The following is a 124,277-nucleotide window of genomic DNA, read 5'->3' on the forward strand; positions in this document are numbered from 1 at the left end:
ACTTGTAAAAAACAGAAAGCAACATCCATAAACCTCTGCTCCACTGAATCAGTTTCACTCTAGTCTCCACATTGCCTCTAAAACCAGACTCTCTGTAAATGTTTTACATATGTTTTTTGTTATGCCAACCATTATTAACCCCTCTGCTTTCACAGTCAGTCACTTTAAAACCAAGTGAAAGGTCTGCATTGATTGGTTCTTGCTTTGTACCCATCAAAAGCCTTTTCTGTAGAAGTATTAACGTCAGATTTAAAGAAGACATCCTTCTTTCAAAATCTTATTTCTGTAAAAGAACATAAATTATATTATCTAAATGTACTATAGTAAGTAAAAGTAGTCATCATACAGCAGTGGTATATGCCTGTCAGTGATATATTTTTTATTATTATATTATTTGGTTATTATAACAGGTACAATAACATGTAAAATCTTAATCTTTAAACTTACCAGTAACTAAAGCTGTCAGAAAAAGGTATTGAAGTAAATATTTCCCTCTTATATATTGTGGAATTCAAGTATAAAATGGCATAAAAATGGAAATACTCAAGTAAAGTACAAGTAGGCTACCTACAAATTGTACTATAGGATAGTACTTGTAGATTTATTTATTTATTTAAACAACTTAACTGTCTAAATAAACCAGGCAGAATAATGTGAATCACTGTGCTAGAATCAAGAAAAATTGTGAAAAAAATCTTTGAAACAAATTGATTCGCATGTGTAAAAGTTCGAAATAATCATAAAATATAATTTAGGAATTTGCATTTGCATTTAATCTCTGTATACTGTTTGGATTCATTATGTGTGATCAGCTCCAGCTGACCACACTCGGTCATCAGGGAGAACAAATATAATTTTAAAAATCAACAGATAATTAAAAAAAAAAAAAAAACACAAATATGCTTATCCATTATACATGGAGGATGAGTGCGGACATACTGATGCTTAAAAAAATATATGGTATTGTAATATTTCTAGCTACAGAAATAATTACACTTTCCATAGCCTCCTCTTTGAACATGTACTATTGTTTATGAGCTTTTAATTTGAAAGCTTTGATAGCAAAGCGACCACAGGAAGGCTTTTATTTCGAAGGTCCCAACGGGAACCTTTGACGCTGGTGTTGAGAGTTTAGCTAACAGTGCTAACAGCTAATCGCGTAAGGTGATTAATTGCTCCAAATTCCTTAGTCATGTCGCCTTTTAAGTTTCTGATCTGTATATATCCTGCAAACCGATAAAAAGAGATTGATTTTGATAAACGACGAGTCTCAATCTAAGTTTTAAACATGATTTCGCTGACAGTTAGCGTTAGCTACCTAGCCAGCTAGCGTTCGGTTGCCTGACAACAGAAAGGAAGCCAAACAAACCTGGCTCTCAGCTAGCGAGCTAGCACACACGCTAGTTAGCTTAAAGGAGTCCAAGAATTGATTTGCTCTTGTATTATTTAAACACTTAGTTGTATGACTGAAAGCAGATAAGCTACGGACAATGGCGGATGATGGTAGACGAGGAGATGAAGACGACCGCGGACCCGGAGCAGCTCATCAGGTGTTTGTTGTTATGGAGTGTTTGCTGGAAAAGTTGAAGGTTTTAAATTACGAGGAGGAAGTTCTGGCCAAACACAACATGAAAAATCTGTCCAGGTAAGAAATAACTTCACAGTAATATGTGGCTATCACTAGTTAGCTAAAGCTTTTGAATCTCACAGGTGACTAATTGATATTTTTTTAGATAGGTGGGCTTCAAGTGTTCCTAGCTAAACCAGCTAACCAGCTCCAAGTGTTCCTAGCTAAACCAGCTCCAAAATGTTCCTAGCTAAACCAGCTAACCAGCTCCAAGTGTTCCTAGCTAAAACAGCTAACCAGCTCTAAATGTTCCTAGCTAAACCAGCTAACCAGCTCCAAGTGTTCCTAGCTAAACCAGCTAACTTACCGTTACTGTTTAACTTCACTGTTATTATTTCACCAGAAATGATCACTAGCAGTTGTTACCTGATCAATGAACATGATTGCCACAATGTCCTAAATATAATTGTGGTGTTGTTACTGCTGAGGTTAGTAGGAGTGGAATAATCTGTGTGTACTCCACGTATGAAAAGGATTAGTCTCAGGTGTTCGTCTGAAACAACGTGGGGAACATCCCCATCATAGCTCAAGCACAGCAAAAATGTTACAATGTCTTCATTATATTGTACATGTACAACTGGTATGTATGAAACAGGCATGGGGACGCGATATTATCCCGATAATCATTAAAAAATATTCTTAAAACTCCTAAAATGGCACTAAAACACACTGGAATAAATAAGAAATAGAAACATTGTGTGAGTCTGTTCGTTCTTACATGATAATTCCTGTATTTTTTTTTTACATCAGGCTCTATTTTTGATTTCTCTACCATGATGTCAAATGGTACATACAACAATTTCATCAATTGCATCAGTGTATATATAAGTTACCTCTGACATAAGAAATACAGGAATTATCCTAAAATATAGTCTAACTGGCATTGGGCTTTTCAAGTCACTCACGTGAGGATATCCACGATTATCCCAATAATAGAAATTCACCACGATCAATTTATCTTGACTGTTTTTTATCCCGATCCGCGATTAATATCGCATATCGTCCCATCCCTTGTATGAAATGAAATGTGAGATCCATTTGGGCTCTATTCACAAGCGCTGTATATATGTTTGCACACCATTTTTCCTAGTATGTATTTAATTAATATAAAATGTATTATTATTTTATTATTTGAAATTTGAAGGGGTGTTCAAGCATTTGCATGGTACTGTAGGTATAAATGTAGAGTAGAGAAAAACGTCCTTTTTAAGTTGAACTGGTGCAATAGGTTGACCGTCAGTAAACTGATAATGATGATAATAACCTTTTTATTTATGTAGCGTTTTTCAAAACAACGTTACGTTAAGTGCCTCACAGGAAGAGAAAGAAAAACACATTCCAGAACAATTTAATAAAAAATAATTGGGCAGCTCAACGAAAAACAGGTTTGATCCATGAAGATGACCCAGATTAGCCAAGAGTTACTAAGAGACCAGGCACAGAAACACCGCTCAGTGCAGAAATTCAACTTCAGAGGAATGTGAATCTTCCTGGCAGTCGCCTCCTTATGATGCCCCTACTGTTTTCCCCCGTCAGACATTACTTTGTCTCCAGTCCATATCTGGTGTTCAACTCGGGCGAGCAGTTCTACATGTTCACCATCATCGCAGCGTGGCTCATCAACGCGGCAGGGAGGCCGTTCACCGAGCCTCAGGAGCACGACGAACCCAACGCCACCGTGTCCAACATCCTGGCAGAGCTCAGGGCCTTCGTAAGTGACGCTTATCCCTCAGCTCTGTGCGATGATGCAAGATCAGTTTTAGTCGGTTTTGTAGGTTTTGGCTAATTAGATCCTGACCTGGTTTTCCATGTTCCTGGACTAAAGTTTTGCTATTTAGAATGAAGGTTACAAGGTTTTGAGTAAAGTCAAATAAAAACATTTTTTTTTATTTACTGGCTTCAGATTTGGAGGTGGTACAAATGTTGTTTTTTCTTCCTTAAGTTATTTTTTCAGTAATAAATCAACCATGTGTATATGAAGACAGGTACAAGGCTTCATATGCAGACAGCCTGTAAATTTAGTGACCACTTATGCTAAACACACAAAAAAACTAAAAATCCACTCAGTCACACAGACTCTTCTTCTGACAGCTTCCACGTGGTTTACATTTTTCACTTAAAAAGGTCTTAAAAAGTTCAAAAGTCTCACATTTATCCTCGATGAAACTTTCAGACGCTCTGTAGCTTGACAAATGAATAGAGAATAAAACACATGAATGTAATGATGAATAAAATATTTCAGTGCTTTTGATCCTGACCTCAGACTCAGTGGACTCAGACTCCTCATTGTCAGCTGCTGTTATACAGTAAGAACTCAGGGATTCGAGAGTATCGGAGACTCATTTGACTCATCGCTGTCTGTCAGGGTGTTAAAGTGGACTTCCCGCCCTCCAAACTGAAGTCGGGTTCAGGCGAACACGTCTGCTTCGTGTTGGACCGACTGGCTGAAGAGGCTCTGAGGAGGAGGGGGTTCTCTTTCAGAAGGTACTCCTCTACTCACCTCTAGACCAAACCTAATCTCTCCTGTCTTACTCCTTAGCTCTATTTGTTTTGTTTTGGGGTTTTTTTTATACTTTTGATCGCCTCCTTGGTTCCTACTCAAAGTCTAGAAAGTTTTTAGTTTGGACATTTTCAGGTCACGTTCTGATATTTGGCTGTACAGATTAATCTTAAAGGTTCCCTGCGGAGTTTCCTTGTAAACACACAAAGTTATGTTTACATTCTTACCAAAACGCGTTGTGTGAATCCTTGAGGTCTAATAAACGTGTCACGTGCTTTTCCTTCCTCCATAAAACATTTTCAAAGCCAATTTACAATCTTCCATTTTAAATCCAGCGTTGTTTACATCCATGTTTACTAGCTTGCAGTCTTCTTCTTCTCTGCCTTCGCTGGTGCATTGCAGCATATCTTGGCGCATTACCTGTAGATCAGTGGAATAGTGCAGCACCGTTGGTAGGACTGTGTATCGCGTCGCACATGCACGAGATAAGCAAAACACGCTAGTGGTCTAAAACTCCACGGGAGACCTTTAATCTACAGGGTCACATAGTGAAGACAGCAGGGGCATGCAGAGTATCTGTGTAAATCATACTGAACAGTCAATTTGTTGTCTTTTTCAAGTTCAAGTGTATTTGTCTCATATAATCACACGGAGTGCAATCATAGGGAAATGTATGTCCGCAAGTTTTTATCTAGGACGAGTAAAGTCAAATTTATTTCTGTAGCACATTTAAAACAACACGGGCCGACTAAAGTGCTTTACAAAACATGTGCAGAAGAAAACTGGTCAACAGAGCAACAGTATACCCAGGCAGAGAGCAAGATGAAATAATAGCAATTTAGGTACATTTAAAAGCCAAAGGAAAGAGGGGAGCTTTGAGCTGGGCTTTCAATGACTCGGTAGAGGGGGCAGATCTGATGTGGTGGGGCAGTTTGTTCCACAGACTGGGGGCCCACAACTGAGAGGGCACGGTCACCGCTGAGCTTCCCCCGAGCCCGAGGGTCGACCACAAGTGACCGGTCAGCGGACCTGAGTGACTTAGTCGAGAGGCTGATTGTGTCCATGTCTTTTGACTTCCTCTCCTTTTTCTTTTTCCTCCAGACCAAACTACCCAGCAGAAACCACAGAAGAAGAGTCTGTGATAGAGGACGACGCAGAGCTCACACTCAGCAGAGTAGAGGAGGAGATGATCGTAGGTGTCCCGACTTTATTTAACTGTATACGAAGTACTCCTCAATCTTAAATGTTAATTTGTTACTTCCAAAGTCTGACCTGTTTAAATCCAACTGAATTTTTATGTTTCATTATTAGTAACGCTGTTTTTAACATTATGGTCTGTGTCAACTTTTTTTTTATGTTGCTGTTACGTTGAAATTAGTGAGCTATCAGATTCTGTGATAACTATGGAAAGAAAGGACTGCTGGTACAAGCTATAAAAGAAAATCCAATAGACTGATCAGTGAAGGAAGGGATCGCAAGTTTTGGTAACAGCGTTGAAATGATGTGAGCGGCTTTGCAGCGAGAGTATATCTGAGTTTACTAATCGGCGTCACAGAGTCTGGCAGGTCACAGATTTTGTTTTAACTCTTGAGCCAACGTGATACCTGAGTTTTAGGACAAACACCAAAATGAAAACTTGAACTATATTTTGCTGATATAAACATGTTTTTCTTTCCCCATGTACAAGAGCTTTGTCTGAATACAGTTTAAAATTAACCAAAAGAATACTTTGAATCAGGTCATATCTGATGATTTTTTTAAAAGATTATGAATCTGATAAAGTAATCACTGCCTGTTTTCAACACTCGACAGTCAGTCACAACAGTATTTTCTTTAAAATGTCTGCTGTGTGTAATCTCAGGAGGAGCCTGATGATGAAGAGGAGAGCGTGATGGACCTGGAGGCTCTGAAGTTACGAACCACTCACTCTGTAAGTTCACCTGGAAATATGAATTGAATTTAACCAATTTTTAAAACACATCAAATTTTACATTTTGTCAGTAGGATCTTGTTCGCACACGTCGCTCACAGCTTCATTTTGAGCCAACCTGAAACAGGGTCTTGAACCGGCTCCCCTTCAGGTCTGTGAATGTGAATTCTGCATCGCGTTGTTTGTTCTCTGACAGGAAGCAGAACCGTCCTCCAAACCAGACGAGATTCTGGAGTCGACGATCGATGCAGCAGAGTGGAACCTGGAGGTGGAGAGAGTCCTGCCACAACTCAAAGTCACCATCAGGGCCGACAACAAGGTACACACTCACCTGAGCACGCCCGTATCTGAAAGGTTGGAGGTGACTCTGGACATGACGCAGGATCACTTTTAGTCGGTTTTAGAGTTTTTGACTAATTAGACATGGCATGTGGACAGTTTTCCCTGCTTTCCCATGTCTTTCTAAGGGTTTTTTGACACCCTAAAAAAAGGGTGAAAATGTGTTCAAAAACATCAACTAACGAGAGCTGCAGCTTTTTAAGTTTCAGACTCAGGCCGGCTTCAGTTTGGTTATATTCAAATGTCGTTTATTAAGTTTCTCTTGTTCTCTCTCTGACAGTGCCAGTTGTCTGTGTCCATGTGCGTCATGTGTTTCAAGCGTATTCAGTTTCCAGTGGGAAGAGGGAAATAGACAGGATGTAGCCAGTGTGTTGCCTGGTGAGCTAACAGTCATGGATGAAATCATGCCAAGCAGCGATTTGTGGAAGGCCTCTACATTGTTGAAACATTATGATGTTGTTGTGACAACAGCTTAAAATCCCACTAACTATGTACAGTGTTGAGTCTGCAGTGCTTTCCTGACTGTGTTAAGCCAGTTTTACAGTTATACTCAAGCCACAGGAGCTTTTTTGAGATTAACAGAACTCCGCAATGTTAACATGAGCAACTCATTCTCCTCTTGACCAGTCGACGCGGTCAAAATGAACGAACTTTCTGTGTTTTCATAATGTCAAAGCTGAAAATCTGGAATCTGGCCATGATTTCTTACGGTATCCAGTTGTTTCCGAGTTTGTTTCCTGTAAATCAAGTATCAAACTATGTTAAACACAGTCTCCTGTATTACTGCAGCTTCAGTTTCTGTGGTGAGTAAAAAGCAAAGCACTCTGGGTCGTCGCTCCACATTTACACTCTTCACCGAGGAGCTCGCTCCATGAAAAAAGTCCATTTCAGTTAAAAGTCTGAGCAGGTGTGAGGTGGAAGAAGTGCTTTTCACTTTAATGTCTCAGTGGTCCCTGAAGGCAGCAGTCTGACATCTGTCTGTTGATTCTGTCACAAAATAAAATGTTGTCTTTAAATCAGCTGTGATTATGAAACATGAGAGCGTTGCTGTAGTTTCCCAGCATGCTCTCTGTTGTGTTGCTGCTTGTTTCAGTTGTGTTTGACCGATCTCTGGTCTGTGTGCTGGTCTGCAGGACTGGAGGATCCACGTGGACCAGATGCATCAACACAGAGACGGGATCAAGTCCTCGCTCAAAGAGGCCAAGGTGCGTTCACTGACCTGGTTCAATAATAACAGCAGTGATGGTGTTTAACTGCTGTCTGTCTGTCTGTGTGTGTGTGTGTGTGTCTGGCTCCACCTGCTGTTTCTTATTTTAACGACAGAGGACAGTCTACACTCAATAACTTCTGCTCACTTTTTAATATTTACCTTCACTACAATGAGCCTCTGCTGCGTGAAACCTTCGTTACAACATACAGAACTGACATGGCAACATACTGCAGTACTACTTCTTGTGAAACACCATCAGTACACTCAGCGAGTATTAATGTTTTCATTGCACACGTGCTCTACATGAACTCCCTGCATTAAGCCTGTTTTTGCGTCGTTCCCGTGAGAATCGACATTTCATTGAGCTGCATTCTTTGGGTTGAAATGACAAATGAAGTTGAGCTTGAATGGAAGGTAACTGACAGTGAGGAAGAAAAACAGAGCGACTTATCCAGAAAGCAGGAAAGTTCAAATTATACAGGCGTTGTTGTCTTTGAAGTCAGACAGTCAAACGTTTTCAATCGACTGATGCAACAGACAGTGCGAGCTGTGAGAAGTGATGAAAAGAAATAACGCAGGTGAGACAGTGAATGTGCACAGTCGACTCGTTTGCCTTCACCCTGATCTTTTGGGGAAAACAGCTGATGTTCCAGCACCACACCTGTCAGCCTGCACCTGATAGCACGCAGCTGCCATCATTAGAGTCTTCTGTTGAACTCCATTTGCTCAGTTTGAGAAGATTTGAGTTCCTCTGCAGCTCAAGTGTTTATCGATTTGTTGCTGAATTGAGTGTTTTCATTTAAACTTTGCATTATGTTACGCTGAGCCTCCTGTCAATCATCTGACACCCACAGAAAAAATCATTTCTTCAGTCTCTTCCAGGAAATAATCCCTCAGAAACAGTTTGTTTTTACTTAAGAACACTTGAGTCATCTGGAATACAGTAGACGTGTACACTTAGAAAGAAGTTCATGGACTGAAAGTGAAAACAACAGCAGGATTCTCCATGAAAACATCCTTTGTAATCTCCAGTTCTGTGTCTTCACGGCGTCCTGGTGTGTGCTCTCCTGTCTCTGCAGAGCTACCTGGACAAACTGCAGGAGGACATCGGTAAGACTCTTGAGAAGGTGAGCAGCAGAGAGAAATACATCAACAACCAGCTGGAGCATCTGGTGCAGGAGTACCGCAGCGCTCAGGCCAAGCTCAGCCAGGTAAACAGCAAAGTCACACCTGCAGCTCAAACTGAGGACTTCCAGCTGATGGACCGGGGCTTTTAGGAACGGGCCACAACACTGGAAAGAAGCCAATAAATGTTGTTCTGTCCTGATGTACGTTTAGGTTTCAAACTGTAGCTGTCACCTCTTTCGCATGTGGTAAAAGTAAAGATTGGAAATAGAAATAATGTTTTGTTTAAGGAACAAACAGAAAGCTGGTGACAGACCTGTGTTCTCCACCAGGCAAAGGAGCGCTACCAGCAGGCCAGCGGAGGAGTGACTGAGAGGACCAGAGTCCTGGCAGAGGTCAGTGAACACATCATACATTTTCATAGCACTCTGCAGCCGAGTCCATGTGGAGGAAGATCTCCAAGAGTTTGAGGAAGAAACATCTTTAGAGTTTGACTCTCTGTACCCGCGTCTTTGGGTTTCCTGTTATTTTCCATCTTCTCGTCTGTTCTCGGTTGACAGGTAAACTTCCTGAAGCTTCTGTCCTTTTGGAGATGGTGTTTTTTTTAATTTAACGCTTAAATATTTCATCAGTTAATGAGGACACAGACTGAGAAAGACCCAAAGTTGATTCCTAATCAGATCAAAGACATAAATGGTAAATGGCTGCATTTATATCATACACTTTTATCCAAAGCGCTTTACAATTTTCTTTTCATTCACACACACATTCACACACTGGTGGCAGATAACGAGAATCGCAGTATCAATAAATAAAACAATTATTAAAACATGTAAATTGAGGGGAAATAATTAACAGACAGTTTGTGAGCTTTTCAGTGTTTTTCTGTGTGTTTCAGATCAGTGAGGAGCTGGAGAAAGTGAAGCAGGAGATGGAGGAGAAAGGCAGCAGCATGTCTGATGGAGGTGATACTGATGTCTAACTGTAGCTTCAGTTTGAAGATGTGCAGTGTCTGTATTTGGTTCTGACCGTCTGTCTGCGTTCGTCCTTCAGCTCCGGTGGTGAAGATCAAGCAGAGTTTGACCAAGTTGAAGCAGGAGATTGTTCAGATGGACGTGAGGATCGGCGTCGTCGAGCACACGCTGCTGCAGGCCAAACTCAAAGAGAAGTCCAACATGACGCGCGACATGCACGCCACCAACGTCTCCGAGCCTGCCGCCGGGCCCTTCGCTTAGGTTTACACCAGGAGCCTGAGTCTAAACAAAAAAAACACACTTCATTTGTCTCCTGGATTTCTCACTTGAACTGAAAGTGTTGAGTCAGATGAAGTGGGATACTTAAAACTTCCTGGAATTTCATCTAAAATACAGAAAATAAGCTTTCTTTATGCTTCAGAAACATTGTTTTTGTATATTTTCAGTTTTGGTCCGTCAACATTAAGTCATAAAAACATTTAGAGTTGAACAGTTAATGACTTGACTCTTTGTTTCGAATGTCACATATTTATTTATCTCATTTTTATTCATAGTATTTGGTATCATATTTTTTTGTATATGAACATAAAGTACATTTTGATGCAGATAATAATTTCTGTATTCAGAAATCATTAAAGTGACATTTGTTATTTAAATAATTACTTGGTTTGAGCAAAATGGCATCTAGATGTCGCCAGCAGAGAATTTCCTGGTGAATGTTTAATTTTAAACACGTTTAATATTTTTATATGACATTTATATCAATACGAGCCCGGAGACAAATGCAGCCAGGGAGATATGACAGAAAATTTCGCAGTTACATTCAGGTCGGAGATGGTCCTCAGTGAAAGACGACATTGTAGAAAGTCATGAGCAGTGAAACTAGAAGAAGGTTTTCATGTAAAATGTTCTAAGCAGGCAGCAGTTACAGGCTGAGTGAGCAGTCAAATTCAGAGCTGGTGTACTTAGTCAGGATGATAGCTACGAGGACCTGCTACGTTAAACCACACGCATGCTGAGCTCTCTTCAGCTCGTCAGCACGTCATGATCAGCTCTGCTGAGCATTAGGATCAGGACACTGAGCTAGATCAAGCTGCACCTTGTCAAGCAATACTACAGGCGTTATAGAGGAGAAATGGCAAAGCATTCAGCTGCGGTCTGACCTAAGTGTGATTTACTGCAAGCGCCAACGACTGTGCTTATTGTAAATACTGACTAAGAACTGTATAGAGGGAACAGATGATGATGAGGGCAAATGTCAGTTGCGCAGTTAACAGAGTGCTGTCTAATACACAGTGCCTGTGGTGACATGAAGTCGATGCTCACTCAGGGAGGAAGATTGGCATGTGAAATCTTGCAGGTAGCAAAGAATGTAGCATGGTTCGACAAATGGATTTTGAAACCTCATGTAGTGGCAAACAATGTTCTCACAAGCCACGATGACTCCTGCTAGTCTGTCCAGGTAGGACTTCTGTGACAGCATGCGTTCGGCATGACTCTTCAGATTCGCAAGACCAGATACTGAGTCAGAGACTTGAGTAGGAATGACTAGTTGCAGGACAGAAATCAGACACATTTGACAAGTACTGTTAGCATGAAGTCATAGATCGTTCTTCTGTGATTTTGAAGTGAACGATCTTGCAGTGATTGTCATAAATTACTGGTGTGACAGGACAACCTGACAAGATGGTTCTGCCAGAAGCGCGAGTTCTTAAGTGTTGGTTATCATGAGCACTAAGATTGCTGTTAGTTGACTGGACAGAATCTTTGATGACACACTCTGACGGAACCTCGTCTACTAAATGTCGGCTGATACTTATGGATTTATGGTGCTGTGTAGGGAGTGAAAAGAGAGACTCAGATTACAACTAACGGAGAAATTTGATCTTGTAAAGAATCTACACAAGCCATACATTGTTTTGCAGACACTGGTTCCAAGTATAAATGTACAGGCATTTAATGTAATACATATTGTAACGATATCATCTATGCAACATGAATTCTATGTAACAGTATTGTGGAACAGTGATTCTGTAGAACGTGATAGTCTGATCACATGACAAGATACTTGAGTTGATGAACTGATGTTTGTGAAACGAGTTTTAACAAGTTATCATCTGACAATCAAGTCTTCTGCTTCATAGGGTTGAAAGGATCTTATTGGTAAACTGTACATTATTCTGAAACAGCACAGTTCTGTCTGTACGAGCTTTCGTTCTTGAGCACGAGTTTCTAAACGAGTCTTAGGGTGAGAAATGTTTATACTGATGTGTGGTTTTCTCACATATGTAATGCAAACAAGGTTTTTACAGCTTTTAGATTGTAAAACATATTAATTCATTGGTGCTCCGTTCTTGTTGCCATGGAGTGATGCTAAGAAGTTTGATACTTACTTATCAACAGACTCATGACTAATTTTATTTTCTTCGAGTGTTGCTGTGTCAGTGTTGTGCAGGATCGACTGCGCCATCTAACAGACATTGATGTTGAATCAGATTACATTAAACATTGTGACATGTTTGTCAAGGCCTCAAAGCTGAGGTAAAAAATAATTAAAAGAGATTGAATTCTACAGCAGATTTGAGACCAAGCGGTAAGTTTACAACGTTATCAGGTCACTGACTACTTATTAAACCTTGACGAATGAGTAGATAAAAACTTATTACAGTATCCTGTTTCACAGTTATTCCAGTTAGTGAGTAAAACGATCTGGGGTTCAGAAGCATGGGCTGACAGACAGAGCCTCATGGCGTCCATGCTTCATGAAAATTCAGAAAGTGTGAGTTCAGGTGCTTTGCACATTGTCTATGAAGTCTAAGCTAGTGGTCTGCAATCTGGTCGTTTTGAATCAATCCAAATCACGATGTGCTTAAAGATCAATGTTGCTGGAAAAACTCAAAGCGGATAGTTCAGTGGCTCTTGTTTGCGCTATAGATCGTTTCCGGTAGTCTGGTCAGGATTAGATCTCAGTGGACTGACATAACCAACCAAGTGCTCAGGAGGAACAAGCACGTCGCAAGAGAGCTCAGGCTGGAACTACCGCATAGATCAGAAATGGCTTTCAGCGTGAGGTGGTATGGTTTTATGTTGTTGCTGGTAGAATTGTTGGTCGTCAAATGTTTCTTATTTAAGTACAGAACATGAGGAGCTCTAATTCTCCAACTTTGTTTGTAGTCTTTCAGTAAATCGAGCTGCTGGTGAGGCTACACTTAAGTGATCACAAGAGACGCTGTAAAGCTCGTCTACTTGACATCCATAGTACATAGGTATTAATGTTTTGATGTTTGCTGTATTACCGCTTCTGTGTTCTTTCAGCATTCTTGCTCTGCTCTTAAATGTTCTAAGCAGGCAGCACTTAACAGAGACACTACAAACCAAAACTTATGAAACTCCCACAGGGATAGAGTGCCACAGTGAGTGACTCAGCTTTACAACAAGTGAAATATTTGCTCAACAAGTGAAATATTTTAACTCCAGCAGCAGGTGGAAAATGTGTGCCTCTTCCTTTAGAAATGTAAACCGAAGGCTCCCTATGAATTGGCTCAAAAGGAGTCGCGACGGAAATTGTCTTGTGCGACTGGTGTCTACTGAACGGTGTATCCTGTACTGCAGTTACTGCATAACGTACAACACCTTGATGAGAGAGAAAGACACGCAAGCAATGCAACTCAGGGGCGTTCTTATCCAGAGGTCTCTGACGAAAACAGCATGTTGGCTTATGGAAGATAGAGGACATCCTGAACAGCTATCCGTGATCATGGTAAGCTGATGAAGAGGCCTGTGTCGCACTGGGCAGTAACAAAGCCTGCCAGGAACACTGGCTGAGTTATGCTGACTGATCACCATCAGTCCCCATTATTCTATCATAATGGCTGACTCAGCAGAACCCCTCCTGGAGACTCCTGGCAAATACTCATGGATGTGGGCGAAAGTTCAGTGGTCTGACCACAGTACTAACATGCAGTCAGGATGAAATTTCAATGCACTGACCAGACAGGTTCTGTTAGTCAGAGAAAGCCGAGTAGTAGCAAAAGATAGCAGAGCGGACAAACAGCAGATTAACTGGTCAGCAGAGTGATGCAACAGGTGGAAAATGTGCCGCCTTTATCAGGCCCAGTCATGAAATCAGGAGCGAGTCAGCAGGTACATGAGTACAATGACAGTCGAGAAGTGACTCAGGAGTAGACTGGAAGATCATAGAAAGCGACGAGCACTCTCAGGACAGTATTACACCAGCGTATGTCTACGTCCGTCAGTTTCCTCTCAGTACGCATACAGCCTCTGGCTACCTTCTACTGAGACCTGGTAGCTGTGCATAGAGAAACTTTCAGGAGAGTATGAAATGGACTACAGACGTTAGTGATTTTTGCATTCAGGCCCGACAGAGTGAGTCTAAAATATGTTGTGACAACAACTTCCACAACGTTTAATTTGAAATCATGATCAACAGTACAATTCTGTATTAGAACCATCACATGCAGGCAGTGTTGCAGCAGAGTTACGGTGCTGAGTAGAGACGGGGAGGTTGTTACTGGATAGAGAGGGAGGGAGATCTCGTGAATGTGAGGGTGAATGAATTGGTTTTTCATGACAATCTGGGCATAATGAAACAATGTAAACTTTCAACTTCAACGCCTCGGTCCTCCAGTAGGAGTGACCTGGACAAGTCGTTTTCCTTCTAAGATCTCTGAACCAGAGTTCCTCTCAGTCTCAATCAGCCTTATTGAACCTGCTGTTGCTTACTGAAATGATTTGTAAGTTAAGACAGTGGGAATTCTGTCAACTTTAATGACTTGTTTGTGATTCTGTGTTTTACACTGCAATCAGCTGTAATCAAAAGTGCTGCATGTTTGAATTTTGAGTTTAAGATGTGTCTAAATTGCTTACACTGAACGGTTCTGTCACATGCTGTCTGACTTCATCTTGTGAAAACTGCTTCCTCTGGCTAATTTGTGCTTGAAATGCATTAGGCGTTTCGTCATGAGCTTTTGTTGATGTGTTTTGTTCTTGGAGCGAAACCAGTTCTTATCGGAGAATTTTGTTTTCATTGAAAGATTATAAAATACATATTTTGTTGCATACATTTGTTGTTAGTACATATGGTACAAGATAAAGGTAATTATATAAACGTAATTATATAATAAAAGCAATATTTGATCATTCTATGTGAATGATTGGCAAGATGTGTGTGATGATGATCAGACATGAAACGTTGATCAATGATCATGAAGACTTTAGATGAGTGACAGGTTTAATGATGAATAAACAAACGTGAACAAAGTGTTTTCTTTTGTCTCATTCCAGGGTTCAAATGATGAAATATTGACATAATAATCGAACTGGCGTTTTCAAACACCAAAGGCAGTTTCTATGAACAGAAGCTATGCAGAGCGGCTTTAGCTTCTGACCTTTTACTACATGACAGAGTTTTCACAGTTGACACAAGCTTTTATGCTCTTACAGCAAATTGTTGGCATTTTAGTAAAGTTGTAAAATCAAAGTTAAATGTGAAAATGTGATTTGTGGTTGCGCTCAGAATACATGACGAGGCCAGATCTATGATAATCATTGATTTTCAGGATGAATTCAGAATGAGCTTGGTGGTCGTCACTCTACTCTGGCCAAGCGATGATTAAACTGTCTGATCACTGTCAAATTGTAGTGCTTTCCAATACCTCAAACAGCTGATTAGCAAATTCGAAGGTGTAGATCTGAAGCGTATTGTTTAACCTTCACAGTAATGTTTTGCCATCACGGAAGTTACTTCAGACAATATCAACGGATCAGATCAACATTTTACACAGCGTCTGATATCAGTTCATCTGTGGTGGTACAAAAGCACTTCCGGCCCATTTAACACTGCCAGAGTCCTTTATTAAAAGTTGAGGTGTGAGTTGAAAAGTAGCTTGTCTTTAATGTTCATGTTGGGCGCAGCACATTGCTGTTGTTCTTAAAAATAAATGTTGTCTTTAATCACTGTGATTATGAAACATGAAGTGTTGCTGCGAGCTCGGTTTGCCTGCTTCAGTTGTGTTGCTGGCTTGTGTGTCTGCGGCTGAACTGTCGCCGTACCAGGAGATCAGCGACAGTAGCTCAATGCACATGATTACACTGTTTGCTTAAACGCAGTGGTCACTTGCTGTGTTGTGTGTTGTTGGTGTGTTGATGCTGTCATGTGTTTGTGATTTTAACGACGGGAGGTCCATCAAACTTCTTTTTGAAATAGCTTCTAATAGCGCGGAACTTCGTACACTCTACAAATTTTACAACTGTATACTGCAACATACCTCGTCGATAATGTTTAATAACACATGTCACAGATATAGCTTTATTCGTTAAGTCCAGCAGAGCTTTCGGACTACAAAGTGAATCACATTATGGAGTCTACGTGATTGATAACTGTTTGTCAACTTGGAACACTACATTGAGCAACTTGCTAAAGACATTTGATGAGGATAAAGTCACATACACACAAGACTGTAAAGATCATTTATGTAATAAAATTCTGTGCAAAAATTCAAGGCTAAAATATTCATTGAAAATACATATTAACGCAAGACGAATCTGATGTCATTTAACAGTATTACGACATAACAACTTGTGTAAATCCTCTAAGAGGCAACTGAATAGACACTAAAGTAAACTTGATCTGGATTCCCTCGATTCGAACAAACAACTCATCAATTACAAGATGAATTAACTCAGCTTGATTAAGACTACAGTTGTTCAGATAAGCTAAGTGATAATTGCATTTAATGTAAATAACAGCAAATGAATGTTAGATCACATTACTGGATGCAGTTCAAATAGTGTTTGAAACATAACGAATTAAACTTAGTTGACAAGCTGTATGATGATTGTAATTCGCAGTTTGACTCATTAGCGTGAGTCATAAAAATGACAAATTACGCGTAGATTCGACAGATGAGCATCACGTAGAGAAAGATTTTCGCTATGATGTTGGAGTAACAGGCAGTAAAAACAGGAAGGAAGTATACAGCACTGTCTGATGAGTCAAACGGAGCATCTCCAAGCTCATGGAAGGTTAACAAGTAAGAAGTTCCACGGCAGTGAACACTCATGTGAGCTCGTTCCCTCCCTCAAGACAAGCGAGCCCTCACCATGCTCTGTAAACACTTGGGAGCTGAGACTGACAGCATCAGCTGCCTCAGTAGACACAGTTTAGTAGCCAACGGCCTATCTGCAAGACAATGGCAATCAAGGCAAACTACTAGATCGCAAAGATCAAGGTGACCAAGCGTTGCACTGGGGTAGATGGCAGAAGATCAGTGGACCGGAACTTTCTGGGTGGACTGAAGACCTACTTCCTGTGGACCATCTGATGAATGAAACTTGAAAGAAAAACGCTCCTCAGTAGACCAAGGCCGCTCTGAAAACCCTGTTAGAACTTCAGTGAGGACTAGAGAGGACTCCAAGCCCACTGACAAGATGCTACCTGAAACTGATGCACTGGATGAACTGAAGCACCGACAAGTCCGCAGTCACTGGAGCTCACTGCCTGGCCGATCGACCCTACAGCCCAGAACGAGTGGCCCAAAAGCCAGAGCATGTGACCTCAAAGTGCAGGATGAAGATCGCTGATAGGAGCTGGAAGTGACGTCTTGCACTGCATGCATGATCTGTTTCTGCTGTGATAAATAGGACGAACAGTAGAGCAGTCAGATAGAGGACAAAGAGCAGCGAGTCAGGACAACATAGCAGGAACCAGGCAGAGAGAAAAGTGAAGCTGACTTCACGCAGCAGTGGGGTCAATCGTCTGCGTAACAGTGAGGACTCATGAGAAACTCATAGCTCGATCCGTCCATCGAGTAGATAAGCAGCCAGAGTCGAGATCAGAAGACCTGAGGACTGACAAGGATCCACTGAAGAGAAGCTGGAGTACTGAGCTACGAAAGGAAGCAAGCTAGCAGCAGCTACCACAGGCAACCAGTTTCTACGAGCTACCATCACTGATACAACTCTGAGCTACAGATTGATTCGAAGCGTGGCTAGTTGAGAGGTCAGCGTTGTGACAGATTACTGAGTGAGATGGACAAACATCTCATGACAGTGCTGAATGGATGTTTTACTGCACAACCAGAGCCAAGACCAGGTGGATTTAAAACTCAGTGAATCACGCATCAAACAGAGCAAAAGATGATTATTGGGAAGAAGCAACAGAATGGAAGATCTATTAGTACGACAGATCAGCTTTTCAGGTCCTGATAGACAGAGTCTACTGACGTGTCTGAGGTTGGGAGAGAGTTTGAGGTACTAAGAGATTCGAGCAGAGGCTAAGAAGTGATTCTGGCTTCAAGCATTTGGCTTTCAATGTACAATCATGTTTATTATTGTACAACAAAGTTTCAATCTACATCAGTCTCGGTCTCCAGTGGTTCTGAGTAGGAGATTACTGTCCACAGGTATCTTGATCTCAGCTCTCTGAACCATCACCACGATCATCACTCACAGCTATCTTTGCATGCTTAACTTTTCTTCGAGCATCAGCTGGTAATTTGAGTTCAATTTAAAGTGATTTTCTGGTTTGACTGAGCTGTATTTGCTTAATCTTAGCTAGCTAGCCTGATTTGTTGTGCATTCTTCTTCTAGCTTCTAAATTTGGGTTCTTGTGTTACATGGTTCTCAGTGACTTGGTCTTAAGTGAGCTCTCATCTTCTCTGTTGTCTCATGTAAGCTGATATGTATTGTGAGTTTCTGGTGATCTTTCTCTGGCAGAAGACGACTTCTTGCTCAAATATTGGAATATTTGTATGATCTGTTTTTTACATGTGTGTTTCAGATCAAGTGTCTGTTCGTGAAAGCTAGTTTTTTATCAACAGATGTTTATAATTGTAAAAATCATTACAGAGTTTTTGCAACAGTGATTGTGATGAACTGAAGTTACATAATGAATAAACTAATGACATGTATGTTATTCACGTATGATTTCACAAGTGAAAGTGAAAAGTGAATTTTAGTCACATTGATCATTAGCTGAGAGTTGCTGAACAAGTTTAGATGATTCCGAACACGAACGTGGTGTTCATTAGACACAAGGGTATGTATCTCATTGCTAGCTTTCCTCCTAAACACAAGAGATTACATGTCTAAATTGTGCAGTTTCAGTCATCAAGGTTATGTTCAGTAGTATTAGTGATAAACACAGCAATAGTAGAGTTTATCACTTGTGATTTGTAACTTGTTGTGCACTTGCAATGAGGTATTTAAGATTGATGTTATCTGTATTTGTAAAATTGTTAAACAGCTCTTCTGGAGACACTGCTGAGTTCTGTAAACTGAAATAGTCAGAAGTCATTTAAGGGACAGTGGGTTAAATTCTGTGTTTTAACTCTTAAACTGATCTTGTCTTGCTGATTGTTGTGGCATTTCTTCACTGCACAGAGATCAGCTGTCAATCAAACATTATGGGTGGTCCTGTGACACCTTCTCATTAGCGGTTCTGTAAATGTTTGAGTTTCTTTAGGTGGCGCTGCTTCCTGTCTGTTTAGCCATGGAGGCTGTCACTGCTCAGGATGACTTTGGTTGAGCTGAACTGACATTTCTCTGCATGAAGATGGAAACTTCTCTGTGCTCTAAATGTTGGCTGAATATTTGTATTGATGTGTTTGTCTGTTGTTGTTTCTCTTCCACTGCATGGGTCGAAAGAGAGAAAGCGCCAGACCTTCCTTTATCGGAGATATTTTGTTTTCATCCAATTGTAAAGAAATCTATAATTACATTTACATTTGTTTGTTTGGCAGACCAGATGTTGTTGTTGTCCAAAGTGACATACAAATGAGGTACTATGAGGTATTATAAACCTGTAATTATCATAATCAATAAGCAGATCATTGATTATCTTCTTCTACACAGCTGAGATTCTGGTCAAACAGAGTGATTGTGTGGATGAAGTGAATCTGTACATGAAATCGTTGAACAAGAGTCACTGAACAGACTTTACTGATGGGATGTGTGAACGAACTGAAGGTTTACATGATGAATAAACAAACGTGAACAAAGTGTTTTCTTCTTGTCTTCATTCCAGGGTCTCATTCAAAGCTGATGGAGAAAATGTGACACTAATATGAGTCGAACTGAGGCAGTTTCCCTCCTGAAACACCACAAAGTGCAGTGTTCATGTTTAGAGCAGAAGAGCGTTTGTCAGTCGGTCTCTGTGCTTTCAGCTTTCCTCACTGAAACGGCTTTGTCACAATGAATTAAATGAATTTATGATTCTTTACATTTGGTTACATGTATTTCCATGTTGTTTCCTCAGAATGTGAGAATCTGCAGCCTCAAATCTCACATTCCCAAATACCATTTAAATCCTGAGAGCTGATGGGAATAATATTTGTAAAGTGGAAACTCTTCTCTCCCATCTTTCCCATGTTATCTGAATGCAGCATCAGTGTTACAGGGTGTGACATAGTGTGATATCACACGTATTGAAATGTCTCTTTACTGATGTCGCTTGAAGCTGCCAAAGGCTCAGTGAAGTTTTTACACGTCTTCCTGCAGTGAACATCACAGCAGGTTAACAGCTGAAATGTGAAAACTGACGCACAACACAAGAGGGCGCCTTCATCCTGCTAACCAGAGATGTAGAGGAGGTTAAAGCTCCTCAACTCACTTTGCCTACAGTTTTAGTTCAGAGCGTGTTTTTAGGCTGATAAAACCCTTTACAGTAAAAGTGCACTGTGTCATGCATCGTAGTAAATGGTGTCAAACCACTGAAAGTGCAGATAGAACCTGTTTGTTTCCTTAAAATATAGTCAGTTCTGTCTGTGAAGTTAAGGTGGCCATCAGTCACAGTTCCAAGATATTTCAAACCACTGACAGTTTCTACAGGGGATCCAGTGAAGGTCAAAGGTTGAAATGTATCAGGAGTGTCTTGTGTGTTGCTGGATAAGAAAAGTTCTTTGGTTTCACCTACATTTACTAAACACACTCTCCTCACACCACTGCTGCAGGAAAACTGCATGATTAAAATATGCGTCATCTTTTGCAGAGTCCCCCTCACACAGAAGGCCAACCAGTGCCATATCGTCAGCACACTGTAGGAAGTTAAAGCGTGAGTCTTGGATTTTAAACTCATTGGTTTACACAGAAAATAACAAAGGTGATAAAATGGCAATTCATATGAATCAACAAATTAACTGCAGAAGCAGCTGATCTGGTTCAGTCGTGTCCTTCTGGATTCACAGCTGCAACAAATAACTTGTTGTAAACTTGATGTTATTTGTTTAAACCCATCTGAAGCTTGAAATGCTGGTTTGGCTCCGGATGATATTCTGAAATTCAACTGTTTTGTCACAAATGCTTCAAAGCCGATCATTAAATATGTGACAAAATGATTATACAGCAGTTTAAGTATTTTCTGACAGTTTACTTTGATTATTGTCAGTCAGCTGGTTTTTAACCAGTAAAAGAAAACTGAACAGAATATGAGGAAGAGTTGGAGAAACATGGAGCCATCAACAAAGCCTGAGGAGAAGAAGGATTTTACAGCTAAAAACTGAAATGTTTTCAAACAGGGAGCAGGTTTGAACCAAGGCTTCAGTGGAAATGAGGAAACAAAGTTCAGATTCACAGCGCTGCTCCTCTTCCTGGAATGAGTCAAAGCTCGATGACCCCTCCCTCTTCTTCCTGCTCTCAAACACAGCGAGCTCCACTCTGCACACATATTTGCTTGTTCCCTCCCCTTCAGATCTACAGTTTGAAGATGGGTGTAGCCAACATGTGGTGAAGTGCAGGATCTGACAGGCCCCATTCACTGCACAAACACATGTTGTTTAGATCAGAGCTCAAACTCCTTTCCGCTCAAAGAAAGTGAAACTCAGACAGGCGTTGCCACTGAGAGGTGAAATGGCGCAGAAAGGAGTTCAGCTGGACCGGGAAACCTTCTCTTGTGCGATCTGTGTGGATCTACTGAAGGATCCGGTGACTATTCCCTGTGGACACAGCTACTGCATGAACTGTATTAAAACCCATTGGGATGAAGAGGATGAGAAGAACATCCACAGCTGCCCTCAGTGCAGGCAGTTCTTTATACCAAGGCCTGTCCTGCTGAAAAACACCATGTTAGCAGCTTTAGTGGAGGAACTGAAGAAGACCGGACTCCAAGCTGCTCCTGCTGATCACTGCTATGCTGGACCTGAAGATGTGGCCTGTGATATCTGCACTGGGAGAAAACTGAAAGCCCTCAAGTCCTGCCTGGTCTGTCTGGCCTCTTACTGTGACAAACACCTCCAGCCTCATTACGATGTGGCTCCATTAAAGAAACACAAGCTGGTGGACCCCTCCAAGAAGCTCCAGGAGAACATCTGCTCTCGTCATGATGAGGTGATGAAGATGTTCTGCCGCACTGACCAGCAGTGTATCTGTTATCTCTGCTCTGTGGATGAACATAAAGACCACGTCACTGTCTCAGCTGCAGCAGAGAGGACTGAGAGGCAGAGAGAGCTTGAGGTGAGTCGACAAAACATTCAGCAGAGAATCCAGGACAGAGAGAAAGATGTGAAGCTGCTTCAGCAGGAGGTGGAGGCGATCAATCGCTCTGCTGATAAAGCAGTGGAGGACAGTGAGAAGATCTTCACTGAGCTGATCCGTCTCATGGAGAAAAGAAGCTTTGATGTGAAGCAGCAGGTCAGATTCCAGCAGGAAACTGAAGTGAGTCGAGCCAAAGAGCTTCAGGAGAAGCTGGAGCAGGAGATCACTGAGCTGAAGAGGATAGATGCTGAGCTGGAGCAGCTCTCACGCACAGAGGATCACACCCAGTTTCTACACAGCTACCCGTCACTGTCACGACTCAGTGAGTCTACAGACTCATCCAGCATCGATATCCGTCCTCTGAGCTACTTTGAGGATGTGACAGCGGCTGTGTCAGAGGTCAGAGATAAACTACAGGACGTTCTGAGTGAGAAATGGACAAACATCTCACTGACGGTGACTAAAGTGGATGTTTTACTGCCACAAGCAGAGCCCAAGACCAGAGCTGGAGTCTTAAAATATTCACGTGAAATCACACTGGATCCAAACACAGCTCACACATATCTGTTATTATCTGAAGGGAACAGAAAAGCATCATTAATGAGTGAACAACAGTCTTATTCTAGACACCCAGACAGATTCACTGGATGGTGGCAGGTCCTGAGTAGAGACAGTCTGACTGGACGTTGTTACTGGGAGGTGGAGAGGAGAGGGGGAGGGGGAAGAGTTTCTCTAGCAGTCACATACAAGAATATCAGTAGAGCAGGGAGCTGGAATGAATGTGGATTTGGTTTCAATGACAAATCTTGGGCGTTATATTGTGACAACAATAGTTATAACTTTTGGTACAACAATGTCCAAACTCCCGTCTCAGGTCCTCGGTCCTCCAGAGTAGGAGTGTACCTGGATCACAGGGCAGGTATTCTGTCCTTCTACAGCATCTCTGAAACCATGACTCTCCTCCACAGAGTCCAGACCACATTCACTCAGCCTCTCTATGCTGGACTTTGGCTTTATTATTCTTTTGGAGACACTGCTGAGTTCTGTGAACTCAAATAGTCAGAAGTCATTTAAGGGACAGTGGGTTAAATTCTGTGTTTTAACTCTTAAACTTATTTTGTCTTGCTGATTGTTGTGGCATTTCTTCACTGCACAGAGATCAGCTGTCAATCAAACATTATGGGTGGTCCTGTGACACCTTCTCATTAGCGGTTCTGTAAATGTTTGAGTTTCTTTAGGTGGCGCTGCTTCCTGTCTGTTTAGCCATGGAGGCTGTCACTGCTCAGGATGGCTTTGGTTGAGCTGAACTGACATTTCTCTGCATGAAGACGGAAACTTCTCTGTGCTCTAAATGTTGGCTGAATATTTGTATTGATGTGTTTGTCTGTTGTTGTTTCTCTTCCACTGCATGGGTCGAAAGAGAGAAAGCGCCAGACCTTCCTTTATCGGAGAAATTTTGTTTTCATCCATTTGTAAAGAAATCTATAATTACATTTACATTTGTTTGTTTGGCAGACCAGATGTTGTTGTTGTCCAAAGTGACATACAAATGAGGTACTATGAGGTATTATAAACCTGTAATTATCATAATCAATAAGCAGATAATTGATTATCTTCTTCTACACAGCTGAGATTCTGGTCAAACAGAGTGATTGTGTGGATGAAGTGAATCTGTACATGAAATCGTTGATCAAGAGTCACTGAACAGACTTTACTGATGGGATGTGTGAACGAACTGAAGGTTTACATGATGAATAAACAAACGTGAACAAAGTGTTTTCTTCTTGTCTTCATTCCAGGGTCTCATTCAAAGCTGATGGAGAAAATGTGACACTAATATGAGTCGAACTGAGGCAGTTTCCCTCCTGAAACACCACAAAGTGCAGTGTTCATGTTTAGAGCAGAAGAGCGTTTGTCAGTCGGTCTCTGTGCTTTCAGCTTTCCTCACTGAAACAGCTTTGTCACAGAGAAATGAGCAGAGTTTTCTATCACTTGTTGCTTTTTACAGCCAACATTTTGTTTGTGCACTTAGTCAGTAAAGAGGATTTATTACACAGACTTAAAAAAGTGGAAAAATAGTCTGAATTCATTTGGTGGAGTTTGGGTGTGAAGAAGTTTAGTCGCGTCCTGACACACACGAGACAACAGATGGACTTGAGGTCATTTCATTGATTTTCATGGAGATGAAACTTCAGAATGAAGCTGTCGTGTTGGTTCAGTGTTCAGCTCTGTCGCCTCACAGCCGGACGATCCTGGGTTGGAAAGTCTGAATCCAGACTAGATTCAAACTTGTTGTGACTCATTTTGCCAATCCACAAAACAGCTGCTGTGCTCAAGAGCTTCTCCAATTGATCCTCAGTCGGCAACAAAGAAATGCATCTAAAACAGTCAGGATTAGGATTCCTGACAGCTGTGATTGTTTTATTGCACCATCACAGGTAAAGTTACTCCACCTTTTCCAGCACAGAAGTATTAAGCATCAACGGCAAAGTTAGACTTCAGGTATCAAACTATTTTAAACACAGTCTCCTGTATTACTGCAGCTTCAGTTTCTATGGTGAGTAAAAAGCAAAGCACTCTGGGTCGTCGCTCCACATTTACACTGGCACCGAGGAGCTCGCTCCATGAAAAAGTCCATTTCAGTTAAAAGTCTGAGCAGGTGTGAGGTGGAAGAAGTGCTTTTCACTTTAATGTCTCAGTGGTCCCTGAAGGCAGCAGTCTGACATCTGTCTGTTGATTCTGTCACAAAATAAAATGTTGTCTTTAAATCAGCTGTGATTATGAAACATGAGAGTGTTGCTGTAGTTTCCCAGCATGCTCTCTGTTGTGTTGCTGCTTGTTTCAGTTGTGTTTGACCGGTCTCTGGTCTGTGTGCTGGTCTGCAGGACTGGAGGATCCACGTGGACCAGATGCATCAACACAGAGACGGGATCAAGTCCTCGCTCAAAGAGGCCAAGGTGCGTTCACTGACCTGGTTCAATAATAACAGCAGTGATGGTGTTTAACTGCTGTCTGTGTGTGTGTGTGTGTGTGTGTGTGTGTGTGTGTGTGTGTGTGTGTGTCTGGCTCCACCTGCTGTTTCTTATTTTAACGACAGAGGACAGTCTACACTCAATAACTTCTGCTCACTTTTGAATATTTACCTTCACTACAATGAGCCTCTGCTGCGTGAAACCTTCGTTACAACATACAGAACTGACATGGCAACATACTGCAGTACTACTTCTTGTGAAACACCATCAGTACACTCAGCGAGTATTAATGTTTTCATTGCACACGTGCTCTACATGAACTCCCTGCATTAAGCCTGTTTTTGTGTCGTTCCTGTGAGAATCGACATTTCATTGAGCTGCATTCTTTGGGTTGAAATGACAAATGAAGTTGAGCTTGAATGGAAGGTAACTGACAGTGAGGAAGAAACACAGAGCAACTTTATGAACATAAAGTACATTTTGATGCAGATAATAATTTCTGTATTCAGAAATCATTAAAGTGACATTTGTTATTTAAATATTCACTTGGTTTGATCAAAATGGCCACTAGATGTCGCCAGCAGAGAAATTCCTGGTGAATGTTTCATTTTAAACATGTTTAATATTTTTATACGACATTTATATCAATGTGTAAAATGTTCTAAGCAGGCAGCACTTAACAGAGACACTACAAAACCAAAAACTTATGAAACTCCCACAGGGATAGAGAGTGCCACAGTGAGTGACTCAGCTTTTACAACAAGTGAGAAATAAGCGCCATCTTTTGCAGAGTCCCCCTCACACAGAAGGCCAACCAGTGCCATATCGTCAGCACACTGTAGGAAGTTAAAGTGTGAGTCTTGGATTTTAAACTCATTGGTTTACACAGAAAATAACAAAGGTGATAAAATGGCAATTCATATGAATCAACAAATTAACTGCAGAAGCAGCTGATCTGGTTCAGTCGTGTCCTTCTGGATTCACAGCTGCAACAAATAACTTGTTGTAAACTTGATGTTATTTGTTTAAACCCATCTGAAGCTTGAAATGCTGGTTTGGCTCCGGATGATATTCTGAAATTCAACTGTTTTGTCACAAATGCTTCAAAGCCGATCATTAAATATGTGACAAAATGATTATACAGCAGTTTAAGTATTTTCTGACAGTTTACTTTGATTATTGTCAGTCAGCTGGTTTTTAACCAGTAAAAGAAAACTGAACAGAATATGAGGAAGAGTTGGAGAAACATGGAGCCATCAACAAAGCCTGAGGAGAAGAAGGATTTTACAGCTAAAAACTGAAATGTTTTCAAACAGGGAGCAGGTTTGAACCAAGGCTTCAGTGGAAATGAGGAAACAAAGTTCAGATTCACAGCGCTGCTCCTCTTCCTGGAATGAGTCAAAGCTCGATGACCCCTCCCTCTTCTTCCTGCTCTCAAACACAGCGAGCTCCACTCTGCACACATATTTGCTTGTTCCCTCCCCTTCAGATCTACAGTTTGAAGATGGGTGTAGCCAACATGTGGTGAAGTGCAGGATCTGACAGGCCCCATTCACTGCACAAACACATGTTGTTTAGATCAGAGCTCAAACTCCTTTCCGCTCAAAGAAAGTGAAACTCAGACAGGCGTTGCCACTGAGAGGTGAAATGGCGCAGAAAGGAGTTCAGCTGGACCGGGAAACCTTCTCTTGTGCGATCTGTGTGGATCTACTGAAGGATCCGGTGACTATTCCCTGTGGACACAGCTACTGCATGAACTGTATTAAAACCCATTGGGATGAAGAGGATGAGAAGAACATCCACAGCTGCCCTCAGTGCAGGCAGTTCTTTATACCAAGGCCTGTCCTGCTGAAAAACACCATGTTAGCAGCTTTAGTGGAGGAACTGAAGAAGACCGGACTCCAAGCTGCTCCTGCTGATCACTGCTATGCTGGACCTGAAGATGTGGCCTGTGATATCTGCACTGGGAGAAAACTGAAAGCCCTCAAGTCCTGCCTGGTCTGTCTGGCCTCTTACTGTGACAAACACCTCCAGCCTCATTACGATGTGGCTCCATTAAAGAAACACAAGCTGGTGGACCCCTCCAAGAAGCTCCAGGAGAACATCTGCTCTCGTCATGATGAGGCGATGAAGATGTTCTGCCGTACTGACCAGCAGTGTATCTGTTATCTCTGCTCTGTGGATGAACATAAAGGCCACGACACAGTCTCAGCTGCAGCAGAAAGGACTGAGAGGCAGAGAGAGCTCGAGGTGAGGCGACAAAACATCCAGCAGAGAATCCAGGACAGACAGAAAGATGTGAAGCTGCTTCAGCAGGAGGTGGAGGCGATCAATCGCTCTGCTGATAAAGCAGTGAGGGACAGTGAGAAGATCTTCACTGAGCTGATCCGTCTCATGGAGAAAAGAAGCTCTGATGTGAAGCAGCAGGTCAGATCCCAGCAGGAAACTGAAGTGAGTCGAGCCAAAGAGCTTCAGGAGAAGCTGGAGCAGGAGATCACTGAGCTGAAGAGGATAGATGCTGAGCTGGAGCAGCTCTCACGCACAGAGGATCACACCCAGTTTCTACTCAGCTACCCGTCACTGTCACGACTCAGTGAGTCTACAGACTCATCCAGCATCGATATCCGTCCTCTGAGCTACTTTGAGGATGTGACAGCGGCTGTGTCAGAGGTCAGAGATAAACTACAGGACGTTCTGAGTGAGAAATGGACAAACATCTCACTGACGGTGACTAAAGTGGATGTTTTACTGCCACAAGCAGAGCCCAAGACCAGAGCTGGAGTCTTAAAATATTCACGTGAAATCACACTGGATCCAAACACAGCTCACACATATCTGTTATTATCTGAAGGGAACAGAAAAGCATCATTAATGAGTGAACAACAGTCTTATTCTAGACACCCAGACAGATTCACTGGATGGTGGCAGGTCCTGAGTAGAGACAGTCTGACTGGACGTTGTTACTGGGAGGTGGAGAGGAGAGGGGGAGGGGGAAGAGTTTCTCTAGCAGTCGCATACAAGAATATCAGTAGAGCAGGGAGCTGGAATGAATGTGGATTTGGTTTCAATGACAAATCTTGGGCGTTATATTGTGACAACAATAGTTATAACTTTTGGTACAACAATGTCCAAACTCCCGTCTCAGGTCCTCGGTCCTCCAGAGTAGGAGTGTACCTGGATCACAGGGCAGGTATTCTGTCCTTCTACAGCATCTCTGAAACCATGACTCTCCTCCACAGAGTCCAGACCACATTCACTCAGCCTCTCTATGCTGGACTTCGGCTTTTCTCTTCTGGAGACACTGCTGAGTTCTGTAAACTGAAATAGTCAGAAGTCATTTAAGGGACAGTGGGTTAAATTCTGTGTTTTAACTCTTAAACTGATCTTGTCTTGCTGATTGTTGTGGCATTTCTTCACTGCACAGAGATCAGCTGTCAATCAAACATTATGGGTGGTCCTGTGACACCTTCTCATTAGCGGTTCTGTAAATGTTTGAGTTTCTTTAGGTGGCGCTGCTTCCTGTCTGTTTAGCCATGGAGGCTGTCACTGCTCAGGATGGCTTTGGTTGAGCTGAACTGACATTTCTCTGCATGAAGACGGAAACTTCTCTGTGCTCTAAATGTTGGCTGAATATTTGTATTGATGTGTTTGTCTGTTGTTGTTTCTCTTCCACTGCATGGGTCGAAAGAGAGAAAGCGCCAGACCTTCCTTTATCGGAGAAATTTTGTTTTCATCCATTTGTAAAGAAATCTATAATTACATTTACATTTGTTTGTTTGGCAGACCAGATGTTGTTGTTGTCCAAAGTGACATACAAATGAGGTACTATGAGGTATTATAAACCTGTAATTATCATAATCAATAAGCAGATAATTGATTATCTTCTTCTACACAGCTGAGATTCTGGTCAAACAGAGTGATTGTGTGGATGAAGTGAATCTGTACATGAAATCGTTGATCAAGAGTCACTGAACAGACTTTACTGATGGGATGTGTGAACGAACTGAAGGTTTACATGATGAATAAACAAACGTGAACAAAGTGTTTTCTTCTTGTCTTCATTCCAGGGTCTCATTCAAAGCTGATGGAGAAAATGTGACACTAATATGAGTCGAACTGAGGCAGTTTCCCTCCTGAAACACCACAAAGTGCAGTGTTCATGTTTAGAGCAGAAGAGCGTTTGTCAGTCGGTCTCTGTGCTTTCAGCTTTCCTCACTGAAACAGCTTTGTCACAGAGAAATGAGCAGAGTTTTCTATCACTTGTTGCTTTTTACAGCCAACATTTTGTTTGTGCACTTAGTCAGTAAAGAGGATTTATTACACAGACTTAAAAAAGTGGAAAAATAGTCTGAATTCATTTGGTGGAGTTTGGGTGTGAAGAAGTTTAGTCGCGTCCTGACACACACGAGACAACAGATGGACTTGAGGTCATTTCATTGATTTTCATGGAGATGAAACTTCAGAATGAAGCTGTCGTGTTGGTTCAGTGTTCAGCTCTGTCGCCTCACAGCCGGACGATCCTGGGTTGGAAAGTCTGAATCCAGACTAGATTCAAACTTGTTGTGACTCATTTTGCCAATCCACAAAACAGCTGCTGTGCTCAAGAGCTTCTCCAATTGATCCTCAGTCGGCAACAAAGAAATGCATCTAAAACAGTCAGGATTAGGATTCCTGACAGCTGTGATTGTTTTATTGCACCATCACAGGTAAAGTTACTCCACCTTTTCCAGCACAGAAGTATTAAGCATCAACGGCAAAGTTAGACTTCAGGTATCAAACTATTTTAAACACAGTCTCCTGTATTACTGCAGCTTCAGTTTCTGTGGTGAGTAAAAAGCAAAGCACTCTGGGTCGTCGCTCCACATTTACACTCGGCACCGAGGAGCTCGCTCCATGAAAAAAGTCCATTTCAGTTAAAAGTCTGAGCAGGTGTGAGGTGGAAGAAGTGCTTTTCACTTTAATGTCTCAGTGGTCCCTGAAGGCAGCAGTCTGACATCTGTCTGTTGATTCTGTCACAAAATAAAATGTTGTCTTTAAATCAGCTGTGATTATGAAACATGAGAGTGTTGCTGTAGTTTCCCAGCATGCTCTCTGTTGTGTTGCTGCTTGTTTCAGTTGTGTTTGACCGGTCTCTGGTCTGTGTGCTGGTCTGCAGGACTGGAGGATCCACGTGGACCAGATGCATCAACACAGAGACGGGATCAAGTCCTCGCTCAAAGAGGCCAAGGTGCGTTCACTGACCTGGTTCAATAATAACAGCAGTGATGGTGTTTAACTGCTGTCTGTGTGTGTGTGTGTGTGTGTGTGTGTGTGTGTCTGGCTCCACCTGCTGTTTCTTATTTTAACGACAGAGGACAGTCTACACTCAATAACTTCTGCTCACTTTTGAATATTTACCTTCACTACAATGAGCCTCTGCTGCGTGAAACCTTCGTTACAACATACAGAACTGACATGGCAACATACTGCAGTACTACTTCTTGTGAAACACCATCAGTACACTCAGCGAGTATTAATGTTTTCATTGCACACGTGCTCTACATGAACTCCCTGCATTAAGCCTGTTTTTGTGTCGTTCCTGTGAGAATCGACATTTCATTGAGCTGCATTCTTTGGGTTGAAATGACAAATGAAGTTGAGCTTGAATGGAAGGTAACTGACAGTGAGGAAGAAACACAGAGCAACTTTATGAACATAAAGTACATTTTGATGCAGATAATAATTTCTGTATTCAGAAATCATTAAAGTGACATTTGTTATTTAAATATTCACTTGGTTTGATCAAAATGGCCACTAGATGTCGCCAGCAGAGAAATTCCTGGTGAATGTTTCATTTTAAACATGTTTAATATTTTTATACGACATTTATATCAATGTGTAAAATGTTCTAAGCAGGCAGCACTTAACAGAGACACTACAAAACCAAAAACTTATGAAACTCCCACAGGGATAGAGAGTGCCACAGTGAGTGACTCAGCTTTTACAACAAGTGAGAAATAAGCGCCATCTTTTGCAGAGTCCCCCTCACACAGAAGGCCAACCAGTGCCATATCGTCAGCACACTGTAGGAAGTTAAAGTGTGAGTCTTGGATTTTAAACTCATTGGTTTACACAGAAAATAACAAAGGTGATAAAATGGCAATTCATATGAATCAACAAATTAACTGCAGAAGCAGCTGATCTGGTTCAGTCGTGTCCTTCTGGATTCACAGCTGCAACAAATAACTTGTTGTAAACTTGATGTTATTTGTTTAAACCCATCTGAAGCTTGAAATGCTGGTTTGGCTCCGGATGATATTCTGAAATTCAACTGTTTTGTCACAAATGCTTCAAAGCCGATCATTAAATATGTGACAAAATGATTATACAGCAGTTTAAGTATTTTCTGACAGTTTACTTTGATTATTGTCAGTCAGCTGGTTTTTAACCAGTAAAAGAAAACTGAACAGAATATGAGGAAGAGTTGGAGAAACATGGAGCCATCAACAAAGCCTGAGGAGAAGAAGGATTTTACAGCTAAAAACTGAAATGTTTTCAAACAGGGAGCAGGTTTGAACCAAGGCTTCAGTGGAAATGAGGAAACAAAGTTCAGATTCACAGCGCTGCTCCTCTTCCTGGAATGAGTCAAAGCTCGATGACCCCTCCCTCTTCTTCCTGCTCTCAAACACAGCGAGCTCCACTCTGCACACATATTTGCTTGTTCCCTCCCCTTCAGATCTACAGTTTGAAGATGGGTGTAGCCAACATGTGGTGAAGTGCAGGATCTGACAGGCCCCATTCACTGCACAAACACATGTTGTTTAGATCAGAGCTCAAACTCCTTTCCGCTCAAAGAAAGTGAAACTCAGACAGGCGTTGCCACTGAGAGGTGAAATGGCGCAGAAAGGAGTTCAGCTGGACCGGGAAACCTTCTCTTGTGCGATCTGTGTGGATCTACTGAAGGATCCGGTGACTATTCCCTGTGGACACAGCTACTGCATGAACTGTATTAAAACCCATTGGGATGAAGAGGATGAGAAGAACATCCACAGCTGCCCTCAGTGCAGGCAGTTCTTTATACCAAGGCCTGTCCTGCTGAAAAACACCATGTTAGCAGCTTTAGTGGAGGAACTGAAGAAGACCGGACTCCAAGCTGCTCCTGCTGATCACTGCTATGCTGGACCTGAAGATGTGGCCTGTGATATCTGCACTGGGAGAAAACTGAAAGCCCTCAAGTCCTGCCTGGTCTGTCTGGCCTCTTACTGTGACAAACACCTCCAGCCTCATTACGATGTGGCTCCATTAAAGAAACACAAGCTGGTGGACCCCTCCAAGAAGCTCCAGGAGAACATCTGCTCTCGCCATGATGAGGCGATGAAGATGTTCTGCCGTACTGACCAGCAGTGTATCTGTTATCTCTGCTCTGTGGATGAACATAAAGGCCACGACACAGTCTCAGCTGCAGCAGAAAGGACTGAGAGGCAGAGAGAGCTCGAGGTGAGGCGACAAAACATCCAGCAGAGAATCCAGGACAGACAGAAAGATGTGAAGCTGCTTCAGCAGGAGGTGGAGGCGATCAATCGCTCTGCTGATAAAGCAGTGAGGGACAGTGAGAAGATCTTCACTGAGCTGATCCGTCTCATGGAGAAAAGAAGCTCTGATGTGAAGCAGCAGGTCAGATCCCAGCAGGAAACTGAAGTGAGTCGAGCCAAAGAGCTTCAGGAGAAGCTGGAGCAGGAGATCACTGAGCTGAAGAGGAAAGACGCTGAGCTGGAGCAGCTCTCACGCACAGAGGATCACACCCAGTTTCTACACAGCTACCCCTCACTGTCACGACTCATTGAGTCTACAGACTCATCCAGCATCGATATCCGTCCTCTGAGCTACTTTGAGGATGTGACAGCGGCTGTGTCAGAGGTCAGAGATAAACTACAGGACGTTCTGAGTGAGAAATGGACAAACATCTCACTGACAGTGACTGAAGTGGATGTTTTACTGTCACAACCAGAGCCCAAGACCAGAGCTGGAGTCTTAAAACATTCACGTGAAATCACACTGGATCCAAACACAGCACATACAAAGATGTTATTATCTGAAGGGAACAGAAAAGCAACAGTAATGAGAGAAGTTCAGTCTTATTCTAGTCACCCAGACAGATTCACTGGATGTTGTCAGGTCCTGAGTAGACAGAGTCTGACTGGACGTTGTTACTGGGAGGTGGAGTGGAGAGGGAGAGGAGTTTCTGTAGCAGTCACATACAAGAATATCAGCAGATCAGGGAGGCTGAATGAATGTGGATTTGGTTTCAATGACAAATCTTGGGCGTTATATTGTGACAACAACAGTTATAACTTTTGGTACAACAAAGTCCAAACTCCCGTCTCAGGTCCTTGGTCCTCCAGAGTAGGAGTGTACCTGGATCACAGGGCAGGTATTCTGTCCTTCTACAGCATCTCTGAAACCATCACTCTCCTCCACAGAGTCCAGACCACATTCACTCAGCCTCTCTATGCTGGACTTCAACTTTTCTCTTCTGGAGCCACTGCTGAGTTCTGTGAACTCAAATAGTCAGAAGTCATTTAAGGGACAGTGGGTTAAATTCTGTGTTTTAACTCTTAAACTGATTTTGTCTTCATGTTTGCTGCTGAGCGCTGATTGTTGTGGCATTTCTTCACTGCACAGAGATCAGCTTTCAATCAAACATTATGGGTGGTCCTGTGACACCTTCTCATTAGCGGTTCTGTAAATGTTTGAGTTTCTTTAGGTGGCGCTCCTTCCTGTCTGTTTAGCCATGGAGGCTGTCACTGCTCAGGATGACTTTGGCTGAGCTGAACTGACATTTCTCTGCATGAAGACGGAAACTTCTCTGTGCTCTAAATGTTGGCTGAATATTTGTATTGATGTGTTTGTCTGTTGTTGTTTCTCTTCCACTGCATGGGTCTAAAGAGAGAAAGCACCAGACCTTCCTTTATCGGAGATATTTTGTTTTCATCCATTTGTAAAGAAATCTTTAATTACATTTACATTTGTTTGTTTGGCAGACCAGATGTTGTTGTTGTCCAAAGTGACATACAAATGAGGTACTATGAGGTATTATAAACCTGTAGTTATCATAATCAACAAGCAGGTCATTGATTATCTTCTTCTACACAGCTGAGATTCTGGACAAACAGAGTGATTGTGTGGATGAAGTGAATCTGTACATGAAATCATTGAACAAGAGTCACTGAACTGACTTTACTGATGGGATGTGTGAACGAACTGAAGGTTTACATGATGAATAAACAAACGTGAACAAAGTGTTTTCTTCTTGTCTTCATTCCAGGGTCTCATTCAAAGCTGATGGAGAAAATGTGACACTAATATGAGTCGAACTGAGGCAGTTTCCCTCCTGAAACACCACAAAGTGCAGTGTTCATGTTTAGAGCAGAAGAGCGTTTGTCAGTCGGTCTCTGTGCTTTCAGCTTTCCTCACTGAAACAGCTTCGTCACAGAGAAATTAGCAGAGTTTTCTATCACTTGTTGCTTTTTACAGCCAACATTGTGTTTGTGCACTTAGTCAGTAAAGAGGATTTATTACACAGACTTAAAAAAGTGGAAAAATAGTCTGAATTCATTTGGTGGAGTTTGGGTGTGAAGAAGTTTAGTCGCGTCCTGACACACACGAGACGCCAGATGTTGTGTAGTTGTAGATCTCTGAGTTTGTTTCCTGTAAATCAAGTATCAAACTATTTTAAACACAAACATCCTGTATTACTGTAGCTTCAGTTTCTAAGGGGAGGATTGTGAGGATTAATAGCAGCAGGCAGGTGGTGCCTGAAGGCAACAGTCTTACGTCTGTCTGTTGATTTTGATTTTCGTCTGCGGTTTCTTGACCTCTCCTGTCACATCTGTTTCATATCTGTAATCTGTTGGGGTTTTTTTGTTTGCAATTTTCATAGTACAAATACACTTAATTAAACTATACAAACATCTCAGTACTCATACATGGATGAAGACATCCACCACAATAATAATGATAAATATTGCAATTTGCTTAGGTACAATTTAGAGGTACTTGTACTTGCTTTAGTATTTCCATTTTATTTTAGTTTTACTCCACTATGTTTCAAAGGGAAATATTTAACTTTCTATTTCACTTCATTTAACTTGATAAATGTAGTTACTAGGTAATTTACGGATCCAGACTATTAATACAAACATTTTGTCAACAAATAAAATACAATATATTATTATACATTAGACCCAGTAGTAAGCTATATAAAGTAATTCAAATGAGCTCCACCTTTACCAGCTGCAACTTTAAAGTGATGAACGCATTAATGCATCAATGATTATAATCTAATTATATAATACTTATTTTCTCAAATGGGCCATTTTGCGTAATGAGTACTTTTACTTTGGTACTTTAAGTATGTTTTGATGCTTTTGTTCTTTTACTTAAGTAAATTTGAAGGCAGGAGTATTTCTACACTGTGGTATTACTTCTGTTACTTAAGTAAATAAGTAGTACTTGATGTCTTTAAAAGTGTGCTTATTTAAATATCGACATGCTTTTACTTTGAAAGTCCTGACCGAAACCTGTATTCCCGTGTGTTTTAATTTGACAGCTGCTGCTGCTGTTTCCTGTGTGCGGGCGAGGCTCAGTGACAGCTGCGGAGCTCAAAGCCTCAGACCTTCTGCTGGTTTTTATTCACCTGAAGACAAAATTTAGATTTTAAGTCCAAAAAAATAAATAAATAAATAATAATAATAATAATAAAAAAAGAGAAGAAGAGGACAAAAAGTGAAACTGCTCAGAAGAAGACTTTTGTTCTTCACTTCCGGCAGAGAAAGGAAAACAAACCGGTGAGTTCAGCTCGGTCCCGTTATTTCTTTGTCTGGATTTGTACAGAGGATTCCGCTGACTGAAGGTGCAGAATATCGGTTACGCTTCTGCACCTTTTTAAGAAACTGAAATCGTTTTAAAATCAATCTGATTTCATGCAAAGAAACATTTTTTCAGTTATTTGCTTATAAATCGTGAAGTTACTCCCTTCCTTTATCTGAATCATGACAAATGCCAGCTTTATTAATTATTAACTTATTATTATTAATTATATTCTAATTTCTGATAACAATGTGATACTTGCAGGACGATACCAGCAGACATACCAGACTTCATATTGTAGGAATGGTGCAGCTAAAAATAGCGTGAAGCCACTATAGACACAATGTAAGATACTATATGAGTAATATTGAATATGACAATAAACATGATGAGGCATTAGAGCAGTACTGTTGTAAATAATAAAAGATACTTCAAAATACGAGAGAACACTTTATAAATTCACTTCTGAGCAGCTTTAACACAGTATGTAGGAATAGTACAGGAGTATTATTTAAAACTACAATGAAATAATGTAATATTATTAGAACAGTGACAACGCTGTGAACTCAACACATACAATCAGTGGCATTAAAGCAACATAATAGGGGAGAATAATGAGTAATAAAGCCTCAGATGACAATAAGTGGTGTAAGAGATTAAACCCGCTGTCCTACATGCAGTGAGGCTGGAGCTGCTGATGGGGAAATGGTTTGATCCATCTTTGTGTTTCCTGCTACGCATTTTCCTCCAACATCAGCAGCTCCAGCAGAGACAGACTGCTGCTGCTGCAAGGCATGCTGGGAAACACAGGGTGGGAAGAGTCCAATATGACACAAATGGGGGGGAAATTATATAAATGAATACATGACATCCTATCATAAAGCCTTAAAGGTACTGAGGTTAAACAGTTTGGAGATATCAAACCATAAATACGATAGGAAACAAACAAAAAAATGTCATGAAGCCAACAGGAGTTTTATTTTGAAATAGTATAGAAATATTTTTGATTTATTAATAAAATAAATAATATATAAATAAAAACATATCTTATATTTTTTATTATTGTTCTCAGATCAACCATCTTGATTGTTCTTTATGTTGTGAAGTGTGAGATTTCTCCATAAACTCTTACATCCTTTACATTTATATCTTCTTAATCCAAATTTCTGAAGGTCGTGCATGTAGAAAACACAAAATGCAGACTCAGTTGTTTTCATGCAAACCCATCCTGAGCAGCGAAGGGGACCTTTACAGGCCTTCTGTTCCGAAATGTAGATGTTTGTTTTCATCCTCCCAACGCTGACAGGCTTCAGACAATTCTCCACGAAAAGTGGCGTCAATACGTGAAAATGATTTTTTCTTGTCAAAAGAAGCAGACTGCTGCTGGTATTTTAATATTTGTTCAGTGCTACGTTTTGTCATATTTCAAACTCTGATATTTATTGGTCCAGTTTGCACAAAAACATGCTTTTAACTGTTTTAGCTCCAACATCAGAAGCTCTGTTTTTATAAGGTATTGTATTTTGTGAAGCACCTTGTAACTCTGGTTGGAAAAACGCTACATATATAAAGCTTATTATTATTATTATTGTTATATTATTATAAAATGGCTGCTCACGTTATAAAACACACCAGAACTCGGCTCTTTCATCATCAGGTCTGGTCTGTCGCGGTCCACTCAGACCTGAGCGGTGTCTCACTACCGGCTCACACATAGTCCACTACAGGTCCTGCATTCAATATACACAAGCACAGAAGTGTTGGCAGCAAAATGTATCGTTGGAATATTATTAGTGATGCATTAACGTGTAAAAAGCATTTAAATGTTGTCAAGGTGGAGCTCATTTTAACAACTTTTTCTACTGCTGAGTAGTTTTTCTATAACAGTCCATCATATTTAATAAACTGCGTTTAATGTGCAGGAAAAAGTACAACGTTTCAATAATAAAGCTGCATCAAATCTACATAGTCAAGTCAAGTACAGTACTTGAGTAAATATACTTCCATCACTGGATTCTTAAACTTTCCCAGTTGTGGAAAAGTCCTGGAAAATTACAAAACTGCTAAAAATGTCCTCAGTGCTCCTGGAAAAGTTTTGAATGCGCAACGAAGTTAGCAAAGATTAGACTGTAATATAAATATTCACATTCCCCACAGGACGAATGCTGATATATGTTTGGTTAAAATTAACATTTTTACACAAGAAATATCAACAGATTGTCATGAAATGTCTCCTGAGGACGAACTCGTTAGATTTGAATGACCCCGTGACCTTTCCTCTAGCACCACCCTCAGGACAAACTTTCCATTCTTAGATGCACGAACAGCTAAATCATCAGGACGTTTGTTCCGTCCAGCCGCTGACTGAGCAGGCCTTTAAACTGTTGGACTGTTAAACTTTAAACACACACACACACACACACACACACACCCTCCCTTAGCCTCCTGCGTTCGCTGTAACACAGAGAGTCTCTGTTTGCGGCCCACTAACTGTTGCTGACCCAGTTCCTCTGTCCGTTCACTCACCAGAACAGAACAGCAGTGCACAGACTGGTGTCAGATATCTGACTAACTTGCAGAAGGCGAACGAGCTCAGAAAGAGCACAGATATTCAGCAAAGAAAAAGGAAACCTAAACGGTATTTCTGTGACAGCCTTTGATCAGATTATGAAAAGTTTACACTTTTAAAGTTCAACATTTTTGAAAATCGACTTATTTGCTTTACAATTTTAGATGAGACGATACAGTAGCTACGACTCTCATGTCTGGGATGTGGTTAGCATGGCTGCCGATCTTCTTCCGGTCTTTATGCTAAGCTAGGCTAACCACGTCCTGACTCCGTCTCCGTACGTAACTTTAAGGGTGCAACCTGTGATCCAAAATAACACTTTCGCCGTCACTCTGCAGTGTAATGTTGCACCCCAGCGTCCATATTAATGTCGATCTCACAGGTTCGTTGACAATCAGCAAAGTCTGTAAACACATAGGCCTGCAGCGCAAACACACAAAATCACATTTAAAAACAACAAATGTTTGCTTTACAAAGAGATGAGGATTACAATGAGGTAAAAACACAAAAAATAAATATGTAAATCGATAAATAAATGAATAAAAGCATTTACTGCTTATTTCTGGACTGTGTCTACCTCGACATGTTTTTTTCATTTAAGTCCTGTAAAAATGTAATGAATAATTGGTCACAAAATTTAAAGAAAAGCGCACAAAAAGCACGAGAATCTTTAAGTTTGGGTAAAAGTATAAAAACATAAGAGAGAACTGATGAATAGTAGAAACTGTATAATAGAAAAGAACGTGTGACCACTCACGTCTTCATAATGACAATCACAAAGCTAAAGAAAAACAGAAAAAGGAAAGAAAAATTTTGATTCTTCATCTTTAAATCAAAACATAAAAGACTGGAATAATCTTCTTTCTTGAAGGTATTCACATGAAGTGTTTTATTGCGCTTGGACTCCTGATTAGATGGTTAGTAGAATGAAAGGACTGGTCTGAATGCAGTTCATCTGTTGCAGGGTTTTCCATATCAGACTGTAGAGAATGTAAACATGTTTTCGGGTTTCCTGCCTCAACCTGCGGCCCGCATCACAAAGCCAGTTCGGCTGTCTCTCTGTGGGCGACCTGCTTCACTGAGCCTGACATCAGCGATCCTGGATACCCGGCATCATTAACTCTGACTTTACTGATCCGGCAACGAGCACGTTCATGAGAAAGAGGCGAAGTTGTTAATAAGTTGCTTAATATGAAATGAGATGAAACAGCGATAGGCCTGCCTGCGGGAAAAATCAGTTACAGCGACAGCAAAAAGTGATATTCAACTTATTTCAGAATCAGAAATACTTTATTGATCCCCGAGGGGAAACTGTTTTGTTACAGCAGCTCACTGTCAGTCAGTGCACACAGGGATAGAAGTACTAAGCAAACAATATAATACACTATAATACAGGTCAGATAATAAATTAAGTACCAAGAATAAAATAAAATAAGTGTGAAGTACAAAGTGGGTTTACCGGTTGATGATAATAATACGGTATAAAGTAACAGTGCATGAACTGTTGAGTTAAGTGTAGCTTATTAAGATTATAATGAGACGGAGGATATTGCACAGCAGTAACAGAGGTATGAGTAATATCAATATCAATAAATACAGGAGTATTAACACAGAATATTGCGCAATTATTTATATATTGCAGTGATGTTAATGATCAATGTCCAGTTTAGTGACTTCGGGTCATACAGACTGACACTTAGAGGGAGGAGTTAAAGAGTCTGATGGCCACAGGCAGGAATGACTTCCTGTGGCGCTTTTTGAGACAGTTTGAGACACTGTCCAAGATGGCGTGTAGTTTACCCAGCATCCTCCTCTCTGACACCACCGCCAGAGAGTCCAGCTCCACCCCCACAATGTCACCGGCCTTACGGATCAGTTTGTTGAGTCTGTTAGCGTCCGCTACCCTCAGCCCGCTGCCCTCAGCCCGCTGCCCTCAGCCCGCTGCCCTCAGCCCGCTGCCCTCAGCCCGCTACCCTCAGCCCGCTGCCCTCAGCCCGCTGCCCTCAGCCTGCTGCCCCAGCATGCAACAGCATACAGGACAGCACTGGCCACCACAGACTCATAAAACATCCTCAGCATCGTTCGGCAGATGTTGAAGGACGTTTAATGCCAAAAATACGTGTGTGAATTATTATATACAGTATTTCTTTAGTATACAGTGAGTATTTTTTGCCTGGTGATGAACAAACTATTGTGATGCACATGGATTATTTTTCTAATAGAAGGCAACAGAGGGTTTAGTTTTTATTTCCAGTTATCATGACAAGGTCTCCTCATGTTATTCTGAGCTGCAGTGAATTAATAAGAGAGTATAAGAATCTTTGCACAATTAAAATACGTCTTTAATCATCTTACTTAGTGTAATAAACTCTCCCTTTGTTTGTTAGAAGCTCTGTTTTAAAACCAGAGTGACACGTAGAAAGCCTGGAATAGCAAACTGATTCTGCTGATCTCCCCTCGTGGGTCAGGCCTCTGATGTCTCACCGTCATCTGGTTTCTTGCAGACACATGAAGTCCCAGGAAACAACATGTGACTTCACCTCTGCTGTAACTCCTTCAGGCTTTTCAGTGTGACTGTAGAGTTAAAGTTCCTCCCAGCAGACACAGAGTTAACAGGAAACATGAGCTCAGAGTCTGTTTTTCTCTGGTTTCTTTCTCAGGCTGCTGCCGCTGCTGCGTCCCTGCAGGATGTGAGAGAACCACAACACACAACGCTCTGCTGAAAACCGAAGGCCACAACAAGACCTGAGCAGGAACGAGTTTAAAGGTGAGGCTTAAAAAAACTTCCGTGTGCGTCTTTATAAATATCCTGCACTTATTTTGTAGTCTGATTAGTTTGGATTAGATTTATATTAGCTTGGAGAGTCTTAATTCAGTTAATCCCTGCAGTGCTCAGACCGGAGAGGAGAAGTCCTCTGATCAGCTCTGCGGGGATTAACAGAACTGGCGGAGCTTTAAGAAGTTACTGGACAGCAGATCAGGGAGGACGGCAGATTTCTGAAGAGCTGAAGTCACTGAAAAAAGGTTTTAGTTTGATTTTGTGCCTCTGAAAAAACAGACTGCTCTCCTTACTCTCTCCTGTCTGGTGGATTGTATTCTGTATTTTTCTTCTTGATCCAGACCAGCAGTGAACGTATCTGCTAACAGGTGTGTGTGTGTGAATCACTGCTGATGGATCTTCTTCCTCCATCGTTGTCCAGAAACTGTTAAAACTCATCAGCGAGCCGCTCTGCTGCACTGGGCGACATGTTCCTTCATCTCCACGAACACACACACTGTAGTTTATTCTGCCTCAGTCCCACACACACCGTCCTGCTGCCCCAAACACTCACTACAGCACCACATGTGGATTCATCCGCCGCTGGAAATAGTCCCCAACAAACACACTGTTTCCTCCTGTTTGTTTGATAAAAACTACAGCGAGCAGCTGTTTGAGGAAACTACTGAGCCTTTTAAACATCAAACTATATATCTGTGTTTTTAAAGATTTACGTCTTCAGTGGGAACCAACGGGCTCGCAGCTGAGAGCCGCAGACAGGAAGTCAGAACATATTGAGAGACGTACACATTGTCGGTTTTGGTCTTTTCATGGGATTAGAAAAGAAAGAAAAATGGCTACATGTGTCTCACTGCTGGTGTCGGGTTCCTGATGTCTTTCACAGATCAACGGAAGACGCTCGGCCGCAGACAAACATGGCTCTGTTCTTCTCCGGAGCTGTTACAAGTACGTTATCATCAACACTCTGTGCTGAAAGTAGCTGCTGATGCAAAATCTTCCACAGTACGAAATTATGGCGTCTTACCAGGGTGTCTGCAGGTCCTCAAAAACTCTTAAAATGTCTTGTGTTGCACAAATATCAGGTCTTCAAATCTTTAAATTAAATAAAATTTTAATTTGTGAGGCTATAATGTCAACATCATGTTGTATCCAAATACATAAATACTGGTCAACAGTAACATAAAGAAAAAGATGCACTTAAAGGCACAAAGAGCACAAAAGGGAACTGGAACTGACAGCTCCAAACTGAGCAGATCTTTTCTGCATTGAACAGCTCTTTTTTCTTCCTGAATTTCAACATCAACATTTAATGTGAAGTTTTTTAATAGTCTGTAAAACCCCAAACAAACACAATGCTTTGCTGAACCTTTATATGTATACTGGAGACTGGGAGGAAGCCTGTTTTACATAAAACCAAACTCACTTTAACTGAAACATTCCTGCATGATTTGTCCAAAAATAGGTCTTGAATTACAATCTTCTCTTTCTGTGGAAAACTGTGACAAGATGTTCAGAAACAGTTTTGAACTGATAGAAAGAGAGTCAAATTCAAGTCAAGTCAAATTTAATTTATAAAGCACATTTAAAAACAAACCCACGTTGATCAAAGCGCTGTACAGATCAGAGCAGATAACTTAGGTCATAATTTTACAACTACTAGGTATCGAACTAACTTAATTACTTTTGAGCCCGAAATGTGTCCACAGCATCGAGAATCTAAAAGTATTCAAATCAAATACACTTCTCTCAAGGTCCACTTCAGCTTTCAGCTGCGTCTTCCTCAACACAGGCGAAAAGCAAATTCCATCCGCAGTGGAAGACGGTGAGATGCAGTTGAAAGCTCTGGAAAAGTGGACTTTGGCTGATGCCGCAACTCATCAAACAACCTGAAAGAATTTATTTAAATTTCAGTCAATCACACTCCTCCATTCATGACTTTGCTTTGCTGCTGTTGAGTTATATGAATGATCTTGAAAACAACACAACAATAAGCTCCCTGTCTGCCACATTCCTGCAGAGTATTTATCAGCATCACGTCACCTCTGTTCAGAAGAGTACATTTACTCAAGTGGTTTCCCAGGCCGACCTCAGGAAGGCTCTCCGGCGCTTCACACTGATAAAAGTCGACTCGTCTTTATTTAGAAACAAAGTCGGAGTTACAGAACAACACGGGACAAACATGTTTCAGAAGTGTGTGTGTGGAGTTTTTCACCTGTTTGTTAACTTATATAATCTTATCTGATACCTGTTCAGGTTCACCGATAAAACGAAGGCTACGGGCCAATCACTCCTGTCAGAGGTAAAAACATCTGCGTCTTTTACCTTTTCAAGCCTGAATGTGTTTGCTGCTGCCACAGAGGTGTCTGATATATCTGTAAATGCTGGTTTGTCCAGGTTTAAGTCCGTCACACAAGAAATCATGTCTCATTCATTTAAATGAAGAAAGACGCGAAATGCATTTGATTCCTTTTGTGAGCAGATCTGACTGAACTTTGACCTGCAGCCAGTTTGAGAGAGTGAAATCAATATTATCTGTCATCGACTCAAGGCTGTTGTATTGGTCATGTGAGGGTTAAAATGTTGTGCATTGGCAATATAACACTATATCCAGTTTCCCACTTATAATTACAACTTTGATATTGACATGAACTCACTTCAGTAATTACTTTAACTCCACTATGACGCAAATGCAGCATTAGACGAGTTGAATGCTAATGTTAGCTCAAGGCACAGCTGAGCCTAAGTACAGCATGTTAGCATGGTAACAACAGTTCCAGTTAGCACGTTAACAGCTGTTGGGCGTTTACGTCCCGACGCTTAGCATGTAACATTTACCTCATCAAACAAAGTTCTGCTACCTGACTTTACAAAGTATCAGGTCTGGGATCCAGCTGGGACCCTCATGTTGTGATGAATTGTTGAGCTAACAGTCAGTAATAAATTAAATAAAGCACAAATATAGCTTTTGGGTCTTGAGTTGGATTCAGGTCTGAAATTATGCGGTACCAGTCGGGTTCAGTCTGGTCTTAAAGAAATGGGTACAGGACAGGTTTGGGTCTCGGTTTTAGGCCTGTGCAGAACTCTACTTTAGCATGCATGCAGATAGCATGTTAGCATTTTAACATTTCGTGTGTTAGCATGTTGGAATTAAAGTACAGTTGGGGCTGACATGAGTTTGATCGTAGGTTTTAGAGTTTTCCTGACATGAACTGAAGTGTTGGATGATTTTTTACCTGTAGTTGTCACTCCCTAGTCTCTTCCAGATCAGGTATATGCTGGTGTCCCACATGCTAACCTCCTGTCTGTGTCTCCCTCAGCCTCGACCTGTCTCTCCTCTCTCCTGACTCCTCGTACGTCTGCTACTCGTCGGTGGAAGGCGGTGATCCGTGCTCCTGCCGCCGCTCGCCGCGCCTCCTCACCAACGGATACTACAGCGTCACCGAGGACAGCTTCATCTGGGACGACCACGGCAACGTGTCACTGACTCCCTGCAAAACCAACGTGTCCTACAAGGAGAATCTGGTCAAGTGAGTGCAGTTTTTAATATAAATTTACAATACAGTACTGATAATATACTTTATTTGTACAGTGGGGGGAGAGGGAAGCACAATTCAAATTCCACCTAGAATTTTAAAATAATAATGTAATGGTAGTGGTAATATTAATAAAGTAATAATAATAGGAATGATAGTGATAGGAATAATAATGACAATAATAGTAATAATAATAATAATAACAATTGTAGTAGCAGTTGTCGAGCAGGAACACGGGGGCAGCAGGTGGCCCACAACCATAGATCCAGACTCTGCAGCTCCGGAGGCAGAAGAGAGAGGAGAGACACAAGAAAGCACAAAACCACGGGAGAGACTAGATGTCGAGTTAGTAACATGCATTAATGGGATAAAAATGCATACAGATGGAGAGGAAAGAGGTGCATCATGGGAAGTCTCCCGGCAGTCTAGGCCTACAGCAGCATAACTAAGGGATGGTTCAGGACTCACCCAGCCAGCCCTAACTATAAGCTTTATCAAAGAAGAAAGTCTTAAGCCTACTCTTAAATGTGGAGATGGTGTCTGCCTCCCGAACCCAAACTGGGACTTGATTCCACAGAAGAGGAGCTTGATAACTGAAGGCTCTGGCTCCCAGAGCCTCCTCTAGGAACCACAAGTAACCTTGCATCCTGGGAGCACAGTGTTCTAGTCGGGTAATAAGGTATTATGAGCTCTTTAAGATAGAAGCTAATATTGGAGAAATATGATCTCTTTTCCTAGTTCTTGTCAGTACATGTGCCGCGGCATTCTGGATCAAGTAAAGAGTCTTATTCGGGCAGCCTGATAATAAGGAATTGCAATAGTCCAGTCTAGAAGTTACAAAGCATGCAATAGTTTTTCGGGCATCATTTTGCGACAGGATGTGCCTGATTTTTGCAATGTTGCATAGGTGAAAGAAGGCTGTCCTTGAAGTTTGTTTCATGTGGGAGTTAAAGGATAAATCCTGATTAAAGATAACTCTGAGGTTCCTTAGAGTTCCTAGAGTAACTAGGATAGTTAGATAATGTGTCTCAGAGGTGTTTTGGGCCAAGTACAGTTGGCCCCCCTAACTTCAGTTTTGTCAAAGTTTAACATCAGAAAATTGCAGGTCATCCAGGTTTTTATGTCCTTAAGGCATGCTTGAAGTTTAGCTAACTGGTTAGTTTCATCTAGCTTGCCCGATAGATATAATTGGGTATCATCTGCATAACAATGAAAGTTTATGGAGTGCTTCCTAATAATATTGCCTAGAGGAAGCGTATATAAGGTGAATAGAATCGGTCCAAACACAGAACCCTGTGGAACTCTGTGACTAACTTTGGCGTGCACGGAGGACTCACCGTTAACAAGTACAAACTGAGATCGATTTAACCCAGCTTAGTGCGGTTCCCTGGACCAGGTAGTTAAAATATAAAATATAAAACATTTTTTTACTAATAACAATCTTAAAAAGAGAAGCTGCATTAGCTTAACCCTTAAAATCAAATGTAATCTGGAGAGTTGACACAAAAAGCATTGGACAAAGTCAGCACAGTTTATGTCTGTTGTTGTAATTGGACTGAAACCATGGAAACTAAAAGGAAGAAGTCAGATGTATCTTCTACTCAATAACTTCTAAATCAAACATTGTTGTTTATCTGTCCAGCAATTTGTTGGCCCGGAAGACGCTGCTCTCAAACTGAGACTGGCCACGAGAGGTTATGGAAAACAACAAACTGCATTAAGATGGTGTAGTCCCTTAAGTCCCTTAAACTACAGCTGTAGCTGTAGCTTAAATTAAAGGTTGATTATTTTTAATCAATCAGAGCTTTGTTGAAGGGATTAAGAGGATGTTAATGATCATGTGCCAGAGTCACAAAAATGTTTGAATGACCATATTTCTTGAGTCGGTTGACATGACAAACGCTGAGTTAAGTGCTCCTACAGAATTTAATGGAAAACAATGAGTCTTTGAAAAGTTTTCAGTGTGCGACAATATTACATCTTCCACTTAGTTCAGAGTTAACTTTCAAAAATTAAGTGAACATAAGATGTTGACTAAGGAATCTTGATTCGTGACATCAGACAAACAGAAGTCAGACTTTAAGTTGAAGTTAAGGATATCATAAGCTACTTTCTTGGAAAACTCTCCTGGTTTTATTCTGTTAATTAATCTCACTTCCAATAAAAGAGCCATTATATCAGCCTGAAACACACACACACACACACACACACACCCTCTTCTTCAAACACCTCTCTTTATAGCGAGGAGGTCATTCTCAGCAGCCAATCAGAGCGAGCTGTTCAGCACGTTTAAAAGCTGTTAAATTCTTCACGTCTGACATCTGCTGTGTTCAGGAGCCAGTGTGACGTCATCCGTCACAGTTGCTAGGAGACCCTCGTGTTATTGAAACCTTCATCATCAGCAAGAGTTTCTTTGTTCTGTTGCATGAACTGATGAACCACGAAATGTTTTTACCTGCAAGTTTACTGTCTGTATTAAACACTGAATATAATATATATATAATATATAATAATATATTAATAATTTATTATATTATATTTATACTGTAGAACTTTTCGCTTCATCCTGTATATGAGTTATATTGAAAAACAGCTTCTTGGGTTTGATTGTGCACATGAGCCAAACAGACCGGAGTGGTTCGTATATAAATTAGTATGCTGGTATTATTTAGTATTAGTAGGTTTAGTATATAAATCAAAGACTTGTAGGTGTGAAGCATCTGAGCCATGACCTCTGGAGCCTTCAGACCTTTTAAACAGAAACACAGAAATTTTAAGCTGTCACCTGTGGTTTTGGCTACTTTTAATGGACATTAATCAGTATTTTCTGACATTTTATAGATAAAACAATGTCAGTTAATCAACAAAGTACTGAGCAGATTCATCAGCCCTAATTCTGGTCTTTAGTTACAAAGCAAAACTTTTATAAAAACAAGAGAAAACTTTGTCTTATTATTGTGTTTCTTTAATGAACACATCAAAATGACTATATGGGAAATTTGGGGAGGAAGAAAAAAATAAAATAAAAACAAATAAAAATAAATGTAATAAAGATTCAGAGGTAAGTTAAGGAGTCTTGAAAACAAATTGCATCAACAAGAAAAAGCACCATTGATAGCAGTTAAAACATCAGAAACGTGACTGAGTTGAACGTCAGGATCATGTTTCTTGTATTTTCGTCTCTCAGGGTTTTCCGGCGCAGACGGAGGCCTCGCAGCTCTCTGGCTCGCCTGCTGAGCGACGTGACGGAGAGCTGCCAGTCGTGGCTGGGTGAGAAAGTCTTCAGAGGCGTGTTCAGGACGGGGCAGAACCAAAACCAGAACTGGGACCAAGACCAGGAACAGGAACAGGAAAAGGAACAGGGCCGGGACCAGGACCAGGACTGGGCAAGGACCAGCCAGGAAGGCCTGGCCCTGTTGGACGACTCATCCTGGTCTGAATTTAACAGCACCGAGCTGGACGACAGCCGCAGCTTCGCCTACGGTTGGTAACGGAGGAGGTTTCAGTTCAGCCGAATTTCACCACAATTAATTCCAAGTTTCCAGAATCCATCTCAACACAATGATCAACAGTTTTCACAAGGACTATTTCTTCAGTAGAAAATATTTCTGATATAAACTGTAGACAGTGTGTTCTGCAGATTATCCAGTAACTGGGAAAGATAATTTGCTGCTGTTTTAAAAAAATATATATAGAAATATCACGTGCAATGCTGTGAGCACCACAAACTAAATTTGATCCACCTCCGTCGTGTTGGAGAGAGCCGAAATCTCAGACACAATTAAAACCCAAACTATCTGCAAGGAGAAGAAACGTGTTTTTTTAATTTAATATTTTGGGTGAACTGACGGACTTTAACTGTTAATGCTGCTTTTAAGCTGTTCTGCCGGCAGGGATGTGCCAACAGTAACAGTCATTTTAAGACTGGAGAACTCTGGGGCGCCTTCATGACTTAGGGGTTAAGGTGCCGACCATGAACTTCGTACCTGGGACTTTTATGGTCGGTTGTATGTTATTCTCCATTTCTCTCACCTGTCAAAATCACTAATAGTGTAAAGGCATGAAAATGCAGTGGAAAAATCAATATTCCTTCATGAAAGTCAATAACGAGAACTAAGATGATCCATTTTACTGAATCTCTCCTGACCTGAATATCCAGATCGGTGCATTCCTGTTCTTCTGTGTTTCGTCATGTGATTAAAATCGTATGTCACCTGCAGCAGCCAGGGGTTCCCAACCTGCGGGTCGGGCCCCACGAACGAGTCCCAAGATGAATCGTAATGGTCACAAGATGATTAAATTGATGAGAAAGAAAAGAAAAAACAGATTTTTTAAGATAATCCTTTATTGATCCTCCAGAGGGGAAATTTGGGTGTTACAACAGCACACAGACAGATATAAGTATAGATAAATAGAGAAACTTAAAACAGATAAATTATAAGTATATAAAAATAAAAATAAGAATAGAATAAAATAGAAAATATAGAGAAGCTTTTAAATCAAAACTCAAACTCTTTTTTTCAGACCTATGTTTAAATTTAGCTTGAGATACGGGGTACTTTAACCTCCTCCTCTTCATCTCTTCTTCTACCTCACAATAAAAGCCCTCCGGTGGTTTGGTCTCACGTTTTTTAATGTGAAGCAGCAACAGCGGGTGTCCACTTTGCATTAACATGGACCAACAGATTAACAGGATGATATCAGCGTCGTCGCCGCAACGAAAATATCTATTTTTTCTCTTTCAGACCACACTGAGATCCCGCCCCCTCCCGACAAAGTGGCCCCGCCCCCAAAGATGCTCATCCAGGAGGAGATTTGTTCTGAGATCTGTCAATCAAAGGAGCGGTTCACCCAGTCACTGGGCGGCCTCTCTGAAGTCCCGCGTCCCTCGCCCTTCTACACCAACAGCTGCTGCTGTCAGGCCTCACCTGAGCCCACAGGTGAGCTGCAGCACCTTTTATTCATTCATTTATTCATGTTTTGAATAGCGTCCGTGGTCGTCTAAATGCTGATTCAGAGGCTTCTCTCGTGTGAAGACAGATGCTGGTGAAATCCCAGATATGACAGAGAATATCTGAGATGTTAGTTTGCTTGTTGCCCGAAGGTTTTACTTTCACAACTGCAGTAATATTTGATTTAATCGGTATCGTGGTCATTCTCTTTAGCTGTTTGTTTGTATTTGTGTTTCAGGGTTAACGATGAAGGCCCTTCTCCTTTTCATCTTCACCATCTTCATCTTCACCGCTCTATACTCAGGGTAAAACTCTATTTTTTATTTTTAATCAATTAAAACAGGTAGTCTGTGTAAATATTTTCACTAAACACTCAACTCAAGTTTGGTCGTAGTGTCCTGGCTCAATGTGATAGGCTGAGACACCTGTCACTCAAATACAGCACACCCCTCTTTAAGCTTTAATACCATTTTGTTTCTAAAAAAAAATGAAGTTGTGGGTTTTCCCATTCACTTCAATACAGTTACAGTTTGCTTGGAGCCTTTGAGCATCTAGTGGCCATCAGAGGAACTGCAGCTGAAGAGACACAGCCAGACATGCTGTTTATCACCTGATAATCGATAGATATAAAGTGATCAACTCGCAAACTAAAGTTCACATTCTCAGTGAACCGAGCAAGGTTATTATAGTTTTGCATTTTTCACGAGTTTTTATTTTTATTTCGTTTTGACTTTTTGTTTTCAATTTCAGTTTGGTAGTTGAGTTTTATTAGTTTTAGTGTTAGTTTTTATTTGTAATATGGGATATTTGTCAGAGGCGTAATAAAAACAAAACATCTTACTACAGTACAGTATTATAGATTTCATATCCACCCAAATTACTAGGCTTGTGTAGTATGAAATAAACTGACAAAGACGAAAATTAAGGACATTTTCTCTATAATGTTTGTTTTAGTTCGTTTTATAAACACACAGTACAGTTTCAGTTATCGTTTTTTTTCTAAAGCCTCGTTTTTATTTTTATTTCAGGTCAACAGAAACATTTTTTCACATTTACTTTTCGTTATTTCGTTTGTTTTCGTTAACGATAATAACCTCGGTTCCAAGACGTCAAAGCTGAACTGTGACTTGAGTCCTCAGTCTTGAAAATTGGATCGTTTTGGGTTTTTTTTTCACACGTTTAGGAGTCGACACCGAAATGTGGTTTATATTTATTATAAAAAGAAGTGGCTTGTTTCTTCCCTGCAGGTGTCTCTTGTGGAGCGCGACTGTTGCATCGACTGTGTTCGTGATGATCACGACATTTATGCGTAAGTATCAGATAAAATTTGACTGATACATTACTGTAGGTCAACATTATGGGCCTGCTGATGAAATATTCTCTGATCTGATACACAGAAACAGAAAACCTGCAACGAAACATTTGTTTTGCATATTACATTATTTTAATAATTTTGGTCTAAATGCTTGTTTTAGAGACTTTTCGTACCCTAACAAGACTAAATTCAGGGGGAATAAAACACTTTACAAAATACTTGTGATGTTTTGAATTTCCAAATTTAAAGATTTAGAATATGTAGATGACGTAGAGACCATCCACAACTTTTTGTATCATATCGGTTTTCGCTCAACTCAGATTAGCAGAACCTCATTGTCACAGTCAGGCATTATAGAAAGTAAGTTTCCCAAATTAATAAGTTGTCTCGTGTTAAAACATTTCTGATGATCCGGTCTCTTTCAGTCCTGACAAAGTCGGGGCCGATGGGCGAGTGGAGGAGGGCGAAGACGGAGGTGAGTCCGAATCAAACAAGTTTCGCTTCATTTCGTCAAACGGCAGCGAAGAAATAACACTAACCGCTTGTTGTGATTCCGTTTTTCAGGATATCACATCAAGAAACGAGTAAAAGAAGCGTCAGCAGACAGTTTCCAAAGTTTGCAATGTGAAAGTGGAAGAGTGACAGAAAAGGTCTGATGGGAAATATTTTACATTTCACTGTTTGCATGTAAGTTGCACTTAAAGGACCGAGTTATGCTGAGCTCCGGAAAACATTTTACAGCAACACCTGTTTGACTGCGACGCTGAAAATGACCACTATTTGAATGTAAATCTTTATCCAAATGTGTTTTATGCGCAGAGATGCGTCGCCCAGAAGGGGCTGAAGTTTTCAATCTGTTTTGAAATGAAATTGAAGCTGACACATTTTCACCGTTTAACATTTAAATCCAAAGCAAAACGCTGGGAACATTAGCATGGTGATGCATCCAGGTAGTTGCCTCAAACAAACTTTTGTACTTTGTGCTAACAGAGCAATTACAACTGAGAGAAGTTTGGAAACGCTCTAGGCTTCCTGCAGCAACAAAAAGAGAAAAGTCAGACTGAAAATGAAACTGGGACTTTGATGTGGACTGGATGTGGATTCATGTTTCCTCTGTGTTAAATGTTGGAACCATGAAACTTTTCACCAACATCATGTCTGGATTTTCCCGGACTGAATCAGTGTGTTTCTGTTAAAAAGCTGAAGGAGCTCATTAACATGGTGACACAAGTTACTGTAGTTTAGCAGTTATGAAAGATGAAAAGTATCCATATCAAATATAAAACGTCCAAATGTACCTGATGTATTTTGAAATAAGTGTATCTTCTATTGTTAATAGTTGAACTTGGCTTTTTTTGGGCTGTCCAAAGTGACCAAACGTCAGACTTTACTTGTCTGGAGAACAAATACAGGTCCAACAGCAAAACGAGCAGCGAGCGTCGCTGTGAAGCCTCACTTCTGTTTAAAATAACAGCTGTGACTTTTTCTAAAAAAACAAACGCACAAAAACACCTGAAGTCCTAGTTGATCTACCTGGAAATTGTAACCACAGGAAGAGAGCGCCATTTTTTTCCTGAGGAAACTGAATGAAGAGTTTCATTCCAAAATGAAATAGCCGCAATAAAAAAAAAAAAGACACATACATAGCACAAAATATATATTTAAAAAAAAAAAATCATGTTGGTCCTGGTACATTAAAGCTGCACAAGCTCAGATTTTATTGTGAAAATCTGAATTCTGGTTTCCTGAAGAGAATTCTGAGAAGAAAGACTTTTGCTGGTACAAAACAATAATTTCTGACTTTCTGACGTCTGTAAAATGCACCTTAAAATGTTGATGTCACCCAATTGACAGGTCGATGGGCGGGGCCACGGACTCTAATTACATTCCTGTCGCGATCTGCAGATACACGTGTTGTTGTTTCGAAGGCTTAGCATAATCTTACCTCATTCTGATTCATTCATACTGATAGTTAAAACTAATCAGATGTCATTGATCTCAAATAAACTTGATATCGTAACTTTCCCTTGTGCAGCTTTAAGAGCAGCAGGTAATACACCTCATGAATCTGTATTTTAAATATTAAATGATCGTATTCAGGTTCGGAGTTGTTCTCTGCAGCCTTTTGTAGTGAAACTCTTCAGCTGTTAAGTGCCTTTATATCAGCCAGCCGTGCAGAAACACAGGGAAGTGTTAGCTTTAAACCTAAAATGCTGCTGACACATTAAACAGACCTGCTCCTGTGTTGTATGGAGATCATTCTCAGTGTTTGATTTAACCCGCATGGTGTAGCAGGTGGGTGGAGTTTACTGCGTTAGGAACGTTTTCAGATCTGAGTAATATATATTTTCTGATGTATTTGGCTGTTCACACATTCGATGCCTGAACAAATTGCTGTGAGGAAAAATAGAAAGCAGACTACGATAACAACAAACTCCTCGTTTCAGCTTAACGTTGCTGTGTCGTATCTCAGCTCAGCTACAGACACTGATGGGATATTTAACAAGAAGAAAGGTGCAAAGTGGGTGAAGCCACGGGAAATACAAACATGTACGTTCACACTTCTGAGGTTACCTTTAAAGGAATATTTAAACATTTTTGGAAATGCGCTAAATTCTCCTTTTGCTGAAAGATAGATGTTCGGACGGATATTAATATTAATACAGTCTGTGTGTTAAGTATGAAGTCAAGGTGTGGTTCAACTGTTGTAACCACCGCAGAAGTCCCTCCGAAACCGCACAGTGTTTTTTTTACATTTCAAACAAACAAAACGCAGCATGTTAACTGGGGAGTTTTAGAGGTGCCGATAGGTGTAATTTCAAACTTTGGAGTGATTGATTCCAAAATTAGGATCAATCAGGTATCAGGAGCAGAACACTGCACCGCAGCTGCTGAACTGATCCAATTTCTGAACCTCTCCAACAAGTCCTACAGAACGAAACCTCTTAACTTCACGTGAAACCGTTGTCTGCTTCACTGACAAGCTGAGAAAAAGGCGATTTCACATCAACTGTCGAAAAATCAGCCCACTCCACCAGAACGGGTGCAGAGAGCACCTTGCTGTCAGTAATTGTGCGTCAGTGGCGTTTTTAAAGTCCACGTGTGAACACAGCCGGTCCCGTTTTATGTGGGACAAACTCCACCCAGCTGCCATCACAGGCAGGAAAAAACACCACCTAGTTACAACTCCTGTGTGAGTCGGGTCTACTTCTGACGTCTTCACACATATTTCACTCTTATTGTGCTTTCTGAGGGAGCAATAATTCCAGAAATGAGCTGTGATGAGTTTTAAAACCTCAACAGTGAGCAGGGAGGAACATTTTGGGATCGGGGAGAGAATCTTTAAAGTCACAAAGAAAGGCAAAATCTTCTTTTGACCTTCATTCTTCATGCTGTCATGTTTGACAACTTTTAAAAAAAACATGTTAAAATGAAACGGAAATAAAAGCCGCAGCTCATCAAACAATGTGTCTCTGATCGCCTCCCCTGAAGCTCTCAAAAGGCCATATCAATACAAACAGTTTGTATTGATCAGTCCTGTAGGAGGAAAAGAGAAATAAATGTTGTGGCAGGAAGCTGGGACTAAGAAATGTAGAGAAAAATAAGTACTGTATGGCTTTATAAGGTTGTGACTTTATAAAGCATTTCAAATTCAATCATGTTTGGGCCTCAAACTACGCCAAGACTGTTAGCAAACCCGAAGAAGGAAGAGATGAGCTGTGCTTTGTTTTCACCGGCAGCACAAATCAACTCTTTCTGGGTGAAATTTAAATGTTTTCATGTGTGTTTCTGTGTGCTGAACTTTTGTCGACATTGACCAGAGGAGCAGAGAACTTTTATCTTTAGTTCTTCGTGTTCCAGATCGTCTTAATGGATTAGGATAAATAAAACTTTCAAATAGTGATAATAATGCCGCGTTTATGTATATATAGGAATAACCGTAATTACCGGTTTCTGACTTGCAAATACTGTTCACGTGCAGCATCCAAATCGTAATTACCACCGGGAAACTGCGATTTTGATGTATTTGAGACTCGGCGCTAAATAATACGGAAGTGCCTGAATGCCGCACACCAGCCAAAGTCTGTCATTTGAAGTAATTAAACCCAAATCTAATGGATATGGTCATTGCACAGTATGATTAACCCTCACACTACACTACATGGGAATCCATGTCCATCTTATATGTCGTGAACGTGGCATCAGATCTGTAACATGAAGGGTTAATGGCCAGTCACACCAGAATGTGCAGCAAACCTAATGTGCATCTTTGCAAAACAGACAGCGCTACAGGCTTGGTGACATAGTGACTAATCTACCCGCGGGGCTATAGTTGGTGAACTACTGTAGCTGGCGAGCTTACCGCTAACATGCTAGCACCCATTGTAGCGCTACTAAGTCCCTCTAGCTCTCCAGATGTCTTTCTATTTTCTCTGTACCGGGCTGTTTACTCCCCCTGACATTTTGTTTTCAGGATTTAATTCAATAAAGAGTTATTGGGGGAAAAAGCTCTTCTAGCTAGCTAGGTTGGTAACTAGCATTAACTAGCATTAAACGTTTATACTCCGACTGAGCTCTGTCAAGACAGCTTGCTATTGGTCAACTGCACAAATTTGCGGGTCCAAGTTCACCAAAGTTGAACCTGGAAAATGCGTGTGGATTTACTTCACTCCTGCAAGAGAATCTGCTGATTGTGGCGATTTCCACTGAAAATAATTGATTTCACTGTGAAATTTCGCCTCTTAAATGCTGGTGTGACCGGGCCTTTAAAGGTCAAATGTCTCTCTTCCTGTGTAAATCAGGAGTTTCTGAATCGTCTGATGTGTTTTTATTCACTCAAAGTGCCAAATTTGTAGAAATCTGACGATTCAGGAAATGTTACATCACCAATACTTCATCAATGAACAAAAATATATCTATATTGCTAATATTTTTAATATCACAGCTCTGCATGACTTATTACTTTGCATTTAAAGCTGCACTAATAATATTTTTTTATATGAACAACGGATCAAATGACACTGTGTAACGCGAGAGGTGTCGGTCCTGAACTCTGCTAGCTCTGAGAAGCTTTTTAGCCTCTTTTAGCTCCTAGTTTTGGTTTTATGGCTAAAAAAATATGAGCCAGATATTTCTCTCCGGAGTAGGTGGAGACCAAACCAGAGCTAAAAGGAGAGTGAATATTGGACTTACAGTCATCAGGTGGATACAAACACGACTCCAATGTGTAAATAATAGTTTGCTAACTGTGTCTGTTTTTCTGCCCCCTGGTGGCCAAAAGCATTTTAATGCAGCTTTAAATGATCAAAGCTAAATGGGGATCACGTTTTGGCAGTTAGTCATTGCTTTTTTTCTTTTATATAATATACTTTTATGAGGTGTTGCAAAATATTGAATTTACTGCAAAAGACGGAAAGTTTCTGTGACTAAAACACGTTTAATAGGAATTTTCTTGGATGAATCAAACCTTTAGATAAGCTCTTGTGTGTGATGTAATGCAGCTACTATACGTGGTGTTGTACATAGTTTTTCTGTCATTGACTGCACTTGTTTCCAAAGGTGGAAATGTGACACTCTGTTTGTGACGGCACTTATTATATCTGTTCATTTTTTTATTCCACTGTACTGCATTCATGTTATTTAAGTCCCTGATAGTTAATCACCTGTTCTGAAAACTGTAAAATTAAACCTGAAACAACGCGCGAGTTAGATTTGAATTTTGTATTAATGTGACAAATTTGCTTTCAAAATGGCACTTAAAGTGACGAAGTCGTCCTTTCCTGTGTGAAAGGTTCAGTGTTGATGATTACTGTGTTTCAATCAGCTAATTGTCTAAATTCACAAACAGTAGTTTGGTGATTTGGATGATGAGTAAGTTGCCCTTTACGGCCTGTTGATGGCGCCGCGTTTTAAGATGAAATTTTTACAGTATTTTGCATATTGTCAGATATTTTCCAGTTTCCAGTAAAAATGTTTTGTTTTATCTCAAGTTCAAATGAATGTCTATCATCTATTAAACCACGTTGTAAAGACAAACTGTGTATTTCTGTTCAGTGGAAACGTAACCTGCATGTTTCTGCATGTTTGTTTCACTGTGGTGTTTTTCTCCGGAACAAATGAAGATCAGTTTACAGGTGCAGCTGACTGAAGAGGAAACAAACTCGACGACAAATAACACAGATAATACACCGAAGGGCCGACTGTTTATCGGGATGTTCAAGGGAATTTGCAATGAGGAATATTTTTACTGTCTCGTATCATAGTTTTGTTTTCAATACTGAAGCTCAGATATCAAAATTCTCACAGAGCTCTCAAACTCAAATTACCTTTTTTTTTTTTTATTCTTGAAGATTGTATTCATGGAGAACAGCAGTTTCATCTTTGCAGATGAGACAGGAAGCCTTAAACTCCAGGGGGGAAATTATCCACATCTCTTGAAACTGCAGCTTGCTAATTGTAAGCTAAAGAGCCAATTTTTATGCTCCAATTTTGGGGTATTGTTAAAAAGGTTAAATAATTAAAATAAAGGACCGGGGGGGAAAAATCAGAATCAGAAGGAGAAATGATAACTTAATTTGCAACTGGTTGCAATAATGAATTGTAAAAATGTGGGGGGGGCCGGACCTGGCCCTCGGGATGGCAGTTTCAGACCCCTGCTCGTAGAAAGTGGTCCCAGTGAAATCGGCGTGCTCTGGATTTTAGGAGTAACGTAGACGCTTGTTCTTGGACAGAGATGTTGCTGTTGAAGTTTTTTTAAATGTTAAAAGTTGAATGGTTTGTATGGCCAGACACCAGCAGAGGTACAGTGGGTGAAAGACATGAGATTTTTGTAATTAGATTTCGAACTGACCCTTTAAGAAAAGAGGAGAAAGACCGTAAACCTTCAGTTAAACTCAAATTATTAAATTAACCATTTACATTTTTCCCAAAGTAATGGTTTAACAAACTCTTAAGCAAAGTAAAACAACACTCATGAGTGTGAAATAGTCAAACTGTTTAATTGGCTGACAGTCTTTGGATACATGTAGTGTATGCAGTAGTTTTTTTGGGGGGAAAATGGTGAATGAAAAATACTAAACAGATTGCTTTTATTACAAAATGACATGATGATCATAAAAAGTCTGTATCACAAAATGTAAACACCACAGTTGTTCCGTTTCCTCCCCACGAAACTTAAACAACCGATAAAGAGAAATACTGGACAAAGAGCTGCAACTGTCACATGCAGACTCCTTTTCAAACACGATGGGGTCGGCAAAAAATAAGAGCTGAAAGAAAACCAAAACAGTGTGAGGATTGAAAATGTCAAACATTTTGGATGTCAGCTGCAGCATTTTTATGCTACTAAAGGTTTATTTTTTTTAATTTTTTAATGACAAAGTGGTGTAAATGCAGATTTGTACTGTAGTGTCACTGTCTGACGTCCAATGTCAACTTTCCAAGACATTTTCAAGTATTTCTGAGATGGTCCAAAGGCCAACAGCCTGCAGGTTTTCACACCGACCTCTAAGACTCCTCCCACTGATGTAGCAGGCAGGAAGTCATCGGCGAAATCACCTGCTGAGCTGATCAGTTCGAATGAAAACCTGCAGGCTGCACCTGGACTCCCGCCGAGGAGGTGAGTAAATATTTCTCAACACACGAAGCAGCACGTAATCCTTCAACTGATTTAGATTTCAACATTTTAGATTGAGAATCAGATCAACTTGTTTTCAGCAGACAGCAAGTCCGAAATCGCTCGGGGACACAACCGGAGTGAAATTTGAATCTCAAACTGAAATATCAAACTCGAACTGATGTCTGATGATTTTAGAAGTCGACCTGCAGAGTCACAAAAGCCAGAATGATGTAACGTGGCAGAGAACAAGTCTCAAACCTTGGCTTCATATGGAAACCTGCATTAGCAAAGAGGAAGTGACTGAAGGACACTGTGCAGGACAACAGAGCCGAGTCGACGCCTCAACGAAAACTAAATGCCGCTGGTTTGTTGTGTTTGTTTCCCCTAAACACTCAGAGGGGGATGAAACTGTAAGAGCCACGTCATGTCTTCGTGGCTGATCACCTGTTCAGGGGCCTCAGGGCCCAAATTTGTTGTTGGGGCCCCATTAACGCCACCACTTAATCGGAAACCATTCTGATAATGTCTGTTAATCAAGAAAAATGCCAAATTTTTGATGGTTCCAGTTTCTCAGTTCTGAGGATTTACTAATTGTCCTTGTCCATATGTGATAATAAATTCAATATCCTTGAGTTTTAGACTGTTGGAGGACAAAACGAGACCACCTGAGGACGTCCCCTTGGTCTCTCAGGACTTGTGATCCGCTCGACCATTTCAGAGTTGAAAACATAATCGACACATCAGAAAATCAATAACGAAAAGCCATATATTGTCAACGTATCCTGTCGCCTCCGGGTTCCCATTAAGTCCAATTAAGCACACAGCAGACGTCGCGTGACGTAACACCTGGCCCCAGGTTGTCCATTTGTGGCGACTTCATTTAGGAATATGCACCATGTGAACGCGCTAAATAAACTAAAATAATAAAGCTCTTAAAACTAGATTTTGACACAAGGCACCTCTATAACACTTCAGCTGATATTGTACTTTAGTACGAATTGTTATTGACATTACTCATTGCACTCTTACCTTATACTGTACTTCTATCATCAACCTGTAAACCCACTTGGTACTTAATTTATTCGGTTACCTGTATTATAGTGGATTATATTTCTTGCTTAGTGCTTCTCTTCCTGTGTGCGCTGACGTGACAGCGAGCAGCTGTAACAAAAGAGTTTCCCCTCTGGGATCAATAAAGTATTTCTGATTCTGATAGTCGTGTAAATTTCCTTACAAATCACCAAAACCAACCGACATGCAGTGAAACGGGGACTTCTGGGGCCCCTGATGGTCTTGGGGGCCGTTGCCTGCTTTGTGTTGATCTCTTTTTGGTGATTTTTATTTCTAACAGAGGCCTCGCACTGAAAGAAGATTTGTCAGTCGACAGTCGTAACTAAAATCCCCATGACGACCACGACACGACGACCACGACACGACGACCACGACACGACGTCACCTTTTTCAGGGGAAAACTAAAACACGCCGTGCCAGTTTCATCTTATAAGCCACGAGCTGTTCGCTGCCGGGCCCTCGTGTTGTAATTTGAGGTGTTTGTTATTTTGTCCACCTGTTGGAAGTCCATTCACTGTTGGCACGTGTGGCTCCTGCAGGATTTGACCTCTGACCTTCTGTTGACACCATAGTCCCACCTCCGTCACTGAAACGTCGGAGCGAATCGTTTCTCTCCGCCGTGCACGGTGACGTGGCGGCGCAGGTGGCTGCCGGAGATGAAGGTTTTGCCGCAGTACGAACACCTGAACTGCTTGCAGTCCGTGTGGACGGTCATGTGGACCTTCAGGGATCCTGACTGGGCGAAGCGTTTCCCGCAGTGGACGCAGCCGTAGCGCTTCTCTCCCGTGTGGACGCTCTGGTGGCGCTTCAGGTTGCTGGAGTCGGAGAAGCGTTTGCCGCAGAGCGCGCAGACGAACGGCTTCTCGCCCGTGTGGACCCTCATGTGGGTCTTCAGGTTCTTCAGGCAGGCCAGAGTTTTACCGCAGCAGTTACAGACGAACGCCTTCCCCCCGCCGTCCTCCCTGCAGTGACTGGAGGCCCTGCTGACGCCATCCTGAGGTCGCCACCTGTCCCTTCTGATGAAAGCATTTTGTCTTTCTGTCATCTCTTTCCTCACAGGAAGCTGCGGCTCGTCCGCGGGTAACGGCGCCCTCCGCTGGCGCTCTGCTACAGACAGACTCGCCTCACTGACGGCGAAAGGGAAGCTGCTGCTGCGCCGCCTGAATCGGTCGCAGCTGAAACGCTCACACCGGTGTTCAACACGTACGAGCAGCCGGGATCCTCACCCAAAGGATTCTGGGTACTGCAGGAGCCATGTTGGAGCTCTGGCTCGTACATCAGACAGTCATAGCTGCTGGTTTCTGACCTCCGGCTGGTGTTCAGGGTTTTTTGGACGGACATGGAGGTGGAGCTGACTTCCCCGCTCACCCATGACCGAGTCGAACCGCCACCTCCCTCCGCTACTTCCTGTTTGGTCAGCGGGGGCGGAGCTTCTGTCTCCGTCATCTGTCCGTCAACAGCACGACAAAAACCTTCTGGAGAGAAAGAAAAGCAGAATATCACACCTTTTTACACTTTTTCAAGTGCACAAATTTGCAGATTTTACCAGTGATTTGGCCTGCAGTTGAAATTGTACACAAAGATAATACTTTAATTGCAAACTGCCTCCATTTTTTACAGTATACTTAAACTTTTAAATTAAACTTACGTCAAATCCACCAATCTAAGTTTTGCCTAAAATAAACTCACAGAATAAACTCACAGCTTTTGAGCTAAATCTAATTAAAACAGGATATAATTAACCTAAAATGATTTTTTTTTTTATCTGCGTAGAAAATGCATTTACATTTTGCTGGCAGGTTTGCTGTGTAGGGAGCAGACATTCGACATGCAAAGTATTAATATTTCCCCCAAAAGCTTAACCGTGGAAGTCGAAAACACGAATAAGTAATGATCACTTATGGCCCAGATCTGCCACACATCCTTTCATCCAGCCCACATGGGCTGATGGCCTGAGGCTGGTCCACTACTGGCTGCCAATGAGGGCCACATGAGGGGCCATACCGGGGGTTAATTTGACCCACATCCCCCCCAGTTTATCCAGTCCACGTTAGAGGCCAAACGCCTGGACCTGATCCGAAATGAGCCAGTGAAAAATTAGTTCCCAGAGCTTCACAGATATCCAGGTTCCTGTTACCGCAGACTGAAAAACAATATTCACACTAAAGAAGCTGGAACCAGTGAATGTTTGCCATTTTTGTTTAAAATAAAATCCCTAGAATGATTAATCGGTTAAAGTCGTTGCTGATTATTTTCTGTCGTCCAATTTATCAACTTTCAGCTCTAATGTGGACCCGGCCTCACTCGTGTCCCAGATCAGTTCTCGGATACTGAGAAACAAAAGAACCAATGAAGACCTCCAGTCCATATGATGCACTGTGGCAGAGAGTGAGCTGACTGGCACACCTGCACACCTGCGAATGTGCAGTGTTGAGTAAACCTGCTGAGAATGAGTCAGTACTGTTAAATAAAAGTGCATGTGCCCTGTTTATTTACTAAAACTGCACTTACTGTCCGGCTCAGACTGGGACCAGGACTCATCGACGTCCTCCACTTTGATCTCTGCGGTAGTCAGATCGGCCGACTCACCTGCAGCAGGCTGCAATCGGAGCAGAGAGAGAATAAGACCGAAGGAGTGAGGGAGGACATCAAGTCGGAGCGTCCTGCGGACGCTCCTCCGCTACTCACCGTCCCCTGTGTGGCGTCTTGTCCAGAGTCTGAGGACGGATCGGTGTCTCCACGCCGCAGAGTCTCCTGGTTGGACACTCTGGACGGCGCCGCCTCACCTCCAGGAGATAAGACATAATGAAACGTTAAAAGTTAAGCAACATTTTTTCTGCAAGGTAGGTGCTCAGTTTACAAAACAGCTGTGTTTTTCTATGTGGTTGGGTTTTTTCTTTGTATGCTCTCGGTGGACAGTACTGTCTCATAATGCTAAAAAAACCCAAAAACATCTTATCTCCTGTCTGCACAACAGTGAATTCAACTAATTTCTTACATTAACTATAAAGTGTGTGCTTTGCAGAGTAGTGCGAAGTGTATACTCATTTAGTATATATTGTTGTATGGAATTGGGACAAAGATGATAATTATCCATAATAATCCAGAGCTTTCAACCACATCTCACGGTCTTCCTCAGCAGATAGTAAGTAGACCTCAAGCACTCAATATTTATAGGAACATATTTCGTTTTACAATTTGGGGATTATTATCGTACGTTTAGCAATCATTCCACATTCTCCCGCGGCTTAAAACCCCTAAGACATTAGCTAAAATTGTTTTGGGGGACTTCGTCACGTGTGAAAACGGACAAAATAACCCTAGAAAGTTTTGTTATGCGTCCTTTTTTTGTTTTGTTTTGTTTTTTAGCGCAGGGTGTGCAGTTTTCCAGATGGTAAGTAAACGCAACACACGCATTACATTTTGACCGTTACCTCCGGGTGTTCCGTTCTTCCTCGGCTCGTTGCCAGGGTGATGAGCAGGCAGATGAGCTCGAGCGCGGCCGTTTGCGAGCAGCAGCGCGGTGGCGCCACTGGCGGCGGCGGCGGCTCGCAGGGCGGTCGCGCGGGCGGCTCGGAGCTCCATGAGCCGCAGTTTTCTCCGCAGCACCTCGTTCTCTTTGCGGCTCCGCGAGATCTCCAGCTGCAGCACCGAGTATCCGCTGTCCACGAGCTCGCAGATCTCCGCCACCGCCGTGTTTGCCAGCACCTCCATGATAGAGGCGAGCTGCGCGTGAAAGGCAGCGGCCGGGGACATGTTTTTAAACCACCGCGCGGGTGTGCTGAAACAGGACAATCCAGATTACTGGGTCGTGACAGGTGACAAAAACAGAAACGCACGCGCCTGCTCAGTTGATTTGACTGTAGATTCCCACCTGATGTAAACAGTCTAGAGACAAACCAGGAAGTGATGCGGGGGCACAAACGCCTAGAGACAAACCAGACTGCGCATGTGCAAAGTGTCCTTTTACATTCTGTGAAAATGTCCCGGTATGAAAACAATACGCATGCGCACATTCACTCACCCAAGACGTAGCTCTTTTAGCTGAAGCTCTCGACTCCAGTGTGACACACATGCATTTAGAGCATTTGATTGACTTGCAGTTAGAATTAACTAACGATGTTTTTCATTATCTTTGAGTCTGTTGCTCTCTAAAATGTCCATCAGTTCTCTACAGCCCAAGCTGACGTGTTCAAATTGCCCTTTTGGTCCCCCCAGATTTTACTATCATAGAAGACTACGAAAATCCACAAATATTTGGAGGAGAATTTGAGGCATTTTTGCTTTACGTTTGTTTTATTTTTGCACCTAATTATAACCAAACCATGTCTGTCCCACGGCCGGATTATTAAACAACGTGCACAGACATGTAAAAGCCCCCCCTTCCTACATAGGAGCAAGACTGGCAGACTGACAGTCTCTGTAGTAATTTTGCGTCTTTGTTATTTGTTTGACTCCAATAATGTTAACAGTCAGGTTAAACAGAGGGCCCCCCCCTCCCTTACTCTTTGGGCCCCTGGGCCAGAAACCGGTAAACCTGTTCAGTAACCCGTTTGTGGTCTGAACTCCAACCCACACTGCAGTGAAAACACTTTCACATTTCTGTGCGTACATCAAGAGTTCCTGCTTGCTGTAATCATTCCTACTGTCCATACGTGGAAGACACTCATTTGTCTAACTGGTATAAACTCCATCTTTACTTCAGAAGGCTTTGACATGTTATGTGTGTGTGTGTGTGTGACCTTTTGAGCAAACACACATCTGTTTTTACAAAAGGTAATAACTGATACAAAACTGTTTCAGAATTGGTTTTATTAACCAAGAGCGAGACGTAAAACAAACTGTATGTGACTCGTACTTTTTACACAACGATTAACTTTTTTTAATGAAATAGTTTTTGAGCTGTACACTATATTAACAGCAGAGACAGAGCTCGCTAGCAAGTTTTCTTGATTTGAAGCGTCTGGGCTGTAACGCATGAAGAACTGAACAGAGGCCCGTCAACATTTCCTCGAGCCCAAGGTGACGTCCTCGGAGGTGTTGTTCTGTCCGATCGACACGCCAAAACCCGAAGAGATTCACTTTCCCGTAATGTTAAGAAACGTGTGTGTGTGTGTTGTTCTTTATTTCGCACTTGTAAACGCCTGTTTCCCATGCCCATAAAGCCCCTTTGAATTGAAAAGCAGCAAATTATCACATTTGAGAAGTTACAAGCATCAAAAGTTTGGCATTTTTTGCTTGAAAAATCACTTAAACGACTACGCTATCAAAATAGTTGCTAATTAATTTTCTGCCAATCAATTAACTGAACTAAACACATTCTTTACTTGAAAAAAAACAACATACTTTTAGATATTTAAAAAACCTTGGATCTAAAATTTGCCTTCTGCACCTTTTTTGGGAAAACGAATTACGAGTTATTTAAACTTTTTTCTTCCTTTTTTAAAAACTGGATATTTACAGATTACATTTTGGAAAGAAGCCCCACACGGCCGCTCACTCAGACGTTGGGGTGACATTTCTTCATGTGCAACTTGAGGCTGTATTTGACGATGAAGCTCCTGGAGCAGAACGTGCAGGAGTACGGCCGCTCTCCGGTGTGAACGCTCATGTGCGACTTCAGGTGCGCCGACTGGGTGAACTTCTTGCCGCACTGGCTGCAGCTGAACGGCCTCTCGCCCGTGTGGATCCGCATGTGAACGTCCAGGTTCTGAGACGTGGCGTACGTCCTGCTGCAGATGGAGCACACGAAGCGCTTCCCTCGGGCGCCGGCGCTCGGCTGCCCGTTACAGAGCTGAGATCGACCCGATTGGTCCCTGTAGAGGGCGAAGTTCATGTCGGCGTCGTCGTACTCAAACGCGGAGTTGCTGCTTTCAGACAGCTGGCAGTCTGTGGAAGTCGAGCCCGAGACGCTGATGAGCTTGATCCCGAAAGCATCGCCGTCCACGTTTTCGTTTTGGTGAAACTGAGCGAAAGTCATCTGACTTTTCGACTGTTTGGTCCACGTCAGGCTGAGATCTAGTTCTGCTCTGTTTGTGGGAGACTGAGACTCGGTCAGAGCGCTGTTACCAAAATACGCCGCTTGTCTGTTAGCGCTCGGAGGGACCAGCAAGCACTCCTGGTGGACCAGCTGGACGTCCGGGTCCATCTGCGAGGAGTAGGAACAGACCGACTCGCCGGCCTCCATCTCATCGCCGCCGAGCTGTCCGGAGCAGCCGGGCTCGCTGCGAGGAGAGTCCAGAGTGTAGACGGACACGCTCTTCTGCGTCCCCGCAGTCACTTTGGATGTTTTCAGTGTGAGCTGCTCAGAGGACAACTTCCTCTCCGCCTCTTCGCTTCCCGGCCAGCGTCTCTTCACGCTGGACGTGACGCCGTCTCCGACTGCAGCCGTCCCTCCATCAGCAGGGGTTCTGTTATCTGAAAGAGAAGACAAAATACGTCACCAAGCTTAAAAAAATAAAAATAAAAATACATTGCCAGTGCTTTGCAGTAACATCCCGCAACATTGGGAAAATATTCACCAAGAATCGGACCAGATGTGTATCGAAACAATGAAGAGGAAGTGTTTTAGATGATGTGACTCGCTGTCTCGAGACCTCACGAACAACTAAACAGCGTGTAACGGCTCCGCAGAGACGAGGACTGAGGCTTTTATGAATGTAAACATCGATTTGATCATTAGGTCAGGTGTCAAAATCCAAATGAATTAAATGACATCACTAAAACACAATAATAATGAATCGTGTTCTCGGGTTATTTAAAACATTAATGCGCAGCTTAATTAAATCATCGCCTAATCTTACAGTTATGGAAAGCCAAAGTCAAACAACTGAATGAATAAAAATGGGAAAAAGTGCAACAACACTAACTCCACTTGTATAAACTGAGCTTTTCAGCGTCTGTGCTGTACTATAGTCGGGCCTTATGTTTTCAGCGTGTGGCAAAGAGCACGCTCAAAGATATTTTTAAAATTCAGACAGTGTGGAAACGCTGGCGGCCTGGGAGACGCTGCCTGGATCAGGGCCTTCAAGGTCCAATCCCAGGTTTTCACTAAATATGTGGCGTGTTTTTAGAGCATGTGCACAGCTCAAATTGATAACACTTTTTTTTTTTTTTCCATTTTCAAACATATTTATACTTCAAAAACATAGCGAGTTGCAGTGTTGGTTTGTTCCTACAGGTGCAGGGGAGAAGATGAAATATTGTAAGTTCAATTTAAGCGACATATCGGTGAGTTTGAAGGTTTATCAGATATCAGAAATACTGCACATTTAATACTATGAGACAGGATTTTACAACAATAAATAAGCAGCATTGTCACAAGTTAGCACAATAATTTTATCCTCTGTTTAGTTGACTGCAAGGTAAACAGCTGGCATGTGTTTGATTGGCCAGCCCAGCGATGACCTATCCAGTGACCCCACTGTGGGTCGCGACCCAGAGCTTGGATCGCTCTGGCTGTGACTGCGTCGTTTACACTCACCTTCATCAAAGGTGTCGTTACTGTCCGAGTCTTCGTCTTTGATCAACACCACGTCTGGAGGCTGGAAAAGATGAATACAGTGATAATACAGCTAATACTAAAGTTACAGCCAAAGAATACAGAGTTAAAATATTAACATGGAAACAAACTACAATTAAGTAAACAACCAGGCAAATAATGCATTTATACATGATATATAGATTTTATATCTGCAAAACTGAGATAAAATCGATAATATGCAAACTAATTAAGATAAATTGTCCCCTTGAGTCCTGATTGGCCGACTCATATTTAAGGTTAATTTAAGTTTTAATGAGAAGATTAAAAAGTAAATCGGGGGTGGTTGTAACACTGGATTAAGTTCCAACAGCTGATCAAGCTACAGCTGTGATTTACTAAAAGTGTACAAATGTTAATAAGACTTCTGTGTGAGCGGCTGAGATTACCTTCCACACCTGTGCTTTGGTATGGAAACTTGAGAGCAGCCATATTTGCAGTTATTGTTATTAATCCCATTATCTCAAAATCTCCATTTAATTATCACATTATCTTAAAAAAAAAAAAAATACCCCAAACTTTTGGTTTTTCAAGATAACAAGATAATTAACACGTTATCACAAAACTACGACTTTCAGCTCAAGGTAACGAGACGGAGATATAAAAATAAATTTAAAAAAGGTAATCTTGAGATAAGGGATCAACATCACCCTGTCAGCGCGCGCAGAGGCTTGCAGCTCAGATAAGGAGATAATTAATTAATTTCCGATCTGGAAATTATATGGGATTAAATGTAACTGCAACCACGTCTGGTCTCGGCATAAGCAGTATTTAATAGCACAATATGAAAGGATGCAATAACTTGTATCTACTTGAAAATCATAAATATTATTAAGGCAGAAGTTAAACGTACGGAGGCCGTTAAATCCCCCCCAAAAAATGTTTTTTCAACTTGAGGGAAAAGCAAGGTTTTATATTGTGAAAATAAATAAATTCTGTTAGTGTGGGAACAATGTAATAACATTCACATAATAAATTGATCTTGTTCCCATTTTTAAATATAAAGGTTTTCAAGGTGCCACCTTTTAATTAAAAAAAAGACTGCGGAGAGATTAAACTTCACTTTCAATTTTCAAACTTCCATTTCACAGTATCCATTTTCTTTTTGACTTTTATTTATGGCCTGATTATCCTAAGTAGTGTATTTAATAATTAAAAATAATAATAATGTAATTTTCTCAATTTTCTATTTTACCTTTTTAATTCTAACATCATTTATCCTCCATAGGCTAACAGTCAAAACCTGAAAGACGAAACAATTAGTTGATTAATTGATTGGCCAATCGAAATAAAATTTGTCAGTAACTGTTTTTGATAATTGATTAATAATTTTAAGTCATTTTCATGCTAAAAATCCCAGCTCTTCAATTCTAAGGATTTGCTGCTTTTCTTTGTCTTACAGGACTGTAAACTAAAAATTTTTTTTTGTTTTGGACAAAACTAGCAATTTCTTGAGCTGGGCTTTAAGAAATTGAGATGGACATTTTATTTATTTTTATTTTTTATACTATTTTTGAAAATGTTATATAATCCAAATGATAAATTAAGAAAATAATCAGCAGATTGATGATGAAAATAATCATCAGTTGCAACCCTAATTCAGTTTACAATAATATAAAACAAAAAAAAAAACTTTAAAATACTCACTTTTAAAAAGGAAGCTGCAAATATTTGGCATTTATTGCTGACTCAGACGGTGAATTAATCAAACAAAATAATAATATTACTGCTCTGCGAGCTTTTATAAAGATCTCTAACTTTTGAAATCTTCTCGTTAAGGATGACATCTGTCCAGAGACTCCAGATGCGAAACATCTGGCTCATTTACTGCGATGTTTTTATTAATGTGCGCTGTAAATAGCTCGGTGATCGATTAGTCGACTTAATCGTTTCAGCTCTCCGATAAGCTAACAGGAACTAGCCGTAAATGGCAGCTACGATGTCCAAAATGTTAAAGTTAAAACTGTTTACCTCCTCCCGCACCGCCGCAGCAGCTGCTCCGTCTCCTCCGTCACTGTCCCGCTGCTGCTGCTGCGGTGTTTCCGGCCGCTGTGCGCCCTCCGCGGCCGGTACGAGCTCCGTAACCGTCGCCTTCCCCCCGCTGCTCCCGCGGACCACTATGGACTCGATGAGGTGCAGCTTCTTCTTCAGGTCCTCGTTCTCCTTGTGGCTCCGGGTGATCTCCATCTGCAGCACCGCGTAGCCTTCGTCCACCACCTCGCAGATCTCCGCCACCGCCGCTTTGGTCAGCGCGCCCATGATGATGGACAGCTGCTCGTGAAGAGCTTTGCTGGTTAAAACGGCCATCCCCGCGGCTCGAGAGGAAACCAGACCGGACCGAGAGCCTTCCTAACGGACAACGCGGAGGTTCAACCGTTTCTGAAATACGCGGTAACGTCGGTAACGGAGCCGCTAACTGAATGTGTTTGGACGTCAAACCTGCCCGTCGCTGACTACAATGGCGGAGAATTGTTTTTCTACTTCCGTCTGACTCGCGCTTCCGGAATAACACTGCTGACTTCAAAATAAAAGCCTGTTGTTGTTGTTGTGATGAACAGGAGGAGAGACAGAAACACGAACTAGATAGAATAAATAGATTAAAAATAATTAAAAATGGGTAATAAAAATAGATTAGGTAGATAAAAAGCAATACAATAATAAAAAGAGAAAAAAATGTAGTCAGTACATGTAAAAAAAAAAAAGCAGGTAAATAAAAAAATAGAAGTAGATAAAAATAGAATAAATAAATGAAACATGGTTAAAAATAAACAGAAAAATACAAAATAAAATAGGTAAGAAATACATTTTAAACAGATTCATAAAATAAATACATTTAAAACATAAATAAGATAATAATGAAAAATAGAATATGTAGATAGAATCAATGTTATGTTAAAATAATCGATGCTAATAGGTAGGTAGGTAGGTAAATAAACAAAAAAAGCACGACTTTGTTTTCCATTTTATGATTGGATCCTTCTGCAAATGTGTCTGCCAGTGATACTAAAAGATATGAATACAGTGGGGTTTTTTTTTTTTTTTTTTGTTAAGTGTCACACTGCTGCACAATTTTTGGAGAGTGAGGACATTTTGGCCGGTCCTCATGACTTCAAAGGGCTGTTTGAAGGTTAAGACTTGGTTTTAAGGGTTAGGTTAGTTAATTAGCTTGTGGCTAGGGTGAGGGGCTTGGGAATGTATTATGTCAATGACGGTCCTCATAAAGATAGAAGTACAAGGATGTGTGTGTGTGTTGTAAATGGATGCTTTTGTGTGCACGCTGAAAAGCAGTTTTTCTACTGTGTGAATGGTGAGCAGCGTTTATGTGTGCTGCTGTTGTTCAGACTGTAAATGGGGAAACAAATAGCAAAGCAAAGTTTGACCGATGGACTGTTGATAAATGGGCCTTTTTATTAAATCTCTGTTTTCCCCGGCAACAGAAAATCCTCACTTCTGATTGGCTGGCAGGTGCAGCGGTGGAAGAATTATTCAGATCCTTTACTTAAGTAAAAGTATAAAAATATTATCAGCTAAATGTACTTAAAGTATCAAAGTAAGAGTCGTCCCTGTGCAGTAAAACGCTTCCTGTCAGTGTTTATTATATCTGATGTTTCTGGATTCATATTCCTGCTGCATTCATGTGTGTGTTGCATTTTCCTGCTGCAGATGTTTCAGGTTGAGCTCATTTTAACTGCTTTATATGCTGTTGGGTAGTTTAACCTGCAGCAATGCATCATGGTCTATAAGATCATCATGTGTTTGCAGCGTCGCCGTCCTGTGAGAACCACGTATCTCTAAAAAGTCTCCCTGAGCTCAGAGAAACAGCCTGTTTTCAGCTCTGTGACGATGCGTTTCCCAGCTGATCCGAGGGGGGGTTAAAGAGTTTATTCAGCTTCAGGAGGAGGAGAGTTTCCTCAGCACGTGAAGGAAACTCTTCATCCTTCAGCTCATCACAAACACCTGGAGATACGAGGTTTTCACCGGACAGGAAGTAAGTACCTCGAACCTGTACTTAAACACAGTAAATGTACAAATCTTGGAACTCGTTATCTTGAAATTTAAAAGTACAGAAAACAAGACAAAACAAAATATCTGCAGTTGACAAATCGATCTCGCCACGTCGTCATTGTACATTTAGTAGTTGCTGTGTAGTTTTCGATCGTATCACATGGGCTTCCTCAGCAGAATTCAGTCACGGCTTTTAAGTCCTTCAAGTAGCGCTGAAACTAACGATTCTTTTCACCATCAATTAATTTGTGAAGTATTTTTTTCTACTGATGGAGAGACTCAGAAAATTATAATGAAAAATGTCTAACAAGTTCCCAGAGACCAAGGTGACACCTTCAGGTGTCTTGTTTAGTCCGAACAGCACCCAAAGATATTTAGTTTAGTATCACAATACAAAGAGAGAGCAGCAAGTCCTCACATCGGAGCAGCTGGAACCACGAAATATTTAGATTTTTTACTTGATAAATCACTTAAATGATTAATTGATTATTAAAATGGTTGACTATTAATTTTCTATTTATTGTTTCTGCTCCGAAAAAAAATCTACGATTCCACGACGACCTCGCAACTCCATCGGCTGATGAAGACGAGGCGAAACGGCCCAAAGCTCCGGAACGGCTACTCAATGGAGCGCGTAGTGACGCTGGTTTTGTTAGCTACCGTTTCTCTGAGGTCTCTAAGAAGAACGCGTTAACCTCTAAACATCTGCAAACCAAACGCTGTGCGAGGCTCGCAGTTGAACCTGCAGTCATTCAGAGCGCGAGTGGATTTGTTTTGGACGCAGTGAGTCCAGCCGGCTTCTGCTGTGTGAAAGCTATTTGTCTGCGATTCTGCTGGACATTGTGTGCAGGGACAGAGAACAGTCCAACGCACACAGCCTGGACGCATAAAGCATCACGCCATTGCTTTCTTTTCTCCTCAGCGCCTGACCGCGCAGGACATTTTTTTCTGCGCCCGGGCCGTTTCAAACCCTCCCTCCCAGCGCTTGGGCCACGCCTCCTCATTTACATACAGCCTGAAAAGCCAAACGCCTAATGGAAAAGATGAAATTTAAAATGCTAAAGTGCAAATGCAAAACACTACTTAAGCTTTAATTGAAATATTCACATTTTGAGTGTCATATTTGATGTTTCCCTATTTCTTATTTCCAGCTTTACAATTTTTAAAGGGACAGTTCACCCTAAAATCAAAAATACACATTTCTCCTCTTTATCCACCTAGATTGTCTTGGTGTGAGTTGCACAGTTTCGGAGATATCGGCCGAGTTTTGGGGAAATATTTTGTTGGAAAAACAAAAACGTCTCTTTCAAGAAATCATGACTCGGGATAATCCACAGATTTGTCGTGAGCAGTTTCACGTAGGAACCATTTTCGTTCTGCTGATAGTTCCTACATTAAACTGCTCAACATTTTTGAGCGCCGCATATTCTCTACGGCCGATATCTCCGAAACTCGGCAACTCGCACCAAAAACGATCCCGATGGATAAATAACACTACAGGTCAGAAGAAACGTATGTATTTTTGATTTTCGGGGTGAACTGTCCCTTTTTTTTAAGTTTTCGGTTTGAGCATTTCCATTTAAGATTTTTAAATTTCACTTTTTCAATTTCCTTTTTAAGTTTATTTATGGCCTGCTTATTCCTAGTAGTGTACTGAAATAATAATCTTAATAATAGCCATACAAGTCACTGTTAGGCTTTTTTTACTTTGACTTATTGATTATTGATTCGAAAACTCACATTTGACTTGTTTCTTGCGCAGAGAAACGATCTCTCCTGGCTTCTTCTAGTCTGTAAAGTTGTATTTGAGTCTGTCACTCCATAATATAAACGGAGTATACAATGAATGAAACAAAGGGTTCATCCAAGATGGCACACTCTTTTAATTCCAGATATACACCAACCAATGAACACTCACATGCTTCTTACAGGTGTTGGCTCTCTTCAGGAATCACTTTCACCAGGCAGCTCGAGCCTAAAGTACTGAAGCGGACCCAAAACGGCCCACGTTCTTTTTGAGGTAAGAATTGATCTGGATCAGGACGTGGTCCCATTTTGCTTCGTCTCAGGTCTCTAGCAAGGCAGTTGAGATGGTTATAAATATGTAAGGCCTGACAAAATGAAAACAGTCATAACTATTGATCGTTTTTTCAATCTAAAAGCACCCATTCTTCTAAAAACACCTTTTTTTTAAAAAAGGCCTTCAGCGTAAAAAATATCTATTTAAATTAGAAGTTCAGTAACAGCAGTAAGGTTCTGGTCTATCACAGTTCAGATCTCCTCAGCGCCTTACAGCACCACGAGTGCATATATTTCAGCTGGTCACACCACAGCGTTCGGCTCTGACAGTGTTTGTGTTGCATACTTCCTGTCGAGTTAAACCGGAGCAGCACTCTGCTCAGCTGCATGGTGTTTCTGCTGATGGATCCTCAGGTTCTGCTTCCCGGCAAACCTTTTCCCACAGTGCTCGCAGGCGAACGGCCGCTCTCCGGTGTGGACGCTCTGGTGCGTCTTCAGGTGTCCCGACTGCGTGAAGCGCTTCCCGCACTGAGCGCAGCTGTACGGCCGCTCGCCCGTGTGAACGCGCACGTGTGTCTCGAGGCTCCGTGACGACGTGAAGCATTTCCCGCAGTAGCTGCAGACGAAGCGCCTGTCCCTGCAGTACCTGTTCAGATCCAGCGGGTCCAGTCTGGATCCGCCGAGACCGAGCGCTAAGGGGAAACCTGCAGCATTCAGGTCTGACACTTTGTCCAGGAGCGTCGGCCGGTGAGGGACCATGCTCGGCAGGCCCTGATTGGTCCACGAGGAGCACAGATCCAGCTCTGTGTCGTAGGGGAGGGAGCTGATCAGAGACACGCTCCGCTTCAGCTCAGAGGTCCCAGGCAGGGAGGTGGGACTCCCTCCGGGCCCGAAGAGGAACGGCTTCCTCGTCTGGACTGCAGACGACGCTTCACAGTCCGACTCCGAGGCCAAGTCAAACACCACGTCTGAAGAGTTGCTCTCGGCGCCCCCTGTGGGGCCCGGAGACCCCGGCACACCGTGGGATTGTTGATGCTCGGACGGCCCGTTACTGTTCTGATCCCACAGCCTGATGTCGGCCGCTGAGGTGGAGCTCATCATCCCGGAGGGTCCTTCCTCGCTGTCATCTGCGTCCGAGCGCTGCACCTCCATTCCTACACGCAAACAAATCAACAAACACGGAGTTTAAAATACAGTAGCAGTGACTTCAATGCCATTTTGCATTTAACGCCACAAAGACAAAAGGCCAGTGTGACACAAACTCCTGTCAAAATGTCTATTTTTAAATAAAAACCCAGTATGCACTAAAAAAAGAAACAATGGCAGTTGCAGTCTGTCTTGTGACCGCTCTTTATTACAGACTGCCAGACATAAACACGAATAAAAGTTGCTAAAAACAACTTCCAGTGATAAAAGTTGTATTTAACTGTCTGATCCCAACAGCAGCCACAGTAGAATAAGCAGTGTGAAAAAGGCTCGCTAACAAATCCAGCTAACCACTGGTCACGACTGCATGTGTTTCCCCTGTTCAAAGTGTCTCTCTTTGTTTTTATGACTTGTCTTTGTCTTTTCCCTCCGTGCTCGTGTGTGGCGGTCACCTCAAACTGCTGAGCGTGTTGCTGCGCCCCCCGTGCAGTGATCCAGCAAACTGCAGTCTGATGATGCCGCCGATGAGCGCAACAGCGTTGCAGGGAAAGACGTATTTTTGTAGGTCAACGCGGAAGTTGGCGTTGCCCTGGTTCCTTGGGAGTTTCCCCACTGGATTTTGGATGACTGCAGAAAATAAGCTCTGTGGCAAACAAAAGTTTGTACTACGCCGCGGTCGCGTGACTTCAACGTCACCGCCACCAAGTTTCCAACTTAGTAATTTGCTTTTGCGTGCTTACCTCTTCCACAAAAGCCTTTCCTCTTAGCGTGACCTCGAATGGCTCGCAAGAGTGCGAGTATCGACCACGGGTACGTCACACAAACTTGAACACATCGAGGCTGTAAAGGCGGACTAGTGAGTAGCTGCGTTTTCGTGTTCGCCGTGATGACGTTTAATGTCCCCCGACAACCTCTGTGGTCTCATTTAGACACTTGTTAGCGTCCGCCTCTTTTAAGACACTTTAAAAATGCACGAGTGAGGTATTTACTGACATACTTTATGTCGTAGAACAAAGCGGGAAAATCTTCTAAGCTTGGGTTAACCTCAGACCTTATTTCAGGCGTCTAACCAGACACTTTGTATCTGACTGGGCTGCAGTGAGTCGCTGGATGTTGTGAAAAACTGGGACCAGTTATTTTTTATTGGGACTTGTTCATTCTCTACTTCGGCCACCCCCCCCCCCCTTGTTATCCATCATGATATGTGTGATCAAGAGTGTGTGTGAGTGTGTGAGTGTGTGTCAACAGTGGTGGTGTTTTTGTTTTGAAGCCTGACTTCACATTAATCCCACACTACATTACAGTGAGCACTGCAGCAAATTCAGTGTTAGTTCGTGGATGGTTATCGTTCGGTAAAGTCAGCCGGTCTCCTCTTACCGTCCTCGTTGAGAAGCAGCTCGTCTGTGGCGTCGCTGCCGTTCACTTCCTCTTTTGCGGTTTCCTCCTTTATCAAAACAACATCTTGATCGTTTGGCTCCTCTGCAGCTACTGACGGAGAATCCTGGAAAACAACGGTGACGTAAACAACTGCGACTTGATTCACTCTTGGAGACTTTTACATATAAACGAACGTCTGTTACATTCAAGCCCTTGTTGCAAAAGGAGTTTACACAATGCTGATTTAAATCTCTCAGTTTTTCACAGTATACCAGAGTTTTTAAATCTGGTGTCTGTGGCGACATTCCCGCGCTGGTGCACCAGTAATGATGCGTTTAGAGCCACCCGCGATCCGCCGCTGCTGTAAAAAAAGAAAAAGGTCCATTGGAGAGAATGATTTATTATTGAGCACTGTTTATAATCATAATAAACTAAATGTAGTTTTGTGTTAATATGCAGTCACGCCAATAAAGCCACTTGAATTGAAATTGAACGGCGCTGACGCAGCTCTCTCTCTGCGCGGCTCTGGAGCGACGCAGCGACGCAGTGGGCTGCAGCAGCTGGGAGGAAAACTTAAGAAGCGTCCGAGAAAAGCGTCTGATGCTCCGGATAGAAAAGAAACTCTGCGTTCAGAGGAAAGGATTACAGTCAAAAAACAAAAAACAAAGAGTGATCGACGGCGAGGACAAACGCTGATAACCACTGGTGTGGCTTTAGCGTTTCCTCGTCTGAGAGACGGGACGGACGGCAGACTCAGATGTCGCGTTACTGCTCTGGGACAGGCTGGTAAAATATTTGGAGTAGAAGCTTTTACATTTACTCTGCCTAAATAACGGCTTATTGTCTTGGAACTGTGGAGATTTCGCCGTATTTTTGCCTGAGGCGAGCTCGCTGCAGGCGTACGTCATCAGCGTACGTCATCAGCACGCGTCGACAGCGTTTGTGTAATTGCTCTCGCTGCCAGAAGGGGGAGACGAAAGTTAAGCACTCCAGCTTTAACTCTGTTCATAACTACAGACCGTTCCAGTATAATTAACTGTTTATTTTGGACCAAAAATGTCGCTTACAGTGTGACATTTGTGCACTAAACCCCCCAGAAAGCAACAGTTACTAAAGGCAGCAGAGGTGATGCATTTAAAAACACACAGGATCAAACAAACTGGTGGAAAACTGACAAATGTCCCATAAATCCAGAAAAGCAGGTAAGACAGCTGGTTGGTATTATTGTATGCACATGTTAGTGACATTACGCTTTATGGCGTGATGGTTATCTTTCTCTACATTACAGTGAGCTGAAAATAAACACTCGTCCGTGTCCTCTGACCTCGTTGGCTGCAGGGGTCGGGTCTGTCTTCGCCTCCAACATGGGGACGATTCCACTTCTTTTGAGATTTGCTTTTGGCTGTTTGGCCCCCACTCCAGTTGGTAAGGCACGCTCTGGGTGAAAAACAAAAAGACAGCTGTAATAAAAATGGGTTTCGGTGGTCTCGGCGGGATGTATAAGGCCGCCTGCTGTAATCCCAGGTTTCACTGTACTTTACTGCGTCTATACAGGTAAGTACAAAAGGGGGGTGTTGTTGTAATGTGCAAGTTATTTGAGTATATTTTCTGTCTTAAAGGAATTTAGTTCAGTAAACTTCCAATTTGAAAGTTGTTTTACTTTTCTGTGACGTTACCTGCTCTGAATTATGTGTCTCAGTGCCTTTTCTGATATATTCACTGTATATACGCACAGACGGGGGGGAAACCTGATTAAAAGAGTGGAGAAACATCAAATGCAGATGCATCCGTGCAGCAGGGCTCACTGAGCGGTTTGGTCACCATCTTCAGATCTGTGTGGTGACGTCTGCGACTGTCTCGGATGCTTTATGTCCTTTTTGTTTGTGTTTCTTTCTACCTGCTGTACTGAGCTCTCTCATGATCTCAGTGAGATGACCTGATTTAAATAAAAGGTGGTGTGTATCACTGAGGGAACATCTTGTGGAGGAGGCGTGCATCCCTCCAGCAGAGCTCCACAGACTTGGCAAGGAGCACTGAAGCTGGCCTGGAGGCCAGACTCCATACTAAAAACACCTGATTTTTGCTTTTTCCTGTAATTTGTCACCCATACATGGGAGTGGGAGTGAACCACCGAAACGGTTGAAAAAGTTGACTTTGAGTGCAGTTTGGAGTTTTATATGTATGCCGAATTTCTAAATGATACTGAGACAAACTTATCGAAACCACAGACTAATTCACATCTGCCAATTAGTAGGGAAACGTTTTATGACCAGTTTTTTTCCAACGGAGTTTGGCGTGAAGCGCTCTCTATACGGAACAGCGGCAGTTATTAGTTACACATTGTGCCACCATCATCGGTGTTATCGAAATGCAAAAATGACGGACAGACTTAGTGAATCCCGGCGTTGTTGAGAAGAAAGGCCCCGAAACTCACCGATAGTGAAATCCGTCAGCCCCCCACCGGCCGCCTCCTGCCCGCCGAAATCCAGCATCGCGACGTTCCCCCGGTGTCCCCGGGAGATGATGCTCTCGATCAGCTCCAGCTTCCTCCTCAGCGCCTCGTTCTCCTTGTGGCTCCGGGTGATCTCCAGCTGCAACACGGCGTAGCTGTCATCCACCAGCTCGCAGATCTCCGCCACCGCCGCTTTGGCCAGCGCCTCCATGATGGACGTCAACTGAGCATGAAACGCCTTGTAACTCGTCATCTCGGGCAGACGTGAAACCACAACAAGTGCCGGGGGACGTGAATAAAATGATTTACATTAGCGAACAGAAGCAGCGAACAACGTCCGGTGAGGAGCTGCTCCTGCTAAACCGAGCAGTGAGGGACCGGCGGAGAGAGGCGGCTGGATGCTGCGGGTAACCGTTGATGTTTGTTGTTAGTCGGTTGTCTCCTGCTCGGCGTGTCGGTGAGAAACTTCCGTAATGCCGCTTTCAAAATAAAACACGAGTGGATCACGGGGTGCTGCCTTCGAGTCGGTGAGAAACTTCCGTAATGTTTTTTTTAAATAAAAGCGCTTTCAAATATTTGACTCCGCCTACATTGAACAACTCCCTTCCCGTTTTTATTTATTTTAAAATTTTGTTTGGGTCCACGTGAGGTTGAAGTCAAAGTAACAAACGTAAACAAAAGCACTTGTGGGATGCAAATGAAGTTACATCTTCCCAGATCTTAATGAAAACCTACTTGGACAGAAACATTATATAAAGTGAAGCCATCATGCATAATTTACTTTGTGGGCTAATATCCATGTTAGACCAGTGCAGTGGTGTGTGTGTGTGTGTGTGTGTATAATCTGACTGAGCGTTAGCAACAGCATCCTCTTGCACAAAATTGCTTACAATGAGGGAACTGTAATTGGACAAATTTGGCCTACTTGAGCAGTGAGCCTTGGTCTAGATGTAGGCTACAGCGATCTAAGCGATTTGACCTTTGACTTTCTGTGTTGCTTCAGTGTAGACCTGTACTTTGTTGCATTTGCTCACTGTGATGTATTCTGGCTCTGAATGTGTAATGTTGACGCAGACGACCATTACCTACACATAAGGTTAACTGATTTTCCTACTGTTGACTGTTTGATATTGTTTAGGAAGGAATCCCACCATATTAGTTGGTACAATTTTAATTTAGCTAACAGGTCAGTTTGCAATTGCATCCTTATTTCTTTATATGCAGGCAATGTTTATATATTCCGAATGTAATGGGTTTTGCTAGGCTGCAATGTTACTGAAGCAGAATTAGTAGAGGAACAATGCTTTCCTTTTCTACGGAGCCCACTCAAAGTCACGGCGAGAATTGTTTTGAGGACTACTTTTGCATTCCCTCGCAGTACTTTGCCTTCTCTCGTAATACATTTTGGGTTCTTTCACAATACTTTTCTTCTTCCATTCCCTCTGAGCCGTATGTCTGTTTCCGCTCAGCTGCTCCCAGAGCAGCGCAACACTATATCAGCTCATTGAACTTTACTGTAAACTGGGCATTAAGTGCTGATGTGGTGCTACTGCTCAATAAGCACGCATGGTTATGGAATTAGTGAAAGTAAAATTGAACGAATCTTAGATCAGGAGGTCTCTCCAGAAGAAACACACACAAAAAAAGTTTAAACTATTTGTATCTTTCACATTTTATTTATAATTTCCCGTACTTGAAGGCCGCGTTGCCGTTTGAAAGCATTGTCCACACTGACAGAAACACAATTCTGGTGGGGAAAAACTTAATCCTTTTATTTATTTTTGTTTGCCTAAAAGTAGTGAAATTCAAATATTTTGGGTCTAAAAATACTACTATCAGTCTATAATTGTAGAATTAAGTAAATTACACATGGTGGCTATTAACCCCGGTTTCCATCCAGGGGGTCAGTGTGGACATTGTGGAGGACTACAAGTACCTGGGAGTCCACATGGACAATAAACTGGACTGGGCCAAGAACACTCAGGCTGTTTACAGGAAGGGCCAGAGCCGCCTCTGTTTCCTGAGGAGGCTGAGGTCCTTCATCATCTGCCGGACGATGCTGAGGATGTTTTATGAGTCTGTGGTGGCCGGTGCTGTCCTGTATGCTGTTGCATGCTGGGGCAGCAGGCTGAGGGCAGCAGGCTGAGGGTAGCAGGCTGAGGGTAGCAGGCTGAGGGTAGCAGGCTGAGGGCAGCAGGCTGAGGGTAGCGGGCTGAGGGCAGCAGGCTGAGGGCAGCAGACTGAGGGCAGCAGGCTGAGGGCAGCAGACTGAGGGCAGCAGGCTGAGGGCAGCAGGCTGAGGGTAGCGGACGCCATCAACAAACTGATCCGTAAGGCCGGTGACATTGTGGGGTGGAGCTGGACTCTCTGGCGGTGGTGTCAGAGAGGAGGACGCTGGGTAAACTACACGCCATCTTGGACGGCGTCTCCCACCCGCTCCATGACGTGCTGGTCAAACAAAGGAGCACCTTCAGCGGAAGACTCATCCCCCCACAATGCACCACAGAGCGCCACAGGAAGTCACTCCTGCCTGTGGCTATCAGACTCTTTAACTCCTCCCTCTAAGTGTCAGTCTGTATGACCCGAAGTCACTAAACTGGACATTGATCATTAACATCTCTGCAATACTTGAATAACTGTGCAATATCCGTGTAATACTCATGTGCAATATTTAGTTGTTGTTTTTTCTTTCCTATTTATTATTCATACCTGCTGCTGCTGCAATACTACTTATTACTTATATTATTACATTGCATTTATACCGTATTATCATCATCAACCGGTAAACCCACTTGGTACTTCACACCTATTTTATTTTATACTTATACCCACCTGGTACTTAATTTATTTTCTGACCTGTTTTTTATAGTGTTTTATAGTGTATTGTATTTTTTTTTTTTTGCTAGTACTTTCTCCTGTGTGCACTGACGTAAAGGCGAGCTGCTGTAACAAAGAGTTTCCCTTCGGGGATCAATAAAGGATTTCTGATTCTGATTCTGAACATCCATCTTAATTTGTAGCCAAATGTGTAGTTGTACTATTTCCTACAGCCGGCGAACGCAGCACCAGGTCGGTTTCTACGGCAACGCCTGACAACAGAGAAGACGATGGTTTACAGTAAGTTAAAAAAAGATAACCAATAACACAAAACAACTCCCCCTAAAGCTGCAGAACATGTCTGCATGTTTACTGTTGATAGTAATCACTGTTATTTGTGATTTATATGTTTTATTTCATATTTGTAGCGAGATAGCACTGGAACTAATTACAGTTAACGTTAACTTAATTTTTTTTTTAGCTAGCTTCATGCTAACAGTTAACAATGGGTAACAATGCGCTAGCTAACTAACGCTAGTTATATTGCCTTAAATCATATTTGTTAGTTAACGTAGGTCTTGTTAGTAGTACTAGTAACACTAGTAGCTTTCACTGCGACTATTGGCTAAGTCTAGCTAACCTAGGAGCTAGCTTACCCACTGCTACCATAACACTTATTAGCATGCTAACGTTACAGAGCTACCGAAATATTGCTACTGTTACTTTATCCACTAACGTTACCAATAATAAACTTAATTAGAAAGTTAACTATCTTTTATTATTTATAGATAAAAGGCACGGCAAGTTTATTCGTATAGCACCTGTCAGCAACTGAAAGTCATTTAGATAAGACTCATAAATAGGATTTTAAAATAAGAAAACAAAAGTGTAATGACAGTACAATGCAATATATGCATAAATAGCCCCATATTAGTTGTGTAAAAGACAGCAACAAACAGAAAAGTAACTTTAATTTACAAAAACAGAGATGGGGCAGACCTCGAGTTTTGTGGGAGTTTGTTCTGGATATGTGGTGCACATTTGCTATAAAGTGCTTCTCAATGGGCAGATTAAGCAAACCATGTTAAAATAGTATTACCAATATTTCTGGTTTGGTTTTGTGGTCTTTAACATTAGGTGAGCACTGACAATCATTCTTCTTTGGCACACAAATTATTGTTAACGCCTCGTGACCTGCCGAAACATTGTGGATTTCAACCGAAAATAGTTTCAAATTAAGTTTGAAGGATTAAAGGAAACCAGGAGCATTAGTAGTAATGTCAGTAATAGTGATATAACAGGAGTAAAAATGATGTTACTGTAGAAACAGAGTGAGACCTCTGTCCCTCCTGATTTGGGGGCTAAAGGGGCTTCAAGAATCGAATGACAGCAGAGATCACAACATATTAAGAGGTCCATCTATCACTGTGTAACACGTGTTTGAGCCCTGTGTGTGTGTGTGTTTCGTCCGTCCAGTCACAGAGGACATGGTCCGCCGACGGGCCGAGCACAACGAGTGCGAGATCTTCTCCCTGGAGGAAGTTTCTCTGCATCAGCAGGACATCGAGAGGATCCAGCACCTCGACAGGTGGTGCAGGGACCTGAGGATCCTCTACCTGCAAAACAACCTCATCCCCAGGATAGGTGAGACATCAGTCAGTGGCTCGTTGTGGATGTTACTCCGTAAACGCGCATGATTTCTAGACATCTTTGTTAAAACTGTGCTAAATTTGGTTGAAAAGTTTTTAGATGTCTAGGTTACATATATCTGTTATATTAACCGCATTTAAATGCCTCATGTTAATGTAACGCTGACCTTAACCACATGTTGAAAAACGTGTCATTTAAATGACGTTGACTGAACAGTTATATGTAAGAGTTATGTGTTTCCACTGACATGTTTGTGTTTTGTAATTTATTTATTACTTACTTGCAATCGTATTTGTTCATCTAGAGAATCTCGGTCGCCTGAAGAAGCTGGAGTATTTGAATCTGGCCTTGAACAACATTGAAGTCATTGAAAACCTTGAAGGTCAGTATGCAGAACACAGGGCAGTTGTGTTTTGGTGTATTTGTTGATTAATGCTTGATTATGAACATCGCTAGTTTCATTAGACATTATCTGAATGAATCTTGTGCTTTATTTTTAAGCTTTATTTAATTTAAACCTAAATTTATTGTGAAACTACTCCTCTGTCTTACAGTTAACATCACTGTAGAGTCAATAAACACACAGCAGTTTTTGTAATTTGTGTATGTCACAGTTCTGCCTGTAAAAGTATAAACATGGTGTCTGTGTGTTTGCTTCCTGTCTTCAGGCTGTGAGAGCCTCCAGAAGTTGGATCTGACTGTGAACTTTGTGGGCCGTCTGAGCAGCGTGGAGTCTCTGAAGCGCAACGTTCACCTCACAGAGCTGTTTCTGGTGGGGAACCCCTGCGCTGAGTTTGAGGGCTACAGGCAGTATGTGGTGGCCTCTCTGCCTCAACTCAAGGTAACCCCCCCCCCCCCCCCGACTGTCACCACCGCGTGACTGACTGTGTGTAATTCTCAGCAACACACGGTGTTTAACGTGCACTCCCGACGCCGTGACACTCTCTAACTGAGGGAGAATCACAAGATGCATTACATGTCCTCTTCAACAATGAAGCCAAACATTTAGCGGTCGCTGACAAGTTAAGATGTTGTTTCAGAATCAGAATCAGAAATCCTTTATTGATCCCCGAAGGGAAACTCTTTGTTACAGCAGCTCGTCTTTACGTCAGTGCACACAGGAGAAAGTACTAGCAAACAATATAATACGCTATAAAAACTATAAAAACAGGTCAGAAAGTAAATTAAGTACCAGGTGGGTGTAAGTATAAGATAAAATAAGTGTGAAGTACCAAGTGGGTTTACCGGTTGATGATGAAAGTACAGTATAATAATACAATGTAATAATATAAGTAATAAGCAGTGGTGCATGTACTGTCGAGAGTAATAGAGGTATATGATATCAATAACAATAAATAAGAAAAACTAACAGGAAAACTAAATATTGCACAGGAGTATTAAACAGAATATTGCACAGTTATTCAAGTATTGCAGAGATGTTAATGATCAATGTCCAGTTTAGTGACTTCGGGTCATACAGACTGACACTTAGAGGGAGGAGTTAAAGAGTCTGACGGCCACAGGCAGGAGTGACTTCCTGTGGCGCTCTGTGGTGCATTGTGGGGGGATGAGTCTTCCGCTGAAGGCGCTCCTTTGCTTGACCAGCACGTCATGGAGCGGGTGGTTTCTGCAGGCTGAAAATCACAAAGCAGAGACCGGAAGGGTTTACAGATACAAGGGCTTGTTAACCAACAGGATGAAGATGATGAGGGAGAGGAGAAAAGACCATTTAAACATCGTCTTTTTAAAGGATAATTTGGTTTATTACAACATGGATCATATTTTATTAATTTTGGACATGAAATAACAAAGTTAATTGACAGGAAAATGAAATAAGACAAAGTTGTAATAAAAGCGGAATTATCCTTTTAAGTACTTGAGCGCTCAAAGGCCTGTTTTAAAGAATAAATCAGCAAGTTCAGTTTCCAGACTCTGAGTTTCGGTCCCGGCCGTTTGTCTCTGTCCTCAGTGGCTGGACGGGACGGAGATCAGCCGGTCGGAGAGGATTCGAGCCTCTCAGGGACTGGAGGAGGTAAAGAGGCAAGTCTGGGAGCAAGAGAGGGAATACCTGAAGAGAAGAGCCAGGGAGAAAGAGGAGGCGCAGAGGAAGGAAGCAGGAGAGGAGAAAGGAAACAAGGAGAGGAAACCAGGCTTCGATGGCCGCTGGTATACTGACATCAACAACACAGAGTGAGTACAAACATGACCACTTCCTGTCAGAGTTTGAAAGACATTGGCATTTACAGAAGGTCTGAAAAAAATAAGAAGCTATCGTGTTGCATTCTGGGAAATGTAGGAACCAGTGTTTTTTGGCACATGATCCAGACTAGGGACTCAAAGTCTGGATCTCACTGCCTCTGCTGTTTCTTTTTTAAATGTGTCACAAGTCGGCTTTATGGAAGTGCAATACCAAACTGCTAGAGTTAAACTATAAAATATCAGTACCGCAGTAGAAAAATAGCTCTTTACAAGTAAAATTACTGTATTTAAATGAAGGACTTTGAGGCAAATTTGTGATTTTTGGGCTACATTAATAAACTTGACTCGACTTGATTTCCCCTCTGTGAAATGTGGTGGGGGAAAGTAGAAAGTCTCCAAAATGGAAATATTCAAGTACAGAACTGGAGGAGACAGTTTGCCAACTGCCACTGCTGCTTTTCTTTACCTGCCCCATACAGGATCATGCTCTGCTGGAATTAATTAAACTGCGCTGACCTGGGAAAGGGAGAAGTGTTACAGTGAACCTGAAGTCACTGCGTCTTTTCTGTCTCTGCAGTCCAGGGTTGGAGGAGAATAAGGTGAACCAGGAGGTGGAGGAGAAGCCGAATATGATGAGCCCTGACGTGGATGGTGAGCGGCGGGAGAGAGAGTTCTGGCACAAGCCGTGTTCATTCACCCCCGAATCTCGTCTGGAGGCTCACCGCCACCTGGAGGAGAAGAGGAAGGCGAAGGAAAAGTAGGTGCTCTCGATTTTCATGCATTTATGATGAGGACAATGTTTTTTTTGTCCCTTAAATTTAATTTGATTGCTCTTATTAAAGCCCCTCACACCCATGGTTCACCCACATGGGTGATTTAACCTATTATACCTCCACTGTGTGCGTGCACAGACAGACTTTCCTTTTTATTTTGTTGTGTTTGGTGACCACAGCAAACTCTCACCATAGCTCCACCCGCCTTCAGCCTAAGCAATCAAACAAAAGACATATAAAATACCATAAAAGTACTGCGTATGGAGAGGAAATCTTTAATATTTAAAAAATTCAACTTCATTATGCAGAAATGCCTCAAGACTCAGCTACAAAATTCCTTGGGATCATCATTGATGACTTGGACAGAACATGCAATTTAAAATGACTGTTTAAAACCAAAACTCTACCTGCATAATAAACAGAATAAAACAGTATTCATGATATCAAAGATTTAAGTAGGGTTTTGTCATTTTGACTCTTTGACTGCAGTTTACTGTTTTGGCCACTGGGTGTCGCTATAACACCAGCCATCATCCAGCTGAAGCCGCCATCCACAGTGACTCGCGATGAGTGGACAGGCTCGCTTTCAACAGAACAAATCAGCTTTCAGAAACGCTGCAGTTAGAAACTGATCGTTGTCTGCTGACGCATACACCTCTTGGCCAAAAGTATGTGGACACCCCCACACATGTGACAGTTGAGGGAGGTTTAGGGAAATGCACGCCGGTCTGTCCTGGCTGAAGATGAATTAGAGGCTGCTGTGTTGCCTTTTAGCTTTCTTCTGGGTAACATGTGTTCAAAAAAAGCTAAATTGTCTTTTCTCAAGAATAATCTTTACTAGGATTAAGCTCTGTTCCATAAAGTGGCAATGAATTAGATAACGCTCTCCACAACCCAGAACTAATGCGTTAAAGAAAAACTGTTCTGTGCAGGGCGGCCATTCAGTGGAACAATTTACCACCATTCATCAGAAAATCCCTGCATTATCTTTTAAAAACAGTTGAGATTCCTAATAGATAGATTTAAGGCTACTCTGACTGATAAAGGGTATATATCGTTTTTGACAAGAGTATAGTGGGAAAGTGTATTGTCTTATATTGTATATGTAGACTGGGTAGTTATGGACACTTGGTTGCAGTAAGTTACAGTATTGCTGATTATATAACAAACGAGTACTATACCTTGTTTTATCTATTACCTATTTTATATGTAAGCACATGTAATACGTGTGCACATATGTATGTATGTAATATCACTTTCACATACTTTTAGTTACATTATCACATTAAATTATACTTTTTTTTTCTCTATGGACCCCAGAGAGAATAGCTGTTGAGCTGGTAACAGCTAATGGAGATCCAATTAAATAAACAAACTGTTGAACATGTGATACAGACACCATGGTCATTAATGTGCTGCTCCAGGTTTCAGTCTTTCCACCAGATGTTGAACCTGCTGCAGGGATTTGATCCCATTCAGACACCAGAGCATCACTGAGGTCCAACACTGATGTTTGGTGTTAAGGTCTCGCTCTCAGTCGGGGTTCCAGTTCATCCCAAAGGTGTTGGATGGGGTAGGGGTCAGGGCTCTGTGCAGGCCAGTCCAGTTCTCGCACTCCAACCTGGGAACAGCATTTCTGTATGGAGACAAAGACAAACTGTTTGCACAAAGTTAGAAGAACACTGTTAAAATATCATTGTATGCTTTAGCATCAAGATTTCTCTTCACTGGAAATAAGAGGCCCAAAACCAGGAGAAACGGAGCCAGACCAGGTGCAGGGGTGTCCACACACTCTTGGTCATACAAGGATATATGAGTACCTCACTTTAGGTGTTAACCATTTTTCATGAATATTGACTAAATATGCTGATTTGGTGAAACGTGTGCTGCCTCCTCAACCAGTCATCAGGGGAATGGATCAGTCGCTTTATTGACCACATGGCCGAGGCCGAAGTGATTTGTTTTCAGTACAGGATGGAAGGAAACATCAGTTCGACAGCAAAAAAAATCAGACATAAATTTCACGTTTTGACACAACAATTAGCAGGACAGATGAACACAGGTGCTTCAGTCCAGGTTCATCTGTCGGCAGATTCACAGGGACCATCGAGGGTTTTGTTTATACGTTTGACTGATGAATCAGTTGGTGAGCTGGAGGATGCCAATAATCCTGAATGATTTACTGACGGTGTGTTTAAGTGTGCTGACGGTCAGAACTGGACTGTGATGTAACTGATGAGCAGAGGATACTGTCAGTGACCGCTGTATAAGACTAGAGATGGAATTTAACTTTAAATTAATCTGAAACTACTGGATTTAAAGCCCCTGAAATCTCAGTTTAACTATGTCTTTATAAAAAATAAATTCAACTAAATACGCACGCAGCAATCAGTTAGGTTACATTTAAAAAAAAATCCTCGCTTGTTATTTACGAACACTTCAAACCTCAGCTAACCTGCTCCATCGGGACTGTGTGAAGTGCCTGGTTCCAGACCTCTGAATCACCACCGACATTACAGTAAGTCTGGTGTTGTGCTCATTGACGTTGTTTCCCCAGCTGGAAAAACAACTGAGCCAATCAGAGCTTTGTAGGCGGGATTAAGAATGGATGTTATCTTCCTATATTGCTATCTAGCTACATTCATGAAGAATGACAACAGGAAAATGGAGTAAAAGAGTACAAGTTGTTAAGTCAGTTTACCAAAATAATAAGTCTTAGAACGACACGTTTGTTTCATTAACGTGACAAAACGTTAACTGCTCCTAGCACTGCCACCTGCATCGATGTCGGCTGATAAGTAATAACAAATTACAGTACAAAAATGCCAAAGGTTGTGTTTCGGATAATTTAGAAAAAGTGTCTCCATAGTTTGTCAATCAGAGAGCACTGCACTGTTAGTGCACATCTGAGTCACAATTCTTTAAATACACATATTTTAGGGATCAAAAGTGTTTTTTATGTTATGTGTATATGAAAAAGTACTACCATCAGATATGTCAGTATTGGATTTTTTGGACTCTCAAATATCTATCAGTATTGGCTTTAAAAGCGTAATGTCGTTGGGGCTATAGTTGTCGAGGCCTTCGAGTGGAAGTACACATGGAGCAGTGTCATAAAAACATTAAACTACACTTGATCCACATAAGACCTGGACATGACTCTGAACTGTGTCCGGCTGCCACACACCCTCAACCCCCGACACCCATAAATGACACTCATGAGACATAAATGGGGCGACAGAAGTGTTTCGAGGCAAAATTGCTGCTGACATGTTCGTGTTTTTAACATTGTCAAGGAGTGTTGCATAGTGTGACTGGATAGTTTGTCGTCATGTTAATTCTCCTTAAACAAGGTCAGAGAACGTCACCACTGACGTGACTGATTCGCAGAGATATGAAACTGTACATTTTATTTATATTTGTTCCCGCACTCGTCCGTGGGTGAAATGACAGCGGCGTGGTCTGAGCTGACAGGACAGAAGAGGTTAACTGTGTGAATGTAATGCTTGGCTTTATGTTTCTGTCATTTTTCTACGCATAAACGGGAGGATAGATAATCGGAGGAGACATGTTAACAGAGGTTGATTATGTGTTCTGGTGGATTTACTGAGGTCACGCTGTTTGCGACTGACAGTTTTGTTGGAAAATTCTCCGCCTCTCAAAAGGAGGCGTAAACACAACTCAGATGGGATTTACAAGCGCTACAAGGAAGATTGTAGAGTGAAAAGAAACGTGCATTAAATATAGGCATATATATATATATATATATAGGCTCTCTCTCCCGCCCTCCAGTCTTCTAATGTATTAATAATTAGATATATGCTAAAGGTTGTAATTTTCTGAGTAATATTTTGAGTAATAGTAACAGTTTCTCTCAAGTAGAGTTTGCCAAAGTAAATATAAAAGTAAAGTATCACTACGTTATCATTTATTTTCTGAGCTTAGTGATCTTTTCGCTACCATATCAGCCATGACAACTTTATAAAGTGATAGTGTCTCGGGGCTTTGTGTCTGTCAGCCTGTTGTGAGGTTCTTCTGTCCCCTAATGGCCAAATATTTTTAATTAATGCTTCTTTAAACATTTAGTCACTGCCTCCTGAGCCAATCACACGTAAGTTAGGCGTGTTTGTGCGCCAGTCAAACCGCAGCATGTTTCAGACTGGTTGGTAGTGAATCGGCAAATTATTTCTTTAAGTCTAATTAATTTTCCCGCCATGCCGCTAATTAGTGCTCACCCTTAAGGTGACCGTCTTGCCAGGGTGTTAATTGGGTGTGTGTGCGTGTTGCACATCCTCTTCTCACTCCTTTCTCTCTCTAACACACTGACTCTCACACACACTTTCTGCCTGTCTCTGTCAGTACAGTGCTGTATCAGTTGGCAGCCGTGAGGTTTCACTCAGTGAGAGCAGCTAATGGACTGATGAGGACGCATCACCAGTTACAGTCAGCACACTGATTTTGTGATTCACCTTGTTTATATGGTTCGTTGTTTTTTCTTTTACTAATGTTCCAAAAATGCCATATTTTTTAAACTGAATTAGTTTTTAACTGATCACTCAGATTTCATATTTTCCAGCCATCAAAAAAATGTATCTCGTGCTGTCAGAGGACACTGCGCAGCTCATTTTACAGTGAACAAGCTTCTAGCGTCTGAGGATAGAACAAAATCTGCTTCCATTGTTAAAAAAATTAAGAGAATATGGAATAAAGTGCTTAAAAAATTGCTGGTGAGGCTGCAGATCTAATCTCCACCGCAGATTTTGCATTATTTTTATATCTAATGTTTGTATTTTATTTTATTACAAAAAATACTAATAATTTGCAAATTTTTTGTAACAAAAAGATAATGAAAATTACACATTTCAGATCATTTATATGCAATAAAAAGTGGCTAATAAAAAGTTCATATATATCATGTTTGAACATGATTATACGTGTAAGCTGCTGCAAGAATATAAATCCCGTACAGTTACACCAGGTCGTCTGTCGGCTCCAGTAGACAGACAAACTTTTGTCTTGTTGACAGCGATGAGCAGGTATTTATCTCTCACCAGAAGTCTGGTTTGAATAGTCAAAAACAGCTTGAACACATGTTCAGTATCCCTCCATACAAGGGTTTAGGTGTGACGGGCATCATTTTGTTTTCACTGTGGATTTTAGTTACTTTTTGAGCTATTAATCTCTCTCAGCCCGACTGCAGTGTCCTTGAAGGGGGATTCCTCTCTGTGATGGTTTTCTTTTCTTTTGTCCATAACCTTTTGTCGTTTTCAGTTTTCAGTTGTCACTGAATTTAAGTTTGTCATTGGTCTGAGGTTTGCGTGTGTCATTTTAGTTTTCACTTAGCGCTGTCCTCTTTTGTTCTATGACGTGGGCGCTGTGAAGCCAGGACCGTTACCGTGATTAAAGACCACACAAATAAACCTGACATGTAATACATCTCTAGACTAATAACTACGCGCAGCCTCCTACACTCATCCAGCTCCTCTGAGACTTCAAGGTCGGTCCAGGGTTCAACCTTGTCCAAGGGCACAGTGGGCTCAAGTGGGCTCTATGATACCATCTCCAGTTCACAGGGGATTAATCCCTCCTGCTGGGTCTGATTATTAAAACCATCAGCCCTCTTGTTACTGGACAGACTGTCCACTTCTACTATAGGTCAGTCTGCTGCAGGAGAGAGAAGAAATACGTAAACAGAGTTTATCTGCGGCTCAGCTCATTTTTGTACTTCAATATTTACTTATTAATTCACCTGTTTTTATGCACATTTTCAATTTTTGCATGAAAAATGGCAGAAACTAAAACCTTTTTGCATTTGGGAAAAACAGGAGATGCGATAAAGGCTGACAGAAACAGATTTTTGAAAACACCTTGCTGGGCCTGCTTATTCTTCTACTGCAGACAACACATTCGTGTCCTGCTGCCGCTCACCATTGCAGGCTCCACCAGAAAGACCAAAAAATAACAAATAAAAAGAGCAGAGTGTTTTTTTTAACCACAATATCCCAAATTCGGGTCTAGACGGGGTCCTTGTACCACGTCACCCCACCCTCTCTATCACCATAGCAACTGATAAAAATACAGTAGGTCCACATAGATCAGTTCACTCATAAAAAAAAAAACTCACTAATGCATCTCAGGTGGAGAGCAGCAGTGAAATGTCCTGGTTTATCAGACTTACCGGTGCTTCATTAATGATGTCGTATGTTACCTTACTTGAAAAGGATTCCAATGAGTTCCACACAGTGAGGTATACACATTTTAAATTTGGATAAAAGAGAGCACTGGTATTGGATCGGTACTCGATTTCGGCAGATACCCTGACTTGAGGTATCAGAAAGACAGAATACATGTGCGTCAATGAGAGGGACCCAGGTGGGACGGTGAGGTTACAGGGAGCAGAGGTGAAGAAGGTGCAGGACTTTAAGCACTTAGGGTCAACGGTTCAGAGCGATGGAGACTGTGGAAAAGAGGTGAAGAGGCGAGTGCGAGCAGGTTGGAGCGGGTGGAGAGAAGTGTCAGGTGTGTTGTGTGATAAAAGAGTAACAGCAAGAATGAAAGGAAAGGTGTTGAAGACGGCGGTGAGACCAGCGATGTTGGACAGCTTAGAGACAGCGGCACTGAAGAAAAGACAAGAGGCAGAGCTGGAGGCAGCAGAGCTGAAGATGTTGAGGTTCTCTTTGGGAGAGACGAGGACGGACAGGATCAGGAACGAGGACATCAGAGGGACAGCTCGTGTTAGATGTTTCGGAGATAAAGCCAGAGAGGCCAGATCGAGGTGGTTTGGACATGTTCAGAGGAGAGACTGTGAATATATTGGTAGAAGGATGCTGAGGTTGGAGCTGCCAGGCAGGAGGTCTAGAGGAAGACCAAAGAGGAGGTTTATGGATGTAGTGAGAGAGGACATGAAGCTAACTGGTGTGAGTGAAGAGGATGCAGAGGACAGGGTTAGATGGAGGCGCGTGATTCGCTGTGGCGACCCCTGAAAGGGAACAGCTGAAAGGAAAAGAAAAGAAGAATTAGGAGAGGAAAAGTTGAATCAGTGCATCGCTAGTAAATACTGTTCAAATTAAATTGCAATTATGACTTAGAAGCTCCATTATATATGACTTGGCGTTAAAATTATTGAAGTGCCATATCATCATGGATGCCGCATGTCACCCAAAGTCCATTGTTCAAGGTGATTAAACCTAATACATGCACTATATCCACTACTGTTTCATCTTGAACACGCTGCCTTCACAAGTTCAAATAATGCATTCAGTTGTTTCCTGTGCTCGTATTGTTTTTGTCCAGTTAGTTTAATCGTCCCTCTGTCTTCTGCTTCGAGATGTGTTTTCCTGCACTCCTCAAAGAGATGTGTCATTTGTAACACTTCGTTTATCACGTTAGTTGAATGTAGTAGATCTTTTTTGGAACCTGCAATTTTCCGACGCGTTCACAAATACATGGGAGTGCTTTAGTAAATGTACACAGAAGATACTTTAAGCATCTGTTTTTTGCTATTTTATTCGTTCAGAGTCCTTACTTGAAAGGAAATGGCAGAAAAACCTCACTTAAGAGCACAATAAAACCCCTTTCTGTTGATAAGAAGTCAGGTTATACCCCCTGGATAAGCCCTGTTTGAAGAAACCCAATGTGATAGATAAGAAGCCAACCGATGCTTCCTAATCCATATTACAAAAACATCACAGGCCTGGATGCTGTCCAAGCATAAAATCAGGGTGATATGGCGTTGCCGTTTTTATCGTCTCCCTGTGTGTGGCTGTCAGAGTGCGCTGACTTGATGCATGCAGTCGTACAGTCACTGGATTGTCAGGAAAGATGAATTTCCTGCTTCTGAGGTGGATCCTGCGATAAGGTCAGTCAGGAGCCGCCTCTGTGTTTAATGGCTGCTCTGTTCCTCTGACAGGAGGTTTAACAGCAGACGAGCAGCAGATCCAACCTGCAGTCTGTAGAACTGAACCTAAAAACACAGCGGAGCTTTAAGGCCGAGGAAATGGCTGATAAATGGATGTAGTTAATTGACGTGCATGGATGAGATGGACTGGTGGAGATTTGCATGAAGGGTTCTCTACATGAGATAACGTGTGGTATGTTGTTGAATGTTTAAATAACGACAAACAGAAAAAAAAGTTTATATATTTGTGTGAATTAAATGAAAACCATACATCATTACCAAGGTGCTTTCAGATAGAGAGCGGTTACAGCTGCGTCTACGGCCCGACAACGTCACTGTTATGTATTTTGATTGGGCGGCAGCAGGGCGCAACTCCACCTCTGCGGCTCCTGGCTACCTCCAGTCCTAATAACCTGCACCATATGTACGAGTTGCTGCTATACACCTACTCTAATCTCATCATCACGTAGCTAACTAGAGCTTGTTATAGCTTAAAATAGATTAAATTATTAGCAATATGACACAATTAATATAGCAAGTTTAGCTAACTAATATCATGAACAGTATTTGTGATACTCACAGACAGGATTTTTCAACTCTGGAAAGTTATCATGGCGCCAACTATTTTATCTTCCGTCACAACGATCGCGAGGTAAACAGTAGAAATATGGCCTTCACATTACAACGTAATCTACCAGGAACGTGCGTTTGCATGTATTTGATTGGCCACCACAGCGCCTTGCCGGATGACGTCGAGTTGTGTTGCAGCAAAAGTTGAGCCTGGGTCAGCTTGACCCTGCATTGGCACTCCCACTGCGTTGACCGACTTGCTCCATTCAAGTGAATGAGAGGGCTGCAGGGCTGAAGTCGGTCTAACGTGCTTGACTTTGGCAGTGTGCAGTATTTCACCATAATACACCACCAAACAGAGGCTTTGCAGAAGGTATGTTCTGTACTCTGAAAGTCCTCTGTACAGCGACTGTAGTTCTGTAGAAAATCTGGTGCGGATTAAGACTTCTCTGCAGACAGAGTTGTACATGGCTAACTGAAAGCTGTCTGAACAGATCGTCCTCAGCTCTGGACTCCACACAAACCAGCAGTGGAGCTGTCACCACTAATGTCTCCATGACTCAGCTGTTTGATAGATGCCCTGTCACACCCCCTTTAAAAATCAGGATTTTATAGTGCAGAGAGCCACACTGCAACCTTGACAAGTCAGCCTATATGGCTTAGGATGAGATGAAGGCAGGAGAAAAGCTGCTGTTTGAACTGGGAGGCAGAGTGATGGAGATGCTGCTATTGGTTTGAACCTTTTTGAAGTGGATGCTTGCCCTCTGTCTCACCCCACCACACATACAAACACACATGCACACACTATGGCTGACTGCAAACCACACCTGGGAAACGACCACAAATTATCAGCCAAATGGTTGTAATTCTTTGGTAGAAATAGACTCCAATTGAAGACCGGTGTTCATTATTTGGAGTCCTGCTCCATTAAACCCAGTTTGCTGCTAAAATAGTAAATCACAGATGGGTGACAAACTAAAGGAAAACCCAACATAAAATGTGTTTGCAAGGTGTCGTTCCACCACGAGCCTCCAGAATTATATTACTGGAGCGAAGAACAACATTCTTCCTAAAGATGTTCCCTCATTTGGTGTTTTGATGATGGTGGTGGTGGTGGTGAGCGCTGTCTAACACGTCGCTCAAAGAAAAATGTCCCATATGTTGGGTTGAGATCTGGTGACTGTGAAGGTCATAGCATATGATTCACATCATTTTCACTGTCGTGAAACCATTTAGTGAGCCCTTGGGTTGTGTATGGAAGCATCTGTATTCATCTATTGAGGATTTTCCTTTAATTTGTCACTCGTCGGTACATAAAATATTTTCAAACATCCTTACCATATTAAGTTTGTAGCAGTGGTTCCAAACCTGGGGGTCGATAAATCTAAGGAGTTGATAGGAAATAGAAAAAAACAACAACTTTGCAGTTAATTGTGAAATACTGGATAATTTCAACTTTACAGGCCTCTTAATGTTGTTCAAATAAAACAATCTGAGAAGTGAACGTCACACCGCTTGCAACTCATAGACCTACATATGCAATCTCTGAGGGCTCGGGAGTAGACATTGGTTAGTTTTAAAGGGTCGCAAGTCAAAAAGGTTCAGAACCACTGCTCCACAGGGTTACAGACCCAATCCTTCAGTCATTAAACCTCAATTTAGGATATTTTACTCCAAAATACTTCACACAGTGATAAATGCATACATGTTTTGAAAAGTTAGTCTGCTGTATTTTTATATAAACAGATTCCACGATACTACTTCCCTTTATTTACTGATAAGAAATAATCATTGCATTTGGTTGTAGTTGTAATAAACCCGAATTATCCTTCAAACATTTGTCAACTGGTATGTTTCCAGGAAAAGAAAAACCTTTTTAAAACACAAAAGGTGATGTGGCCTGTATTTATGTTTAATCAGGTATAAATAAAACCGGGTTGTTAGCATGAATAGTGAATGCCAGCAGACCTTAACAGAGCGCCACCTAGAGAAAAATCCACAGTTCAGTACATGCCACAGTTTTTGGGTCACAATTCGGTTTTCGGTACAGCTGGGAAAACAAAACAACCAGACGATAACATCTTTGCAATTTATTTTAAAAAGTGTAAACCTTAAATGGTGGTTTTGGGCATTGGAAATAATTCTTAATGTAAAGCTTGTGTAGTTCTTGATATTTTAACTTCTTCTGAAACAACCTGAGAAGAAATAAAAAAAAATGGTCGAGGCCATAACCTGTGATGATGGTTCACAAGTGAAGGCAACACAACCCTGATGTCCTGACCTGTGTCACTCGTCAGGACATGCCACTTCCTCTTCCCAGCATCGATGCCTGTCAACATCCAGAATAGCGGCGATTTTGTCACATTCACCTCCTGAATCAACACATCCTGGCTGCTGTACTCTGACTACTATTTCTGCTTGGTATGCTCGTTGGGTGACAGCACGTGACAAGGCTGGCGTGTGTCATAAGCCAAAAAGGTTTGGAGCCACTGATTTAGGCAACAATTGTAGCTGCCAATATACGGCTGCAGCCTGGCTCCAGACCTCTGAGTCTATACCCACATCTCATACTCTCCAGTGATTCAACAGGTCTGATGCTGTGCTCATTGACAGCTGTTTTCTCGGGTGGAAAAACAAGAAGAATGGGGACATCATCGTTCTGCACCAGAGCCAGAAAAATTATGACCAAAATAAATTGCAAAGTAACAATTCGGAAATCGGTATATTTCTTTTGAATTATTGTCCCTCGATACAAAGTGAAGGGGGGTTATAAACAGGGAGGTTATTTCTGCTGGACACACAGAGGTATTTACAGAAAACATCACACCAGAATTAATCTTGGTTAAATATTGGACACTTGGGCACTGAGCTGGATTCATCACTACAGTCACTCTCTTCTGGGAAGGGTGAACATGTGTTTGTGTGTGGCGTGAGCCATTAGAAATAAAAGGTTTAAGGCCACAGAGGTGACATAATTTCACATCATATGGAGCATTTTATGAAAAAGGTTGTTTACTTTCTATTTTCCTAATTTTCTGCAAACTTTGACCCATTTAAAATGTTTCAAATTGTAAAATGCTGCTTCAGAGGCAGAGTTCACTGTACAGTGTGTGTTGCTTTACATACTGTGTATGTGAATATGTGTACAGTAAAACCCTCTTCTTCTTTTCCTTTCAGCTGTTCCCTTTCAGGGGTCGCCACAGCGAATCATGTGCCTCCATCTAACCCTGTCCTCTGCGTCCTCTTCACTCACACCAATTAACTTCATGTCCTCTCTCACTACATCCATAAATCTCCTCTTTGGTCTTCCTCTAGACCTCCTGCCTGGCAGCTCCAACCTCAGCATCCTTCTACCAATATATTCACAGTCTCTCCTCTGAACATGTCCAAACCACCTCGATCTGGCCTCTCTGGCTTTATCTCCGAAACATCTAACACGAGCCGTCCCTCTGATGTCCTCGTTCCTGATCCTGTCCGTCCTCGTCTCTCCCAAAGAGAACCTCAGCATCTGAAGCTCTGCTGCCTCCAGCTCTGCCTCTTGTCTTTTCTTCAGTGCCGCTGTCTCTAAGCTGTCCAACATCGCTGGTCTCACCGCCGTCTCGAACACCTTTCCTTTCATTCTTGCTGAGACTCTTTTATCACACAACACACCTGACACTTTTCTCCACCCGCTCCAACCTGCTCGCACTCGCCTCTTCACCTCTTTTCCACAGTCTGCACAGTAAAACCCTCTATTGCACATTATCTGTTGCGTCTGTCTTTATGGATGCTCCTGGAGGAGAAGCGGCTCTCTCCTTCACCCCAAAGACCTCATAACTCTCCTACTGTCGTCTGTCAGTCCACTCTTTACACACACACACACACACACACACACACACACACACGCTGCAGTCTGTACTCTACTCATGCTTTGCTGTTTCCCTGCAGGGAGAAAGAGAAGAAGCCGAAGGCCCCGAGGACGCTGATCACTGCTGATGGACGAGTCATGAACGTCAACGAGCCCAAGTATGCGTAGACACATTTTCTGTCAAAAAAGTGAAAGCTTTGATAAAGTAGGTTTTTAAAGTAGCTAAAGGAAAGTTTATTTTTTACAACCTGGGTCTTAGTTTTGTGGATTTGGCCATCATTGCTGTCTCTTGTGACAACAATCACTTACCAGCTTTACTGCTCAGATCTGCAGATGTGGGGACTCACAGCAACAGATCACTCATGTTCTCAGTTTTACTCTATTATTATAAAGTTAACACAAAAGTAAACATTTAACCTGTTACCCAGACTGTGTGCTGCAACCATCCAGTACTAGATTCACTGTAGTTGTGTGCTTACACAGTTTTATAGTGCAGTAGATGGTTATAATGGACAATTTGGTACGCTTTTATATTAATTCCTAAATAAATGTTTTAGAAAATGGGGTTAAACTTGGGATTTGTTAACAACCTGTCTGATTGTTTGACTGCTTGTTTTGTTTTCCCTGTTGGATTCTATTACAAAGCACTGTCACTGTGTTATCATGTTATCATAACCAATACGAACAAAAACATGACCCAAGTTGTTTTTCTTTAATTCAGCTTCTTAAGTTAAATCTAACTTAACTAACTTAAGTACATTTACTCAAGTACTGTACTTTAGTACAGATTTGAGGTACTTGTACTTTACTTGAGTCTTTTCTTTTCATGTCACGTTCTACTTCTACTCCGCTACAATTCAGGGGGAAATTATTTTACTCCACCACATTTACACTACATTACAGACAGCTTTAGTTACCAATTACTTTACAAATTAAGATTTTTGCACAACATATGAAGAGTAATGTTTTGTTATAAACTACCCAACTGTTTATACAAGTACAGCTGGAACAATTGGTCAATTAATCAATTAGTCAATTAACCGAAAATAAATTGCCAACTACTTTGAACTTTTAAGTCATTTTTCATGTATAAACATTTCAATGTGAAGATTTGCTAATTTTAACGTATTGTTAATAATGTTGAGGTTTGGACTGTTGGTTAGACACAACAAACATTGTGAAGGCGTCACTTTGGGCTCTGGGTCATTGTGACGGCATTTCTCACTATTTTCAGAATTTTTACAAACCAAACAATCGATCGATTAATGGAGAAAATAATCAGCAGATTAATCCGTAATGAAAATAATCATTAGTTGCAGTCGATACAAAATAGTTCAAAATGCGCTCTGAATCCTCTGGATCTGAATACTTCCTCCACCGCTGGTCAAATCTCATCTGTTGCAGTGGTACAGTATTACCAGCGATAATTGACTGTGAGGAAAATCGATCTATCCACTCGAACAGCGAACGCAGCAGAAAGCAACATAATTGGTTCTTGTTCTGTTCAGCCACAGCAACAAAACACATCCAATCGACTGCTACAATTTTGTTTTGGGGGAACAAATAATAAAGAAAACAGGTCACAACTCCACTCTCATACAGTTTCCCTTCACAGTTCTTCATACCTGTAATGTTTTTTCCTTGAGACCCTCGATTACTTCCTTGCCTTCCTGCGCCTGGTCAAACTGCTCAGACAGTGATGCGGGTAAAAAGCTACCAGGTGCAGTGTGATTGCTTTGTTAGTGGCTTTCGGTTTTTGATCTCTGGCAATGGATTGGCTCGACTGCCATCAGAGAGCTACAGCAGCGTGCTGGGGGGGCAACCTGATAGCTGTGGGCCACCCCGGTCTCCCTCCATTAGCCAGAGGTTTATATCCAGAGCAAGGCAGTGGGTCGAGGCCTTAAAACACGGCTGATTTCATTTTGTAATCTGAGCTGAGGTCAAGAATGTATTCTTTATATGATCTATCACTTTACATCAGCAAGGAGACAGGACAGTATGGTTCACTGCAGCCTGGGCGATAACATTCAAAACATTATGTCAGTAATGTTAATATTTTGGCTTGTAAAGTCATGTTCTGTAGATTGATGCTACTCAAACACAATATGATGTGTGAAACAAAATGTATTTACTGAATTAATTAACTGACTGAATGGCCAAGAATTTGGTAGAGCTGTCAGAGGACTGAGACTGTAGATCACATTGCATGTCTGGAAATTTAGATTGCATTGTGTTTTTGTTTTTTTATGTATTTTTAGCATGCAAGAAAAGTACCACAAATGTAAAAGATTGTGTAAAAATTGTATTATTTATTATTTATTCTATAACACAGAGTAGGGTAATGTTAGTTTAGATGTTTTGTATGGGAGTCGCAGTTTAAGTTTAAGCTCTGAAAGGAGTTGAGGTGTAATTTAACATTTAGGCATTGCAAGTTTGAGAGCTGAAAGCAGCTGAAATCAGTTGAAATGTTATCACTGAGAGCTTTAAAAATTTCAGTTTCAAGTTTAAAGTATGTAGGCAGTTGAGTTGCCAGTGTGTATGTGAGCTCCGAAAGCAGTTGAAATGTCAGTATAACATATAATAATAAAAATCAGTTAAAGCAATTGAAGTGTTAGTTGAAGGCGAAGTGCTGGAGATAGTTGAAGTGTGTGCAGTTTAAAGAGTTGAGGTGTCATTTGTTATGTAAGCAGTAACAACAATTGAAATATCAGTTGAAGATAAAGAACTAAAAGCAGTTGAACTGTCAGTTGAAGAGTAATAGATTAAAGAGGTGGAATTATCAGTGAAGCGATAAAAGTAGTTCCCGTTGAAGTAGAAGGGCTGGAGATAGTTGAATGTTTGCACTGTAAGCAGTTGAAGTTGTGCAAGCCCCGGCAGCAGTTTTATGTTGCTTACAGTATATTTAAACATTAAAAGTTTTTTTTTTTTATGCCTGTATTCTTCCTCTTTGTGTGCATTTACAGGCTGGACTTCCTTCTAACTGAAGATGAAGAAAACAACACCATTGTCTTAGACCTGGCAGTTTACAGGTAGGAACAATGAGCCCAAACTCTCAACAGCTTCATTTATTAAAATATAATTGGAAATCTTTGGGGAGGGGGTTTAATTGATATTAAGCAACCTGGCGTGTTGGTTTATCACGGACTGTTTTATACATTTCTACCCTATCCATATGAACCCTTAATGAAATGCTTGATAAAAAAAGAACTCATTTTGTTGAATAAAACTAAAATTTAAAGCCACTGTGGAGGTACAGGCCCACAAATTATTTATTATTTGGCTTATTCAGCTGTGTTTATGTCAAATATACCTACTTGCTGTACATAACAGCTCTATCTGTTTACAGTTTATTGCTTTGTATTACTTATTTTTGTTTAGCTGTGTGTCGTCGTTGGTTTCCTTCTTGTGTGTTGTTTGCACGGCGAACTTGACGTAGAGCTGCAGTCACATCAAATCGAGCGGGTCTAAATGATTGTACTAGAACTCTCTGGGACCTCAAATTAGAAACATCACAACCGTCATGTTGGTAGTTTGAACCATTTAAAGTCCTGGTTCAATCAGAATGCTCCTCCACAGCTCAGCTTCATGGCTCAAATTGATTCAGGTGTAAAATATGTGTGACCAAAGCTCTCCACCTCCAAAACTGATCCATGTAAACTACAGACCTGTGTCTCTCTATATAAACTGACCTGAACCTCCACTGACTCCCCTCACAGACACATGGACACCTCCTTGATAGACGTAGATGTTCAGCCAATGTACGCCAGAGTCAACGTCAAAGGAAAGGTACGCTGTGGAGATTTTAATACATTAGTTAATAACCTTTAGGAATAGGCAACGCTTATTTGTAAGTTTTTCCTCAGCACTGTTTTGGCTGCACACTCTGAACTTTCCAACAAATGCATACATTCTGGATTTAGACACAAGTCTTAAATCTCTTTCGAATCCTTAAGTTTATAGGTCTGACCGTTGCTCAGCAACATTTTCCATCATAGCGATATTTACAGTCAGTTTTTGCTGATTCGTTTCTGATGTAAGCCTCCACAGTATCAAAGAATATACCTTAAATTCTTTAAAAAAGACAACAACAACATTGCTCCTTTGTGCCATAATGCAGCCTGTGGAGAATCGACTCATGACTTTGATCTTCAGGAAAAATATATAAACCTTTAAAGTCATTTTCATGCATTCTGGAGAGGTGTCCAGAATCATCAGAGCTCCAGGCTCAGTTTCATTCCCCATATATTCATACTGGAAGGTGGCCAGTTTAACCACAGACTGCTGCTGTCAGCCAGTGAAGGTCCTGGCTCAAGGGCACTGCGACAGTAGTTGGCAAGGAAACATTTCTTAATCTGGCCTGTTTGGGGATTCAAACAAATACCCTTGCCTACACAAGCACAAATATGAATGAGTTAAAATCACGTTTCATATACTTCATATACATATACTAGTTTGCATGATATTTCTATTAACTGTAGGTTTTGGTTGGTTTCTAAAGTCTGCAGAAGCACTTAACATGCAGTATAGGTAGTACAAAATGAGCTCTAGTGTTGGTCAGTGCTTTCCAAAACTTGATGAAAGTTAGAGAAAGATTGCTTTTATGGTTAAAAGAAACCAACGTTGGTTGTTAGGAGACAGGATGTGAACCATAATCGCATACTTTTTACGCCCAACTGTCAACCCAGACCAGCTCTCTAAGAGGTTTTGCCCACACCACAGTAATGTCACACTACTTCTACCTATCCTTCTGAGGGGAGACGGTCATTATTCACACTACTATAAGAGGTTGCTTGTCTGGAAAACTTTAATTTGAAGTGTTTGAACAACAGGTAATGCTGTCGTCTCTCTGGTGAAGACAACAACGGTCGGAATGAGCAAACAGCAAAAAGTTCTCCATGGCATGTTTCTGCACAGACAAATGTGTTTTCTGCACAGAAATGTTAGAATTTTCTCATCCTTTTGACATCCAAATATTACAGTGTTAAGTGTAGCTGTTGCTATGTCTAAAGGTGCGTTTGGATTGAACACAAAGCACATTTTTACCATGCTTTTTAAGCAAATTTGAAGGTTTTAGGGTATGTTTGCAGTCTGTGTATTCGCCATAAACAGCCAATGTACTGACAGAAGTTCGCTATCACTTGCTAGTAACATGCGCAGCGACAGTGTTGGGCCTCACCACCACGTGTGGGGAACAAAGACAGGCTCAGCTGGAAAAGGCAAAGCCTCCACTAAGTGGCTTGAATTGAAAACAAAGGCCAAAGAGGGAAACGGCGCCAAACAGCTGTTAATTCCCACTCAGACTCTGTCAGTATCCGAGCCTTAAGAGGACTTCCCTGGACAACCAAACGGACTGACGTATTAAATCGCTACCAAGAGCAATCTGAAGTAAGAGGCTTGTGTCTTGGCAGAGATCTTATACCTGTCTGTCATTTCATCTAAGCTTCATTGTTGTGAATTGTGCTTTGCTTATTGTGGAAAGTAACGGACCGCCGCGTCCCGTTTTGCTGTGTGTATTTCTTTGTGTTTAGCACGATACAGCAATCTGCTATCACTACCACGGGAGGTATTATATTTTGGCTCATCACACGCCCTCTCGTGAACCAATCCATTCATTCACCTTCTTTTAAACGGCGATGACACTAAAATCCCAAATGGCGCTGTGCATTGAGGAAGTGAATGGTGGCGCTGTGGTGAGACCGTCCTTGCGGAGTCCATGTGTAAATAAATCCGTTTGCTGTCTTGTGGAGATCTTCCTATCTGAGCCTTATTAGGACCTTCCTTGGAGTTCTGTGCAGCTGTAAACCGCGACTGACTTGACGTTAAACACGGACTGAACTTGACTGGACTTACAGGACTCACAGGTAACTCTGGGTAACATATGTGAGAAATGATTGTTTCACAAGTGAACAGAACTGAACTGAACTGAAGCAACTGGAAGTGAATATTATTTTGTTTTGGGGGATTTGGGAAATACGAACTGGAGTTCAGAGTTCCTGGGAGGAACTACTCTCTGTTGTCCTTGTTTTTGCCTGCACTTGAACTGTTAATACACCTAACTGAATTGAGATTTATCTATTGTCATGTTTAATTGTTTGTTGGCCTACACTATATGTTTTGCTTTTGGGAAGGTGTTCTTGAGGGTTCAAGATATGGGTGTGAGGTTTTATAATGCTCTGTGCTTGAGTCCTGTGTGCGGTTGACTGGATCATCAAACCTGTTTCTGACTTACTGATTAATTTATGGAGAGACTTTATTACACCTGCTGTGAAGTCATTTCCCGGCTGTGAACTTAAGACTATTTTTTCCAAAATGGCAGCTGTCTAGTGCAAGAGTCTTTCTCTTGTAAATCCAAAATTGATCAACCGAAGTGTTAGAATAAATAAAATACGACCTGTAATCACCTGAGTTTCCTGCCAAAAGTGGAAGATTCAGTGTCAGCGAAAGTTGAGCAGTATTTATCTTTTGTCAGGTGTTCATTTCCCGCTCTGCATGAGATCTTCTGAAGTCTGACTGGTTTATTGTGAAGGGAGGCTCAGTTCTGCATGTCATCGTAACCACAGAGTTTACCTCCCGGGGCCAGATGCATCAAACTCTGACACACACAGACGCACAGACTAAAACTGTGTGTACGCACAAAGCCAGTAATATGCAGACGCGTTCTTTTCGTCAGATTTATAAAGCTATAAATGGACGTATAATGCTCCCTGAATCACTTGTTTGCAAATGGATGTGCCTGCTCCACCTCTCATTAAACCTGTCAGTGTGAAGAACAGCAAAGTAGAAGTGCAGTTTTACCGATTGTGTTGCGTCAGCCAGGTTCTCCAACAGAACAGCTGTCATTAAGCACAGCTGGGGCTATTTATAGTGCCCCCATACCACTAATTCATCACATGTACCTATAAACCATCATTGCAGGGATATCTTAATCATCATCACCATTAAACGTCAGAAGGATGATCAATGATTCATTTATAGAGCTCAAATTGAAACAGACTTTACAAAGTCCTCCACACTTCAGGATCAAATTAAAAGATGATTGATGGGGACATAATGGCTCCAATGTAAGTAAAAAGAATGATCAAATGCATCATAACCAATGATTTAAAATGCCTGTTAATGAGCCTTTGATTGAAATTTAACAGAACACTGTGTAGACACAAAAACAATAATACAGTCAGTGAAATTGGTAAACAACCTAAACAATGTTTTACTCTGAGGTTACGTCTCTCACCTTATATTTCATGTCCACCTCATCATATCACCTGCAGCTGGCTCTAGAAAACTGTATGTGCGTGGGTCTGAAGTCAGCGTGAGGTGACACGTCCTCACCGCACATTCTCCTTTTATAAATACTAGTTAATGTGTGAGAAACGGCGTATGCATGGTTTTTCTGCTTACGCATCGTTCATAAATCTGACCCCAGGTGTCCAGTACGCCATATTTCCCTCAGTAGCACCGAGGAAATATGTGGAAGATTTTAATCTCTCACAGACCACAGCGACCTTAAAGCCTGATTAAACAGCTGTTTGGCCACACATAAATCCAAGAGGTGTAATTTTTTTTTGTTCCTGTCTCCAACCTCCAGCAAACAAATTATAAATACAGAACCCTGCAGGTGTGGAGTTCTTCAGCCCTCGCTGCCAGAGTCCTGAATGTCATGGCTCCACTTCAAGCTGTTTGCGTATTTATGGATGGTTGTTTTATGCCAGGGGTCAGCCTGATTGGACGGGTGGTGTGATTTACGCAGTGATACATCAACTCAGGCCTTTAAAATTCCTTCTAAATATGAACTAATTTAGACGAGCAGGGGAAATTGACTGGAGGAGTCATCTGTGAGGTGTGTATATCAAATCGGCCACATCCGACAGCTGCAGGGCCTGCAGAGGAGTTAGACGACGGCTGGAGTTTTCCTTCTTCTCTGCCTGCTGTTAGCATGGTTTCCCCTAAATTCCCCCTTAAGAATGAAATAAATGTATGTTGAAAAATGAAAGTCTAGTTTTATGCCCATTTTCCTCCCACCGGGATCATTTTGGATTTCATAGGACTTCGCTCCAGTGATTGATTGCCACTGTTCTCAGTTGGAGCTATTCTGGTCACTCTCCCACGTCTTTTCTGGAAAGTGTACCTATAAAAAGGCCCACTAATGATTAAAGTCATTTGACACATTGGGACAGCGGCGGTGCCAGATCAGCGCATTAATCTTGCTAATTAAAGTTATGAATAATTTACTCTGCAGATATTTCAGATGGTTCTGCCTGCTGAAGTAAAGCCTGACAGCTCGACAGCTCAGAGGTCCCAAACCACCGGACACCTGGTCCTCACCATGCCGAGGGTACGTACAGTTACACATCAGGCTGGAACACATGTACGCCTGAACCAGGTACAGGGAACTGCAACAGAAGAACTGAGGAGTGCACGTGTCAAACTCTCCAGAGCCAAAGTACTTTTTCCTTTTCTGAGGATTTCTTTGTGAATTAGTTTTTCAGTTTGTTGAGGGTTATTTTGTGCTTTTCTGCAGATACAAACGGAAATTTTAGCAACATGAATCTAAAAATGGTCGTGTCAATCTGGTGCTCCAACACTTTAGTTCAGAGTTAACTATCAACTACGACTACCACTTTTATTGCCATGAAATGTGGTGCAGACATGCTCCACAGAGGATGAATTCTTATCACTTTGGTGATCCCCTGACATTTCTTCTAGCACTCCTCATCAAATCAAAATTTTTGTTTGCTCACCACCACAGTTTATGAGGTGCCCCCTTGGCTTAGAGGTTACAACGTCAACCATCGACCGCAACGTCCACGGTTTGAGTCCGACTGGGGACATTTGTTGCATCTAGCCCTCATTTTCCATCCAACGGTAATCTCCAGGCTCTTAGATCTGTGTGTCAGTTCCTCCCTTCTAAACACTCTGCAGACACAAATTTAAAACAGTTGTAGTCTGCAAAACAAGTCTTAAACTCGGTCATGGCCCTGCCTTATTATATTCTAACATGTATTGTATTTATCTAGGAAAAGGTTTTGCTGTGCGTTAATGCAGTTTCTCAACATTGGAGCTTTTTGGAGGTTTAGCGTTTTGTCTGTAATTTGCATCCTGTAGGAGGCGACGTCAGAGAAGAAATAGAATCACATGATGAAATGTGAATCAAAACCTAATAATTGTCTTTGAAGAAAAACTTTAGAGGTCTCATTAACTCTGTTAAATTATGACTTTACTGATGAACTTTAGGCTGTTTTTTTGTGATTGTTTTGCTCCTGCCAATGAGGATCAGGCATTTTGTACTCTGAGGTGTAATGAAGGAACTCTTTATAGCGTCTATAAAGGGACACGGGTGCTGATACTGCAGAGTCACTGCTACTATTAATCCTCCATATGGCTTCTGATACATCCTGCGCCAGTAAACAGTTCAGAAATGAAAGTGTGGAAGCTGTTTATAGAGAGTACGAGTAAACACATTTTTTACTTTGATGTGTCTTTTTAGGCTGAAGGTGAAATCAAAGTGACAAAGACCATCCCACGTCCGCCCAGAGCGTCTCAAACCAGACACAGCAAATCGCCTGACCACAATGAAAGGTAAAGATATTCTCCACACCCACTGCAGCTGCAAAGCTGATGATACAGACGTCCTTATAATGCGTGGACAGGAAGGAAAATTAACAAGTTAGCTTCATTATCACTCATCCCCAGCATCTAAATCTCATTCCAAACCAACCTAACAAGTATTTTCATATTTTGCCCTCAGCTTGTTATGTTAATGTCTTTCTCACATGGCTGCTTTCTTTCCTTTATTCTTGATTTTAATTTCTTTATAATATGATACAATATTTTTGACAATGTAAGCAAGCATGTTTAAAAAGAAAATATATTGCAATAATAAACTGATAAAAACCCCCACAAAAATACACATAAAACAATGAACATAAAGACTTAAACCTAAAAATAACAGCAGTGTCCAAGGAAATAGAAGAAAAACACAAAGGGGCTGATGCCAAAAGTACAATAATACAAATACACTTACTGGAGCAACCTCTTATTTCCATTAAACAAACTCTGGTATATACTTTATATATTTTGGTTTACATAACTAATAAAAGTTTGGTCATCTCCTGCTGTATTACGCCTGAGCTAACCACAGGCACACTTGTACTTGATGCAGGAGCCTGCTTGACGCTACATGACTAGTAATGTAAACGAAGGTAATGTTAAGACCTTTGTTTTTAGGTTGCTTTCCCTGAAACATCCAAATCAACTGACCGTTGAAGTGAGCTGACTTTAGCTTCTTTTGCCGCAGCGACAGACATGTTTGGGCAAGGTGAAGACCCACTTAACAGGGTTCAGTTCGCCCCGATTCATTTTCTGATTTGACTTTTCAAGACTGGTAGCGTATCAAACACATTGAAAGACTCATCTTTTGTTTTTAATGTAAAATAAATGAAACACTATTGTACCTCGACTACTTTTTCTGTCTATATGGTGCGTCCAGTGTGTGCTATGCATGTCAATTGACGTCTCAAAATAACAATACTATGCTGTCAGTGTTTGAGATTTTGAGTACTAACCACTAATCCTGCTAATGAATCATTTCTCTGTGAGCTCTTTGTGATACCAAAGAAAATAAATGAGCACATCAGGTTTCAGTAATGTGCTGCATGACCTGCTGCGCGTCACCAGATTTTGATTTCCCCACATGGGTCCTTGATGACATCACAAACTGTAATGAATGAGTTTCCTGTCAGTCCATACTACTTCATGCCTCTTGGTTCTTTTTTTAATTCGTCAGTGTGAACACAAACTACCATGCCACAATTGATTATTTTTTCCTTGATTTGGACCAACTTAACCATACCTTGGGTGAGAAAGAGACCTTTAAAACTCTCAGTAAATACTCTTAAACTAAGGTAATGTTTGAATTTTGAAGTAATACAAATACTGTTATATTTACATGGCTGTTTCTGGTGGTAACAGAAGATAAAATATTAACTAATACAATTGTAATATTAATGAGGAATAAAGAGCGACTAGCAGCAGAGCTGGCCTGCGGGCTGCTGGATGGTCTGTGTGTTTATATGAATTTATCAGAGTCAAGTGTTGGTCTCGGTTGGCCGTGGTGTTAGTCGTTGCGTCGCCTTGAGTTGAATATGCACATTCAAATGCCTCTGGCTTATGAGGTCCCTGTTGTCCTAATTACAGATGCCTGTTGTATTTTAAACGCTCAGCATGATTCATTTTATCAGCAGTGTTGATGATAGCGCTCTCCCTGCTAATGACCATGTACTGGCCACAGATAACCTTGACCAGAACTGCAGCATCACACTGGGATGATACTCACGCAGTATCTCACATATAGTAAAATACTCAGCTGAACAAGTCTTTAACTCCTAGCTTCAGGCACTCAGGCTCCAGCTGCTGTTTGGTTTTTTTTTTTTTTTTTTTTTGTGGTGTGAGGATTCATATCTATTCTTGAATGTGACCCATCACATATTTGGGTATGTAATAGTTCTGCATCACTGATACAGATTTCCCCCCCCCCCCCTTTCCCATGTAACCGCATTTCAGTTACAATGCGAGACTTCACCTGAGCCACAACGTAAATTGTTATTTGGTTTAATTCTTGTTGGCCGTTCTCCATCCAAATACAGCTTGTCTAAAAGTTGTATTCAGCTCACATGTCTTTGATCTAAATCTGTAATACATGTGGCCAAGATGGGCAATGAAACTTTGAATCCAAGAAGAAAACAGATTTAAGTCACGCAGGACTGGTAGCAGCGATATTAATGTGGCCTTACAGGACCATACTAGTCTTTTTGCATGTTGTATATTTTCTACAAATGTATACTTAGGATTACTGCTATTGATTTTTAATTCATGCTGTATTGTTAGCCACACTTGCACTGTGGGTCTGTCAGTCCACCACTTTGGTCCAGAGTGAAATATTGTTGTACTGATCAAACTAGTGCTGTGGAAATGTACATTATCCTGAATTTACCAAGACAACAGGTAAACATGGAAGTGTTGAGTTTTGGATAAACAGCAAATTTAAACAGGAGCAAAGAGTAAAACAGGGAGATGTTTTACTGAAAAACGATTAAAATATTGAGTGAAAGTTAAATTCTTGACTTTGCAAATAGTTTGACAAAACAATCGTAACTCAAGGCCCACTTAGTAGCTTTTCCCCCCAGAACTTTAACCTGCATCTCACAGTCTTCATCAGGGGATGGAGTCGGCTCAGTTGTCAAAAGCTCTGGACAAAGCTAGTCATTTGTCAACTGCTATTTTCACAGTCAAGAATTAACTTTCACACTCGATATTTTAGCAATAAAATGTACTTAATATACTCTAATTAGATAATTAGAACAAAGGCCTGTCTCTAATATAAGCCTGTTTAAAATAAATGCCCTGGCCACTATTTGAAAGTTTACAGAATATGTTATTATAACCTATAACAGAAATGGTCTATAGCTCTGCAAAAGTGAGTATGTCTGCTCAGTTTGCATTGGGTACATGTGACATTATCCAAAAGAACATAAATAGGACATACTGTATTTTCCCACTTTTTAAAAGAGTAAGACTTCTTGACACAACACTAACAAATTATTTACAGTACCTCTTCCTCTGTGGAGTAGACTAAACCATGACGACCGGCTCAGTGAGGTTTAGTTTAGGTTAGCTCAGAGCAGAGCATCTTCTCCTCTTAATGTTACGATCTACGAAAGTGGACTCAAGTGCAAACTCAGAAGTTAGATTTAGGCAAAGGGGTTTTATTGTCCAGTTACTGAGTGGAGAGGTTTGCGGAAAGAGACCAGCTGATGGTGCCACCGGAGTTTGAGCTGAATCCAGGGTCCAGAACCGGTGACGGGAGCGGGGAGGTAGTGAGGACCAGGCAGAGCAGAGACAGGCAGCATAGACAGCTGGGTTGACCAGGAGGCAGGTAGGCGGTGTAGCGGAGCGAGGCAAACTGACAGGTAGGTGATGATCCTGGGCACAACAAACAGAGGTTAGCAAAACTAACAGAGCAAGCGACAAAGATTCTGGGTCTGGGTCTGGGTCTGGGTCTGGGTCTGGGAGCCGGAGCCGTGTACTACTGTGGAGGTTTAAACAACAATCTGGCGACAAGTGGACTGAAGACCGGGGTTGATATACTGCAGGGTGCAGTTGGCAGGACGATGGAATGCAGGTGTGTCGGCGTGGATGAGATGCAGGTGTATCGTTGCGAGAGTCCCGGGGCCGCGCCCCGCCAGCACTCACACACACACACACACACACACACACACACACACATACATACATACATACATACACAAGGAGCGGGACCAACAGGGGACAACACACAGAAACGCCTCAGGTTCCGGCGTGGCCGTAACACTTTAATGGCCACATTAGTCCACAGTGCTGTTTGACTGAGCTCTGTTTCCTCTCCTTGCCTGGAGGTGCACTCGTCATCATTATCATTTTATGACCAGGAACCGCTTCTTGTCCTTCAGCTGGCCCCATCAAACAGTATAGAGCCCCAGTGCAATCCTGTACCCTCAAATTAAACAGCAGATAAAAATGCTAAGCCGCTCCTGCACCACGGCAAGGTGACAGGTGAGCGGCACTGCCGGCTGCTGAGTTATTGCATCATTTTGACATGATAAGGGGTGACCTTTGACCTCAGGCATACCCACCACCTCCATATTCAGCCTCTGGCATGGATGGAAATGGATCTGAAGGCCATGATTAGGTTTGCTTGATGATACAAAGCAGGGCAATGTGTGAATTGTATCATGAAATGGAATATCAAACATTATCTAAAACCCACAGCTCATGTCGCCTGAGATGATGGTCAGGGTCAACTGCAAAGCAAAATCTGTCTCATTATATTAAGTCAGTGGGCTTACATTTCCTGCAGCACTGGGATCCAGAAGTACTGAGCAGGTTTAAAGACTTGGGCTGCAAATAATGATTATTTTCATGATCAGTTAATCTGTTTTTTGTTTGTTTTTTTCATGAAAGCAATTAATCATGAATCATTAAGTCTATCAAATATAAAAATACTGAAAAATGTCAATTAAAAGTTCTTTAGATGTCTTGTTTATATGTCTTGTCTTTATTTAGAAGTCGAAATGGTGCAAATAATCACTCGCTGTACAGGAAAACTGTTTGCACACAACTATAGTGAGTACAGCAGGTCGAAGTTGAGGAAGTCGGTCTCTAAACTGTGATGGACAGTTTAGGCAATAATTTTACTTTTTTCCAAACTGTCGCATTTTATGGTCATAACGAATCTACTGATTGTTTTCTTGATTAAACAATTTATCATTTATTCTATCAAATGTCTGCAAAATAGTGAAAATTGCACATCACAACTTCCCAGATGCCCAAGATGAATTCTTTGAAACACACCAAAATCCCCAAGGTTTCAGTTAACTATCACATATGACGGGAAAGCTGCAAATTCTCGTATTTGAGACGCCACAACCAGCATTTATGCCTGATGAAACGATTAATCGCTTATCAAAATAGTTACCATTTAATTTTCTGTCAATCAACTTATTGATTAATTGTTTCAGCTATACTTCTTTTTATTAATCTCACTGTGTTCCCGGACCTCAGCTATTAACTTGGTCGTTACAATGTAGTTTTAACCGATAGAAATAAAAATAAAAAACAAGTTGTAATAAACCTGAGTTATCCTTAAGGTTTTACTAGTTTATTTTTTCTTTGAATAATTAGTTAATTGCACATTTTGCATATTTGGGGGTCTATCACAGCCTCTTTAGGGCCACAAAAAGGCTAGGGCCGGTCCTACAACCTCTGCAGTCAACTCTACCCATAACAAATTGACCCATTGATCGTGTCCTTCAGGACTGATTTGATTATCTTTGTTTACAAAAGAATAACCACCGTGTTCATCCTCTAACCCCTGACCCCCTCCGTCCTCCCCGCCTCCTGACCCCTACATCAGCCAGGCTGCAAACTTAACAACAAATGACTTAATCAATATTGCACCATCCGCAGTTATCGGTCTCCAGCTCATTCATTACAACATGTTCTCTGTCTGATAATAAGGTGTGAATGGCAGAGACTTTGCTCCTCTGTTGAGGCTCCACAGACCTCATTACCTGTGAAGTATCAGGACCAGCGGGCCTTTGCCTTGGGTGACCCATTACAGGGAACCGTTTTGGACTTCCTAACCAGAGAGGGCATTAGTAGAGGAGCCCTGGACTAATGACTCCATCCATCTCGCATAAGTGCTGACAATTAGTTTTACCTGCCTCTTAAGCTAAACTTAGACCAGGCTCCCCGATGGGATGGGAACAACCACGTAGTGTTCCAAGATCAGCAAAATGAAAAGAAATCACTGATCACACCTAAAGCTAGGGCTCGGTACTGTTTTTAATATTGTTGCCAACACGATACCTGAGTTTTGGTTTTGAAACTAAACTCTTTGATACCTTGCTTTGAGAAATATCTGATGAAAGATAGTTAAGATTACGAATCTGATATTAGATGCCAACTTTAAGAACTTGACAGTTTTGATACTCTGCAACAGTTAAGATATTTAAGATATCAGTGGAAGAGAGAGAAGGGGGTGTGACATGCATCAAATGTCCCCCGGTTGCGTTGCAGTTATCTGGTGTTCCCATAAACCATCTGGCTACGAGGGTGGCACATGAACACATTTTGATGGGTACCAAAAAAATGATATAGGTTTAACAATAGTCACAACCCAGATGATGTAGAGAAAATTACTGTGACCCTCAAATGTTTGTGTGAGACAGTAATGTGCAGCGAAATAAATAAGAAGAAAAATGGTTGAAATTGTTGTTTATACACTGTTTTCAATTTCAGAGTTGAAACATTTTACAAATTCACCATCTTTGCCACATTTTCTATATACAGTAGCTTGTGTTTTTTAATTTATCCTAATTAAGCAGAGAATCTGTAACTAAAGAGTTTCCCCTCGGGGATCAATAAAGTATTTCTGATTAACCAAATAACCAAATAACCAAAGCCTTTTAAAAAGGAGGGAAAAGCAGCAAACAAAGGATTCCTCAATTAATTAATTCAATTCAGTTTTATACCTCTGTAAACTAAATATTGTAAAAAAAAAACAACAAAAAAAGCAAAAATTTGAGGACGTCACCTTGGACACTTTTCACAATTGTCTTTGCCTGGTTCCAAACCGACATAAACCAATACATACCAATCTATCAGTTGTAATATCAGCCAATAATATCTCATACTGTATATAAAATTGCCATTTAACATACAGTTTAAATAAGAAATAGTTTTGAAAGCTTCTTGTGTCCACCTCTTTGTGACATGAATACATGTACACCTTACAGTAGTGGGCTGGCAGCTCAGGGGACAATCAGGAAGTGCGACTGATAAACAGAGAGTAGTATCATCACATCGCTCCATCAGGCCATGCAGAACATGACATCAACCTTTTCTCCTTTAGTCCATGTGATTTGTTTTGTCTGGTTCTTATCTAAATGTGAATCACATCCACTCCAGACCTAATCCTCCGTGGATCGGTGGCTGCAGACACTAAACAGAACCTGCTGATGTTGTTACTGCAGCTGATTACAACTCCATTACTGCAGGTCTCCATCACTGAACTGACAGTGATAATCTTACAGGAGCCTAGTCATGATAAAAGCTTAGTCACAGTTTCTGCAGACATTCATGAGACCTACTCTTACATCAGCATTGTGTTTACTCAGGGCCGTATCTGCCACTGAGGACACTCAGGTCATGTTCTCTGTACTTTAGGAGCTATTTCAGTCCTGTTAATTTTCTCAGAGACAATATCAGGTGAGTGACTGTTGGAGTACTTCTACTGCTTTGGTGGACACGAAGCTCTCCTAGTTTAATCATCAGTACAAAAGAAAATATCTTTTGATTTAAAAAAATAATCAAATGTACACGTCCATGTAGATAAAAATGTAAGGTGAGAAGTTCACTATTACTCTCAAGGTGCATTTTGGTAAGACACAATCACGGAGCTTAAAATTCTGCTAAATGCACCGATAACAGCAGGCGAAAGATAGCCATTACACTGATTTTACAATCTGCAGCTCAAATTTATTCACTTTCTCATTCTCTGTAAAGTTTGTATGAATTTGGCCACTATGGTGCCATGTTCTGTCCCCCACATCAATGACAAAGCGTTTTGAATTTGCTACTGCTCTGATTCACACCTCTGACTGGCTTCTTCTCCATAGCAACAGCGACCGAGGCTAATGGGTGTTGTAGTTTCAGAGCAATCCACCAACTGACGAAGTTGACAAAGTTGAAATAATTAAAGCCGGTGGCCGTAACATAAACCTGTAGGGTCATTAAATTGTTCTGTGAGAGAGTCCTGTGTTGGTTACAAATACTTAAGGCTCAGTATATTTAAATTGAACCACCTTTAAGTCAATATCAAGTCAAGACAAATATAACTAATGCTTTCATTGGAACTATGTTATCTGGTTGTAATTATATTGGACATAGAGGCAAAGGCCTGGCACAATTGTTTTAGGTGGAGTTTAGTTAGTTGAATTGATAAGCCACTAATTTCCAGTACAGCTGCAACGATTAGTTGATCTACCGATTAATCTGCATCAATTTTGACAATCAAGTAATTTTTTAAAGCCAAATCTCCAATTCCAGCTTCTCCAATGTGAAGATTTGCTGCCTTTCTTTTTTATATCACAGCATGCTGAATATCCTTGGGATTTAAATATCAGCCTCCCTTGAAGTCAACTACTCGACTAACTGCACCAACAATTGACAACAACTAACTTTTGTTAACGTCTTTTCAGGTGTTTAGATAGCGAGACAGTGTGTTATCCAAAAACCAGATGAAAATCCGTTGTTTCATTTTGTTACTGCAGTGCTTGTGATTGTGGCGGTCCATCGTATGATATTATTAGATACTCAGGAGAGTCCATTAGATAAACGTGGAATAGCATCAACATGTTACTGTGTGTTTGCACATTCAGATGCAAATTATTTCCATTTCACCAGCAAAGAACTTCGAGCTTTCCAGGCGCAGCCGTGTGCTGCTGCTACTACATACTCTGTAATTACTATGTTTGGCTTATTTAATTATAGCTAAGTTTAAACTGTTTGGACTCTTAATATACTTACACAACACTTTTCCACCTTTTCTCCTTTATTCTCATGTCCTTATCGACTTATTCTTCATCATGTATCATTATATATATATATATATATATAATCACTTTGCACACCATTACCTGCACATATTTAAACTTTTACCTTCTTGCACAGCCATATTTACCATGTTTTCCAATATGTTATTTTACTTGAAGTGCACTGTGTGTTGTTGCTAGAGGTTTTCACGGGTCCACTCAGTCCCCGGTAACTGAGACCTGACACGGGAGCCGAGCTTTGCCTCGGCCAAATCGTGTTTGGATCTACTGCATTTTGGATCAGATCTAATTATCCCTGACATATTGAACAGGAATTCATGTACGCCGGGTTTAGATTGGTTTTCTGTGGGTGTATTTTGAATCGAGTCCAGAAATTTGGAAGAAGAGACGAGGACCCCTAGTTAGCCATGCTGGCGGCACAGCTCAGATGTCAGTTGGTCCACGACTTTGGTGAGGACTGAAATATCTCAACTATTAAATAGATTGCTGTGAAATTTTGTACAGAAACTCATGGTACCCAGACAATCATTCCTAATGACTTTGGTGTTTGCTGCTAATTAGCAACTGTTAGCATGCTAACACATTAAACACAGATGATGAACATGTTAAACGTTATACCTGCTTAGCATCAGTGTGTTAGCATTGTCATTGTGAGCATGTTGACATTGACATTTAGCTGCAGCCTCACAGAGCTGCTAGCATGGCTGCAGACTCTGTCTGGCTTTGACTTACTGTTGAGCCACGTCGAAGACAAGTTACCATTAGTTTTCTTCTTTATTCTGATCAGTGTCACTCGGACATTTTTCTACAGTAAATGGACAAATTTTAACTCCATAACATTACATTATGATATTCACAAAAGTATTGCAAATTATATGATAAAAAGTTGATCTCGTGTTCGGTGCGTTCAGGTGGCTCAGTGGTTAAGATTCATACCATACCCCCTTTCCTGCCTGTATATGTACATTAAAGGTAAAAATGCCAAACCTCCAGTCCCACACTGTCACATACCTTACATGGTTAACTTGACATTATCTCAGCCTACACACACACATTCAGTAATCACAGAATCCCCGGAGATGATTTTAAAATCATTCACCACTCGCAGCTCATCTGGCTGTGTGGCCGGGGGCCTGAGGTTTAAACATTATAAATTGATTAATTGGTAAATGGGATTACTTCATTGTTGTGGGATGAAAGTGATGAGTTCAGAGGAGAAGTGGGATCAATTTGGCTTAATGGTAATAGACTGTGTGGTAAGATGGAGCGTCTTCCCCCCGGAGATGAATTTATGGATGTTCTTCTACTCAGGAACAGGTCACACTGAACTCAACTGCAAAACATGTCTGCATGAAGTCAGTTCATCTCAGCTTTTAAAATCTTATTATTGTTAAAGCAAGTGATTAAAAAAAGAAACATTTCCAAACAAGATGAGATCTTTTGACTTGTCTCTCTCAACAGACTTCTTTTGGTTGTTTTCTGGTGGCTTGATTTAACGGGTGAAGAAAAAACAAAAAACGTTTTAAAGGGAATTGATTGATTCTGTTTAACTGGTTCATCAGCAGCAGAGGAAGACAGATGACTCTCATTAGTCATTACTTGAGAAGACTAGGCAGTATTTTTTGATACCTTACTTTGAGAAATATAAGCATGTTTTTCCAAACAAACAAACTCTTTTTATGATGTAAAAAAAGAAGTTCAATGTTTAATATTGTTGAATCACAAGCATCAGTACAAGAACGTTGTCTAAATGACATACAGTCTAAAACTGGCAAAATGATCATTTAAATCAGGAAATATCTGAGTAAATGAGATTATTTATTTGACCAGACATTTGATGTTAACGTCTTTGATGCTCTGTGCTGCGGACACATTTCAGTTGGTACTAAAGTATTCAAAACGCAGCCCAAAGTGGCATTTTTCTCTGATCTAAAATTATATTTTAAATGACAAGATCTGCATTTTTTATTTATTTTTTCAGTGTGCTTACATCAGATATTCATAACGTCCCAAACATCTTCTAAAGGGAACCCAAACAGAACTGACGTCTTTGAGATATTAAACATGCTGTATATGACATCAGGTAATTTGTTATTTCACAGCTCCACAGGAGCCCAGTTTGCGTAGGTATGAAGCTTTATGTAAAATAGCACCTAAACTGGAATGCATATAAGCATATTTATAGTCTGGGGGGTTAACTGCACATCCTGCCGTTGTACCGTATATATCAGGTCCCATATTGACACTTTGACATCTCTGCACCAAGGGACAAGGGATTTATTTTACTTTGACATTAAAGTCATTTGGTGTCTGTTAACCCTTTTGCACTTGACCTGTGTGTCACTTCAGTGATTACCAGGTTCGATTAAATTAAATTAGATTAGATAGAAGGTAGATATTATCACATTTAGTTTTCCTGTGGGGAATTAAATTGGTGCGTGCAGGATGTGGCTTTGTGAACAGTTTGTTGTTGTTTTTTTTATACCAAGGCCACTGAAACTACTTGTTTCTGATTGGCTGGCTGGTGTCCATTTAAAGCACACATCAGTGTATACCAGTATAGCGCCAGTGAAATCCCTGCTCTGAATCAGAGCTCAAGGTACCTGGGGGACTTTTCTTGTAAACAAACAGATTCAAGGAGCATGGAAGTTAAATAGTATTAGCTTTTTCCAGGACTTTCAACTGCATCTTAAGGTGCTAAACAGCGGACAGAGTTTTAATGGAGTTTTTAAAACGCCATCAGCTGATGAAGACCGTGAGATGCGGTTAAAAGCTCAGGAAAAGGCTAGTAAATGGACCTTTTAGTTACGATTATCTTACAGTTACATGTTTACATTTTGTGTTTCTCACCAAAACATGACGCCAAACACTGCACCACTTCACCACTTGTGCTCAAAACCTATACAGGGTACCTTTTAAACTGCAGGCAACCATAGCAACAATACTGAGGCTTCGGGCTACATTACCAGTTATCTCACACAATGGGTTAAACTTCTTTTTTTGTTTGGGAAGTGGCCGTGGTTTGTGCACAATGATACACTGGTCACTTCATTTATTATTTTATTCTATTCCGACACGTACATGAGTGCTGCTTTGCTTACATCAGTCATAAAAGAAGAAAAAGCTGTTATAGCCTCTGACTTTTCTCATTCCCTGATGTTTTCACTCTACAGAAAAGACAATGTTCCTCAGAGGCTGGAGGTGGACCCCAGCAGGCACACAGCCATTGACCTTGCCAACATCGTACCGCGGCAGAGCGCCAAAGAAGGTCCGCTAGAAATGTCCAGGATGGCTCCACCTGCCGCCACAGGCCACAGCAGCTTCTCTGAAGGGTTTGTGGACAACCCTGATGTCCCCCCATTGATATGAGACTTAACATTGAAATAGAAAGAAATAACATTGACCACTAAGGAGGGACGCAACTGTTCTCTAAGCCTCGTTTCAGAGTGTTTGATCCTGTAACCTTTCAAGTAAAAGGTGCAGACAACTGGGGAGCTTTGAATGGCTGTATTAAACAAATAATTTATGGGGGTAAATAGACTGAATCAGAATCACCCAAAATCAGTCAACCAAGTTGCTAATGGCGCTAACACTGTGAAACTGCTGAGAGATAGAAATTTGAGACGTCTTTCAGAGGTGTTTGAAAGATAATACCAGTTACTTTCATAGTATTACAAACAAGTAAAGCTTTTAGAATTAACTGGACCTCTGGATAACTTTGTGTTTCCTGTCACAGCTCACTAAAAGAGTCAATAAACCTACAAGCCACTGACGACATTTGCCTGCATATGGCTTCCACTAATTTCCCACCCTGACTCCCCGTGAGCTAAATTCAGTTTATTTATTTTCAGCTCCTGAAAATATATGAAACAGTGTAAATATAAATCCTGATGTGATCCTGCTCATCTTATGCATTTGTAAACCTAATATCATTTCACATGTAGTCATTTCTTGTTGTGGAAAAAATATCCTTAATAGCAACCAAAGGTTTTGAATTCCAGACAATAAATGAGGTTTTTGTATTAGATTCAAATTGTTAATTATCATCCTCGATGGACAACTTGGACAAAGACTTGAAAAAACGTGAACTTGAGACTTGACTTGCCCAGATTTCGGGACAGTTTTCAATATTTGGTGCCGCAGACACATTTTGTCCAGTATAAAAAAAAAAAAAAAGCGTTTGATTCCCAGTTTTCACTGAAAAGGGCATTTTATGGCTTTATTAGCCAGCCAATAGTGACAGGGATAGAGATGAAAGGACACAAGCAGAAAGACAGATGGGGAATAACAAGCAACAAAGGTCCCTTGCCGGACACAAACTGGGGACATTGCGGTTTATCGTCAGCGCCTTAACCTTAACCATGTTAACTTCTGTAAAGATATTAACACAAAATAAAATTACATATCAAGATCTGCATCTTTCATTAGATATTCGTGAGAACCTTATATGAGATATAGATGCTGATGGCTTGTGAGGTGTAGCACTGCTGTTGCAGAAAACACAAAATTGATTTTATTCTAATTGAACTTAAAGGTTCCACGGTCATTTCAGTGGGTTTCACAACCCTTTAAACCCTGATGCTGCTCTTCAAGAATGAAAAAGAAAACTTCATAAATAAAAGTCCTTTTTCTTTGTAACTTTTTGCAGATGTTTTTGTTTTTGTCCAGTAAACTGCAGCAGGAAGGGCAACGCTGCAGAAAGCCGGAAAATCAATCAGCCGAGTTTGGTCTGCTTTGCCTGTGGCCCATTTGTGTGTTTTGGAACCCGCTGTACTTTGCCCCGTTGTGTTTTCTTTTTCCTTGTGATGCTCGTCCCGAGCGTCCTCCTCAAAGCTCACAAACCGATACTCTGCCAGACTTTGATCAGAGAGGCTCTTCTTTTTTGCCCAGAGGACACAGCTCCAAACATATTTTGAAACTTGTTCATCTCTCCTTGAAACGCCACTGAAGTCTCTTTGCTCTTTACTTCCCTCTGAGTTGTCACCCGAAAAGCTTGGAGGTCACGACTCCCTCCTCTCCTCCCTCCTCTCCTCCCTCCTCCCTGAGCAGCTCTGAGTGCCGTTACAGCCGCAGCGCCTTGAGAGATCATTTTGGCTTTGGACCATTTTTCTTCCTGACAGCTACACTCTTGTCTTATCATCCCACCGTTCTATATTTGGACTGCGTGGATCGTATCATCCAGGAGATTTTGATGTTTGTGGTTGTTTGTTGCAGGTTGTTGTCTGTGAATCCAGATTTATTCATTTAGAGTTGAGTCTGAGGATATATTGTTTTTCTGACACGTGTAAAATGTACATTTTTAAATACAAAAAAATCAGATTTAAGTATTGTATCATGGATATAATGTAAGTGCAGTATCAATACTTTGCTTTGACACTGGATCAGTGAGCAGATGTGATTCACATGTGTGTCATTTGTCAACCGTACCTGCTACACGAGTTAAATATGAGTTTTAGAGTTTTCCGGAGCTAGCAAAGAACAACAGTTATTTTCAAATATTAGTTCGACCCAGATGTGAGCACAGTAAGTTGGCAGTAGAAGCTGATCAGTGGTCTGTTGGCAGCACAGACTTCTGCTCTGCCTCATTAATTATTGATAAATAATCTGGCCTGTCATGTGACAGTGCGGCTGTGCAGATAACGCATGTTGTGCTCGTGTCTTTTCTCGTTCTAATGAGACGGACCAAACATCAGTGCTGGAATTTGAAATATTCCGACAATTTGTTGTCAGAGTCGCCTGCGATCAGTGGGAAATGCTTCATTAGTGATATTTAACAATTCATTTAGCTCCTATTTATTATCACTCTGGGACCATTATGCCACTGTGGTTTAATGGCTCCGTGGTTTCTTTTAAAAGAGAAGGCCTTCCCAGCATCACACATCTAAGCCTGGGCTCTGCTGATCCTGACTGCTGCTTCTGGTTGGTTGTAACCTTGTTGATTGTTTGAGTGTGACATCTGTACAGATATTTGAGCAGTAACTTAAGATCAGTGTGTTTTAAAGTAACGTATAAAGTATCACAAAGGAGAGATTTGGGGTGGAGTTTCACAGGCTTGAAACATTCAACTCTGCTTGAAACATGACAGTAAAAAGTTTGTGGCTGCGGTCAGCTTGAATTCACGTCAGTTACGTTGGATTCCAACGGTAACGAGGCTGAATACTGCAGATGTGCGGTTCCCCACCTTCCTGCAGTCTACTTTCCTTCAAGTTCAATATCCCGATTCCTCTGTCTTAGCATGTCTCTCCATCTGAGCCTGAATCTGTCTCTCTGACTGAGCCTTAACCTTTATCTCTGTCTCAGCTAGAGCCTGAAATTGTCTTTGTCTTAGCCTGGGTCTGAGCCTGTCTCATATCATGAGCCTGAACCTGTCTCTCTGTCTGAACCTGAACTTAAACCTGTGTCTGACTGAGCCTGAACCTGTCTCTCTGTCTGAACCTGAACTTAAACCTGTGTCTGACTGTCCTGAACCTGTCTCTCTGTCTGAACCTGAACCTGTCTCTCTGTCTGAGCCTGAACCTGTCTCTCTGTCTGAACCTGAACTTAAACCTGTGTTTGACTGAGCCTGAACCTGAACCTGTCTCTCTGTCTGAACCTGAACTTAAACCTGTGTCTGACTGAGCCTGAACCTGTCTCTCTGTCTGAACCTGAACTTAAACCTGTGTCTGACTGAGCCTGAGCCTGAACCTGTCTCTCTGTCTGAACCTGAACCTGTCTCTCTGTCTGAGCCTGAACCTGTCTCTCTGTCTGAACCTGAACTTAAACCTGTGTCTGACTGAGCCTGAACCTCTCTCTGTCTGAACCTGAACTTAAACCTGTGTCTGACTGAGCCTGAGCCTGAACCTGTCTCTCTGTCTGAACCTGAACCTGTCTCTCTGTCTGAGCCTGAACCTGTCTCTCTGTCTGAACCTGAACTTAAACCTGTGTTTGACTGAGCCTGAACCTGAACCTGTCTCTCTGTCTGAACCTGAACTTAAACCTGTGTCTGACTGAGCTAATTAGTTACTCAGTTTCTGGCAGGTTGAGTCTGAATTGTGTTCGTGAAGACCTTTAAAATTCATTACCTCTGTCTGAGCCTAAAGATGTCTGTCCATGTCCTGTCAATAAAGACAGTTTCAGTCTCAGGCTGAGAAAGAGACAGGCTGAGCCTTAAACAGACAGACAGGTTCAGACTCAGACAGAGAGACAGATTCAGGTTCAGACAGAGAGACAGGTTCAGGCTCAGGCTCAGTCAGACACAGGTTTATGTTCAGGTTCAGACAGAGAGACAGGTTCAGGCTCAGACAGAGAGACAGGTTCAGGTTCAGACAGAGAGACAGGTTCAGGCTCAGGCTCAGTCAGACACAGGTTTATGTTCAGGTTCAGACAGAGAGACAGGTTCAGGCTCAGTCAGACACAGGTTTAAGTTCAGGTTCAGACAGAGAGACAGGTTCAGGCTCAGACAGAGAGACAGGTTCAGGTTCAGACAGAGAGACAGGTTCAGGCTCAGGCTCAGTCAGACACAGGTTTAAGTTCAGGTTCAGACAGAGACAGGTTCAGGCTCAGTCAGACACAGGTTTAAGTTCAGGTTCAGACAGAGAGACAGGTTCAGGTTCAGGCTCAGTCAAACACAGGTTTAAGTTCAGGTTCAGACAGAGAGACAGGTTCAGGCTCAGACAGAGAGACAGGTTCAGGTTCAGACAGAGAGACAGGTTCAGGCTCAGGCTCAGAAAAGAGAAGGCCTTCCCAGCATCACACATCTAAGCCTGGGCTCTGCTGATCCTGACTGCTGCTTCTGGTTGGTTGTAACCTTGTTGATTGTTTGAGTGTGACATCTGTACAGATATTTGAGCAGTAACTTAAGATCAGTGTGTTTTAAAGTAACGTATAAAGTATCACAAAGGAGAGATTTGGGGTGGAGTTTCACAGGCTTGAAACATTCAACTCTGCTTGAAACATGACAGTAAAAAGTTTGTGGCTGCGGTCAGCTTGAATTCACGTCAGTTACG

General features: G+C 41.5%; 10 protein-coding genes across 13 annotated transcripts; 6 read left to right on the top strand and 4 right to left on the bottom strand.

Moving 5' to 3' along the window:
• The first annotated feature begins 1,050 nt into the window (after positions 1-1,050).
• On the top strand, positions 1,051-10,202 carry ift57 (intraflagellar transport 57 homolog (Chlamydomonas)). The gene is made up of 12 exons (XM_044219795.1): positions 1,051-1,164; positions 1,459-1,645; positions 3,164-3,338; positions 3,993-4,111; positions 5,229-5,319; positions 5,989-6,057; positions 6,254-6,376; positions 7,530-7,601; positions 8,686-8,817; positions 9,064-9,126; positions 9,630-9,696; positions 9,785-10,202. Exons 2-12 carry the CDS (start codon positions 1,491-1,493, stop codon positions 9,964-9,966), a joined length of 1,248 nt encoding a protein of 415 aa, XP_044075730.1. The 5' UTR covers positions 1,051-1,164; positions 1,459-1,490; the 3' UTR covers positions 9,967-10,202.
• An 11,130-nt stretch (positions 10,203-21,332) lies between these two features.
• On the top strand, positions 21,333-34,445 carry LOC122887002 (tripartite motif-containing protein 16-like). Its single transcript, XM_044219790.1, has 2 exons — positions 21,333-23,310; positions 33,771-34,445. Exon 1 carries the CDS (start codon positions 21,571-21,573, stop codon positions 23,251-23,253), a length of 1,683 nt encoding a protein of 560 aa, XP_044075725.1. The 5' UTR covers positions 21,333-21,570; the 3' UTR covers positions 23,254-23,310; positions 33,771-34,445.
• LOC122887003 (tripartite motif-containing protein 16-like) lies at positions 26,583-29,208 on the top strand. The gene has a single exon (XM_044219791.1). It carries the CDS (start codon positions 26,814-26,816, stop codon positions 28,491-28,493), a length of 1,680 nt encoding a protein of 559 aa, XP_044075726.1. The 5' UTR covers positions 26,583-26,813; the 3' UTR covers positions 28,494-29,208.
• Positions 31,896-34,445, top strand: LOC122887004 (tripartite motif-containing protein 16-like). Its single transcript, XM_044219792.1, has one exon. The coding sequence runs from the start codon at positions 32,040-32,042 to the stop codon at positions 33,711-33,713; it is 1,674 nt and encodes a 557-aa protein (XP_044075727.1). The 5' UTR covers positions 31,896-32,039; the 3' UTR covers positions 33,714-34,445.
• A 1,319-nt stretch (positions 34,446-35,764) lies between these two features.
• On the top strand, positions 35,765-57,198 carry tmem71 (transmembrane protein 71). 2 transcript variants are annotated; one of them, XM_044219797.1, is made up of 12 exons: positions 35,765-35,992; positions 41,244-41,350; positions 41,473-41,607; positions 42,246-42,307; positions 43,616-43,661; positions 44,680-44,889; positions 48,083-48,378; positions 49,641-49,835; positions 50,086-50,152; positions 51,095-51,156; positions 51,588-51,637; positions 51,727-57,198. In XM_044219797.1, the coding sequence occupies exons 4-12, from the start codon at positions 42,277-42,279 to the stop codon at positions 51,748-51,750; spliced, it is 981 nt and encodes a 326-aa protein (XP_044075732.1). In that variant the 5' UTR covers positions 35,765-35,992; positions 41,244-41,350; positions 41,473-41,607; positions 42,246-42,276; the 3' UTR covers positions 51,751-57,198. The 2 variants fall into 2 exon arrangements, with proteins under 2 accessions (XP_044075732.1, XP_044075731.1); XM_044219796.1 differs by lacking the exon at positions 41,473-41,607 and having other exon boundaries at positions 35,769-35,992.
• Positions 57,199-58,139: 941 nt separating this feature from the next.
• On the bottom strand, positions 58,140-60,955 carry LOC122887011 (gastrula zinc finger protein XlCGF9.1-like). Its single transcript, XM_044219800.1, has one exon. The coding sequence runs from the start codon at positions 60,894-60,896 to the stop codon at positions 60,435-60,437; it is 462 nt and encodes a 153-aa protein (XP_044075735.1). The 5' UTR covers positions 60,897-60,955; the 3' UTR covers positions 58,140-60,434.
• Positions 58,140-64,511, bottom strand: LOC122887010. 2 transcript variants are annotated; one of them, XM_044219799.1, is made up of 4 exons: positions 63,286-64,511; positions 62,540-62,637; positions 62,363-62,450; positions 58,140-61,323 (listed from the first exon to the last, which is right to left on the bottom strand). In XM_044219799.1, exons 1-4 carry the CDS (start codon positions 63,605-63,607, stop codon positions 60,959-60,961), a joined length of 873 nt encoding a protein of 290 aa, XP_044075734.1. In that variant the 5' UTR covers positions 63,608-64,511; the 3' UTR covers positions 58,140-60,958. The 2 variants fall into 2 exon arrangements, with proteins under 2 accessions (XP_044075734.1, XP_044075733.1); XM_044219798.1 differs by having other exon boundaries at positions 58,140-61,326.
• A 135-nt stretch (positions 64,512-64,646) lies between these two features.
• Positions 64,647-69,950, bottom strand: LOC122887005 (zinc finger protein 658-like). Its single transcript, XM_044219793.1, has 3 exons — positions 69,363-69,950; positions 67,335-67,395; positions 64,647-66,268 (listed from the first exon to the last, which is right to left on the bottom strand). Exons 1-3 carry the CDS (start codon positions 69,696-69,698, stop codon positions 65,352-65,354), a joined length of 1,314 nt encoding a protein of 437 aa, XP_044075728.1. The 5' UTR covers positions 69,699-69,950; the 3' UTR covers positions 64,647-65,351.
• Positions 69,951-73,255: 3,305 nt separating this feature from the next.
• Positions 73,256-78,867, bottom strand: si:dkey-7l6.3 (zinc finger and SCAN domain-containing protein 2). Its single transcript, XM_044219794.1, has 4 exons — positions 78,373-78,867; positions 77,263-77,375; positions 75,939-76,062; positions 73,256-74,569 (listed from the first exon to the last, which is right to left on the bottom strand). The coding sequence occupies exons 1-4, from the start codon at positions 78,641-78,643 to the stop codon at positions 73,773-73,775; spliced, it is 1,305 nt and encodes a 434-aa protein (XP_044075729.1). The 5' UTR covers positions 78,644-78,867; the 3' UTR covers positions 73,256-73,772.
• Positions 78,868-81,409: 2,542 nt separating this feature from the next.
• Positions 81,410-120,069, top strand: dnaaf11 (dynein axonemal assembly factor 11). 2 transcript variants are annotated; one of them, XM_044219802.1, is made up of 12 exons: positions 81,410-81,507; positions 82,684-82,851; positions 83,162-83,239; positions 83,526-83,698; positions 84,827-85,047; positions 85,634-85,813; positions 98,224-98,301; positions 101,107-101,172; positions 101,860-101,929; positions 106,380-106,475; positions 107,628-107,719; positions 119,466-120,069. In XM_044219802.1, the coding sequence occupies exons 1-12, from the start codon at positions 81,498-81,500 to the stop codon at positions 119,659-119,661; spliced, it is 1,428 nt and encodes a 475-aa protein (XP_044075737.1). In that variant the 5' UTR covers positions 81,410-81,497; the 3' UTR covers positions 119,662-120,069. The 2 variants fall into 2 exon arrangements, with proteins under 2 accessions (XP_044075737.1, XP_044075738.1); XM_044219803.1 differs by lacking the exon at positions 106,380-106,475.
• The last annotated feature ends 4,208 nt before the right edge of the window (positions 120,070-124,277 follow it).

The sequence above is a fragment of the Siniperca chuatsi genome, linkage group LG13 (genome assembly GCF_020085105.1).
Source record: "Siniperca chuatsi isolate FFG_IHB_CAS linkage group LG13, ASM2008510v1, whole genome shotgun sequence".
NCBI classification, from domain to species: Eukaryota; Metazoa; Chordata; class Actinopteri; order Centrarchiformes; family Sinipercidae; genus Siniperca; species Siniperca chuatsi.

Excerpts from the sequence above, each read along its gene's own strand:
- ift57 (XM_044219795.1), top strand. The coding sequence starts at position 1,491 with ATGGCGGATGATGGTAGACGAGGAGATGAAGACGACCGCGGACCCGGA. Across the intron at positions 3,339-3,992 it reads TGGCAGAGCTCAGGGCCTTC|GGTGTTAAAGTGGACTTCCC; the intron begins GTAAGTGACGCT and ends GCTGTCTGTCAG. Across the intron at positions 5,320-5,988 it reads GAGTAGAGGAGGAGATGATC|GAGGAGCCTGATGATGAAGA; the intron begins GTAGGTGTCCCG and ends GTGTAATCTCAG.
- LOC122887002 (XM_044219790.1), top strand. The coding sequence starts at position 21,571 with ATGGCGCAGAAAGGAGTTCAGCTGGACCGGGAAACCTTCTCTTGTGCG.
- LOC122887003 (XM_044219791.1), top strand. The coding sequence starts at position 26,814 with ATGGCGCAGAAAGGAGTTCAGCTGGACCGGGAAACCTTCTCTTGTGCG.
- LOC122887004 (XM_044219792.1), top strand. The coding sequence starts at position 32,040 with ATGGCGCAGAAAGGAGTTCAGCTGGACCGGGAAACCTTCTCTTGTGCG.
- tmem71 (XM_044219797.1), top strand. The coding sequence starts at position 42,277 with ATGGCTCTGTTCTTCTCCGGAGCTGTTACAA. Across the intron at positions 43,662-44,679 it reads GCCAATCACTCCTGTCAGAG|CCTCGACCTGTCTCTCCTCT; the intron begins GTAAAAACATCT and ends TGTCTCCCTCAG. Across the intron at positions 49,836-50,085 it reads GGCCTCACCTGAGCCCACAG|GGTTAACGATGAAGGCCCTT; the intron begins GTGAGCTGCAGC and ends TTTGTGTTTCAG.
- LOC122887011 (XM_044219800.1), bottom strand. The coding sequence starts at position 60,896 with ATGACAGAAAGACAAAATGCTTTCATCAGAAGGGACAGGTGGCGACCT.
- LOC122887010 (XM_044219798.1), bottom strand. The coding sequence starts at position 63,607 with ATGTCCCCGGCCGCTGCCTTTCACGCGCAGCTCGCCTCTATCATGGAG. Across the intron at positions 62,638-63,285 it reads GAAGAACGGAACACCCGGAG|GTGAGGCGGCGCCGTCCAGA; the intron begins GTAACGGTCAAA and ends TATCTCCTGGAG. Across the intron at positions 62,451-62,539 it reads AAGACGCCACACAGGGGACG|CCTGCTGCAGGTGAGTCGGC; the intron begins GTGAGTAGCGGA and ends CTCCGATTGCAG.
- LOC122887005 (XM_044219793.1), bottom strand. The coding sequence starts at position 69,698 with ATGGCCGTTTTAACCAGCAAAGCTCTTCACGAGCAGCTGTCCATCATC. Across the intron at positions 67,396-69,362 it reads CTGCGGCGGTGCGGGAGGAG|CCTCCAGACGTGGTGTTGAT; the intron begins GTAAACAGTTTT and ends CATCTTTTCCAG. Across the intron at positions 66,269-67,334 it reads TAACGACACCTTTGATGAAG|ATAACAGAACCCCTGCTGAT; the intron begins GTGAGTGTAAAC and ends CTTCTCTTTCAG.
- si:dkey-7l6.3 (XM_044219794.1), bottom strand. The coding sequence starts at position 78,643 with ATGACGAGTTACAAGGCGTTTCATGCTCAGTTGACGTCCATCATGGAG. Across the intron at positions 76,063-77,262 it reads CGACCCCTGCAGCCAACGAG|GATTCTCCGTCAGTAGCTGC; the intron begins GTCAGAGGACAC and ends GTTGTTTTCCAG. Across the intron at positions 74,570-75,938 it reads GCTGCTTCTCAACGAGGACG|GAATGGAGGTGCAGCGCTCG; the intron begins GTAAGAGGAGAC and ends GTTTGCGTGTAG.
- dnaaf11 (XM_044219802.1), top strand. Across the intron at positions 85,048-85,633 it reads ACTGACATCAACAACACAGA|TCCAGGGTTGGAGGAGAATA; the intron begins GTGAGTACAAAC and ends CTGTCTCTGCAG. Across the intron at positions 106,476-107,627 it reads TGGTCCTCACCATGCCGAGG|GCTGAAGGTGAAATCAAAGT; the intron begins GTACGTACAGTT and ends GTGTCTTTTTAG.